Source organism: Rattus rattus, chromosome 2, assembly GCF_011064425.1.
Source record: "Rattus rattus isolate New Zealand chromosome 2, Rrattus_CSIRO_v1, whole genome shotgun sequence".
NCBI classification, from domain to species: Eukaryota; Metazoa; Chordata; class Mammalia; order Rodentia; family Muridae; genus Rattus; species Rattus rattus.
In genome coordinates this window covers 59,552,322-59,696,500 of record NC_046155.1, presented here as the reverse complement: position 1 = coordinate 59,696,500, position 144,179 = coordinate 59,552,322, and the positions used below count along the sequence as shown (strand labels likewise).

Here is a 144,179-nt window from a genome sequence, read left to right as displayed (position 1 = left end):
TCTTCACTGTGTGCTAAAATGGTTATGTGTGGTTGCACATAGGTACATGTGCGCATGTGCACAGAGAACAACTTAGCTGTCATTCCTCAGGAGCCACTTACCATGTTTTTTGATACAGGGCCCCTCACTGGAACTTGGATTAGGCTAGACTGGCTCACTAGAAACCGGCAAGGATCCGCCTGTCTCTGCCTTCTCAGCTGGCGTTACAGCCACACTCCACCATGCCTGGCATTTCTGTGGGTGCCAGGGATGAAATTCAGATCCTCGGGCTTCCATGGCACGTACCAACTAAGCTATCTCCCAAGCTTTTAAAACTAGTTTTAAGAATCATTACACCAGCTGCCTAGGAGTGTTGTAACAGTGCCTAAAACAACAGAGGTTTTAACCCCACCATTTTTGAAGACTGAGAATCAGGAATTCAGTTCGGGCAGGACCACACTCCCGTGAAACACCTCAGGAGAAAGGCTGTCTCTCAAGCCTCTGTAGGAACTTCTGGTGGTTCCCTCTGCTATGGCAGCCAAGCCCTAGCTGTCATGTGGCATTCCCCACACGCATGTAACTCTGGGTTGAATTTGCCCTTTGTTCCACAGATACCAGTCTTACCAGTTTAGGAAGCACCTCTGTCCCATTGTGATCTCAACCAGTTCTTTCTGCAATGAGACCCTTTCTGCATAAGGTGACATCTGAGGACTGGGAGCTGGAACTGGGACATAAGTAGAGGAGGAGAGGGTCGCAAAGTAATCCACAACAGTAGTCATTACCCAAAGCCTTCGGCGAAAAGGAGTCCCACTGTGCAGGGAGAGGCCGTGCTCACCCTGAAGGCTTCTGCAGTCTTTTTTTTTTTTTTTTTTTAGATATATTTCTTTACATACATTTCAAATGTTAATCCCCTTCCTGGTTTCCTGTCCGTAAGTCCCCATCCCCTCCCGCTGTCTCTCCCCCATATGGGTATTCCCCCCATACATCCCCCTTACTGCCCCCCATATTTCCCTGCACTGGGGATCCAATCTTAGGCAGGACCAAGGGCTTCCCCTCCACTGGTGCCCCAACAAGGCTATTCTCTGCTACGTATGCAGTTGGAGCCCTGGGTCAGTCCATGTATAGTCTCTCCGTAGTGCTTTAGTCCCTAGAAGTTCTGTTTTGTTGGCATTGTCGTTCTTATGCTTCTGCAGTTGTTAAGAGGGGCTCCTGGTGCTAACAGAAGTGCCCAGGTCCATTTTCACACCCACTTGTCTGCTGCAGGGAGAGATGGTGCAGGAGGAAGCTGTAGGGAAGAGGCCACAGATGCTGAAGCCTTAACATGTTTCAGCTTGACCCAGAGCCCTAGTTTTCTTGTAAATTGTCACTTGGAAAAGAAGACAGGAGTGTATAATTTCATCCCTGTCTTTGTTTACTTTTCTATTTGCTGGGATCAAACACTGACAAAAAGCCACTCCTAAGGAAAGTGTTTGTTTAGTTCACCTTATTACAGTCCACCACTGAGGGAAGTCTAAGTAGGGAATTGAGGAGGGAACCTGGAAGAGGCGCTGTGCAGAGGCAGGACTGCTCACTGGTTTTCTCATCTTGGCTTAGCTTCCTTATAGCACCTAGGCTCACCTGCCCAAGGCTGGCACAGCCCACGGTAGACTGAGTCCCACTACACTGATATTCAACCAAGAAAACACACTCAACAGACTTGCCTACAGGCTAATCCGATGGAGGCATTTCCTCAGTTGGGGCTCCCTCTTCCTATGACCCCAGCTTGTGTAAAGTTGACAGAACAAGACAAAACACCCTTACCAACACTTCATTCTTCCTAAAAATGCATTTCCTAAGATGGGCAAGGGAAGACTGAGAATACAGGGAGCGGGGCTGACAGGTGGGTGTTCACCAAGAACACCCTAGAAGGCTGAATCTCTGGACCCCTGCCATTTCTGACCTCCCATTTTCCCGAGTTTCCTACCGGAAGCGTCCACAGGGGTTAATTCAACGGCGCAGATTCAGAGATTGCCAGGTAGCGTGGAGCGTTTCAACGACTTGGAGACAGAGTTTTACTTTGTTGGCGGCTGATCCCAAAGCCTGTTCTGAACGCAATCAAAGAACATTCTAGATTCAGAGTGAGTGTGGGAGCTACCAATGCCAACTGAAACTCTCTTCCTCTCCCCAGGGAGAAGATTAAAGACTGGGTCTCCTTCATGACACCATACTGCCAGGGGGTAAAAGCAACCCATCAGAGAGCAGAGGTGACTCTTTGTGACTAATGACGTTCCCGGGCACCTGAACACAGCCTTCTTTCCTTAGAAACAATAGTGGCCCTTTCTTTCACCTTAGCAGCTGGCATTGATGCAAGGACTAAATAGGCAAGAAAACATGCCCTTGTTATTTTTACGAGCAACAAAAGAAGAAAATACTTTTTTGTGTGTTTTGTATGAGAGCTAAATTAGATTGTCATTGTTCGTGGTAGGGGGAGTGAATGTTAATGGTGGCAATTTTTCAGAGTAGCTCAAAGTATACTGTTTCCACCATTGTGAGTCTCCGAACATAACCAGCTTCCCTTTGAATGACTAAGTCTAGGGAGGCGTCAGTCAAACATTGTTTTCATCTGCCTTGCATTTTAATATAATGTCTCCTGTGTCAGGTAAGCAGCTGAAGGGTTTTAATTGACTTCCTAAGCGGCTCTGTGAGTTTCCCCCAGTTCCTTGTGTAGAGAGGCTGTCACAGAGGGAGCTTGGCTGTAGGCACATTTAAGGATGTATTTTCCCGGTTGTTCCATGCTTGTAGCAAATGTCAAAGAAGAGAGAGCAAGGCAGATTCAGTACTGAAAGCAGAGAGGACAGGGTGTGAAGGGCGGCACCACGGAGAAGACAGGCTGTGGGTACTCGGGGTGCCTGTCAAGGCCAGGCTGAGTGTCCTCATGAACTTGGAAGTGGGAGAAAGTCACACTGACAAGATCAACCCTTGTCTTAGTGATGACAGAGGGCTAATGGGCAGCCCAGATGTCAAGGACTTGGGGAGACCCTGGAGACTGGGAGTCCAGGTTAAGGTAGTGGCATGGGGGTGGGGGTGGGGGCTACTGACAGCAATAGTGGAGCAATTGTGCTGTAATTATAAAACTTTGTTTCTAAGCAGGAGAAGCCTTCCCTGGGTGACAGAAGGCCGGTTTCTGACCCCAGTCCTTTCTTGGGTCTCTGCAACATACCAGAGGGTATCAGCCTTGCATCACCGAGGGCCAGTCTTCCAGAGGTGGGATTCAAATTCTCTTCCTTCTGTCTCAGGACTCAGCCATTGCTGAATGTCCCACTGGCTAGCAGCTCACATTGATCTTGAACGTCAGAGTCAAATGCACTGAAAGAATCGTGCCCTGGGCTGAGGACGTAGCTCAGCACTGAAAGCACAAAGACCTGACTTTGATCCCACAGGACTCATGTAGTGCCACTCATTAACTCTTTAGTGCTGAGGAAGCAGAGACAGGTGAGACGGGGGGGGGGCGGGGGGGGGGAGGAAGAGGAAGAGGGAGAGAAAAGTAGAAAAGTAGAGGGTGGCCATGGGCACAGAGAAAGAGAGGGGAGAAGGGAAGGGGGAGAGAGGGAGGAAGGGAAGGCAAAAGCAAGAGAGAACAAGAGAGCAAGAGTGACAGGTGTATTCTTGAGTTCACTGGCCAGTCAGCCTAACCCACATGGTGAGTTCCAGGCCAGGGGTGTGGAGGAATCAATGGTGGGTGCTTCTGAGGAACAGAAACTGTGGTTGTCCTCTGACCTTCTCATGAGCGTGCACACATGCACACGCACACACGTGCACACATGTTCGCACACAGAGAGAGAATGATTCCTTAATATGCATATTTGCCCATTTCTTATTCTATGAGTGGGCTTTGGCACTTGTCTAGCTGACTCTAGACCTCAGTTTGGAGGCTCTAGTCTGGGGTTCCTTTACTAAGCTTAGCCAGCAACCCTTCCCCTCCTTCCACACATAGGGCACAAAGGTCCCTTGTGCCCCTTAATCCCCTGCCGTACTGTCCACACCCTCAGGCACAATGGGGTTTTCTCCTGCTTCCCTTCACTCATCCAGTCAGTCTTGCTTCCTGGTCTGTTTATCGCCTCCTTTTCCTCCTAGTGCAATCTGTCTGATGAAGTAGAATGGCGTGCCTGAGGCTGAAAAGGGTGTGCCCGTGGCTGGAAGGGGCGTGCCTACAGCTGTGCCCTCACCCCTAGGGATTCACTGTCTTTCTAGTTTTGGCTACAATCAGTAAAGAGGCTGGGTGGTGTGTTCCCCTGCACATCTATCAATTCATCCCTCAGGGACACCAACCACTACGGGCATCCTTCCCCCTGTGGCTACCAAGCACATGCAATGAAGCGGGGCCTCCCATTTTATCTAGCTCTCGAACATTTTAAAAGCCTTTTTAGCTTATTGGCACCTGCAGGCCTGACATGGCATCTCAGTCACAAAAGCAGTGATCAAAAGCAGTGGTAAGGACAAGGGCAGACAGGCAGTTTGACCTTGAGCAAGTGCCTCTTGCTCCCATTCATGACAGACCTCTTTCCCCGGGTGGCTTTTGCTGTTTTCCCTTATTTATTGAGGTCAAGTAATAGTTTTTTTCAACCATCTTAAGTTAAAGTCACCGGTTGACTTGCTGGGTTTTGTTATCGATGTCGTTGGTACATCAGGAACCCTTCACTGCCACCCCAGTATAGTCTGGTTCCAGACTCTATCTTCAGCAACGGCAGTAGAATACCATACCTGAAGGGGTGTGGTCCTGACAATAGTAACATCAGTTCCCACAGCTCTGAAGGCTGTGAGGTTCACGACCAAGTAGACTCATCTGGTAGAGGCCTTCTTGCTGACTCATCAAGTCACTGACAGGAAAGCAAACAAGGCAGAGGGCAACCAGGATGAACTCAGCCCTCCTCTCAGACATGACATGCAGGCAGACATGGTGCCTCACAGAGGCTCACGGCTGCCACCAGATCTATAAGAAAGTTATTGGTAGCCCACCCAAAGGCTAACATTCAAAATCTGAAATGCAGTTTCTAGTGAATGCATCTTGCTTTTGCACTTCCTTATGAGAGAAAAAACAAAAAACAAAAAACAAAAAACAACCTGAACCATTATAATTCAGGGTGCTCTCTCTGTGTCTCCTCTCTCTCTCTCTCTCTCTCTCTCTCTCTCTCTCTCTCTCTCTCTCTCACACACACACACACACACACACACACACACACACACACACACACACACACACACACACACACACACACACACACACACAAAGAGGGGGGGAGCTAAGTTCCATAAAATTCCCAGCAAATATTTGGGGTTCTTACGAAGGTCCCCGGCCATCAGGCATTGTTCCTGGGATAATTAAGTCACACTCAACAATTCCTCTACCATGCAGAGCGGCTACTTCGGTAGACTGTCTGGTGTCTCTTAGGGGAGAGACAGCAATAATGAATTGCTTGCATCACCTGGAAGCATGCAATTCAGACTGTCACATAGCCAACACTATCTAATCACACTGCTGTGGAAACAGACAAGGCTGTGAACAAAACACGAAAAGAGGAACCCGTGAGGCAGAAGGAGGTTCAGTGACTCCAGGCTAATTATTTCCTCAGAGGCTGCTGAGAGAGGACTGGGAAGAGATGGGGGTAGGGACGCCGTGACAAAGCCCTGTGACTTACACTGCCACCCACGGTAGAAAATTTCTTGTTTGGAGTTGTAATTCTCCAGAGTACGGAAAACTTCCAAATATTAGCTGTGCGTGTGCACTCACACATTAGAGGGACCCGAACTGAAGAGAAAGTTCAAGTCGTGTGGGTTTCCGCACGTCACGCCCACACAGCCTCCGACTAATCTATTACACTTTTTTCACCCCAGAAAGTTGGTTTGATTCTATTGCATAGAATGGGAGGAGGGAGGAAGGAACTCATTAGTTTCTTCTGTATCTTCCTCATTCAGCATTTAATACAAAAAAGTCTCCAAAGATTCAGGCAAGATCATTATCATCATGAACATGATTTCTACTCAGAACCAACTCAAGATGCAGAAGAGGAGGAATACTACCTCACTCCTCGAAGAGTCTGCTTAGAAGTAAGCCATCCTCCCCCCAGCCCTGCCCCTTCCCGCCCTGCCTGCCCCGCCCCACTAAGCACTCATTCCTTCAACATATGTTACCCAGCCACTGTCACACGCTGCTGCTGAGCCAACAGGCTGAGATCAGGAGGCACAAAGGTGAAGCTGGCAGAGGCAGATGGCTGGCTCACTGTGCTGGCACGTGACTAGAAGTCAACCATAGCACAAGGCATATGCTTATACGATGTGTACGTTGTAACAGTGGTGGGAAGAGGGAGCTGGTTTCCAGGCAGATCAGAGAAGGTTCAATGGAGAAGATACCATTTGACTACTTGGCTGGTTGAATTTGTAACTTAGTAGTCTTTCTGTTTTTCCGGACTGAAAGGAAAAGAGTCTTTGGATAATCAGCCGTGGCTGTATATCGGACAGCCTGTTGATAACTAGAAGTCCTTCTGAGTGCTTAGACCCCATGCTGTTCTCAGCCTGGTGGCTACAGTGATGAAATTCATTGTCCTCTTGCCTCCAGAACCGGCAGCCTCAGTTACCAAAGATAATGCCACATAGGGAGGCATTGGATATAGGGCAGATTGCTCTTTCCTCTTGACTCAAAGTAGGCTTCAGAGAACACTGATGTCCGTGTCTGGTCAATTGCTTAGGTAGGCTACAGTTCAGAGTGTGTGAGTGGCAGAGTAGAAAATCAACAGAACTAAAGAGCCAGCCCGTGACAGGCAGTGGATTCGAAGTTGACTCTACGCTGTGGGCAGCACAGGAGGAGCAAAGGTCTTCTAAGCAGGGATGTGGTGAAACATGAGTTCACTTTTAGGCACATTGGCCATGAAGCTGTAATTTGCGATACACACGGATAGAGGGTGCTGGAGGAAGGCGTGGCAGGAGAACAAAATGGTGGCCACAGAGTTGAGACATCTCTGAAATTGAAGGTTTTCTACTAGGCAGTGACGTGTTCACTTAAAGATGGATTCTGGGGTCAGGTTGGCTATGGATGTGCTAAATTACAAGAGGTTTAAATGAGCTATCCATACAGCAAAGTCCTCAGAGCCCTTAGTATGTCGCCCTGCGTTATAAGTAGCCAAGTGGGTAGGAGAGGTGTTGCCCAATGTTTCTCAAGCATAGAAGACTTCTTTCACCAAAAATACTTCTCTGGGGACGCCAAGCCATCAAGCATGTAGTAAGGACAAGCTCTGTGGAATATGTCGTCTGGGGAAGTAGATGAAACTGTTTAAAGTTGCCAGGAGGGCTGAGGTGATTCGAGAACTGGGAATGACTGAAGAGGACTTCAATGGGCAAGAGAAGACAGGAGCATCCCAGGTGGGGAAGACTGTGTGAACGTGGGATCTGGAAGAGCCTCTCATGAGGAGGCCGCTGTGCGGAAGTCTGCCCTGACTGGGAGGCAGTGCTCCGATTAGAAGTCAATGGCACACGTGAGAGGAGGTGTCGGTGTTCGTGAGCAGCCATTGTGTTTAGCCTTTGGCCCAGTCAGCTTCTACGATTCATAGATTCAACCTCCTGGGGGAAGTGCTCATGGCATTCAATGACTCAGAAAAAAAGCAGAAAGGAAAATCTACTCTTCCCGATAGAATACGTGTGTCTGGAGTGGGGTATGGCAGACTTGGAATCTGCCAGAAACCGTGGTGGGTTCAGTCTCCTGTGGTTACGGCCTGTCAATATTCTCTGAAGAAGCGCTTTCCCTGCAATGAAAGATGTGTTCTTCCAGGTACAGGGAGGCATGAGGTGAGGTGAGGAGGTGCCTGGTCCTGCATCCTTACGTCTCTTCCTCTTGTCTTTAGTTAGAGAATATTGATGGCGCCAATGATTCTGGTGACTCCGCTGAATCCAATAGCCCAGACCAAGGTTTCAAGAGAGCTGAGAGCAATTACGTGTCAATGAGATCAATGAGATCCTGGTGAGTGGGCTGGCCCTCTTAAATACTGCTTTTAGCTAACCTGCTTTTAGTGGAACAATCACCACCGGTTCACTGTGTTAACCTTTGTGTGAGGGTGTGTGTGTGTACTTACACATATGAATTGTGTATGTATGGGTGTGTGAGACAGAGAGAGGGAGAGAGAGCGAGGGAGGGGGAGAGAGAGAGGGAGAGAGAGGTGCACATATGACATAGAGCACATGTAGAGGTCAGAGGTCGGAGGACACCTTGGGTGTTGGTCCTCACCTTCTGCTTTTTGAGTCAGGGCCTCTTGTTTTTCCCACTGTACATACAGGTGAGTTGGCCCATTAGCTTCCCAGGATTCTCCACATCCCATCTTGCCACAGGAGCACTGGGATTTCAGAGGCACGATACCGTGCCTGGCCTGGGCTCCAGAGATCCAAACTGAGGTCCAACTGCTTACATGGCAAACACTTTACCCACCAAGTCATCTCCCTAGCCCCCAGTTCATTCGTTTAACTGTTGACAAATGGCTACAAAATGTCACCAAGGACTATATCAACACACACTATTAATTGATTGACACAGGTAGGGTGTCCTTTATCTGTGATGCATAAGATCAAGAATGTTTTAGGATTCAGTTCTTTTGTTTTGTTTTAGCTTTTGTTTTAGGAATATCTGCATATCCATAATTATATCTCTTAGGGAATAGAACTCATCTAACCATGAAATATACACGTTTTGTATTTTCATATTTACATATATACACATAGATATAGATAGATATACTTGACAATGATCTTATGCAAAAAAAAGTGTTTTGAGATTGCTTTATTCGTGAAGGAGAGTCTGATAGGGCAGAGTTCTCCATCTGCAGCATCATTCAGGCGCCAAACATTCCAGATTTCAGATGCTCAGTTGAAGAGTGGTTCAACGTGTGGACTTAAGAGAAGAAAACGTGGTTTCTCTATGCACACAAAGCCACTTGGGACATCCTCTGGACATTTCTGTCTGCAGAAGTCTTCTGGATTTTATGTCTCTCATACTGTCCTCTTGACCCTATAAATGTCTATTTCCATTCCAAGTCCACTTTTAGAAGGGAAGCATATTTCTCTGCCCATGGTGGGGTTCTGATGCCTGTGTAGGCTCCCAGACTTTGGCGGTCCTCGCCTGGCTGTTAACCGCTACAGAGGAAAACTGTGAATGCACGTGTTTAAGCAGAAGGCCTTATTTAACTTCCTTTGCTCCAGTCTAGTTAAAGAAGCAACCTCTGCACCAGCCGACTGCCAAGCCGAATTCCAGATTTCTCCCGAGACGTCAGAGCTGGGGCCTCCCCACCAAGAACAAGACACAGGAAGTGATCCGTGTCTTCTGCCTGCCGATTTGGAAGCACAAACCACAGATGACCAACAGGGGTCCGCCTCACTAACTGTTGTGAAATTGTCTATACTGCTCAAGTAAAGCTCTGATTTCCAAAACTCTGTGGGCCCTAAGAGCGAGGCGGGCGCCTTAAACACACTTTATATTCAAATTTCAAAATAATTCCTCAAAGTTTCCAAGTCAGCCAAGAACCTGATAGGCTTCAGTGTCACTGAGCTTGCAAAACATAGGCAGTGACTGATAGAGGGAAGAAGAGTGGTCCCTAGGGTGGGGGTGGCATTTCCAACTGTTGCGACATTTCCCCCCCTGGGCCAGTCTTTTGAGCCTTAGAACCGGGACCACACTGATGTATCTTAGTGCATCAGCAGCCTCTCCCGTTAACATCCTGTGGGCAAACAAGTCTACAGAGGTTCTGAGTAGGTCCTAGGTGCCGTCCAGGGTACTGGATAAGACAGATGTAATCTTAGCTACTTTACATGTCCTTTGGTATGGAGTAATTTCCGGAAGACAGATATGCAGATTGACCTGACAGACATGGTAATAAACCCACTTAGTCCAGTTTTACCTCCTCCCTCATTGTCTGCCATCCACTACCACATCCCAAGAAGGGTGTAATGAATGACTTTCAGGGACTTAACATTCATATTTCTTCCTTCATATGCTCCGGACAAGGTTTAGCTGGAAAATGTCACCTCAGAAACAGAAGGCCAAAAGTGTACCCTGAAAGGGTGGCGCACAGCCAGGGACAGTTGGCTGTTTGATGTGACTCACACAATCGTTTTCTGTCTCAGCAACATCACGGATGAGAGCCAGCTGGAGACTCTGAACGTGTTCCTCTCTCCTCGGGATGTCATCAACTATCTCGCTCTGGTGGAAGCAGCAGGACGGATATGGTAGGTGGGGCTGTGAATGGCAGGAAATGAGCAGGAGTCAAGGGTGGGGGAGACCCTTATTCTGAAACACCACATTTGACCAAAATGATGTTGGAGACAGACTACGGTGTTGCCACAGAGGGGACCCGGAGGCAAAATTGAACTTCTCTATGTGAGGTCAACTTCTGCGGGGGTTGGGGAGTGGGAGAGGTGGGAGGGAGGGGGGAGTTTAAAAGGACCAAAGAGCCCACCAATCAGGATGTTTCTGATTCTTTGAAGGAGAGCGGATTTCAAGGATGCCATTCCTAGGCACGGCAGAATGAATATTTAATGAATGAAAGGAGAGCAAAGTTAATAGGATATAGAAGAAAGAGATGTTCAGGAAGGTCTAGGTGTCTGTCCCATACCCCAGTGAAAACCTCTACTTCAAAACTCTGAACCAAGTCTTCATGGCAGACTTTTTTTTTAGCCTAATTGCTATATTTCTGATTCTATATTCTTGTAGACTGTGACTGGGCATGGTGACACAGGCCAGTAATCTTAGCACCCTAGATGAAGAGTTCAAAGCCAACCTGAGCTTCATAGCAGGCTCAAGGCCAGCTCTAGCTACATAGTGAGACTTCTCCCTCACACTCCCAAATAAGTAAGCCTGTTAACTTCATTTCAGTAGAAGATCAAAATGTTTCATTTATTTTATTTTATATGTATGGGTATTTTGCCAGCATGCACAGATATGTGCACCACATGCGTGTCTGGTGTCATGGATCCCCGGGAACTCAGACAGTTGTGAGCCGCCATGTGGATGCTGGGAATTGAACCCCGGGGATCTTCTGAAAGAGCAGCCCATGTTCTTAATCACCGAGCCATCTCCCCAGCCCTGGAAGATTGGATTTTTACAAGTTAATTCCTTAATGTAAAGAATATGCCAGAACGTCATAACTTTCCATTTTCCAGATTTCTGCAATCTAAGACTTGTAAATAGCTGCTCAGCCTATGAGTCCGTCTACGGCCAAGCTCGCAGATTCCTCCATTCGTGACTTCATTAGGTAGTCACTGCGCGGTGCTGTGTGCTCACTTCTCTCAGACATTTATTGAGCTCCTGATTTCCTTGGAACTGTGGAGTCGTAAAATTTTAAACCCCATGTAAGGAAACAAAAAGGGTAGAACTGTATTCCCAGAGTCACAAGGCCAGGCAAGAAGAATAGCCACATGAATAAGTAGAAAAACTACATCTTATTCAAAACTACAATTAAAATTTAAGTCCTGGAACAGGAGAGGTTAACTACAAGCAAAGCAAGGCTTGGCAGTGCCTTCATGGGTGCTTTGCTTGGAGCAGGGCTTGAGAGAAAAAGAGAAGTGGGAAGGGAAAGAAGTCAGACAGAGAAAGGAGATGGTTAGCTTCCAATGTGGGACGACTCGGCTGACTCAGCTTGGAGTGAGCATGCCCATTCCCACTCCTCCAATAAGCTCTGCCTTACGACTCAGCTGACTCAGCTCCGAGTGAGCATGCCCATTCCCGCTCCTCCAATGAGCTCTACTTTACAACTCAGCTGACTCAGCTCCGAGTGAGCATGCCCATTCCCGCTCTTCCAATGAGCTCTTTTTTACGACTCAGCTGACTCAGCTCCGAGTGAGCATGCCCATTCCCGCTCCTCCAATAAGCTCTGCTTTACAACTCAGCTGACTCAGCTCCGAGTGAGCATGCCCATTCCCGCTCCTCCAATAAGCTCTGCTTTACAACTCAGCTGACTCAGCTCCAAGTGAGCATGCCCATTCCCACTCCTCCCCTGAACTCTGTTTTCTTTCCCTCTTGGATGCTGGGTTCCTGCTGCAGTGTGGCTCGCTGGGAAGGCCCTCCCCGACTAGGGTGCTTATTCCACCATGGAGATCACATCTTGGCTGTGAATGACCTGAAGCCCCAAAGCCTGGAGGAGGTGTCCCTGTTTCTTACCCGATGTATCCAGAAAGAGGTGAGTCTTATGGTTCGGCCCTGGCCAGACCAACTCGGTGACAAGAGGGACAAGATCAGGGTCTCAGGTGGAATCTCAGGCCTACTCAGAACATGATGAAGTCTGCTTTCTAGTCAAGTATTATTGAGGAACGCTCTGGGCTAAGAGAGAGGGCTCTGGGTTTCTGAATTCAAACACCCACTGTGAGGTGGCAAGAAGACCTCTTGTGGACTTTGACCCGCGCGTGGACTGTATCCCTCTTTAAGCAGTCTAGGCCTTGGTTTTCTGTAAAATCGGTAAAGTTGGGACCCCGGCTGCACCGGCTGTTGAAAAATCAAGTGATATAGCGTGCTGTGACACGCTCGCTGTGTTTCTAGCACAGAGCATGGGCCATGCAACATTAAGGGGCTCACCTTTGGAATATCAGTTTTCTCATCGGAAATCTGACATCGTCATGCCTTCTGCATGGAGTTATTACTAAAATTCAACATAATATGTGGCTCAACGCTCGATCTCCATCTTTAAAGAGCTAACCTGTATTTACGTGGTCTCACCGGCTACTTCAGTCTCCATGGTGTTCATCCCTTCTTAGCCCACTTTGACTTCTAGCCCAGAAGGCTTTGGGCAGGCACCATCTTGTCTGCACTTAGTGTCTCTCTAAAATGAGGAGCAGAGCAAGGACTCTTCGTTCGTTCATTCATGCATCCATCCATTCATTCATTCATGCATCCATTCGTTCATCCATTCCTACAGTTTTCAAATTGCATTCCTTGGATCTCTGGGATGTGTCTGGAGGAAAGGAGAGGAAATACATTCACATGCATTTGTCTTTTAGAAAGCAGTTACATCGAGATGTGGGACTACCCAGTTAATGTGCTTTGAAAACACAGAGCCCTGACTTGATACTTTTGCAAACTACAGTGCCAAAGACCCCTCTTCGGTCTCTAGGATCTGAGGTTACATATTATGCATATTAAGGCCACATCTTGTCTCTTCTTCATCACTCTTATGTGAGCCTGACAGTTGGATAAGAACAGTTATCACTGCTATTATGTAAAAGGCTAAGACCAGTCAGGCATGTGACTAAAGTAAACGCATACCTAGTTACTGACAGGGCCAGGATTCACCCATCTGTCCATCTGTCTGTCCATCCATCCATCCAACCAACCATTTCATTATTTACTGAATATCCAACTACGCTGTCCTGGATGGTGTGTTTGTTCTAAAGCTACAAAAGTGACCTTGGCTTGGACTTAAATAGCTCATTGGTCAGTGGATCAAAACAAGTCCAGTAGGAACTTCTTAGAGTACAGCATGTGCTTAAAACATGAGCAGAAAGTGTAGAGGGAGAATAGACTGATCTTCAGAGGGAGGACTGGAGGCTTCCTCAGAGGACATGGTGTTTGGCTAGAGACTTCAATCCCTGATGCGGAGAGGAGCTTGGCTTGAGGGTCTTAGTCCCACAGTCCGGTAACTTACAAGGCACGGCATCTGCCAATCGTCCACACCACAGCCAAACGGTTTAAAAAAAAAAAAAAAAAAGCCACATGCACCTTCCAGAAGTTACTGAACGTGACTCTGACCCAAAGATTCAGACTTGTGTTCAGCAATCAAGAAGAGAGGTTTTGACAGGACTCACATCTAACCCTCCACCTGGGTGTGGCTACATCATCGTGACTGACAGTCTAGACTGCCCCTCCCCTGGCCTTTCTGTCTTCCTCACTCTACCTGAGAACAACTCCTACTCAGGACTGACCACTATGGATACCCACCAACATGATTATCTAGAGCAGTAGTCCTCCGCCTGCGGGCCACAACCCCTTGGAGAGCCAAGCGGCACTCTTACGGGGGCCACAAATCAGATATCCTGAATATTAGATATTTACATTATGATTCATAACAGCAGCAGAATTACAGTCACTATGACTGTAATTACAGTCATTATGAAGTCACGATGGAAGTAACTTTATGGCTGGGGTCACAACACCACGAGGAACTGTATTAAAGGGTCACAGCACTAGGAAGCCTGAGAACCGCTCATCTAGAGGACCAGACAATCCCGACCCCTCCCCCACTCCCGACTTCCTCCGTTTGTGTGAAAGTAGATATTCCTCTTTTAAAATTCGAACACTTGGTTCTTGGAAGAAGAAGAAAAAAATGTGGGAAAAGGACCTGCGGGAGCAATAGCAGGTATCTCTGATGGCTAACAGGCCGGAGCCAGCCACATCTGTTGAACCGCAATGGAGAAAGATGGAGGGCAGGCATAGGGACAGGCCGGAGACAGCAAGAAGAAAGCATGACGACCTTTTTGAGGCAGAGGAGATGGTGTGTGTTCTTCCTTCTGCTTTTGTCTGGCCCTTTCCTGCGTGCCGGGCTCTGTTGGATGCACAGGGTTCCAGGAACCCTCTGAGTTCTTGGAGAACTTCTATTCCTATAAGAAAACACCATGGCCAAAAGCAGCTTGGGGAACAAAGGGTTAATTCCTCTTACATTCCCATGCCACAGCCCAACACCAAAGGGAGTTAGCCCAGGACATGACTGGGAGGCCATGGAGGAGTGCTGCTTGCAAAGTTGCTCTTAGCGGTAGTTAACTCAGTCTGCTTTCTTATGGCACTGGGACGTTGGCCCCGGGATGGTACTACTCACAGCGAGCTAGGCTCTTTCCCATCAATTACCAATAAAATGAAAACCAGACCGATATAACAGACTTATCCACAGGCCAATCTAGTGGGTACATTTAACAATTGAGGGTCTCTCTTCCAAAATAACTCTACCTTGAGTCGAGCTAACATAATACTAGCCAGCACAGTGGACCATTGCCACTCTTTAGAACCTGCCTAGAGGCTTAGGCCAGCAGACGTCAGAAAATGAAAGTCCGTGTTCCACTTGAACATACACATCATCTGCGGCTGCCTTTGGATCATCGCAGTGCATCATGGGACTTCCTTCACAAACACATTCAAGGGGGTATGAAGGATGACTGGTTGAGAGCTGGGGAGTCTACGGATAATCTTCAGTCATTTCATTATCTCCTATGGTTTGTTGTAGAAAGTGAAACTCTCCATTGGCCGGATCCCAAATTCAGAGAAGCTCCATGCTTTCCCCTGTGCGTGCTCCTTAAGACACCAGTTTGCTGAGTCTGCCCAGCAGGATCTGCCAGGCCGGGAGAGGACACCAAAGAGGAGTCCTGCCATCAAAAAGAACCAGAAGGAAGCTATTGGAGAGTAGGCTGCCCCAGGCCGGGGACACGAAGGTTGGAGCCCTGGGGCATGCACGGCCCTGTGATTGGAGACAAGACAGCATCCTTCTCTGAGCCACTGTGCTGACTTAACGGTGGGGTCACTGGCCCTCTTAGGCTTTTTCGTTGGGAAAGTCACATGGGATAATGACTAAGGAGTAGAGTTAGAACAGGAGGGCTTATTATCTGAGACTCTGCCCCAGACGTGGCAGACACCATATCAGTAAATCCCTGGTGTAATTAATAGCTGTGTGCTTCTGAGGTCACAGTCCACACCACTGCCTCTACGTCAGCCATATCATTTCAGGGATGCAAGAGAGTGAAAGTCTGTATCAGTCGTCCAGGACACTTCCCATCAGGCAAGCTGAGTGGCCTCTCTGTCTCACTCAGTACGCCTGCTCTCTTAAAGATACACTAACTGGGAAGCTTGGCGCTGTATCCAGCCAAGATGCGCTTGCTCTAAAAATAAATGGGAAACTATGTTTGGGCACTCTTAATTGATTGGTTTATTGCCAAATCAATTCTGCAAAGCCGAAAGAATCAAAGGCCTTTTAGCAATCAGGGAAAAGGAGCAGCGATCAGCCGAACGCTAATCAGCCTGGGGACTGCGGGTGCGAAGGGGGATTTAGAAAATGCATCTTAGCAGGCTGTCCTCTCAGGGTAGAAATGGAGGCTTTGAAAGACCGAGATGCTCAGTCGTCCTGACTTGGTGTTCTGGAGCGGTTCGCGGGCAGAACCACAAATTCGATACCAGCTTTAGAAAGAAAACTCCCTGACCTTCGCCTTGTGTGTGGGCTTAGGTTAGTAAAGACCTTCGGCAAGCAGAGGAGACACTGAATGCACTTCAGTTCCTGTTACCTAGATTACTGCCAGTGTAAAACGTGTATGTCTACATAAAACATGGAAAAGAAACACATGTGCATGTATGACTGTTTCCAATCCCATAAATAAGAAGTCAAGCCACTTCAGCGAGGAAATCAATAAGCATCGAGGTAAAACTGCTCGAAACCAGCTGTGGGGATGGATTCATGGGCTCTGAAATCCAAATATCCCCTGGTCTCCACGTGCCCTCAAGGGGGCAAGGAGGAATCTAAGGACCTAGGAGTTGACCATCCACCCAGCTCGCATAAACATGACTGCTGGTCCTTCCCAGCACGCGGTCAGCCTGCCACCCTCCCCCAACCCTGGAACTTCCCTCCTGCCACAGAATGGGGGGGGGGCATGTCTTGTGAGGACCATGCTCTGGGTGCTTCTCCTATTCAAAATGTTTGCTCTCAAAACGAAATCGCTAGGCAGACTCCAAACCCAAAATCCCAATATGGCAGCTCTGGTGTAGGAGTCTGGAATCTGCGTCCTCGTTCTGTGGCATCAATGCACTCCTGAGGGATTTGACCAAGGAACAGAGTTCCTTGATGAATCATCCCAGGGGCTCTGTGGAGAGGCCAGTGTGGAACTTGCGCTCCTCGAGGAAGATCTGGTCTTCAACTGTGCTGAAGGAGGCAAAAGGTCATTGATCCACCCACCTCCAGCAGGGAACTCCACCCACCTCCCACAGGGAGCCCCACCCACCTCCAGCAGGGAGCCCCACCCACCTCCAGCAGGGAGCTGGTCCTGAGGAAAGCTGCTCCTCTTTTCCCCTTGTTTCCTCCTCTGTGGAGCACAACACAATCAGGGCATGGAGGAAGAAACCTTCCTGGCTGGGCTTAGGTATGTGCTGCTGGCAGCTGAGGTCGACAGGAGAAGCCACCGCTTCACTGTTCTCTGTGCTGTTCCTGAGAGTCTGCCCTCACTTCCTCTGTGCCTCCCCTTTCTTAGAGCTGGAAGCAGCTACAATGTCAGTTCTTTCTCCTAAGAACAGCAGTAACCATGGGAAAACTCCAGACCTAGGAATGGAGATGAGAGCACAGCCCAGGAACCTGCTGAAAGACAGTGATACTCAGAGCAGTCCCGGCAAAGGTTGTGTCTCGTGCTATACAGTTTCACCAGAGTGAACCGCAACATTCCCATACTCTGTTACCCATGGACACAAGCAAAGTGAAAACCCCATCTGAAACCGTTTTCACTGATGTCCATATTGACCCCATTCCAGGTGGATGACCGTGGCTGGTGCTAGAGTTCAGTTGTCCCTAGGAAAAATAGCCCTCTCTTGGATCTACTTAAACAGTAAGGAGAAAATAAGGATGGCTTGGAGACCTGCTTGGCTGTCTCATCTTTAACCTTTTCCTAGTTAGCCTCAACTGTTGACTTGACATAGGTTAGAGTCACATGAGAACAGAGTCTCGAGGGAATAGATTGCTTTGTGGGTATGTCCTTAGGGATCGTCTTAATTGTTCATTGGTGTGGGAGTCCCTGCTCACTGTGGGCAGCACCATTCCCTAGGCAGGTGATCCTGGACTCTGTAAGAAAAGTGTGAGCTTGTGAGTGAGCCAGCAAGCAGCAGATCCTCCATGGTTTCTGCTTTAACTTTCTGCCCAGACTTTCCCCAATGACAGACTGTGACCCGCATGCCAGAATAAACCATTTGCTCCCCTAAATTGCTGTTGGTTGAAGTGTTTTATCAGAGAAACAGAAAGGAAACTAGGAGAAGCCTGAGTTTGACGTGGCTCTTTAGTCTGGCTGAAGAAGCCGCCAGAGCTCAGACACATGGAAAGACTTACTGTAATATACCTCCACCCACCACGCTCCATGCTGGACCCCCAGCTCCTCAACCCATACCTTTCCCACTTCACAGCTCTCAGTGGGATGTTGGAGTACCACCTCTCCACGTCCTGTGGGGTGTCTTGGATCTCCAGAACATACCTCAAGGGTATCTGGAGGTTTCCATTTGGTTCTCCCTGCTGAGGATGCCAACTATTTGAAATGAATTCCAAAGAACATCTGGTGAGAGAGAGAATGAGTGCAGGGCCAGGTACATGCAATCACACTCAAACTGTTGACATGTCTGCATTCTTTTCTGTGTGGAGAGCAGGTTACCACCCAGTTATATGTTTGTATGTACTATATGTGCACATGTACCACAGGGAGTGAAGATGTGGGGGGAGCCATGGCAACTCTGCTACCCCCCCACCCCCCCTTTTCTCTTCAGGGCTGTGCCAAGCATCGCTCCTTTGGGATGATGAGGAGAATATAAAACAGTAAACAGGCCTCAGGGCTTTCAGACTTGGCTGGATCAAATCGGGCTTCTTTGCTGACTTTGTGGCTGAGCAACACGGGTGTTTTAATGGGAAAACTCTTTAAATAAAAACATGTCTGAGTTAATGAAATGTTCGTCTAATAATCACAGGACCATGGGGCCCTTCTCTGAAGCACTCTGACTAGATGGTTCTGGAAAAACTTACACTCCCAATGCTTGACCTTGGGACTGATCTGCATGATATGGTAGCCACCAGCCACATGTGCTGTTTGGCTTTAAGTTAGTTAAAATCAAATAAATGTAAATTTCCGGTTGCAGCGCATTGGTCCTACTTGGAGTATTTGATAACTTCTGTGGGAACTGGTACAGTGTTGACCAGCATAGAGACGGACATTTTCCCTCATGATAGAAGCTTCTGTCAGACAGACTTTTCCTATCTTATGTCCCAAGAGGAGAAGGATTACATCCTATTTATCACCATATTCCCAGCCCATAGATACAGTGCACTGTTTACAGAAAATGCTCAATCAAACACCCACTAAAGGAGAGAAATCACGACAACCTGTGTTAAGTGATCGTTCATAAACATTGTTCAATTTTGAGAATGTTTTCAAATAAATCTTCACATCCGCAACTCTGGCTTTTTTTAAATCTTGTTTTCTTTCTGGTATCATATAATTAATTTGAAAACCAAGCTATAGGCCTTTTCCATATAAGTTGTTTTCTCAACAATTAGCAGGTTTCTGGGGTCGGCAGCACACTTGGGAGCTGTTAGAAAAACACGGGAATTCACGGGGTCTACCACTCTGCAGCGAATCGGCGAACATGATGAGTCCTTCTGAGTATCTGCTTCGCTGATGGGATGCCAGAGGGCTGTGAATGCGAAACACAGTCTAGGATAGGGGTCCCAGCCCATGTTTCTCTGGGTAGGAACAGCGTGGGGGTGTTGCTGCTGCTGCTGCTGCTGGCGGAGGTGGCGGCGGTAGTGGAGGTGGAGGCGGCGGCGGCGGCGGCGGCGGTGGCGGCGGCGGCGGCAGCGGTAGCGGTGGTGGCGGTGGTTAGGACAAATGTTGCAGTTCACAAACTCATGCACACCCAGACTCCATCCGCTGGGGACTTCGAGGTGTTGGGAATGGGAGCCTGCAGGCCATGCTAAGATTGATAAGCCGGATAAGCCCCGGCTGTGGGGAGGGGAGGATCTGGCTTAGCTATGAGCGAGTGCCAGAAGTATAGAGGGGCTGGAAGAGAGCCTTCTACAGAGACTTAGGGGCAGCTCTGTATAGCAAGCCAGCACCCCACACCCCCGGTGGCCCTTAAGAGAAGGAGACAGTCTTCACTTGTCCAGATTGTCTTATTCATGGACGATGAGGATGCTTACCTTTCACTCAGGGTGAAACAGAGAGTAAATACATTTTTGCAGGAAGGGGTGCCCAGGAAGGGAAGCTCATTGGCTAAACACTCAGGTCTTTCTGGATACCACATTAGCATGGTCCTTCATCAAGGAGCAGCGGGCGGGGGTTGGGGGGAATGGTCCATCATACAGAGCTGTGCCTGCGTCTGCACCTATAGAAGACTCTCCTCCAGCCCCTCCATACTGTAGGTTTTTATGCTACCTGACTGGTTGTCGTGGTCCTCTTAGTGAGGTGTCATGGTCACATGCTCCAGAACAGGACCCTGATCGGTAGCTAGTTTGAACTCCTGCCGTTCTCAATTACTAGATTAATTGAGATTAATTAGGGGGTTCTGAACTTGCTTCACCTTACCAGTTTTTCTGTCTGGTGGCACAGTCCCCTGCTCCCTGAGGTGAAGGGAAGAATGAGTCCTACCATGGTCAGCTCCAATGTCATTGTCACTTGAGAACAGTCAAAGCGTCAAGTCTAGTTCTCAGATTATGATGATAATCGTTGTTGTTCCAAAGTTTAACATTTTTCTGACATTCTTAGATCTTCTTCGTTTAAGGGTGGGTTTAAAAAACAGATATTGGGGCTTGTTATATCTAGATAAACCCTAAGAATCTACAGTGCATGGTGTGAGAGGTTTTTGTTGTTTTTGTTTTTGTTTTTGTTTTCATGAAAGGCATTTATTTTATCGGCGTTTAGTTTGGGATGTTCTGGGGTGTTGATTTGGGGCTCGGTTGCCTTGGTGATGACAGGGTACTGTGTATTTGATCATGGCCTCTTGTCTCTTACATGCTAGGTAAGAACACCAGAAATATGACTGGGGATAAAAAACTACTCCAAGAAAAATTAGAGAACAACACACCGCCACACAGTGTTGTGGTCAAGGATTCTAGAAAGGAAGAGGGCCACAGTGAACAGGTGGTAATCAGGACTCACACTGCCAGGTGCCTTCAGCACACAGGGCACTGTCCACACACCGTACTGAGCCCTATGGCCATTCTATGATGTCTCGACTGATTGTCCCCGAAGCTCAGAGACGTGAAATCCTTACTTACTCAAGGCTGTGGCTGGGGAGAGCATAGCAGAAGTGGAATTCAAACCAGGCAGACTGGACTTGGAGACACAGCCTGAGTCTCCTCAGTGGAAGAGCCATGGAGAAGGAGGCCACACAGTGATGAAGTGGAGGGAGTGTAGATAGGGACAGACATGCAGCACACTTCCCAAGGCTTGTCTAGAAAGGCTCAACATTTCTACGTGACTCTGGTCTCAGTCACATACTCATCTTCTGACCTCTTACTCAGGAGAAGCACACACACACACAAAAAAGAACAAAAACAAAAAACAACAACAACAACAACAAAAAAACCCAATAACTCTGTTTTACTCTGACTAGGAGAATTTTGCCAAGGCTCCCTTTGTGACAAGTTTATGTGTTTTACAGAGTCCTCTTTTCAGATGGGCCTGGTTCTGTGTGACAGTCAATTAGTTGGCAACTACCACATCTCCAGTGACAAAAATGTTAGGCTATCCTCGGGATGGGAGGAGTAATGGGGGCTTGTCCTTAAGCTTGTCCTTAAGTATGCTAAGGCAGAAACATTCACAGGTAACCAAGAGACAAGTCTGGCTTTCCTCAATCCAAACTCAGCACTGGAAACCCAAAAGACCACTGCGGGTGGCGCTGGCAAAGCTTTGTCTGCAGAGAAACTTGAAGCAAACCCAAGAGAGGGCTTCCTATCTTGGGGGATGAGCAGAGTTTACTTGAATAGGTCAGATTCCCAATGCATCCACACAAGAGTTAACTGGAGGGACAGAGACTGTTTGAAGCATTCTGAGGGGACCCGGAAAAAGGCATTTCTGTGTAAGGCTTTGAATAAATTATTCATTCCTCTGTAGGCAATAGCTCTTAAATATTAAGAACTGTATCTTAAACTAAAATTGATACCATCAGCCAGGGTTTCCGGTGGGAAGGTTTTTCTCTAAAAGGTACAGATGGCTCTTAAGTTAGAGCTGGAAGGTGGCAGATGACAAGAAAGGACTGGGAAGCAACCCCAGGTGACAGAGAACATCCTTGAAAGCACGAGGACTTCCAAGAAGAAAGCCAAATGATACCTACAGTCATCTCCTGGCCTACACATACTCATACACACACCTGTACACACACTCATACACACACCTGTACACACACCCCTACACACACCTGTACACACACTCATACACATACCTGTACACATACTCATATACACACCTGTACACACACTCATACACACACCTGTACATACATTCATATACATACCTGTACACACACTTATACACACACCTGTACACACACTCATACACACACCTGTACACACACTTACATACATACCTGTACATACATTCATATACATACCTGTACACACATCTGTACACACACATACACACACCTGTACACACACTCATACACACACTTGTATATACACTCATACACACATCTGTATACACACTCATACACATACCTGTACACACACACAAACACACACCTGTCACACACTTGTATACACACACCTGTACACACACTTATATACACACCTGTACATAGATTCATATACATACCTGTATACACATCTGTACACACACACACACCTGTACACACACTCATACACACACCTGTACACACACTCATACACATACCTGTACACACACTCATACACATACCTGTACATACATTTATATACACACCTGTACCTGCATATATGCACAACACATGCAGAGATACATAGACAGACAGACACATACATCCCTGCATACATACAACACACGCAGACACATAGACACACAGTCACTCACAGGTGTACCCCTACATACACAACACATACAGACACAGGGAGGCAGACAGAAACACACACACACACACACACAGTCCTCGAAGTCTAGAAAGCAGGATGCACAGAGCTACATCGCAGAGACAGAAGAAAACCACAAAGCACTTCCTGAGATACTGCACCCTCCGCTCCTCCAAAGCTCAGCTAAAGCTCCTCTATGCCCAGGTGTCTCCTCAGCTGCGTTCCTCTATGGCAGCTGTTCTCAACCTTCCTAAAGCTTCCACCCTGTGTAACAGTTCTTCATGCTGTGCTGACCCGCTCCTCATAAAATTATTTTCATTGCTACGTCATAGCTGTAATTTGGTTACTGTTAGGAATTCTACTGTAAGTATCTGATAGGCGGGATATTTGCTATGTGACTCCCACCCCCACCCCAAAGGGGTCACGACCCACAGGCTAAGAACCGCTGCTCTAGGAGCTGCTGAGAGACCTGCGACTTCAGCTTTGCGTAGTTAAGACTGCTAGGACTTTCTGGGACTCCCAGGGAAGGTAACTTGCTAATCAGTTCTTATATGCTATCTTTCCGTGTCACTGTCTTACCACACAGTTAACACTGTATTTAGAGAATCTCAGAGTTCTCCCTAAGAAACCAGAAGCCCTGGCATGAGCTAAGTGGAGAAGGTGGAGGCTCTGAGGCAAGGGCGGGGGAGTTTCAGGAAGAAACTGGTCTCTGCCGCCACAGATGGTTGGCATGATGCTGTCGCCAGGATAACTGCTGCCACCCAGTTTTTTCTGTAATTAATATCTCACACTTCCAAACAAAGTGTGTGAAACTGCGAGGGACTCTGCTGAGATTCCTCCCAGCTTACATAAACCCTGCTGGAGCGGGCTGGGGATTTATTAGTTTGGGGAACATTTGATGAAATCTATAGTTGTTGTGCTGTATACAGAGACCTGATACTAATGTCACCATCAGTCAGAGGATGAGGGTTCCTTAGTAGAGCTCATGTTGACTGTTAGAAGTCACACATTACTTATGATCCTCAAAGAACTTGTATACTTATAACCTCTTTCCTGCGATTCCTCTCTCCCAGCTTGCCAGGTTTAAGAATAAAGGTGGGCTGGAGAGATGGCTTAGCAGTTAAGAGCACTGACTGCTCTTCCAGAGATCCTGAGTTCAATTCCCAGAAACCATAGGGTTGCTCACAACCACCTGTAATAGGATGTTCTCTTCTGAAGTGTCTGAAGACAATTACAGTGTACTAACATATAAATCTTTAAATATATATATATATATATATATATATATATATATATATATGCATGCCATGGAGAACTCTAGAACTCTCTGTGACAGACTTGAAAGGAAAAGCAATGGGAACATCACCGCCACGCTGAGGACTTTTTCAATTCAGGATTTATTTGGCAAACACCGAAGTCACGAGTCCAGCCCAAACGTCACGCTTCCCCATCCAGGCAGAGCTGATCTGGTTGCCCCGTCTGTGTTTCTATGCCTCTCCTCCATGTGGAATTGGTCCAGGACTCCAGGAAACACCCAAATCCAAGACACGCAAGTCCCTTTTATAGAACAATGGGGTATTTGCATAGAGCCCACACACATATGTTTTGAATCTCCTCTAGGTCACTATAATGCTAAATTCAATGCCAATGCTGTGTGAATAGCTATACTGTCTTGCTAGAGAATAATGATATGGGGAAAAAATGTATGTGTTCAATGCAGACATAGTTTTTTCCCAAAATATTTTCAATCCATAGTTGCGCAGATGTGGAGTTCGTAGACATGGAGGGTAAACTATATCTGCTACCCCAAGCAAATCTGTAGAACCTTTGTGACTTGGAAAGCCACATTTTGGCCACTTTTATATTGAAGACTCTTAGCATGGCTAAGAGGAGTAATAGCTGCCTATCCAGCTAAAACTGGACACCACAACTCCACAGTGCAGCGTCATTCACACTGGCGCGCACAGATTCAACAGGCGGGTCTTCTGTTGGTTTCAGTCAAGCTGCACACCTCAGCACCTCTAAGGATAGGAGGCTGAAAGAGGTCTTCGTAAGCATCTAAGGGACTAGAAAAAAAAATTCCATTTCCTTTCATCTTCTCGTGACTTTCAAGGTGAGTAATACCAGCACCATTTGATAGGAGAGAAAAACAAAGATGAGAGAGGTCAGAGGTCATTGTTTCTAGGTCACAAAAATTCCAGTCCAGGATACAAAATCAACTGCTCTCACTCACCTCTGCAACTTCATGCACTGCTTGGCGAAGTAGCCTTTAAGGGTCTCGCTGACCAGCTACTTAGTTGCTTCAACTAAGCAACTAAGAAGTTACACTGTTAAAGAAAGTTGTAAGCCACCTGATATGGCTGCTGGCAACTAACCTAAGAGTCCTCTGAGGGCAAGGAAAGCAAGCAGGGCTGAACCGTGAGAGGAAACATCTCAAGGCTTAGAAAGCTTCCCACCCCCACCCCCTGCTGCCCTTCCCCCCATCCACCAGAAGAACAGACCTGCCCCCCCCAAGAATGGATCTGGCTCCTGTAGCTCAGTCTGTTTTGAATAGCTACCAGGTTTTTTGCGTTGGCAGCAGTCAGTAGAGGTCACACTTTCTTTGTTTTACTCTGATGCCAGCATAAAATCAAGGTGGTTTCCAGAGCCTTCTTTACTTCCCCCTGGAAAGTTTATCTTTTCTTCCTGTTTCTGGGTCAGTATCTAATAACTTCTAAAATTAACAGTCTACCTATTGTTATGTGTGGGAAAGAAGAAGGAGATGAATCGTGACTGAATAGGGAGGTCTGTTTCCTTAATTCAGTTGACAAATGGAAGCCAGGAGAGAGAGTACCCACGAGTCACATCTCTAGAAATGTGTTTCCCAGGGTCTTTGGGAGAAGATGGTTCCAGGGTTTTTCTTGTTTGTTTGTTCGTTTGTTTTTCTTTATGCTGAAATTTTATTTTAATTTCATTCACACAGCTCCAAATTCTGTTGCTATCGGATTCATTTTCTCTTGTACTTATTGATACCCCCCCCACTTCTTTCTCTCCAGCTTTTAATCCTTTGCCAATCTCTTTAAGCCCTTTTAATAATACGATGCGATCTGTTGTTCTAAAGTTTTAGGAGAGAGGCTTTGGGGATACTTTGTCATTAGTCATCCTTCTGCCCCTAAGCAATTCACGAATTGAAAGATTGACTTCTAATGGAGAAATTACATGATCTCTACAATATTATCTATCAAATGTTCTGACTGTGGCTTCAGGGTTGTGGAAGCAATCAAGGGTCAGTCTAAACTAGTTTTCATCACTGGCTCTAAGTTAAAAAAAAATCTTCTTTCTAATGACCGTGTGTGTGTGTGTGTGTGTGCGCGCGCGCGCGCATTTGTGTGTGTGGATGCAGTTATTTACATGCTATGGTGGCTATGTGGCGGCCAGAAGGAAACCTTGGGTGTTGTCCTCAGCATCTGCCTTATTAGAGGCAGCAGGGTCTCCTGTTTGCTGCTGTGAGTTCCAGGCTTCCCTTGCTTCCACCTCCCGACTCACTGGAAAGCCCCGCATTACAGGTACACGTATCTCACCTGGCGTTACATAGGTTCTGGAGATGTGACTTCAGTTCTTCATGCTTGTGTGGCAAGCCACGTCCAGAGCCACTCTCTAGCCCAACCACCACTTCTTGGTAGGTTCACACCGACTTCTGCTCGTCAGGAACAGCAAGTAGTCAAAATGTCACCCGATCGTAAAGCAGAAACGTACCTCCAAGGATCGGCCCTTCTTGGGGGAGCTAGGTCCTCAGCTGTATGTGCTCTAGTGGGGATCAAACCACTCACATTGTATTCAGTGAAGGCACGGATCTTCTTAAACAGGGAAATTCTTCACCCGGGGCTCTAGACATGAACAGCCCTACTTGGAAAGGAAGAGTTGAAAGTCAGAACTCTGAAAAGTGTGTTTCAGGGAGGGGTGGTGAGGAATCTGGAAGTACACCCCCTGCACTGGTTCCCTCCCCCCTACCCCTGACTGCCAACTCTCTCTGCTGCCCTCCTGTGAGAAGTCAGCCCTGTGGTATACTTCCTGCCTCTGAGGTGCCAGCACAGTGTAAGTTTAGCTAACAACTGTCACCCTATATGGTCCTTTAAGGGTCTTGGTATTAAAATGTTTAGCAGCCAGAGTTTCCTGATAGAACATACATGAAACTAGCATAAAGCTATATGAGAAATTATGCAGATAGTGCTTCATTTGAAAACGTCTAGAGGCTGGGAGGAATTGCCCAGAAATTTCCCATATGTTAACTGTTTTTCCCTCAGGTCTGGAAATAAAACCAAACTTAATCATTGCAACAGGACTGAATAACAGTATGTCTGTCTGTTCAGTCCTTATGTCTTTTCTCGTCCAGACACGCATAGTTCCAGAAAAATAGAAACTTAAGTTGTCAGCTCCCAATGCAAATCTGCATACCTGCTCTATACGAGCCATACCGAAGACGTACGGACACATGATCCTTCTGTCTACCCTCAGCTCCGGCTGTCTGAAGGTTTGGGAAACAGCGATCAGCATCAAAGCTAAAACCCCTTCCGAGGGGCTGGAGAGATGGCTCGGTGGATTAGGATGCTTGCTGCTCTTGAAGAGGATCCGAGTTCGGTACCCAGTACCTGCGCTGGACTCACAACCTCCTGGGAGTCCAGCCCCAGAAGACCCAGTCCCTGCTTCTGGCTGTCAAAGGCAGCTGTATACATACGGTATGCGCACACATGTATGTGTGTGTGCGAATCAAAAGGACATTGAAAAGTCCCTTTAAGACTTCCGAATCGATGCCCAACCTAGACCTGAAGTTGGAAATAAATAAAATCTAAGCACTAAGCATTCATACTTATTCAGGATAAAGTCTCCATATCTTTGGGTTTGGTGACTCCTGATACATGAGAAAAGCCATTCAGTCCAGCGTGTTCGTAGCGCCTGTCACTTCCTATGTACTGGTCAGATTACCAGAGCAATTAGCAACGGATGAGAGGAGCAAGGTGTCTACTCTCCTGGGGCTTTTATCATCAATGCTGGCACAGGAATTACAATAGGTCTGTTTTCCATATTCCTGTACAAGAGTATGTTCTCTGCTACATTCTTACTGAATTTTTAATTAAACGACCTTCTGAGCTAAAAACGATTCTCCAACAACATGCGTACTGCTTAGCATTATGCACAGGCCTTTTAACTGTCCATAAAATTTAACTCTGCAGGGCGTGGCGGCTTGAGCCTATAATCCCAGCACTCAGAAGGTAGAGGTAAGTGGAATAGAGATTCAGGGCCAGCCTTGGCCACATAGCAAGTTTGAGGATAGCCTGAGCTAAATGAGACCCTATCACAAAACAAAACAAAACAAAATCTAAATGCATTTAACAGATATTACAACCTTCGGAGAATACGCTGTTGTTCCCGGGCTCTGGAGTTTCCCTGAGCTCTGGCTGCTCTCGCCAGAATAATCTTGGCTTTCATTTTTTGACAAATGCAATCTCTTGGATAACTTGTGTTTTTGTCCCGAGAAATAGCAGTCCCATATGTGTAACTCTTATAAAGGCCCCCGAATACTTTTCACTTCATAATTCCGCTTCATGTCTGCAAGGTGATTGGAATAGATTAGACATTCCCTAGCAACGGTCTTTTGGCTGTCAGTCGGTCTCGAATTTAGCATTAGAATAACTAAAGTGCATTGCTTAGAAAAGGCAAGGCATCGTCGGGGGAAATTTTCCAGAGAATGACATTTATGAGAAGAATGACACAGAAGGTAATGTCGCCAATGAGTTCAACCTAACGAGATTCCAGTGACCAGCAAGCCAGCATCTAGACGTACTCCAGTCCTCCTGGGTGACTCACTGTAGATGCAGGCAGGTTTTCTAAATCACCCTCTCGCTGAGCTTTAATCCTGCCCTCCAAATTTAGCTCTCCCTCTGAAACAACTTGGTGGCACTTAGATTCAGAACGCTGGGTCTCTGTGAGTAATCCTGCTTAGCCTTAAATAGAACCCAGGTGCGCCGCTGCCTTTAAGTGCTGCACCCTCGCTTGCCGCCAGCACCAATCAGGCACTGTGCATCGGGTGCTTGCTCTTCCGTATCAGAGGGCACTAACGTGATTTCCTTCTGTGTGCAAAATAATCTTAACAGAAAACTTTAAACCACGTCATCCCTCCCTAGCTGTATTCTGAATGGCTGGAACTGGAATGTTGGTTAAATTCAACATTACAATATTTCTAATTTCACAGGACAATAATTTAATCTTCTAGATCAAACAAGGCCAAGAGAGCGGGCGAGAGGCGGTGTTTGCAAATTATTTCAAGCCACATCTCCCTGGTTTGCAATGCATATCTTGAGCCGTGGGGATAAATGAGTGCACAATGTTTTCTGGCTTGAAATTGGGTGTTAAGAATAAAAAAAAAAAAAAAGTGGACCTCGCTGCTTTTTTTCTCATTTCTTTGTTTTTAGAGTTTTAATTGACACACAAAGATACATAGCTGTACGCACTGATAAGGAATCACCTAATGGTCAATCCACTGTATATCTTGTAAAACACTTAAATCAATGTACTTACCCTCTCAAACACTTACCAGTTATTCATGGTTTCATTATGCTTCAAAACCCTTTCTTCTAGCTGTTTGAATGTTCAGTACATGGTACCCAAGAGCTTCCTATTCTTACCTATCTCCAGGAGCTCATTCATAAGCTTCCCTGCCCTTCCCCCTCTCTCTCCCCTTCCCCCTTTTCTCCCCCTTCCCCTCTCCTCCCCATACCCTCCCCCTCCCCCTCCCCCTTTCTCCCTTTCCCTCTCCTCCCCCTCCCCCTTCCCCTCCTCTTTCTCCTCCCCCTTTCCTCCCCATGCCCCCCTCCTTTCCCCCTTCCCTTCCCCTTCCCCTCCCCTCTCCCCTTTCCCTTACCCTCCCCTCTCTCCTCCCCCTTACCCTCCACCTTCCACCCTCCACCCTCTCTCCTCCTCCTTCCCAGTGCCTGGTAATCACCAGTGTACTCTGCTTTTGCACTTTTACCATGAGCAAGCAAATGCAGCATCTGTCTTTCTGTGTCTAGCTTTCTTCATTTAACACAATGGTCTCCAGTTCTATCCACGTTGCCACACACACAACTTCATCCTTTTGTCTGGCAGAATAAGTATTTAATTTCGTACCACATTTCCTATACACATTCACCAACCGATGGACACTTAGGTATTTCCATTTCTTGGCTGTTGATGCACATGGACACACAGATGTCTCCTTGACACAGTGGCTTACTTTCTCTTGGCTGTGTGCCCAGCCCCAGGACGGCTAGGTTATTCTGGAGTTCTGTTTTTAATTTTTTAAAGAATACATTTCTTCTTCTTTTTTTTTTTCGTAAGAGCTGTATTTATGAGGATTCTTTTTAAGGTCAGTAAATTTTAGATTGATCTACTCAGGAAATGGATTATATTCCTTTATTTAAAAAGGTGGGCTTTTTTTCTTCCTCAACAGAATGCAACCATGATCCCTTGCCACACATAACACTGTGAAACCGCTACTTTTTAGCAAGCATGTGGATTTGTGTGTGTGTGTGTGTGTGTGTGTGTTTTTATAACATTTTTAAATTCAAAAGAAGAGGCAAAATCAACAAATACAACAATAACAACCACCACTACCACCACCACCACCACCACCACCACCACCACCACCACCACCACCACCACCACCACCAACACAGCAAAGACAACAACAAACACAGCAAGGAGGACAACAGCACTAGATTCCTGTTCTGCTTATTTGCTTCGGGTTTTGGTGAGGTTTGTTTTGAATTTTGTTTTCCCAATAAAGAGCACAGTTTCTTTACCACAAGGGACTCCCGCAGGTCACAGAGCCAGAGCCTCACAGGATCCATCTGTTGATGAAAAGATATCTGTCAACAGGACAAGAAATTTGTCAACAGTCCCTAGAACAAGCATATCCCGTGATCATTTGATTGCCATTTGCCAGGGTAAGCCTCTTGACCCACAGACTTATGGGAAATCTCTTGGTAAAACCGAATGAATGCTTGCCCCTTTTAATTGATCGTCTTTGAAGCATCTTTTTTAAACTCACTTCCTAGAAAATAAACCATTTTCCTACCCATTCGTATTACTGTATGTGAAAATGCATATAATTTATATACAATGAAGTCCATGTACATGAGTGTGTATGCATGCGTGTGTGTATGTATGTGTGTGCGTGTGTATATATGTGTATGTGTGTCTGTGTATGTATATGTGTGTATGTGCATGTGTGTATGTGTGTGTAAGTGAAAGACCCCCCCAAGAATTCACGAGAGACCGATCTTGATGCAATCAACAAGAGGTTTATTGATAGGGACGACAGAAACCAGTGCACTGGGGTCGAGACTCATATCCCACGCAGGGGTAGAGGAGTTCGACCTCGAATGGTTGGGAGAAGGGGTATTTAAAGGAAAAACCATACCGAATCACAAGGAAGAACCTCCTGTTTCTCATGATTGTTCTTTAAGATTTTAATCTAACTTTATGGTTAACCAGTTCCTGCTACTATGGTCAGCTGCTATTATGGTTAGCTAGTTTCTGGAACAAAGTGGCTGAACCAGCTGGTGCAATTACTCTTTCTGTGATCAACTAGTTCCTGGAACAGGCAGTTGAAGGGCCTGACTAGTTTTCTTTCTTTTGGCTTCAACTTTTGTCTAGGGGGCAATTTTAAACTTTTTCCTTTCAGTAAGAGAGTGTGTAAGTGTGTGTATGTATGTATGTGTGTCTGTGTGTCTCTCTGTGTCTGAGTGTGTCTGTGTATCTGTGTGTGTCTGTGTGTATGTGCATGTGCATGTATGTGTGTGCATGTGTATGTATGTGTCCGTGTGTGTATGTATGTTTGTGTGTGTCTGTGTGTGCATGTGTGTCTGTGTGTGCATGTGTGTGTGCATGTGCATGTATGTGTGTGTATGTGTATGTATGTGTCCGTGTGTGTATGTATGTTTGTGTGTGTCTGTGTGTGCATGTGTGTGTGCATGTGCATGTATGTGTGTGCATGTGTATGTATGTGTCCGTGTGTGCATGTGTGTGTCTGTCTGTATGTGTGTGTGCATGTGTGTGTCTGTGTGTGTATGTTTGTGTGCATATGTGTGTGTCTCTGTGTATATGTGGGTGTGTCTGTGTGCATCTGTGTTTATATGTGGGTGTGTCTGTATGTATAAGAGAGTTGTGTAAGTTTGTGTATGTGTGTGTGTGTGTGAAGCTTATATTATTTTCTTATTCTGAGCATTTTCTGTTTTCCTCGTGACTAGATAGCAATCAAATCTCAAATAAATTGCCTTTCCTTTCACCTGCTAAGAAAGCAGGCCTCTGGTCTCTGAGTCTGTTAGAACTCATGGCAAAGGAATGCTAAGTTTATAAGAACATTAACGTGAGAGCCCACCTTTTGAATTATACATTTTTATAGCTCATTTTATTTTTAGAATTTGTTTATATACTATGAAATGTGATAAAATAATGGCACCGGCTTAGTTCAGCCTGGATTCCTGGTTAGTCCTGAGGAAAATCCTGAAAGCGTGCAGAGAAAATAATTGATTTCAATTTTTCTTAAGCCATAAAAATCACATAGCAATGAAATGGGCTGTTTTAAGAGCCTGAAATAAGTTGAAGTCCTGGTCTAGATATGGAAAATTTGAATGCAGATTTATTTCTCAGTTACATATAGCAGCACATTGTGTGTTCTAGTGAGATTTGATTGGTGAAGTCAGGGATCTCTGGCCTAGCTGCATATTAGAATTCTGTCTCAAAATAATACCAGTGACCCTCCTCAGACCAAAACAAATCAGATCTCTGGAGTGGTACCTAACCATCAACGTTGCAGTGTCCATTATGAGCCTCACACCAGGTTGAGAATCACTTTGCAAAGTCCTACCTCAGACCTGGAATTGATCAGAGGCTACAGAGACTGTTCAGTTGATAACGCTCTTGCAGCACAAGCATGAGGACCCGAGTGTGGATCCATGGCATCGGTTTAAAAGAAGCCCCGGGTTCGGAAGTGCAGACTGTAATCCCTAGGGAGACAGAGGCCTGGGGCTCGTTGGCCAGCCTGCTTCTCACTCAGTGAATCTATGTTCAGTCAGAGACCGTCTCAAAAGATAAGATAGAAAGTGATTGAGGAAGATCCTTAACACTGACCCCTGGCCTCCACATGACTCACAATCCTGTAAACTTACACAGGAATGTACACACAGACACACAGACATAGACACACACACACACACAGACACATACACACACACATAGACACACACACACACACACACAGACACATAGACACACACACACACACACACACACACACACACACACACACACACACACAGACACACACACACACATACACACAGACACACACACACACACATACACACACACACACACACAGACACACACACACACACACACACACACACACACCCACACACACACACACACACACACACACACAGACAAACACACACACAGACACATACACACACACACACACACACACACACACATAGACACACACACATACACACACATCCACACACAGACACATACACGCACACACAGACACACACATGCATACACACACTAACACACACAGAGACACACACATACACACACACACTCACAAACACACGGACACACATATACACACGCACATACACACACACACACACACACACACACACACACCGTACACAGGCACACTAGATGTGATGGATCGTGTGGCCCTTTCTGGAAACTGACATTGCATATCTGCAACCAGCAGATAGCAGTAGAGGAGGGCAGAAAAGCAGGCCAGACACCAGGTGAAGAAGCCCAGTCTGCACGCAGTGAGCACTCAAAAGAATCTTTAAGGATTAAAGAACTTGTTAAAGCGATTCTCAATGCCACAGTGTTTGGTTCTCTCCTGAAACTCAAACTTAGGTCTGATATTTGGAATTCTCAGTGACTGTGACCAAGGAAAAGTGTTTGAAACCCCAGAAAGGGCAGGGAAGGAAGAAATAGAATAATAGAATAAAAGATCATTCTTCCTCAACAACTTCTTTTACCTCCAAAGAATGCAGAGATCCTAGGAAAACATCAATTCCTTTATCTGCCATCAGTCTATCTGCCTGTCTGCCATCTGTCTACCTTCCTTCCTTCGTTTATGTGCACATGATGTTTTGATGTATGCATACACTGTGCAATGAATTGATTAAGCTAATTAACATAATCACCACCACCACCATGCATAGCTGTCTTTTCTGTGATAAGAGCATTTTAAGTCTACTGCTGGCAATTTCCTAGTCTGCAACGCATTCTTATCAACTACGCTCACCTGTCGTATAGCAGGTGTCCAAAGTTTGTTGGTCTTGTCTTTCTAACCCTTCATGTCCTTTAGCACATTAAGATTTATTAAGACATCTAGTCTGTCTTGAGTCTTTATGCTTTGATGATCATGATGTTCAAAGAATTGTTGGGTTGAAGGGTACAAGTAGAAGAATCTCATGTCTGGAGGGATGGCTCAGTGGTTAAGAGGACTTTTCCAAAGTCCCCTTGCTCAGTTCCCAGTATCTACACCTGGCAGTTAAGTGCCTAAAACCCCAGCTCCAGGAAATCTGATACCCTCTTCTGGCCATCTGTGGGTATCACACACATGTGACAGTCACTCACACAGACATATGCATATGCACATACATATATTACTGCATAAAATGTATGATCTTGAGGTTAATCCCAATCAGCTTCAGGGGAATTAAGAAGGGGAGATAGTGGAAAGCCAAATGTCTTTCAAACTCTCTCAGCACAGCGCTGTCATCTTTAAGATGTGCGTTGGGAGCTACTCTTTGATATTCTGCAGCCAGTACAGTTTCTACCATATTCTACGTCGTTATCCTTATACCCATGCAAAAGAGTAGCCCTCACTCCTTATCAAAGCAGCCTAATTTGTAGCAGAAACCATTACCAAGATCTACAACTGTTCAAATCCAGAGACTAAGTGACCATTCATTGCTCAGCCCCAACTGGGACATCTACAGCCCAACTTCTACGGCTCAGGCTCAGGGGACATCACTGAAGAAGGAAAGGAAAGATTGGAAGAGCCAGAGACCTGGATTCCTAGCACTAGATAGAGTCTCTTAGACGTGGCAGGGATGCAGCAGCCATGAAATCTCAACAATGTGGTAGCCTAAACAGGACCTGCGTAAGGGCAACGCCAGTTGACATGCCGAGGTGAATGGGAAAATTCTCACAGGGCTCCATCCCCAGACGAAGAGCTACAGACAACCAATGGCTGCCGTGAAAGGAAAGTTGTTTCCGGTATGACTCCCTGATAGGCTATCAATACCAAATGGTCAACTTTAAACACATGTATGTGTAAGAAACACTAAGTGGGCATAGTAGGCTCTGTGTGTGTGTGTGTGTGTGTGTGTGTGTGTGTGTGTGTGTGCGTGTGTGTGTGTATCAATAATAATTATAGGAGATGCCATGAATTTTAGAGGAAATGGGGCATGGAAGGAGTTGGAGGGGGAGACAGAATGAAAATATACGGAATTTCTAAAGCCAAATTAAGATTTGCATTGGGGTATATTTGAATTTCGAGGTCAAACCTTCAGCAGTTTTTGGCTGGTCTACAGTGTGTAGAATGGGCACTAAGGGCTGAGGTGTCATTGTCAAGTGGTGTTAAGAGCACTCACCCAAACTGTGGCCGTCAATCTAAGTACCCGTGGTACTGTGAAGACTGATTTTCCTGAATGTTTCAGTCATTAGCTCCCAAGGAGTTAATGGTTTACTTAAAGTTACTCCAGTGCGCTGCAAATGGGACATTACTTTTCCAGCAGCTGGAGGATGTTCTGTATTTTGGAGTTTGGCCTCTGGAGAGCAGCCGGATTTTAAAATGTTTAGATATCATGTCCTCTTTCTCCAAGAGGCTTAATAAGAATTTTGGTTGGAATTAAATTTATAATAATGGCGACTAGACTTTTTCTTTTTGCCAGTATAAAATATAATCCCCTTGGAGCATTGTGTTTTATCTATGTAAATATCAGTGACTTTCAGACGCCCGTCCCGATGCCAACAAATTGCAAAAGACCGTTGATGACATTTGGCCTCCCGAGAGCTCGCAGATTTGTCTACCAACTGTGTTCAGTATTATTTTCAAGCTGTGCCATCGAAAGTGTGAGCCTCCGCAGTCAGCCGCCTGGGCATCGCGTCACTCCTGAAACCGACTCCTGTGTGCGTTCACTCCACAGCTACCCCAGTGTTATTGAAGGTCGGGCCCCAGCCAGTCCTAGGCAGCTCTCAACAGTTATACAATGATGGGACTGCTGGCCAGCTCTTCCACAGGTGGACCTTCGCGTCGGTGAGCTCTGGGTTCAGTGAGACCCCTGTGTCAAAAATAAGGAGGAGGGGCTGGAGAGGTGGCTCAGGGGTTAAGAGCACTGACTGCTCTTCCAGAGGTCCTGAGTTCAAATCCCAGCAACCACATGGTGACTCACAACCATCTGTGATGGGATTTGATGCCCTTTTCTGGTGTGTCTGAAGACAGCTACAGTGTACTTATATATAATAAATGAATGAATAAATAAATAAATAAATAAATAAATAAATAAATAAATAAATCTTTTAAAAATGTAAGGAGGAGAAGCAATTGAGAAAAACTCCCCATCTCAGTCTCTCTCTGTCTCTGTCTCTCTCTGTCTCTGTCTCTCTCCCTGTCTCTCTGTCTTTGTCTCTCTCTGCCTCTCTGTCTCTGTCTCTCTGTCTCTCTCTGTCTCTCTATCTTTGTCTCTCTGTCTCTCTGTCTCTCTGTCTCTGTCACTCTCTGTCTCTCTGTCTTTGTCTCTCTGTCTGTCTCTCTGTCTTTGTCTCTCTGTCTGTCTCTCTGTCTCTCTCTCTCTCTCTCTCTCACACACACACACACACACACACACACACACAGATATTTGTAATATGTGAAGCGCTGGGGTAGGAAGAATATTGGCGGCTGAGCGACCTAATGTTCTCAGTCATGCAGTGAGCCTTTCAGTCCCAGGACACTGAAAGACTCGCCCAAGCATCAAGAAGGGGGACATTTTCCTAGGACTTCTGACTCCCAGGTCTGTTGACTAGATCAGAGGGAAACCTTAAGGAGCTCACAGGAGATCTGTCTGAATGGCTGCCGCTGACGAGGGTTGAGGGTTGAAAGTCATTCTTCTCTTTGTGTCCCCAGAAAGGAGGAACACTGGGAGGACAAGCCTGAGCAGAAGCCATGAAAGCACAGCATTTGTGGAGATGTAAAACATATGCTGTGCGGTATGCTTTGTCATCGTGTGTGTGTGTGTGTGTGTGTGTGTGTGTGTACACATGCGTGGCTGCACGTTAAAATGCAGAACGGATGAACTGGCTGAGTAAATCCCTTACTATTTATGTGCTTTCATGGGCACAGGAAGCACAGCCCTCATTGGTTGGAATCTGCAGAATTAATAGCTCACAGGCTGAGGAGAACCTTAAACGGAAGGACAGCTTCGCAAGCAAACCTGCATGGTGTAAGGACTTGAGGGCGTCTGGCGTGTAATGGCTCTTCCTGGTTGTCAACCTGACTCTATCTGGAATGAACTACAATCCAGAATTAGAGGGCTTGCCTGTGATCCAGGTTTTGAGGCTAGAAGACACAAGTCTCTGACCTGGATCTTGGCATGGAGATCTCGAGGCTGAGTGGCTGTGAAATGCATAGGCCCAGGCAAGGTAGTACACACCTTCAATCTCAGGAGGCAAAGACAAGCAAATCTCTGAGGTCAAGGCCAGTCTAGAGCAGACCAAGTTATAGGCGAAGAAAAAACTTAAATCCAGGCTTGGTGGACCACACCTTTAATTCCGTCAGACAGGGAGATGCAGACTTTGGAGTTTGCCCACCTGGTTTCCTGTCTCGCTTTGGGGGTTACAGTTAAGTGATTGGATGAATCTCAGAAGAGACTTTGAACTTTGGCCCTTTTTCCTTTTTCTTTTTTATTGGTTATTTTATTTATTTACATTTCAAATGTTATCCCTTCCAAGTTTCCCCTCCACAAACCCCTATTCCTCCCCTCCCTGTGAACTTTGGACTTTTAACATTGTTGAGACTACTGTAGACTATGGGGACTTTTGGAGTTGGACTAAATGTATTTCGTATTATGCTGTGCTTAGGTATGGCCCACATAGACTCATTTGTTTGAATCAGCCTATGGGGGCCAGGGAATGGAATGTTAGGGTTTGTATATGCTCGGCCCAAGGAGCCTATTAGACGGTGTGGCCCTGTTGGAGTAGGTGTGTCACTGTGAGCTTGGACTTTACGACCCCCATCCTAGCTGCCTGGAAGCCAGACAGTATTGTCCTAGCAGCCCTCAGATGAGGATGTAGAACTCTCAGCTCCTCCCGCACCATGCCTGCCTGGATGCTGCCATGCTCCTGTCTTGATGATAATGGACTGAACCTCTGGACCTGTAAGCCAGCCCCAATGAAACGTCCTCATAAGAGTTGCCTTGGTCGTGGTGTCTGCTTACAGCAGTAAAACGCTAAGACATGGCACTTGGGAATCTCCAGAGTTGGATATCAGTTCCAGCAACACACTTCATTCACGATAAGCCATCTCTGAAGAAATAAAGACTTAGCAATGCAATTAGGATCGAAATTCATGTCTCCTCCCAGAGGACCCTGCATGTGGTACAGGATGAAGAGTCAGTAATGGCTAGGCTAACAAGGGTGTGCTCTCGGGGGTCAGAGTGGGCAGTTCCTCGGTGCTGAATTATGCTGAGTCCCACTCAAGGCTCTTGGGGCCAAATGCTGATTGCACGAAGGTCAAATCTTAGATAAAGAAGGAGCCCATCCAAAGCTAATAGGCAAACGATTTCAGAACAACAACGGGGTTCACACCTTGGCAAAGGAGCCAGTCCCGACCAGAGGAAGTGAGAACCTGATCAGAGACTAGGGATAGATGGACGATTCTTCTTTGATTGGAAACTTCAAACATGAACGACTGTTACACAACCGTGCTAGAATCAGGTAAGCGATCCAGAACTGAAGTCTTCAAGCTTGGAGATCAAGCTAGGTTTCTTTCCTGGGCGCAGATGTTAACACAATGAGTGGTAGATGAGCTTGCTGAGTTCCGAGAGCAGACAGAAAGGAGGTAGATGGTTTCAGGGTAAGGCAAAAAGAATGAAGGAAATCGTGCTCAAACGATCACAGGGCCCAAAGACCACTTACGCTCCATTGTCTCCGTGGGTTCCTCTGAAAGCGTGAACTCAAAGTACTACAAGTGAACGCCAGTGCCAACAAATAAGTGTCACGTGTCCTCAGGAAGGGCCATGCAAGCAAGGCTTTCAAACGCTGACAGGCCCAGTCCGATGGTCATGCTCCCAGAACCACAGGAGAAGAGCTAAGGGTCCTTAGGGACTTCACAGGGGGTTTGATGAGATATTCTGTGGAGAATGTGACCAGGGAGGGGAAGTGTGGCAATTTGAGGTACTGCTCTGCATGAGGTACACACTACAGGGATTTCTCGTTTGTCATTCACTGTCACCTCAAGAAATGGAGACTATCAATCCGCTAAGGAACCAAGGCATGGGGAGGCTAAATGCATCGCCGCTGAGAGGCAAGCACCCCATGAAGGCTGTTGGAGGCCCAAGGTTCTGACTTGGCTAAGCTGATTTTCTTTTGGGTTTCACAATGTTGTGCTGTGGTTTCTCCTGGGGACTCCTTGCAGCTGTTGTAATCAGAGGTCCATCTTGGACTTTTGCCTGGCAGTATACCCTCTTGCATTCTCTTCTCCGGCCCCCATCCCTTAGGAGTACAGAAGTCCTGAGGTCATTCTCTGCTTTACTTACAATGCCTCCCGCAAGGAAAGAAGAAGCCACACGCTTGGATAGAGATGGAGAGTAGGGGGTGGCAATTCAAAAACAGCAGAGTTCAAAAGAATGAAGTTCAAGAAAAACCTGTTCCTGGGTGTCTTATAAAACCCGAGGTCCTTCATCCCACCAGGAGCTACACAGACTGAAACCACAGGTGCGTTTAGGAACGCCGCCTTCGGTGACCCATCTAAACGGACAGGGGTGCAAGGCCACCGCCATGTCAGAGGGACAGCTCTGATCTCCTGGAAGTGACACAGCCTGGGAGTTGCATCCCTCAGTGTTAACACTCGAGGCCACCCTCATACTGGATGATCGCAGGCTAACCTAATTGGGAAAACTTTGTCCTTTTTATAGGTTCCCGAGTGCAAAACATTCAGCTATTCTAGGAGTTCATTTACTGTTTTTTCCGTCCATTGTTGGCACATTCTTCTCCTTGCTTGGCCCTGTGCTAACATGCAGCAGGCGCTGTCTTACGCGGCCCTCTGCTAGTGCAGCAGGCACTCTTGGCCCTTCCCATCAGTAGCATCTCTAAGCATCTGTGATGATGGAGTCCTATACAAGAAGCTGCCTACATTTTCAGTTATCCTCAAAGTGTGGTCATTGCTTCAGGTATCTATCTGTCAAAACAATATATCATCTACTCAATTAATGAGCATCCTGAGAGGTCAAATCAAAAATCAAAATAACAGTAAAGTATGGACAGCTGTTTTCTTTCTCTGTCTTCTGAGTGATTTTGCCAGGTGCACATAGTTTGTGTTTGGAATTCTGGGGACTCTTCAGAGGGTATAAATGCCAGAGCCTTGAGAGAGGGGCAGCTGCTGCCGGTTGCTGCTTGCTGGAGATAACCTGACTGTGAAGATCAAACTCTCCCCAAGAAACTCAACTCCCTTAATCATCAGGAAGTAGTTCAACGAGATCGACACCTCCTCTCCCTCTAACCTTTCTCTCCTGCCTGGTGTTGGGGTGTTGGGAAGGTGGAGAAGAGTGGTAGGAAAAGAACCCAATAAAGTATCCAGAAGTGTGGTTACAAGGGAGAGTGTCGGGTCAGTACACAAACAGTATGTCTCAGAACTTAGGCGTTCGTAAATGGGAAACTCCCTAATTTATCAACATAAACTTTGCTAAGAACAGAGTTTGTTTTTAATGGTTTATTTCCATTAAATACTCAAGATGTGTTGCTGACCACTTAGAATTTTTCACTCTGGATATGAAGTAAGCCGTCATCCATTGTTGCACAGACGTGGTGTGCCAGCGACTAGCTGGACTCTAGAAGGCTTCATAGATTATGGAAGCATTAAAAGTCCGTTTTGCTTTATGGCATTTGCACTGAGGGTCCTGAGCTGTGGCCTTAAGTGGGACAAGAAATGTGCTTTTGAGTGTGGACAGACGTTCACCGGGCTGCAGAGTCCTGGGACACCCTCCAGGTCCAGAGACCATCGCTTCACGGCCTTAATCGTGGGTGTGTCATTTGTTCGTAAACTTTCCAGAGTCCTTACTGGGTGCAAGCCCCTGGGGGCTGAGAAGGGGATTCAGTGGCTCACCTGCTATGTCCGCAGTGCGCTGCAGACGCTCCCTTCTGGCTGGGTGTGTGTGCACCCACGGCCTGCGTTTTATTCCAGTTGCTTAGAGCTAGGCAACGCGCCCACATTTCTTTCCTGGTGATTCCAGCACTACAAAATGGCTGCCTTTTACCTTTTTTTTTCCCCCCACAGGGGAAAAAGCTGTGAGCTCTGTGGACTTTTTTCCCCTTCACTAGATTCATCCATCACCCTTCCATTTTAAAAAAAACAAAAAGAAAAATGCCAGAAGACTGCAAATTTCTTTCTTGGCAAACACTGACTTGTTTGCTGCCTTCCACCTCCTTCTGCTATCCCTCCTCCTGCTCCTCCTTCTCTCCCTCCTCCTCCTCCTCTCCCTCCTCCTCCTGGTCCTCCTCCTGGTCCTCCTCCTCCTCTTCCTGCTCCTCCTCTCTTTTTCCTTTCCCCTCTTTAGATGAGGTTACCCTGGTAACCCTGAGATGGATTCTGAAAGGGGTTCGGGATGTCCTCTGGTACCTTAGGACTAGAAAAAGGCAACGCTTTAAGGCTTTACTTCGTCACGTGACCTGACTGCCCTTGGTCTCTTCACTGCCTCTTCCCATCTTTCCTCTTCTTTCTCTTCTTCTTCTCTCTAGTTCCTCCTTCCTTCCCCTCCTCTCTTTTCTCCTCTCACTTTGGTTCATTCATGTATGTTTTCTCTTTCCCTGTCACGCCACCCAACTCTTTTTCAGGGGTTGCTGCGCAATCCCTCAGGGGCTATTTTTAAGATGAAGCAGCCACGTAGCGAATGCTGGCAGAATTTCAGAGAAGCCAATGGACCACCGTCTTCAGCCGCAGCACAGTTTGGGAATACATTATCCTTCTTATTTTTAAAGATGAGTGTGGTATGCATGATGTAAAACAGTGGAAAAATTCAATACCACACCACAGCTCAGATCTTGGCAAGGAAGTGCTCGCCCCAACCCACTCCACCCCCGTGGCAGGAAGAGGCATGCAGACTGCAGGCTACAGTCCTCCCAGCTTCAAAGTCCCCAGCACAAGGAGAAAGCTGCCACAAGACTGAGGGAGCCAGAATGGAAAGCTCCAGAAATTGATTATCAATATCAGTAACTCAGTAAGCAGGATAACTCACAGCCTAGGAAGGAAACCAGGCCTTTGAAGCCATGTTTGGGGAATGCCAGGGCAGGGCGACTATTTTGGATTTGTGAACACAGCTAAACTTTTTACAAGCAAAGTCTTTCATTCTTTTATCAGGGACGCAAACCAGCTGCCCTATTACTCTTGACACTGGGATCTGATGTGTGGTGGCAATGGGTTAGCAACACCCCCTTCCCCATCCTCCCCTTTCCCCCTCCTCCTCCTCCCCCTTCCAAGATATGATGAAGTCTCCAGGGACCCTTTAGAAACAAACAGAAGAAAACGTCTACTGTCCTTAGGCATTGGGATGGAAAAAGTGGAGTGGGCCAGCCAAGGTAGAGTTTGAACTGTGGCAGCGTGTGTCACATGTCCTTGCTGTGGACAGTGTGGTCCCGATAGAATCCTGGGGGAGAAGATGAACTTTAAAAAAACTGCTCATGCCAAGCAGTGGTGGCACCGGCCTCTAATTTCTGCACTTGGGAGGCAGAGGCAGGCAGGTCGCTGTGAGTACAAGGCCATCCTGGGATGCAGGGTAAGTTCCAGTACAGCCAAGGCTACACAGAGAAACTCTGTCTTGACACCCCCCTCCCCCAAAAAACTAACCAACCAACCATCTAACAAACAACAACAACAACAACAAAAACCTACTTTTATCCTGAAGAACAGGTGGCTCTGGGTGTTGGACCTGCATACTGCCCGCTAAGGAGGGGGCTCTCCGTTGCTAAGGAGGGGGCTCTCCATTGCTAAGGAGGGGGCTCTCCATTGCTAAGGAGGGGGTTCTCCATTGCTAAGGGGGCTCTCCATTGCTAAGGAGGGGGGCTTTCCATTGCTAAGGAGGGGGCTCTCTGTTACTAAGGAGGGGGGGCTCTCTGTTGTCATCTGGAAAAGCAGCTGTCTTAAGACTGGGAGTCATAGCACATGGAGAGAAAGGTACACAAGAGGTGTCTCCTATGACTAGGAAGGAGGAGTTCTTAGAGTAACACAACATCTACGACTTTTAACTATCACCCCCCCTCCCCACACCTTTAAGTAACCACTTGAAGCTTGGTTGCTGATTTAGTGCATTTTCAGGAAGGGACAGATGCTTCATAAACCACCAACCAGTTTGGTAGATCTGTCAAAGTCAGTTCATGGAGGGCACTACCAAACTGGAGTTCTGAATCATAAGCTAGTGTTTGGCTACTGACATGATATATAGGGTTTACCATTTATTTGTGTCATTGAATTGATTATGAAACATGAATAATCTCTATGCATGCGTATTTTTTTCTGAGATGGTCACATCATGTCCCCCTGACTCACCCTTAACACATGGAGATCTTCCTGCCTCTGTCTCCCGAGTGCTGGGATCAAAGGAGCGCACAATATTGCCTGGTTTGCATATATGGGTTTGTCCTGCTCTTGTGTGCCCATGGTATGGTGGAAATGCTGAAGAACTCTCGCTCGGTCTTTTATCCATTTTCCGAAGGGTGCTCCATCACAGACAACTCTGCATCCTGCTGCGTCTGGTCTGACCGAAGTGAAATTAACTCCACTGTGAGTGAGAAGAGTCCTCGGTCACTTCTCCTAGACCTTGAACCTAAGTAGGAGAAAGTTCTACTCTTCATCGTACAAGGACAAGAAGGCTTGTTGCTCTTCCAAACCATCCAAGTTTGTTACCAGAGACCGTATCAGACAACTCATAACTGCCTGTAACTTCAGCTCCAGAGGAACCTGGATTTAAATCCCAGCACCCCTGTAAAAGCCAGGCACAGGTGCGTGCCTGTCAGCCCAGCACTGGGGACAGGGACAGAGAGGTGCTGGTGCTCACTGGACAGCCGGACTAGTTGAGTGCTGCACTCCAAGTTCAGTTAGAGACTCTGTCTCAGAAAAAAAAATAAGAGAGAAGTGATAAAGAAAGGCAACTGACATTACTCCACACGTGAACATGCACATACATGTTCACACATACAGGATACATCCTTATACACACACACACATACACACACACACATACACACACAAAGTGATTTTTAAAATATAATGAATTAAAAGAAGAAAGAGAACACACAAAAAAAAATCTGTTCCCAGGAAATAACTCTGTGCTGAGAATATCCTTGGCAAGGAAAATTTGGAAAAATGCGTGATCAATGACTAGTGAAGAGCGTGATGAGACATACTCTTCAATTTTGATGTTATGAAACCTCTTACCCTTTCCTAATCTGAGAAAAAAAAAATGTGTGTGTTTATCCTGGGCAAACAAAACCGAACACACAGGACCTGGGGCGTGACCTGAAGGCAGGAAAGCCAGGCCTGTGGTGGCCTGGCTTCACGGTGGCAGTACAAAGAGTCTCTGTCAGCTGACAGTGACCAAGCGGAAAAACCTCCCCACTGCCAAAATAGCCACTGAACGTTTGATAAGAAGGCGACGATTTAGTGGTGGGTACAAGTCAGAGACCTGTCGAAGTAAGAAGGGATTTAAAAAAGAAAACCAAAACTTAAAGAAAATGTGGTATATAGCCAAAACAAACAAGAAACCAGTCTCCAGTGTCCCTGTGTATCTAGCCCTTGGCCCATCAACAACAGCTACTTCTAAATTCATGGTAATTTCAGATCTAATCTTACAGCTGTCCTGACACTGTTCCTTACTGTCCTCTTTGCTTCTGTGACATCGACTACCTCCCCATCGATGGCTTGGGTGGTGTCTGTGCTGTCTTCTTCCTCATCTTTCCAGTACAGTGCTGTTCACCAACTAAGGACCTTTTGTGTGTCTATGGTCCACGCATCTGTCTGTAACCAGAATCTTCACTTTGGAACAGCACCGGCATCATAACCGGACACATCCGGACCAAGCTTGATGGCCCCCTCCACCGCAGCCCTCCCGCTGCACAGAGAAGACCCACAGAGTTTGCACAGGCAAATTAGCTGGCCTTGAAAGCGTCAGCCTTCATTCATTTCCTCTCTTGGGAATCAAACAGTTACTGAATGTCGATCGTTTGTGCCAGGTAGACCGTGGGATGAGACAGGAAACAGGGTCAAACTGTCCTTGCCCTCCTGTAGCTGGGGTCCTGGACACCGACTGACTCTGGCCAATCCTGCAAAGTCTTTGAGTTGTGTTTTGGGGCAGCCTCCTTCTTACCAACTCTACTGTTGCTTTTTACTGCAGACCTCCGTGGTCTGGAGCCTTGTTACCTCAACAGCTTCTCCATCAACTTGTTCACAAGTCTGCTTGAAATTTTATCACACCCTCACTGCTTAACATACTCCAGTAGCTCCTCACTTCCTCATTAAATGGCTCGAAGGAAGGGCTGGCCCAAGGCCTATTGAAAACCTGGGGAGACGGGCTGGAGAGATGGCTCAGCGGTTAAGAGCATGGACTGCTCTTCCAGAGATCCTGAGTTCAAATCCTAGCAACCACATGGTGGCTCACAATCATCTGTGATGGGATCTGATGCCCTTTTCTGGTGTGTCTGACGTGTCTGATGACAGCTACAGTGTATACATAAAGTAAATAAATAGATCGAAAGAAAGAAAGAAAGAAAGAAAGAAAGAAACAAACAAACAAACAAACAAACAAACAAACAAACCCCGGGGAGGAAGCTGCTAACATGGTCTTCAAATATCCATTCATCATAATGAATCAATGAACATTCATTCTGCTTTCAAGACTGGAATATTTATTTAGATCACACACGTGAAAACATCTTGTGTATTTTATACATTTTTTAAATTTTTTATACATTTTAAAAATATTTATTTTATTCATATGAGGACACTGTAGCTGTTTGCAGACACACCAGAAGAGGGCATCAAGATCTCGTTACAGATGGTTGTGAGCCACCGTGTGGTTGCTGGGATTTGAACTCAGGACCTCTGGACAAGCAGTCAGTGCTCTAACCACTGAGCCATCTCTCCAGCCCCATGTGTCTTTTTATACACAGAGTCCACACTTCATGAAATGATATTTTTGCTCTGCCGAACAGCACATCACGTAGCCTCTTGATTTTCATACTGAGGATATGCTTTCCGTCTCATTAAGCAATCTTCTAACACATTTGAATGACACCATATTTACCTTGAAGCACGATATTTTTCAAAGTCACATGTACACAGGCTAAAAATCAGATATTATCAAGGGGCCATATGATAAAAACCAGTATGATCCTGCCTATCCCCACTCCATACCCTGCTCCCAGAAGTAGCTGTTTAAGAACCGTTTTAAATACCGTCTCTTCTACTTATCTCTGTGTTCCCAAATGGCACGTGCATGCTCGTTCTTAAGACCAATTTATACTCTGTCTGTTAACTTCACAGTATGATACACTTAATCACTCGACAAATAAACACTGCTCCCCCACCATGTGCCAGACGCTGTTCCGGGAATTACAAATCTAGCAGTGAACGAGACAGACAAGGTCGTTCGACTCGGGAAACTTGAACTCCGGAAGACAAGCCATTGGAAAGTAAACCCCTGAATAATATGGGGGGGGGGGGACAGTGATTAAAAACCAAACCAACTGACTTTCAACAGAGTAGCAGTGAAATGTTCTTCTGAGGATCTGGGGTGACATGAGCTGAGCCCCACGTGCTGACAAGGGTCTGCACTGTGAACTCCTTGGTTGCAAGGGCGCGATGTGCACTGGGGTTAGGTCTGGATCTGGGTAACAAAGACCTTACAAGAACGGATTAGCAAATGAACTTTGGGTTTTGCTTCTTACAGTAGCCTTGGGACAACCCATCCAACCCCAAGCTCCTACTTTCTTACACCAAAGCTTCAGGTCCGGAATCGCCCAGGGAAGCTTAGCATGGAGTTCCAAACCGTAAGAAGAATGGCAGGGGGGCAGGACACACTTTTTCTGTATGGACGCCAACTCAGAAATGTCTCAACTGTTCTGCTCGTGTCTTTTTGGCCAGACCTTAGTCACACTGACGCACTAAGCTGTAAGAGAAAATTGAAATGCAGTTTCTATTCTGGGCACTGAGCTAAAACGCATGTGAAGAGAGGATAGATGTCAGGGGCCAACTCTTTTTCTATTGAAATAACATTTAAGTAGAAAAAAGAGTAGCGATAAAGTCCTCGATGAAGTTTTAGACAAAACCATTTAAATGAGGGAAATCATTTGGGCTTACTGGTAGTTGCAGCACTTGGGGGACACTGGAATGCAAGGTCAACTTCAACAAGAGAGCTCAAGGTCAGCCTGGGTTTCTTGAGACCTTACACACACAGGGGTGCCGGAGAGATGGCGGAGGGAGCAGGCATAAGGCTCTCACCAAAGGGAAGGTCAAGGAGGCCACAGGGATATGAACAGGGCATACTTTTGTTTGTGTTTGTGCCCACGTTCCTGTACCTGTGCAGAGGCACACTGGTGCCACAGAACGCATGAAGGGATCGGAGGGAAGTCTCATGTGTCTGTTCCCTCCTTCCATTTTGAGACAGGCAGGGTCTCCTCCCCAATGTAGACATCAAGCTAGCTGGCCCCTGAACTTGTGGGGATTCTCCTGCCTTCGTCTCCCAATAGTAGTGCTGGGATTGCAGATGTGTGTTATAGCTTCCGGTTTCACGTGAGCTCCAGAGAGCTGAACTCTGGTCCTCACATTTACGTGGTAAGTGCTCTACCCACTGAGCCATCTCCCCAGCGCAGGGGCCATTACGTTTATTTCAGTTGCGACTGGAAGCCATGAAAGAACTTTCAACAGGAAACTAATGGGCCCTCTTTCCTATATCTACCTCGTTCTCTGTTCCTTAGCATTAGTAACCCATTCTTATTTTACATCGTTAAACTCATCGCTGCTTAAGGCATCCGTGCCCGCAGACATTGTTCCTTACAGGACCAAATGCTGGATGAAGATTGCCTCACGGGAGTGTCTGTTGGTTTTCACTTGTGTAATTATACAGACAAACACACAGCTACCGTTCATTCCAGCTTTCCCATCATGCCCTTCCACCAAATCAAACACTCCAACCAGTTTGCTTTTTTTTTTTTTTACCTTTCAAAATTTGGTTGGAGTTCTTCCCCACTGATTATGACTATCAGCCATCCGATCCTTTTGAACCGGTTCATTTCTTTTATAACTTTACTATCGCACTAATGAATAATGAATCTTAGGACAGAATGGAGAAAGCTTAGCACAATCTCTCCAGCGTTGTAGCAAATCCCATTAGCACCTTTGCTGAAGAAATCTTTGAAAGTAACTTTGACCTTTGCAGTATGTATTGAAAATGCACCTCCTGTTTGACATTTTTGAATAAGCAACAGAAACGATGAAAATTACTTTCAATACATCTTTGTCAAGCTTCATTTTCAAAGACCTGTGACTCCCCAGCAGAAGGAGACCAGGAGGTGACTGATTTAATAAGACTCTGCTCTCTCAACCACTCTTAGCTCTGACAGCACCCGCCACCCAGTAGTCTTCTCTCCTGAGGTGCAGTAGGGTTTCCCCTTACTTCGTTGTTTATCCTACTGGCCCTTTAGAGGCTGCCATCTGTCTTCCCGTATCTCCTCATATTGCTTGAGTTACCTTAGCGGACATTTAACTATTTCCAGGATATATAGGTACTGACTACCTTTTCCTTGAAGGGATTTATTCAAATCCACCTCTGGTTTTGCTTTTCAGAGATAATTGTCTCTCTTCACTGTCTTCTCCCCTGAGAGTGTCCTAAGGGTACTCACTGTTACAAACCATCTCAAAAGCTGCCTTGTTCCCTAGGCTCTCCCTAAGGAATCTGACTTCTGTCAGCAGTGTCTTTACATAACCAGCACGCAGCAAACGTTTCCTAAATGAACTCAGTGATGATGCCAGTTAACTGCCCTTACTCTAGATATTAAATTTTTTCAACTTCTGCTATTATATACTGAGAGTTGAAAAGGCGGTGAGTGCTGTTCAGGGCGTTCCCAGCCTAGGAGCTTCGCTGTAGTTGAGGGTATTTAATGTCTCCCAGTTGTTTACTGGCCCAGGAAGGACAATGTATCCAAATCCACTTGTTTCCTCCACCGGGGATGGGGGTGGGGATAGGGGTGGGGTGGGGAACAGTGACTACAGAACTGCACTGCTGATGACTCCGGCTTTTCTTACCTGCTCTTTGTCAAAAACCTGTCAGAAACTTTAATACGTATGAATAAATTTCACGGTCTGGACTGAGAATAGAGTTCCTATGTAAACAGTTTCAAAGCTGTCTCTTAGAACAATGAGCGGTTTCTTTGCTGATCATTCTCAGGACGGGAGAATCTCTGGGTTGTTTAAAACACTGGGACTTTTATTATCTATGTTTGAAAAATGCGACCTTAGCCAGAGTTGATGCTATTTAGGGCTAAAGGGGAACTAAGCGTGCTATCTGTTTAATTATAAAACTATTGAATTATATGGCTTCCAGATACTATCTTTTATAGCATGTTGCAGTTTGAAGGGATAAAAACTGGATATTTACTTTTTATATGTTTATGTCAGTATCATAGGCCTTTTCTTTAAAGCGACTTTTCTCATTCCAGTTTGGTTGGTCTTACCACTGTGAAATTTCAAACCCCATTCCAAGTAGTAACTGTGAGGTTCATTCTGCGTCTCGCTTGCAACCTGAAGCAGCAACTATCTTACCTGTACTTCCTTCAGTCACTTCACATCCCTGGAACACCACTGTGTGTCACACTGTCCTGTCAGGACCGAAGAGAAAGCTCAGCGGTTAAGGAAAGTTGCTGCTTCTTCAGAGGACCCAAGTTCCATCCTCAGCACCCACGTGGCAGCTCACAATTGTCCATCACTAGAGTTCCAGAAGGTCTTGTGACCCCTACGGACAGCAAGCTACTATAATATGTACATATATGTACCATGAACACGCATATACACAGAAGCAAATGTCATTAAAATAAATAAAATGTATCCGTTTATTGTTATTCATATTGGACCAAAATCATGAGTTTTTCATTGTAAGACATAATTTTTCTAACAAATCAAGACTAAAGTCTAAAACTAACTACTCTGACCATACACCTCATCCATTTATCTGGGCTTTCGATGTACTGATTTCTTCCAGGACAGAGGTACAGAGAAGAACGCTCAATTTTAATCATCAGAGGACTACAGACAATAACTGCACTTAGACAGTACTTCATGCCCACCGAGATGATCACACACAGCGAGTACGGCTGAGATGTGAACAAAATGGGGACCCTCATAAGCTGTTGGAGAAAACGCGAAGTGTTGCTGCGTTTTGGAAAATGTCTCGGCTGTTTCTCAATGTTTAGACAGAGCTACCATATTCCCTATGGCTTTGCAAGCATGTACCCATCCAAGAGAAATGAACACACATGTTCACGTAAAAACGCACAGACGTTCCTAACACCCCGTTTCAGGATAGCGGAGGAACGGAAACCACTCAGGAAAGTTGGGATGAACAGCATGCGCAATTTTCAAATAATGAGATTTGATTTGCTCAAATAAAGAGTGAAATTCAGTATGGTTTAAAAAAAATCTTGAAAGTGTTCTGCTAAAGAAAGCAGAAAACAAAAGACAACACGTTAGATGTTTATGATAAACGTTCACGATGGATGCCTCTGGCAAAGGGAGGGCAGGAGAGACAACGGCTCGGGGGTGGGTGGTGGGTGGTGGGGGTGGGGGTGGGTGGGGCATGGTCACTAAATGTCCTCTTTCCCTGAAGAAAACTCATGGTGGTTGGTTGCCAAGTATTAAGCACCACTGATGTGTACACTTCAGATAGATGACTGGTAAGGTATGTGAAATAGATTTGGATAAAGCTGTTGAAACAAAACAGAAAAATAGGGCATGCCACTCCTCCCATGGATGAAAGCTACTATCTTCATCACCATCATCATCAGTCTGGCTGACCTTGCACCACAGGGACCTTGACCTTTGACCCCCATGCAGACAGACACTGTTGCTTTTAGTTCATTTACACTTGTATCTGCTTGTCCTGGATGACATATAGTCAGAGCTCAAGACCCTCTACAGGAAGTCTGCCGGGCCTCTTTTCTAAGAACTTTGAAACAGTGTTACCTAACGGTGAGTCTGCACCCTGCTTTGATGCCTCTCCGTGACCTTAAGCCTTTGCATTCCGCTTTGAAATCTCAGAAGGGCTTAGGCTGATAGAAGAAGCTTGACTTTTACTAAAAGTTTTCCTTGAAAAATGTCAATCACATTTGGGACAAGGCACATAGTGTTCTCGGATGCCTTAAATCCTTATGTAAACTACTATGTGTCTATGAGAACCTAAGCCACAAAACTCATTCCTAAACGTAAGAGCAGTGCTCACATAAAACCAGGTTTGATTTAAGTCAAGCAAGCTGCTTAAAGGCTGGCCTGCTCACCCTCACCCAGGGACTATTTGCATAATATTTCCAAGTTAGTTTGACGTCTATTTTCTTCCACCAACTGCATCATCGTCAGCCTCGGTGACCCGTCTCAGCTCCCTTAAGACAGAAAATGCACGACTTATCATCCCCTCTCTCGTGTACCAGCCACTGAGCAGTGAATAGCCTCAAACTTGAGTTTTGGTTTTTGAGACAGGCTGAATTTACAATCCCCCTGCCTCTGCCTCGTGAGGAGCTGAGAGTTCAAGTCTAGGTACCCAGACTGAGCTGAGGTATCTCCTTTAAAGTGTTTGTTTTCTAAATTTTTCCTATGCTGAGTTTGATCTAAAGAACACACGCTTGAGTGTGCTGAAACAATTCACTGTATATTTAGTTTCAACGTATTTTTATTTCCAGCGGTTATTCTGGAACAAAGCTATTTTCACAGAAGGGATACACATAAAAAAGAATTTTGAAAATCAGCTCTTAGGATATAGATGGATTTTTTTTTTGTCACTGTTTATTCAAGGGCCATTCAAGCATTTAAAATTTATGAGAACTGTCTCTGGGCCAGACACCGAAAGGGACTGTATCATAAGATGAATAAAATATAAACCCTGGCTGAAAGGTATTTGCAGTGCAGCGTGGGATGGATCCTAAAGGAGCCTGGGTTTTGGTGCTGCGGGAAAACTTGCTACTAATTAGCAGGAATAACACTCATCATTCTGCAAGTTCTGTAAAATTCTCTCTCTTAACTTCAGACTGCAGCACTGATGTCCTCGTATGTACTAAGAACAGAGCTGTAGGGAAGAGTCCCTCACAGATCCATCAAGAGACAAAGCAGCATAATTAGACGAAGTGAATCAGGAACTGTGCTGAGGCAAGAGGGTCTTCTTAGTGCTCTAAGGGTAGCCATGCTCAGAGGCCAGCCGTGCAGTCAGCCTGAAGAATGGGTAGCCTTTGAACCCTGTGCTCAGGGCCCTTCTCTGCTGGACTGGTCCAGCTGTGGAGGTTTAAGAGGAGGAAACAAATCACTGCTCTACCATCCTGGCTTGCTATCCACTATCAACTCCATGACAGATGTTTTGTGAATTATTTTTGGTTCGTAAAAAAATGTAGCTGTGAAACCCTGAGGGGAGCACCTCGATATACAGAGGGAATGATATGTCCTTTGGGAGGAAAGGGCAGACACTAAAGGAAGTGGGGAGAAGGAGCATAGTTACCACACCCCAGTGGCTGCCAGGTAGACGTGTTCAATTATTCAGACTGGAATTTACTTTCAGCACAAAACCTTAACTGGTGCTTTTGCTGCCATCCAAACCATTTTTATTAGCATCTTTCTAAAATAATTGTCCAATGAACTAGATGGCCAGGAGTACACCCATCAAATAAGCTGCCATTGCAACTCAATTCTTGTATGACAAATCATTTGGGGGATCAGTACTCAGAGCGATTCTCTCCTTATGGTTTATTTTTAGTTTTTTTTTTGTTTTTGTTTTTGTTTCTGGTTTTTTTTTTTTTTTTTTCCGAGCTATTGATTTGCACTCGGTCAGGGCGAGGTAGGGAAGGTCAGGGTATACTTGGTCCACAGGGATATAGCTCAAAAACAGAAGTGAGTCCAATTTAGATCAGATGTGTTAAAGGGCCATTTCCTACCTAGGCATACAACTGAGTGGAGAGAGTAAGGGTAACTTAGATTACAAAGGCACCCAAGGAAGAGAGGGTCTATATTATATCGAAGTCTTCAGAGCTAGAAATCACCCTTTCAGGGATCATGGGATGTCCAAGGCCAGCAAACACTGTGAAGGAGATGTCAGAGGATTCCTGAGCACGTACGAAACAGAACACTTCCCTCCAGGTCAGCTTCAACCTGCCTCTCCTTCTCAGTTCTTCTGAGTGGCACTAGATTTCTACAGGTCACATTACCAAACTTTTGGAGACCAGCTAAGACCCTGAGAGTCACATACGGTGGCTCACGCTGCAACCCCATTAGTGGGGGCAGGAAGGAGGTGCAGGCTTAAGGACTGGGCTGTATAGTGAATTCAAGGTCAGTCCAGGCAACGCACAGCATCCTTTCTCGGAAAGGGTTGCGACTGCAGCTGCATAGCAGATCACTTGTCTAGCATACTCGAAGCCTTAAGGTTGAATCCACAGTACCACAGAGCAAAGCAAACCCACCAACAAAACCACTCAAGCTCCACGCGCTCATCAGAACCTAGGAAGTGCAGTGTGGGCTGTGACCTATGCGTACAACAGTCAGAGCTCCTGAGTCTATATTTTGTAACAATTGCAGCAAACAAACTGTGACGAGCTGCCACAAAGTAGCATCTGCCGAGGTTCGCAGAATGGGACTGCTCATAAAATGGCATGACTGATTTTATAAGTAAAATATTCAAAATAATGAAAAAATACTGTTAAAAATGAAAGGCCCTGGGTTAAATCTGTAGCTCTGAAAACAAACAAACAAACAAACAAAAACAGTCACATAACAAACCAATGGGAGGAAGGGGAGAGACAACTCTTAACCTCCTCCCCATGTTAAGAATCTCTACAGACGTGAAGTTTTTCTAATTATAACCCTTAATAACTTCAAGAAGTTTAAAACTTCAAAACAATTAAGACAAACAATTAAAACAAACAATTAAATAAAACAATTATTTTAAACTCAGAGCCAACTGAGAATTAAATCACCCCGTTGCAAACTGTTTCCACCCTACCCAGCCTGGAGTTTTTACCTCCACAACAAAGTACAGTCCAAGCTTAGACAAATGAGGTTCATGACAAGTTTCTTTCTCGTGATTAAATCCATTATTGACATTTTTCTGTGTATGTTTTAATGTAAGTATTTATTAAGAAATTCCTCAATCACATTCACTGATAGAGTTCATGCAAGAACCCACACCTGTACATTTATGATAGTGGTGGGAAAGTGTAAGGCTTCCCGTAGATTTCAGGAGGAAGACGAGGATGTCTTTACTTCTTTACTTCCTATTTTGTTTCACCAGGTTCTGGGAGCCCAGCTCTCAAAGGAAGTAAAATGCACTCAGACTAGGATGAAGAAGTAAAACTACCTTTGTTCACGGGAGTTACAGTCTATAATGTCCACCATTAGGCTGTGGGGGATGGCTCTTTTACGTAGGGTTACTATTGCTATGATGAAATGTCAGAACCAAAAGCAACTTGGGGAGGAAAGGTTTTATTTGGCTTACCCTCGTGGAAGGAAATCAGGATAGAAACTCAAGCAGGACAGGAACCTGGAGGCAGGGGCTGATGCAGAAGCCATGGAGAGGTGCTGGTCACTGGTTCCATTAGGCTGCTTTCTTAGAGAACCCAGGACCAGCCTAGGGGTGGCACTGCCCACAGTGGGCTGGTTCGCCCACATGAATTGCAAATTAAGGAAATGCCCTACAGGTAGCCACAGCCAGATCTTATGGAGGCATTTACTCCATGATGCCCTCTTGTTTGATGACCCTAGCTTGTGTCAGATTGACATGAAACTAATCAGCACAATAGACTAATTGGTAAAGTGTTTGCCTGGGAAGCACAAAGACCTGAGGTTAGACCTCTACAATACCATACTCAGGTGTGGTATATCCTGCAATCCCAGAGAAGGCTATAAGGGAGGTGGATCCTGACAGATCTCTGGAAGATTGTGGACCAGCTCTCCTGGGCCATACTGCAGAGTTTCTAGACAATATGACTCTGTCTCAAACAAAAGATGGAGGGTACCTGAGGGAAGGACACTGGAGGTTGACCTCTGACCTCCACATGTGCACATCAGCATCAGTATACTCACACACACACACATAAATAACTCCATCGCTCTTTTACATACCAGGAGCAAATAAGGGATTGAAACTTAAAACACAGAGCCTTACCTTGGCATAAATCTAATAAAATCTATACAAGTTTTATATGAACACAACCACAGAACCCCCATGTATACATAGACACTCTGTTCAGAGGCAGGGAGGTCCTGACCCAAACCCTAACAAGTGATTTTGAGGACACCGATGAAGTGACTGTAAATCTATGAAAAGACACAAGTCTAAGGGACGTGAGCCAGCCCTGAGGGAGAACCAGGTTGGAGGAATGACCCTGCCCAGCCTCAAGACTGATTATGAAGTTATTGTCATCAAGACACTAAATTGAAGGAGAAAAAGAACAAATCAACGTGACAGAATAGAAAGCCCGGAAATGATCTTTCACTGTGGAGCAAAACCAAGAGGGCGGAGAGACTAGCTTTCGAAAATCCATGTTAAAAAAAAAATCAATTTAGACACAGATCTTATAGATACCAACTCCAAATGGATCACAGATGTAATATGAGATGCAAAATTATAGAACTCCTGGAAAATATGGCCTTGGGGACAGGGATGAGCTTTTAAGTGTGACAGCAAAAGCATGTTCCATGAAAGGAATGATGACAAGCTGTCCTTCCATTAAAACGGCGTGAGATACAAATGACGCTTGTGAAACATAACTTTATCCAAACACACAACGTATACGAATCAACACTGAAGCGATGAGTGACCTAATTTAAAAATCAAACCAAAGACCTAACGATACCCCAACAAGGAATTTGGGCAGCAAGCAAGAGAATGAAAACCTGTTCCCCACTGCACGTCCTTGGGGGAATGCAAGCCATGAGTTAGCACTACTCCATACCCATTAGAACCACCTAAACCCAGAACACGACATCATTGCAGGCACCACAGGAACTCTTACTGACACTGGCATGGAAGACGTTGGGGGACAGTTTGGCCATTTCTTTGTCTTTAATTTTTTTTAAAAACTTTTCTTTAAGGCTTGTTTTATTTTAATGACTGATCCATATGAGGCCACAGCCTGGCCACTATGTACAGACAGGAGGGAAGGTTTATGTCTTGGTCTCTTCCTCCTTGGATAGTCTTGATGATTTCTTCCTTCTTGGCCTGGAGGTGCTCCTCCCAGTGCTTTCGTGCTTCCTTGGTCTTAGACCTGCAAGCCTCACTTGTGGGCCTTGTCTGCCTTCAGTTTGTGGATCTGCTCTGTGAGAATCCACTTGTTTTTGAATACATTCCCTTTGACCTTCAGGTACAGGCTGTGATACACTCTTCTTAGATTCCCGGAATCTCCTGAGAAGCCAGCTCAGGATCCTCATCCTTCTCATCCAGGTCAACTTCTCGGGCATCCAAGCGTTGGCAATACCCTTCCTCTTCCCTATGCCCATGTGCCTGCCCTTCCATCGGGCCAAGGTGTTTTTCCGGCAGCAGGCCCAGGAATGGACAGTCACGGGCTTCCGGATGATCAGTCCTTCTTTGCTCAGCTTCCTGGTCAGCTGACGGGAGTTGGCATTGTTGATTTTGTTGGTCTCATTGGGGTCTAACCAGACCTTCTTTTTTACCACAGTGGAGGACACTAGAGGCAAGCCTCTTCTGCAGCCTGAGCATGCTCATGGCTGCAGACACAGCAGCAACAGGGAAGAGCTATTTTAAAAACTTTTTATCGGTTCTTTGTGTGTAGAAGAATTTTAATCCAGCAACATGGCTGCTCTGGCAAGGGATCCCATCCAGAGATATGATCCAACTGGAATGCAGACACGTCCTGGATTACAGTACGATCTGGCTAGAACACAGACAGACACTCCCTTAGTGCACACCTTTAATCCTGAACGATGAAGGTATGGTTAGTTTGTAGAAGGAGGCAATCGTGTTGAAATTTACGTCTAATTGAGGGGCAGACAAAGTCACAAATCAGAGAACACTGGGGTTCAGATCCTGAGTTTTGGTGTCTATAGAACTGGTGTCTTCACGCACTCCAGCAGTTCATCAATGGAGTAGATGTTGGGGTGGGCCAATTCAAAGCCCTGGCCGTGAGCCTGAGAGATTCCTCAACTGGTCAGCCCTCTGGCTCTCCTGTTCCCCTTACCTCAGGGCCAGCTCACCTAAGTCCCCATCATAAGGGCCAGCTCTACTGTGCTGCCCAGGTGAGGAGAAGGGACAGCTTCCTGCTCTCTTAACCTTGCTGAGGACAACTCTCCAGACCCCTGCTGGCGGTGAAGGCAAAAGAGGGGAGGTGATTTCTTTCTCATACAGCCGTGACATAGCCGACAAGAGGCAGGGCCAGCTCTCCCACATTCACACCCTCAGGGCAGCTCATTTGGAAGCCCCTATATCCAAGGTCAGCTCTACTGTGCTGCCCAGGGGAGGGGCAGGGTCTGCTCTCCCAAGTGCTGCAGCAGGTGAAGGGCAGGGTCAGCTCTCCTGCTCTCATGACCCCAGGGCAGGGTCTCCTGCCTGTGAGGGGCCAGAGGGGATCTCCCTTAATCACACTACAGCACGGGAGGTGATTGGTAGAGGAGTCAGCTCTCCCACACTCATATTCTCAGGGCAGGCTCACCAGCAACTCCCACAGAGCACTGCAACTGACAAGGGTGGAGTTAGGTTTCTTTCTGTTCTTTTGTCTTTTTTTTTCCCCCAGAGCTGAGGACTGAACCCAGGACCTTGTTCTGGCCTTGCTCCTCCGGCCTTGCTCTTGCGTGGCAAGCACTCTACCACTGTGCTAAATCCCCAACCTCCGGGTTAGGTTTCTTGCTATCATGATGAGATGCCAAATCTTTTAAGTTCAGACTTCATTTTAGAGAACCTAACCTAGGTTTGAACTCAGGGAAATGAAGAGGCTGGTACTTAGCATTAGTTTCCAAGTTGTCCCCTCTCCCCTCAACAAAACCCAAGCCTAGCTCCAGTCTCTAGGCTAATCCCCAACAAGACCAGTGTCTCCAGGTTATTCTTCCAACAAACCTATACCCCCAGGTTACAAGCCCACCCCGTGCCTAGTGACCACCAGTGCAGAGAGGAGCAGAAATCGAGTTTGTGATGTGACTCCCAAGACTTTGTTGTGAGATGCATCAGGTTGGTTTCGGTCCGTTTTCTTGGGGATCACTAACATTTCCCTGCACAATACCCCTAGGGCCAGCTCTCCCACGATGCCCAGGTGAGGGCTGAGGCTAATTCGCACAGCCCTCAGACATCAACATCCGGGCCCCAGACTGCAGGTCAGACCACTGCAGGGCCACGGACCCAGACGTCCCCCTCCACCTCCCCGGTGGCAGCCCAGACCAGGAGCCCACCATGGTCCCAGTGGTATCACTGGCTACTCATAAACAGACTGTTCCTCACTCCCTTCGAGTAGTTCTGCCTCTCTTCATTGTACCCGCATCCTTCTGTTTCTCTTTCTCTTCCATTTCTCCACCATTTACTTGCTCCTTAGTGGCGCCGAGGCTCTAGTGGTCTCCGAGTGTCTGAGATCATCTCAGGAGTGCTATGCCTCTCTCAGGCATTATGGCGCTGGGTGGGGGTTATCTCAGGCACGGTCTGTCCCTCCAGGCCCGCACTGCTCCAGACCGGAGGTCAGCTCTGGCTAGCTTCCTGTCTGAGCCCTACGGCTCAGGTCTGGTGATCATCTTGGCCTCACTTCTCTCCCAGCCACCTAAGTGACCCCAAGGGAGGGTCGTCTGTTTCGGACTCACTCCCAGGAGGAATTCTTCTAGTCTCTGTCTTGTTCCCTACCCTGGAACCTGTATCCATGGCACTGGACCAGTGGTCATCTCTGGCTTGATATTTTTCAGGGAACATTAGGTTATTAGTCATTCAGATGTTCATAGGTCGGCCTCTCTGTCACCTATCAATGCACATGTGACACAGCAGCCATGCCTGTAGCGCCTCTAGGGACAGGATGTCTTTCATTCTTAATTAGCATACAAAGAAGTTTCATCTTGGCCATTCTCAATAGTTTGGGAGTTTCTTATAAAATTAAACACACTAGGAAAGAAGGGCTGTGAATGCCCTTCTTCCCAGCACTTGGAGGCAGATGCCGGCAGATCCCTGTGAGTTCCAGGCCAGTCAGGGATACATAGTCAGACCTTACCTTAAAGAAAATAAAATACAATTTAAAAATTAAAAATTTAACTCTTTACTACACAACCCAACAATTTTAACCTTTGATGTTTACCCAAAGGAGCTTAGAGCATTTTCATCTACAAGCCTACACTGAATGCTTACAACAGCTTTACAATGTTCATTTCAGACACAACGGTGACCATTTTGTTGCTACTGGGATGTCGTTCGGCATGTGAGTGGAGAGAATGCTATGTCCCAACACTGGAGCAGAATTTAGCAGTTCACAGAATGAACTATCAAGCCACCCAGGAAAGGGCATGGAGTAACCTGTCATGTATGTGACTGAATGAAAGAAGCTGATGTGCAAATCCCAACTACATGGTATTTGAGAAAAGACAAAAGTCAAGGGATAATAACAAGAGCAGGGACTGCCAGGTGCCGGAAGTCATTCATGGGGAGAAAGGCATGAACTTGGGGCACATAAAGGATATTTAGGGGAGTGAAACTTTTGTGCGCCCCCTGATGATTGATGTGTTATATATGTGTCAAAACCAATAGAATACACACAAACACTGAATCCTAGTGCAAACTATAGACTATGGCTTTTCAGAGTCAGCATACACTCAGTGATGCTAATGTGTGTACCGTTCTGGTAGAGGATGCTATAGTGGGAGCAGGCTTTAATCAGTATGGGCTAGAGGCATATGGAACTCTACTTTTTATTCAGTTTGCGGTGAAAATAAAGCTGCTCTAAAAAGCAGTTTACTAAAAAGAAAATAAGCCAATAACGAAACCCATCCAGAGATGCTATGGTAAGTTCTATATTAAATTTTATTTAAGAATACATATTATATAAAAGTTTTATTTCACATTTCACAATTACATAGATAATGCTCTGTATTTGGTGTCCATGTTTGCTGCAGATGACTGTTGCCTCCATGGGGGAAGAGATTAAGAAAGAAAGGGAATAGCTACTCCCAGCTGTCCCTGGGGGCTCTGAGAGGCGCCCAGCACCTCGGGTACGTCACTGTTCAAAGCAAATGAGGAATGCGGCCCTGAGATTGTTCTCAGGGACCGTGCTGCACATCAGTTTGGATTTCATTATTGATACCTGCTGTATGGAGCCCAGCTGACGTCTGTGACGGCATCAGTATCCGGCTTCCGATCTCCACTCCTTAAAGTATTTCTCCATCGTGTTCCTGGACTGAAAGGTGCCGACGTTTACGGTGGGTATGATTTTCTGTGGCTTCAGCCACTGGACAAAACGCTTCATTTCTAAGTAGCTGCTGTGTTCACTATAGGGGATTCCTGTAACATTAGAGGGAAGAGATTATTTTCTAATAACCAAACTAATAAAAGTAAAATATATATTTGATCAATATATATATATATATATATATCAAAAAAGAAATCTAGAATATTATCGTCAAAAAGAACCCTCTGGTGCTTTAGCTATGAAAAAATAACTTGATGCTATGCTGTGTGGTGGTGACACACTTCCTTAACAATGCACTTGGGAGGCAGAGGCAGGCAGATCTCTGAGTTTGAGGCTAGCCTGGTCTACAGAGCAAGTTTCAGGATAGCCAGGGCTACACAAACACAGTCTTAAAGAAAAAAGACAGAAGAAACAACACTCCCCCCCCCAAATAAAACCTTTATTAGTCTTTATGACTAATAACGATGAAAACATTAACATAACATAAAACTCAGGGCACACAGAAAACCAAACCAAACCACTATGTTATAATGCATATACCTAGACATGTGCATTTTTTAGAGAACTACATTCAGTTGGAATTTTCTTCTTCCTCTAAACCAGTGGTCTTGACTTTGGGAGTCAAATAAGTCAGAGGGTGGCCTAAGGCCACTGTAAACACAGACATTAACATTATGGTTCATAACAGTAACAGCATCACAGTCCTGAAGGAGCTGTGAAGATAACTTTAGGCTGGGGTCAGCACGGTGTGAACATTAAAGGTCGCGGCATTGGGAAGCTTGAGAACCACTGCACTATACACTTCCCTCAGCCGTGAGCTTCAGGAAATCTGGAGGAAATCGGAAAATGGGAAGAAAGACACACAGGGCCTCTGGTTCCTAGAGTAAGCAATCCTCAATACAGCTTTACATACAGGAAAAGCAAGATGTGAAACAAGGGCTCCTAAAGCCCTTTATTGTCTTTTCTTAAAGAGCAATGGAGGGCGCTGAGAGTGAACCGGTCTGTTAGTGGTGACACGCAGCTCATCCCTACCCGACATTCTGAGGGCGAGGGTAAACCTCCCAAAGGGAGCCTGCACCAGCTGCCACCCTGCTGTCACCACATCTAAGTCACCTCTTCCTGCCACAACCTTGCTGCTTCCTGCCACCGCGGTATAAAACCACAGCATTGCCTGTTTCAAGTAACTATCATTTCCTCTAAAATCACCGACTGTCACATGCAGTGGCCTGCGCTCGCGGCACTGGACACTCACCAGCTCCCTCATGCTGGCTTACAGTGCACTGGGCAGGAGCTCAGAGTTAGAGAGACCTGAAACTCTTGGGTTGCTAAATTCTCTGCCACCCGTTTCTCTTGGTTGTTAATTTTACAGTGCTTTAAGCATTAATTAAGTTAAGACAGGCATTCCAAGTGCATCCCAAGGGAGAAGCTCTGGACCAGAGAGGTGGTTCAGTGGTCAGGATACCTGCTACCACACCTGATAACCAAGTGTCACCCCTGGGACCCAAACAGCAGGAGGAGAGGACTGACTCCTGCACGTCCGTCATCCTCTCATCTCCACATCCACACATGGTATACGCACAAATGAAGAGATGTCGTAAAAAGGAGAGCTGTCTGGAAAACGGGAAGCTTGAATGACTTTACCATATATTGCTATGTTTCCTTTTGTCTGGGGAGTAATATCTGCTATGCTCCTTATGTTGTTAGAGTGTGTCCATCCTGTAGGTCGGAAAGCCAAAATCTGATCAAATTTCCCACCACACTTCTTCAAGTGGTTCTGCAAACCCTGTTAAATAAGAACAGTGCATTGACCGTTGGTCAGCGTCAACAGAGACGGAGTCTGTGGAATCAAACGGCGAGATCAGAGGCCTGGCACAGGCAGTCACAGCTTCTGTTGCAAGAACCGTGCAATGAGCCAGTGCCATGCTTCGAAAGAGATAGTCATGGGAGGCACATACAAGCTCCTCTTTCCTTCTTTCTGGAACTGGCCAAGGCAGCGCCTGGAAAGAAGCCCTGCAGGTCATTTGGGACCTAACTAGCTGAGTGAAGTGAAATCTGATCTGAGTTAGCTCCAAAGCCACACAGAGACACTAATACGGTAACAATAAACAGAAATGCAACACAAGTCTGTGAGCAAAGCGACACAGAGACACTAATACGGTAACAATAAACAGAAATGCAACACAAGTCTGTGAGCAAAGCGACACAGAGACACTAATACGGTAACAATAAACAGAAATGCAACACAGGTCTGTGAGCAAAGCGACACAGAGACACTAATACGGTAACAATAAACAGAAATGCAACACAAGTCTGTGAGCAAAGCTGATGGGAGCTGAGGAGGGGCACAGCAATCCGCTGAGGTGGCACTGTACTGAATAGAGACCCAGATTTTAAAGATGTCCTGCAGCATTCTTCCTGGGCACTTGCTGTTTACCTCAAACATAAACTGGACTCATCTCGGTCTTCAGGGCGCTGTAATCAGAGGTGATGTGCTGTCTTACTCATTGCTTTTTCTGTTTTGTTTTTGTTTGGTCTTTAGTTTTTGGAGGCAGGGTTCTTTGTGTAGCCCTGAGCATCCTTCCTGGAGCTCACTCTGTAGACCAGGCTGGCCCCAAGCTCCCACCTGCCTCTGCCTCCCAAGTGTGGGATTAAAGGCATGTGCTACCATTTCTGGGCTCAGTCCCTGTTCTATTGCTCTGCAGAGATGCCATGACCAAGGCAACTCTTATAAAGGAAAGTATTTAATTGGGGGCTAAAAAGAGGGGGGGCGTGGGGAGACAGACAGAGACAGACAGAGAGACAGGGCCTATCACAGGTTTTTGAAATCTCAAAGCCCACCCCTAGTGATGCTTCCTCTCACAAAGCCATACAAACTCCAACAGAACCACACCTTCTAATCCTTTCAAACAGTGCCACTTCCAAGTGACTAAGCACTCAAACATTTGCGCTTAAGTGGGGCATTCTTATTTAGATCACCACATTCCACTCTGCTACCCCCATAGGTTTGTAGTCAAGTCATACTGCAAATGTATTTAGTCTGACTTCAGAAGTCCCCAGTCTCCCACAGACTCAACGTCATCTACAATTCCACAGTCTGTTGAGACTCGCCTGTAATCCCCAGTAAAATCACAGTAAAAAAGCAGATTACAGATTTCCCACATGCAGTGGCACAGAATACACGCTGCCATTCCAAAAGGGAGGAGAGGAACATAGTGAGAAAATACTGGGCCAAAGCAAGACCAAAAACACAGCAGGTCAAACCCCAACTTCTACAACTCCACGCCTGACGTCAGAGCGCTCTCCAGATCTGCAGCTCCTCTTGGCGTTGTGGACTGTGACACATTTCACTTACTTGGACTGGTTCCACATCTGGTCTGCTGCCCTTCCTGAAAGGTATCCCTAACATCTTGGGGTTTCTAAGGCAATCCAGACTTCACCTTCATAGCTTCACACAAAGGCCTCTCTGGACCTGCGGGATATCCCTCACACCCTCCTGGGCTCAGTGACTTTCCTTAGCCATGGAGGGAGACATCCCAATTCCTTTCTTGTATTCTTGACTCTAAATCCAGAACCGGGAGGCTGAAGCTGACAAGTTCTGCTGCTTGCTGGGGCTGGAACAGGACGCTGTGTTCACCTATGTCTGCATCAGCTTTCTGGCTCTGGGGCTGGTGGTCTCCCTCACTGCTTAAGCTTTTCCTCAACTCCTTCTCACAGGTTGGAAGCTTAGCTGGGTGGGGTCTTCCCCTGAGGCCACTGCTCCTTTATTTCTTTTAGCATCTGGCTTTTCTTTAAACACTGTATCTCCTTGAGCACAGTTCTCAGCTCCACCAGACTTCCTAGTGCTCCCTTTGCCCTCACTGTACACTGTGTGCTTCTCTTTGTCCAGCGTGCTCCTTTTCACTATAGATCAGCGTAAGAGTGATTACCAATAATCGTATGACACAGTCAATACTAGGCTGTCTTAAAACTTTCTCAGTCAACACCATTTGTCCAAAACGCTTTAATTTAGACTAGGCAGATTTTTAGGATAAGGACAAACCCACCCATGTTCTTTGACAAAATACCAAACAAATGGTAATATTCTCACCCTCTGACACTTCTCAGGCGGGGCCCTCACAATTCACATCGCCATCAGCACTGTCTCCCAGGCTCCCCTACTAGGGTGGCCCATCAAGCCCGACTTAAAGTGTCCAACTACTTTCCTAGTTCAAACGTTCCGTCCCATACCTCCATCACACAGCATGGCGGGAACTGTCACAGCGATACCCAAGTGCCTGGTACCAACTTCTGCCTTAGTCACTGTTTTATTGCTGTGAAGAGACACCACAACTAAGGCGACTCTTATAAAGAAAACGTCTAGTTAGGGGCTGGCTTACAGGTTCAGAGGTTTAATCCATTATCAGCGAGGCAGGGGGCATGGCAGCAGGCATGGCAGGCACAGTGCTGGAACAGAAGGTGAGCCACAGAGACAGAGACACTGGGGCTGTGGTGGGCTTATGAAACCTCAAAGTCCACCCCCAGCAAGACACTTCCACACCTCCTAGTCTTTCTCAAAGAAAGTGCCACTTCCTGATGACTATGCATCCAAACACGTAAGTCTACAGGGGCTACTCTTACTCAAACCTCCACACCTGCTCCTCTTGTAAGTGTTGAATAAATTAAAGTGTCTCAGCTAAAGTCATAACGGGCTACAACATTTCAAAAACCTCCTTTTGAAAGACTGGAGACACTCGGCTGATGGCAACAGTGGCATGAGAACGGGGTAACGCTGACATAAGGGAGCTATTTGAAGGTCAACACTTCAAATAGAAGTTTAAGGTTGAAATCTAGGATTTCAAAAGTGTAGAATGAATTAGAATGCGCTTTGTTGATGAAGTAATTGTGTGTGTGTGTGGATGAGTGTGTGCACAAGCACATGTGTATATGTGTATAGAGGACATGGGGTATGGGATATCTTGCTCTATCATGCTCTGCCTGTCCTTTGAGTTGGGGTCAGTCACTAACCTGGAGTACGCTGGTGGCCAGCATGAGCCACCTTCTTGTCTCTGCACCCCCAGCACTGGGGCTGCGAGCACTTGCACCTACTCCTGGCCTTTATAGGGTGCTGGAGAGGTGAGTCTGGAATGTGCCTGCACAGCATATGTTCATCTGCTGAGCCGTCCTCCCAGCCCCGCTGGACTTCCGTTTGTACCAACCAAAGCTTTTATTAATTTGAAGAAAATATAAAGATATCATGAAAGGACCACGTTTCTAGTCAGCTCCTAACTTAGATATTAAGAGCTGGAGTTGCAGACACTGACGTTTCTACTATAACATCTCTAGCATTGTATGTTTCCCAGTTCTTGTTTTAGTTGTTTGCTTAATTACTATTTTCCACCACCTCGCTCTCAGCTGGGTGACAGTAAACAGAGACCGCAGATGGTAATACGTGTAATTGTACCCATTGTCCCATCAACTGGAGTCTAGTTGGCAGCATCCATTACCAACACAGGGTGCACGCGCGCGCGCGCGCGCGCGCGCGCGCACACACACACACACACACACACACACACACACACACACACACACACACACACAAAACGCCCATGTGTCCGAACTACCTGAAAGAATTAAATGAGAACCAATTTTTGGTTCCTACGAGACAAATCAGTTATTTTAAATATAACATGTGATATAAGCCAGTGCTACAAATAGAAACTTGTGGTTGCTCCAGCCAAATCTACAGAGAAGGCTGCCAGCAACCCCTCACTGAGCATCAGCTACAATTGTAGGGCTGTTCTCCTGAGGAGAGTTATTATAAACAACCGAGTCAACACAAAACCCCTGATTTATGACTGCCTCCCCATGTTTATTGGTAACCAGTGTGTGAGGAAAACGCCTTGGCGATGTTGCCAAGGTTTCCTTCGGGTCACCAGCAACCCCCACAGCATCTCTGTATTGTGTTTTACCACATTTGGTCAATAAGGGTTAAGTCAGAGGTGGTGGTCAACCGTGAGACACCTGTGAGACCTTGGGACGAGCTGGGAATAAGAACTAAGCATCATTTGCAGCGTCTCAGCCTTTATCTCTAGATATGTGAGTGCATGTGACTGGGTGTGCTGTGTGTGCTCAGGTCCAGGTACACCGTTTAGCCAGGTTCTCTCAGTACCTGAAGCTTGCCAAGTGTTCTAAGCTACTGGTCAGGGTGCCCTAGAGATCCAACTGTCTCTGCTTCCTGGTGCTGGGTCTACAAAGCACACATTACACCCGTTGGTGTTTGTTTCTTTGTTTTTAGCATGGGTCTGGGACAGAACTCAAGTCCTTGTACAGTGAGCACGTTACTGACCCCACACTCTAAAACCCTTTAAAGGGTCCCTGAATACCTGGGAAACTACTGGGTTTGTCTTCTAACAAGAAAGCCATTCTGTCTGATGCAGTACAGATATTTGGTAAACTTGGTTATAATCATTAAGATATGATATTACAATAGTCATTGGATTCCACTCCTCTGTGCCTGATAGCGTAGGACGATTCAAATCTCCCCACTATCTGCTCACTCCCAGGGAGGATGGGAAAGAGATGCTGCTCTGGGCCCACACCCACAGCGGGCACAGGAGGTTAAGAAGGTGTGGCTCACCCCTGGAGCTTCCCACCCCACCCTTCAGATGTGCCTGGAGGGACTCCACCCGCCCGCCCTTATCTTTCTTAGACATTCATCTGAGAGCCCTAAAAAACAGACTTTTCATACAGGATTAATTTTTAGTATAAACTCCCAGAAGTGGTAAAAGAAGCTCAGAGAGTAGTGATCCTTTAGACAATAGCACCGGTAACTCCCTTCTCAAGAAGGCCAGCCTGAATCAGCTCTGCAGAAAGCCTTCCAAGTCTGCCCTGAAAGCCGGTCTGAGTTCCCGCATAGAAACTGTGCTTGAGGTTGCAGTTGCCTCAAGATTTATTTCTGTTTAGGCCTGGAACGATAAAAATACAGTCTAAAAGCAGCTCCCGAGGACCAGAGACTGTAAAGCTACTGGCTGTCAGGAGCCATCGAGTCCTTTTTCTGAGCAAGGCTGCTGAGAAGCCTCGCTTTGCCAATTACTGCCTTACCTCCGTGTCCCCGTCGGGGTCACCTCGGTGTCCCCTCCAGGGTCACCCGTTTCTCACTAGTCCCACCACAGCAAAGCCACTGAGTTCTCTGAGGACGCCACGCTGCATGCCCAGCCCCTGCAGTACTCTGGCCGCACAGCAGCCGGCTCTGCTTCTGGTCTCTGTTTACCTCTCCTTTGCTTATTCACTGTGTTTTGTCTCTTGGTGTCTAGGCAGCAACTGCCAGTGTTAAAATTCCACAGTTGAGCAGTTTTCAGTCTACTTACAAAATCAAAGTTGGGCAACACTGGCATTACCAAATTCTACAATGGCCATGCCATCCAGAAAAGAAGCCCTTTATCCCCGGCAGCTCATGCTATAGCGTGTATTACTACTCCATCATTTTCGTGGTTGAAGAACGCCCTGCTTCCTGGATACATCACATTGTATTTGTTCATTCACTATTTGATGGTTGTCTCTGCTATTGGGCTGCTGTGAATCCTGCTACTGTGAGTTCTTCCACAGTTTCAGGCACGGTTATTAATAAGCATGATTTAGAACATAATGCAAAAAATGTGGTCTTGCCTTTGCCATATTCATGCTTATACACAACATTACTGTTTCCATTGGAAGGTGTCAAAATGTTACAATATGCAAAGAAAAAAATCCTAGAACTTAAATCTGAGAGATAGGCCCCCAAACCACAGTGCCGTATCAGACCTTCCATATCACTGTTTGAGCTTATACCTGGGGACTCACACTAGAGCTTCTTGTCAGGACACACCAGCAGTTCGTGCCAGTATTAATAGGGGCCAAAGTCAGAACCGAACAGAACAGGCCTGAGGGAAAAAACTTACAACTGTCTAACCCCTCCCTCACCTCAAGATGACTAGGAAAATGGTCCTGAAACAGAGCCTGGATGACCAGCTAGGACATGCTTTTCTATCTGTGTTTCTTCCTTTGGGCTAACTGTCTATGTCTGAAGTCCTGGTGGCATAGGAATTACCCAACAGAGGTGTACACACAGAAAAGCTAAAACATCAAATGTTTTTGTTGGGGGAGGAGGGTATTTTCAGAATTCTGACAGAATTTCTTAGAGTTCTATTAGGATAAATACCTTTCCAGTGCTTACCTTAAAATTGATTTGCATCATGGGGAGGAGGTGAACCAGAGAGTTGCACATGTCTGTGGTAATGAGGGAGCTGACTTCGGGTATATTGAGGCACTGCAGAGTTTTATATTTTTCCTGGGACATGCCCACCTTTGAACCTAAAACATCGGCAATGGCTGTAGACAAAGCAAAAGACAAGAAACGATGAAACCACAGCTTGTTAAACAGAGTCACAACTTACTCACATTTTAAAGTACAAAATTACCAAATAAAAAAAGCTAATTCACAAAACGAACATTCTCATTTTAACCACAAATCGCCAAATGATTTGCTCATTGGCTACATGGAATTAACAATGAGAGGGCCAAAGAATTTACTTTAAAAAGCTGATTACTTATCAATGAAAAACTACAAAACAAGCATAGAAAGCAGACGTTGAAATGGCTCAGTAGCTGAGAGCACATTCTGCCCTTGCAGCTTGGTTCCAGCATCCTACTTGGGCCGGCAGCTCAAAACCTGGAATTCCAGCTCCAAGGTAACTGATGGGATCCTCTGGCCTCTGTGGGCACCTGCACTACCATGCACAGATGCAGATACACACACACACACACACACACACACACACACACACACACACACACACACACACACACACACACCTGACTGAAAGTGCAATTGATCTTAAAAGAAAGCAGCATAGAAAGGAAGAACACTGGCATGTGTGAGAGCCCTGGCCTTATTACTTCATCTCTTGGAGGTTGGCATGGTGTTATCACACTTAAGAATCAGAGACCACTCTGCAGGAACTAAATGACACATCTATCACCTAGACAAACTACAGGAAGACAGAAGCAATCACCCAGGAGCAAAAGTTAGACTGTTCTCTGCTGGCTCGCTGGTAGGTACAGCAAGGAATGATGCGGTATGGCTATGCAGTGAGTGCCTTAAAGGCTGAGACCACGGTGACGCACGGACTGCCTATAGACATTAAGTGTCAAGACGTTCAAACTTGTCAAATGTTCCCGCAAAGTTTAGCCTCCTGGTTTAGTGTCGAGCACTATCCATTTTTCCTCTTACTTCAAAGGTAATACTGGATCATTCCAGAAAGTATCAAATGTGGGAGCAGGGCTGAAAGGGCCCGTGCAAGAGTCTGATCTTTATAATATATTAATGTGAATTAGATACCACTGCCACCCACCTAGGAAGACTTTCTCCTTTCCAATACAGTACGTGCCACAGACAACAAGGGCACGTGGGTTTAGAGTTACAGCCTCAAAGGCAGTGTTGACGGCAAACTGGATAGCCTCCTGCTGAGACGGGAAGGTATATTCTGGGCTGCAGTATCTGTGACAAGGAAATGGTTCTTACTGATGGAGGAAGAGAGCTGCAGCTCTGCTCGGATGCTTACAAGACAACAAAGCAAGTTCATACACCAAGAACACGACTACTAAAACCACCCAGTCCCACACTGCCCACAATGGAAATACGTGCAACTGCCAATTTATGCACAATAGTGATTTTCACCATAAGTTTTTTAATTATGTTTTTATCATCCTCAAAGAAGTTCTGTGTTTGAATATTCTTCTTCTCAATAAGAATATATTTTCTCAGTTGACCACTTTACTTATGAATGACAGAACTCAGTATCTATTTTAAAACCCAAGTCACTGTCAAAGAAAATACAACTGATATTTATAGACAAGAGTTCTGACTTAATAAATAAGAAACTAAATATAAATTTAATCTAATATCTCAAATTAAAGGTGGTATACACATGGTTATTTCCTTTCATAAACCCATAAATGCATGCATCACAAGAATACAGCACACACAGGGGCTGCAGAGATGGCTCATGGGTTAGGAGTGCAGATCCTAACCTGGCCTGTAGCTCCAGGGGCTCTAACAGCTTACCTTCCCACTGGCACCTGCACCCAGGAGCACATACTCCGACACAGAGTTAGAAATAATAAAACAAATCTTTTAAAAAACACACAACAGATCCAGCTGGACTGTGTGTTCAGAAACACCCAGTGAAAGGCTGGCTCCCAGCTACTAATTATCTGTATATATTTTGAGATGAAGAGTGCGGTTTTTTCTGAAGTATGATATACTATAAGCACTGAACAAATGATTTTTTCATGATTGTCAGAACTGTTTTTGTTACTTAGTCATCAAAAAGGGGAAAGAATCTCAGTCCTTCCTCCTAACACAAAGAAATCCAGAACCCGTGAAGAATAAAACTACACGTCTTAAAAATGTTACTTTAATTTATCTACCATTTAAAGAACATAACATGTCACTGAGAACGAACACCCACGGAAAGACTTGTTTTTGGTGTTTCTGCATTTTTTGGAAAGATAATCTTTTACTGAAATATCTTATCCAAAGAATCCTTGAAATGTTTATACACTTGAATCCCAACAAATCAGTGAGTTATTTTAATACATGGAATTACATTGTATAGTACAAATATTTAATACACGGAATCGCATCGTATAGTACAAATACATATAATTTCTGTCACTTCTACCTTAGTAAGGCTAAGATCACATAATCTAAACATGAACATTTAATTGGCTGTACTTGTATCACTGAAGGATTCAAAGGTATCACTTATAGATTACCTTTTTAAGAAAAGAATAAAAGTAATTCCAATACTCATAAGCAAAACCCCACTGTGGCCTCTGTTTCCTCTTTACAACTATACCCAATAACTATATGGACACTTCAGAAAAAACAATAATTTAAAAGGTGTTTTCCTAAAGTCTGTCCCCCAATTTTCTTTTTAGTAACAGGACTGCCCTATAACCATTTTCAAAATTAAAATAACAAAAAATTATACCTATAATTCTAAATTTGCCTTTTAGCAGGTTTTTTTAATGGCATTTCCTTTTGATAAACACTCTTAAGACAAAGTTGCCTGTAGACCACCATTTAAATGATCTAAGCAGATGCTTAAATTACCCACACAACTCAGGGCAGAGCTATGGGTGGGACAAGGGGGAACACATAAGGTTTCTCACGTGGTGTCTAGGAACAGTGTGTGGACTTTGCGGCCGGCAAGGAGAGAGCGTTCCATGCTGGGGTCTGCTCGGAAGTCTCCAGTGTGCAGTGTGACGGCACCATTAGGAAGCTGGAAAAGGATCATGGTAGCACCTGGACAGCTGGGTACAAACATTTTAGAGGCACATGCAGGGAACAGACAAAGCACATCTCTCAACATCAACAGGAGAATGGCCTCCAACAGCGGCCCTGTGTGCAGGGAAGGTAGCTCACATCTACAGGGTGCACATTTACAAGACGGTACCGTCTTCAGGATAGGCTGGCCTGGCTTCTAAGCCCTTAGGACAACTTCTGTCTGATCAGAGTTTGCTGAGACTCTAGCTTGATCGAATAGTTTATGTGAACTGTGTGATCTGTGGTAAACATTACAGTAAGGACAACTCTAAAAAACATCAGAACTCAAACTGGCGATCAAAAAAAAAGTATCAGCAAGGCTGGAAGACATTTTTTTTTTCTTTTTAAAGACTCTTAACATGATAATATTGTCCTGGACTTCAGCAAATCTAGATTTTGCCTTAGTTCTTTTCCAAGATGTTTATGGTCTCTATAGAACAGGCTCACATCCCAGAAAGAAGCATAGTGGGTTGCTGTGTTTGGGCAACATGAATCTTGATAGCTCCATACGGTGCGGGGTAGAGATGCAGATGGGAAAGGGATGGAGAGGGAGAGGGAAGGAGAAGAAAACGAAGGAGGTGGGTAGAGAAGGGGGCAAGAAAGACAGAGAGACAGAGTGACAGAGAGAATGACAGAGAGACAGAGACAGAGAAAACAACAGGACAGACACAAAAAGACACAGAGAGGAAGACAGAGAGACAGAGAGACAAATAAAGACAGAGAGACAGAGAAAGACAGAGAGAGATAGAGATAGAGAGACATACATACATATATACATACATACATACAGAAAGAGAGAGAGAGAGAGAGAGAGAGAGAGAGAGAGAGAGAGAGAGAGAGAGAGAATGCTATCCATACCAATGGAAAAAGAAATCTTCCCAATCTTTAGAGTCTAAAATTGAATGATTTTTTTTTTTAAGTTTAAAAGTAGGGTGGGAGCAGTACCAATCCTCTGATATCCAAATAGAATATAAGATTTTACTTTACCTAAGTTAAGGAAAATGGAAAACTTCATCTTTGAAGACTAGTAACAAAGTGTTCTTTTTTTAAAATATAAAGTGTTGCCAGTCAACTGTACAAAATATAACTTAAGACAACAGATTTACTCTACATTGTATCTGATAGTGAAATTGTATTTTCAAAAATAGAAATAGGGAGCTGGAGAGATGGCTCAGCGGTTAAGAGCACTGACTGCTCTTCCAGAGGCCCTGAATTCAATTCCCAGCAACCACATGGTGGCTCACAACCATCTGTAATGGGATCTGATGCCCTCTTCTGGTGTGTCTGAAGTCAGCTAGTGTACTCATATACATAAAATAAATAATTCTTTAAAAAAATATAAATAGTATTTACTCTGGTTTAAGAATCCAGATTGTCAGCTCTAGGCTCTTGGACAAGCATGCCAAGGAAGCCATTTTCTTTTTCCATGCTGTTTAAGGCAGGCACCTCTTACGGCAGTGGTGTGTTGCCTACAGTGGTAAGTGGGTCACTGAGGAGACCTTCATACTTACTGATTGGCATCCAGCAAAACAACCTTCACACCGTCCACTATACATTCAGTGTCCATTGGCAACTGATGTATGTATTGGTCCTGCACACGAAGCTTCTTCTTCAACAGATTGCCAGTGATCTGCAAGGCAGGGTGTGTAAGTAGCTGGTACTGTATCATATTCAGTGGGGGCCACGGTGTGTCAGTGCTCTCTAGTTTCCCGCTGTTATGCATGTGAACCCTCCACAGCAGGCACGGGTCTGTAAGATTCCCATGTCACTCTGCTGCTTGTTCATCGGAGAAAAGCCCACCGTCCCCTGCAGGACAAGCACTTCCTGACCTGGCCCTTGCCCTCCACTGTTGGTTTATCTCCTCTGTTTCTTTGTGGTGTGTTCTGGATATTCTTAACTTTACGGAAGCTCGAAGTACGGATTTCCGAGGTGCCTGGGCCTCTCCACAGACTGCCTGATTCATTCTTTCACTGAGTAAAGAGGACACTTCCAGAGCCCTGTGAGGATTCCTTCGCATTCTAGCTAGAGCCCCGGGGAACTGTTAAATGTTCACGATCTAACAACCTGTTCAAGGTATTTTGCACCATGAAATGTCTTCTAAACTCCAGCTGGGGACAGAGTCTGAGGCACCACTGCTGTGGTAATAACCCTGCCCTCCTTTACCGGAAGGTACAAGCTCCCGACGTTAAGTATTGTGTCTCTGTATCTACCTAGGCACTCAGAAGCATGCTTCTCAGTGAGACTTGGCTTAGTGACTATACTTACCCACTTGACTTTCAAACCTGAACGGCCAATCTGCTTAGCCGTCTTCTCCAGCACAATGCTGGCTCTTCTAGTTTTCAATAGCAACGTTTCTCAAGGTCACAACATTCCATAGAGTTTAGAGGACTGAAACTTACCTCGCTACAATAGACCGGCCGTGCGAAGTCCTTCGACAACCCAGCATAGTGATCAGAGTGGAAGTGTGTGAGGAAGTAGGCGGTGCAGCCTTCGATCTCGCCATACTGAAAAGCATCCACAGTGAAGCCAGTCCCTGCAAGGAGACGCCCCGCAGTGGGGTGAGTAGGAGCCAGGCGCTCACACACCTGGGTCCCCGCTAACTGCTGGGCCTCTCCACTCTGCTCCTCTCACTTATGCTTCAAATTCACTATGAGTTTCTTAAAAACATCCATTTATCAACAGGGAGGAATAATTCCTGTGTTTGCTAAATATTCCAGTGTAGAGGCTTGGGAATAGTCTCACCAAAAAAATAATAATAATTAAAAAATATTAAGTTACAAACCAATCATTTAGTTTCCCTGACTAATGCTTTTGCAGTACTGATACTTAGGGGTAGGTAGGTGACATCTCTAATTTCTACCAAGCATGGAGAAGAGAATCAGTTAGAACTTCAAAGCCATGAATTCCAAAGAGGGGGTGAGGCTGATAGGCTCCTCAGGGATCAAAAACCATACCAAAGTTTGCAGTCCTCCAACGAGCCAAAGTAAAAGAAAAGACAGGTAATATTATCTGTAGTCCTTGGACTTCCTTTTGGGTTAGCGGAGGAGGAAGGAAAAGAGAAGGGGTTGCCTCAAAAGTCTTCCCGGAGGAAAAATGACAAAAGTGAACTTGAGAAACACTGTTCTAAAATGTGCTTATGGACGAAACAGTCAAGTGTGCTGACCGCTGATATGCAGGCAAACTGACTCAGCCTCACCACGCTCCCGAGGCGCCCAAACGTACACATGCGTACATAGCATGTGTAAAGTATAAAAAATGAAGTGTGATGATCACTGAAAACAGAAGCAGCCTTGGTCCCACATCAGTGAGGCATTTCTGGGCAGTATCAGAAGCTGAGTGAATTCCTGCTGCTCCCTAATAGAAGAGTTAGTTCCTGTGAGCAATAGAATTCAATTTTCCTATGAACTTATTTATCTGTGAAGGCATGGGCAGGTACCCAATTGGAACATAAAAAAGCAGAAAACCCTAGGTTCTCGCACTGCTTTAAAATTGGCCTTTGTGGTAGGTAGAGCCTGTCCCACTCCCCCTTTTAAGCCACTAGGCCTGTTTATCCTCAGCTTTTGTTATCTTTACACCGACATCTTACGTCTTTAAGGTTACGTGGAATCTTCACTGTTCACGTGCCTTTCTATAATGGCTACCTAATCACTATAGAAAATGGTTAATAAAAGTTTGCTGATAATGGAGAAAAAAAAAACAAAAAACAAAAAAAAACCCTGAACGCTAATCCTGTTAAAAGATTCACAAAGTATCATAAAAAGCAAAGAAAATATACACTCTACACAAATTATTTCAACGACAGAAACGTGACGTTAAACATTGCTGTGTCTTCCCTGACGAGCTGAAGCTGGTATTTCAACTTACCGGGGATTCTCTTATAGAACGGACATGTTCTCCTCGATTCCCCTCCACCAGAGGACGCGGAAATGTTCACGGCCCCTCTCTGCGTCCTGCCGGGAGTCCGTCTTGCAAAGGCTTTGCTTCTCCTCAAGCTGACTGCTCCCAACTCTGGATTGTTAGTGAGGTGACCTGACCTTCCCTGGTATGTTCCTTCCTGTGGTGAATTGGACTTTTTATGTCTCTTTCTTCGATGTTGGGCCCTCTCTCCAGACAGTTCCATAGAGTGCTGGCTCTCATTTAAATTCTTTGCATCAAATTCTAAGTCACTTAGGGAGCTCTGCGCTTTCCTCTTGCACAACCGGGGCCTCTTTTCACTGGGACTCACAACTGGACTGGCCTTTGGCCCTTCTGACGCTCTTTCCCTTGGTGATGTGTCTTGTGTTTTGGGTGGCAGTCCAAAAAACACACCTATGTCCATTTGCTTCATTACTTTCTTAGAAGGTTGGCTTGCACTGCCCTTGGGGCTGGAAGGCGCTGTGCTCAATGACTTGTTAAGGGGGGTGCTAGAGGGTCTCTGTGTGTTCGGGCAGGCACAGTTAGCACCTGGAGCACCCGAGCCCTTACTCCATGAACCTCTCCTCTGACTTTGGGTTGGATGCAAAGGCAGACACTCGCCTCCCTCCTTTTCAAGTGGCTTTGACATGGCACTTAGAAGTAGTGGCAGCGAGGTCTGACTGCCGACGGCTGACGTTTCAGTCTTCTGTTGCTGATGACGTGATGCAAGTGAGTGGAATTTTTCTGGCTTTGCCTTGGTGGTCTGGCAATTAGGAGTAGCGCCTCCCACTGCCGACTGCGCAGGTGAAAGCAAGAGGAAGGCGGCATCTGTATCTGATGGGTCCTCTCGGGAAAGCCGACCCGAGGTGCGGGAGATGAGCTGGAAGGAGTCATTTCCTGTACTGCCTCCACTCAGCGCACTACACCCAGCCTGAGCGGCCAGGGTCTTCGCTGTGGGCCGGATCCCCTCTGCTTCCTCTGGGAAGGGACCATGAAGGTTTTCGAACGTGGCAGAGACATCTTCTTCTAGGCTGCTGTCTTTAGAGCTTTGGGTGAAAAACAGCTCCTGCTGTGAGTCGTCCAGCTCTTGGTCGACGTCGTAAGTCTCCTCGTCACTGTGCAGCGGAGAGTAAGAGATCTCGAAGTCGCCGCAGCCATTTTCTGGCAGCGGCAAACCAGTACTCCCTGACTCGCTTTGGCTGTTGAGGGCAACCTCAGCAAGGGGAGATCCGCCTCCCACCAGCTGGTCTCCCTTAACAAACTCTGCACGCTGTGGAACGAGTGACTTTTGGGAACGTGGAGAAGAGGCACTCTTCCTGTTGGTTTCAGCTGGAGGCTGGGATGTTTTTAGACACTGTATCATCAACAAAGAATCTTCTAACACTTTTCTTGAGTTCTCAGTTTTCGGAAGCACAGACCGCCTTTCCTCAAGGTTACAAGAATCTGGCTGTGCTGCAGCGAAGCGCCCAGCCAACGCCTGCGAGGGGCTGAGGGGCTCCTTGCTATCTCGACTTTGAGCAAGCAGGACGTGAGTGTATTTCTTATAGTGGGAAGGAATTGTGGAGCTACACAGCACGCCGTCGGGGCACTCTGGAAATAGTTAAAAAAGAAAGAAGATCATTTTATACACTAAACCTTGACGGCACTAACACCATAAAATAACTACTAGGCACAAAACCACGGTTCACCATTTGGTTTTGTTTTTTTGAGACAGGGTCTCTCTACAGAGCCCTGGCTATCCCAAACTCTATGTAAACCAGGCTGTCCTTGAACTGACAGGTATCTGCCCACCTCCCAAGCGCTGGTATGAAAGGTGTGGGCCACCATGCCTAGCCCTCCATGGGTCCGTCTAAGAACTATGGCAACATCTATGGCTAACTGCCAAAATCAACATTAAAACACCAAAAATTAATCCAACATATTTTTACAAGGTTAAGCCAAGTACTTTTAGATTGCTTTTTGGATCCTCTTTCCACAAGGAAATTTGAGGTAACTTAGAAACAAATAGTCAAAACTCATTCTCCATATAGTCCAAGGAGAACTGTCTGTGTGTTAAACATGACATTTATCTTAAAATATCATAAAAACATGGCACCACTCCTGTTACTGACACATTTCTGTGAGACTGAATCATCTCAAACTACCTTCTAGTTCCTCTTCCGGTATTCTAACACGCATGATGAATACAACACGTCCCTATTTAGAAATCAAATGTATTTATAGTTTTCTATCTGATTCAAAAGTAGGAGAACAAATTGAGCCCGTAGGAATGCTCATCTTTAAAATGTTAATACTATCCAACTTATTCGGTCCTTATAGGAGTTATGTAGGAGCAAGTAGAATGTTCAGTGACATTTATGGCAACTGAGGAGTTGAGACGCCAGCTCAGACGATGAAGTACCTGCTGTGTACACGAGGACCTGGGTTCCGATTACCAACGTGTACATAAGCAAGTCAGGCATGGTTGCAAGTGCCTATAATCCCAGCACTGAGGGGACACTGAAAGGAGCCTCGCTGGGCCTTTTCTTACCTGTGTCAGAGATCGGTGGAGAATCCAAACACTCAAAAACATGCCACCGGGGCGTCTGACCTAGTAATGAGGAGAAGGGCATCTGGCAGCTAGGGCAGTGTCCATCATAAAGCGGGCGCACCTTTGGGGTTGCCTGCTTGCCTCTGTTTGTTCTACATTGCTTTTTTGGTGTTGTCTCTTTGCTCTGAGACTGCTGAACGTCATCTCTACAGCTTGAATTCTGGCTGGATCCTGCAGAAATCTGACTGTTTGTTTCTGCAAGGCACACTGGATTGTCCTTCGTCTCGCCAGGATTTTCTGAAGTTCTCTTTTTGTTTCCTTTTCCTTTGGACTGGTATTTTCCATCTGTTGCTTTTTCAACAGATTCCGAAATATTTTCAGAACAACTATTTGGATGTACTGGTTTGGGTTTTCTTTTAGATTTATATTCCCAGATGTCTTCTTCCCAAAACGCGTCTTCTAACATGGCAAAATGATTTTTTTACGAGCGTGACACTAGTCTTTGGTGAATTCAGAGGGCATTTCTTATAATGAAATTTTAATAGGAAAAAAAAAGTAACCAAAAGTCAACTAACTTGGTTGGAACTGAAAGCTTTAGTGGTACTGGCCCACAGCCCACTTAGTACCTGTGAACAACTGCTGTTCCATTTATACCACAATAAAAATTAAGAGAATCCACCACAGGGCAACATCTGTACGGTTTTCTTTACACCACGACATACTATTTCATTCAGGTTTTTTTTTTTTTTTAACTTTCCAGAGCTTGATTTATGAAAATAAAAATCAAGAATGCCTCAAATGTTAAGCACTGATGGATAAGTACCTGGCTCGATGACTTTAACTGAAAACGGGGTCTATATAATGGTTAGGAAGCTATTGTGGCTCTCATTCATGTGGACAAATGTCCATTCGCAAGTCCAGTCACAATCCCTAGTCTACTGAGTGCAAAACTAGTCACGCCATAATCAAAGAGGTGTTGGTTACAACCCACAGCTACCCTTATACGTCCCTCATGAATCCAACCAGCTTCAGTTTCCTGGGTCAGTCCATGTCTTCCTCCATCATAGGATCAAACCCTGCACAGTGAACAAAGTTCAAACAGGTGAGACTGTACTCCACACCCCTGGGGCTGTCTGCCCCGAAAGCCATCAGCCACCTCTGTAGACCTCCAGAGAGGTCAGATACCAGAAAATTCCTACAAGCTCCCTCCCTTTGCCTTTGGATCTGGGGTCGGGTTAGGTCAATGAAAGGGTCCTACGTTATTCTGAGGTTAAGCAATGCTAGCTCTCAAAGGGCCCTTGTGCGGCTCGCCCCCTCCCCTCCGGCAGTCCCTCGCGGGCACACCTGGCCAGGCAGCATGGGGACCAGCTGCAGCTGCTTCCTCTCGGCGCTGCCTCCGCTCGCGGGACATTCCATTCGCGCCCGCACTTTCAGCACACCCAGAGTCACAGCACACTTTATTTTTGGTTGTTATTAACAACACAAAACCACTGGCCTCACTGCCTACATAACAAAGCTTCTCCTCTGAGTATTGCTTTACCCTATTTACCTTTCGGGTCTTTCTTGGCGGGAACGCAGTCCCGCTGTCACTGCCGTGCCGAATCAGCTGATGTCAGTTTAAGAGTGGGACAACTGGGGAGGCTTTTCTTAAGTCGGCTCTTTTTTAACTTTGCACATAGTTATTTGAATTTTATTTGTCTTGGAAACCTTGTCGGGCTCCAAAGGCAATGGGTTCCCAGTTCCTCTAGAGCGGGATCCCACAGCCTTTCCCGTGTCGAATCAGGCGCTCTGAACGTCCAGGCTCCACGGCGGCCCGGAACCTGGGAGGGGCCGGGGGTGGGCAGCTCTGGAGTTTAATTACGCGCCGGGGAAGCACGGCCCTTTGGACTTTGGCGTCTGAAGAAAAGCTTAGAGTAGGCGGAAGCGTGTGTGGCGCAAGTCCGGGCTGGTCGGGTCCCGTTCTGAGACAAGAGGGCGGCGCACGCTGGTCCGACCCGCGCCTTCGGACCCGGAGCCCTTGGGAGCTCGCGCAACATGGCGGTCCCCGGAGCGCGCGGCGCGAGTCTCTCGGGTCTTCTGCCCGCGCAGACCTCTCTAGAGTACGCCCTGCTGGACGCCGTCACCCAGCAGGAGAAGGATGACCTGGTCTATCAGTATCTGCAGAAGGTGGACGGCTGGGAGCAGGACCTAGCGGTGCCCGAGTTTCCGGAAGGTGAGAGGCTGGCGTCGGGGTGGGGGCCGCTCCCGGGTCCTCCCCTTCCTCAGAATGGCTCCCTCCCGCCAGCAGTCTGGAGATCTGGTGCCCTGCGGTCCGCCCACAGCCCCGAGGCAGAGGAGCAACCCTCGGAGGGGTTTCTGCTGGGCGGGGACCAGTGTTTTGCATCTCGAACCCTGCGTGGCCTGACGTCAGTGACCACAAGACTCCGTGGAAGTGTATCGATCAGTTAGTTTCTACGTGCCACAGACTGTTTTAAGCACTTAAGGGAGATCTTAGTACAACCCACCGGTACCCTCTTACTAGTCTTGTTTTACAGTTAAGGAAACCGAGGCACAGGCACGGTCAGGGAACCTGCCTGTCTAATAACCCCTAAAGTTGAACTGCAGACTACAGACCTTACATCTGATGCTTTTCTAGTCCTACCGCGTTCCCGCGTTCAAAGTGGTGAACCTGTTGAGCTTTAAAATTTGGAGTCAATTTTAGCTTAGTACTCAGGTTTGAATCCTAGCTGTGGGAACTGTTGGAACATGGGAAATAGATACTCCCAGTAGTGCAGTTTAAACAAAACGCTCCTTTACCATTTTTGGTTGGGAGTGTCATTGTTTAGCCTACTCGTGTTGGCACGTGTCCTGGCATGACACTGAAACCACATGCATAGTTAATTTGTTACCTGTGGCAGGGCTCAGATATCTCCCGGAAGGATAGATTCCACAACAGTCTTGGATATCTTTCCTACCCTTTTGCACTCACCTTGAGAGGGGCTTGCCCTCTCCCTCGTTATTACTATACCGGATTTGAAATACCGTGGAATTGCAAAAGAATCGGCTGCGTGGCGGTTGATCTCGGAGAAACTTCAAAATGACGAACACATGTATGCGGTGTACAGATATCTTCTGAAACCTTTGTAATAAAGCACATAGTAATACACCATTGTAAACCAGCAGGCCATCAGCTAGAATTTTGAGAAATGTTGCAGTTTCCTAGTTTTGTTTGTCTTTTTAGTAAGTTTACTATATTACTATGATATTTGATCACTGTGACTGACATCATACAAGTAAGAAATTAATCAGGCTTTGTTTTTGACATAGCCTCATGTTCTATGGCACCCAGTTGTTAACGGAATGTTAAAAACAAACAGAGCAGTTTTTGAGATAAAGTTATACTTGGTCTTGATTGTAGTTTACAGATCTGCTTAGAAAACACTCATTCTTCAGAAGGTACCCCCTGCAGTATAACAGGTAATCCAGGACGACCTGAAACTGAATCCCTGCACTTCTTTCATTAGCTTTTTGATTTTGAGCACATTACTTGATTTCTCCAGGCCTTGATTTTTTTTTTTTTTCACTCCTGAAGAAAGTGGAACTGGTATTTACTTTTTCCGGTATTTAAGTGGAGGTGAATCAGGCAAATTCTTAGAAAACAAGAAGACTCATTTAGTGTTGGCCATTTATTGTATTCATTATAATTATTGCTGCTTAAAATACATTATTATCATTAAATCTGGTAAATACCCAGCACAATAACCTAAATTACTTAACACAAAAAACTTAAATAACTGCTTCTATGCCCTCAATAAGGCACTCTTAACAAGTGCCTATTTATAGAGTCCTAAATATTTTACAAGTGGGATGTGAAATACACATCAACTAGTAGGTTAATTAGTTGTTCTGTGTCATCAATTAAATACGTAGCTAATACTTATCAAGAGGAATGATTAAGTGTTCACTGAGCCCTAAAACCTTTGCATATTTGGTGGAAATACTAATTTGTTAGGGATCATCTTTTCTAGAATGTTGTTAAAATTGAATAACTACAGTTTCTGTTGTTGATAATCCTTGCTACATTGGTCCTCCTATCGGGTTCCAGGGACCGATAGTTAATCACCTTCTCAAAATATTCAATGGAAGTTTCCAGAAATAAACTGTTGATATGTGTTAAATCATACATTGTTCTAGTGGTATGATGCACTTGTGTGCCTTCCTCCTGTGTCCTCTCCAAGATGTTAATCATTCTGTTGTTCATGACACCCATCAGCCCTTGTCTGGATCTCAGTGTTATGTGTGCTGCCCACTGCTAGTCAGCTCATCGTCATCAGAACCACAATGCTTAAGTCCCCTATCTCAGTAATCATGGCTCCCAATCTCAAGAGTGATGATGTCATTTATTGGATATGCCACGGAGAAAGTCTAAAGTTTCTCCTTTAAGTGGAAAGGCGACATTCCTGACTGTATGAAGAACAACCGTGTGCTGTGGTCCTAAGGTCTCCAGTAAAAGTTAATTTTAACCCTTCAAATTGTAAACAAGGAACAGGTAACTGCACAGTTTTGCCCCTGCACCTCAAACTGCAAGTGGCTTAAGGAGGGCAGTATGTAAAAAGGCAGACATCTACACCTGGTGTCTACACCTGACACCTGCGGCTGACAGGGTTCAGGTAGCCACTCAAGGGATCTGAGGTGGACCTGTCTGTCTTCTGTCAACTTTAGTTTTCAGTTTCTTTAAACTATTTCTGTGTACTTCAAGGTACAGTGAATAATAACTGTGTTTATTTACTGATAAGCGATAAATGTTGTTTTCTTATATAGGAATACTGTACTTTTTAATTTAGCAAAGTCATTGTATAGAATAAAAAGTTTGAAATGTTGCCAACTAATTGTAAATTCTATATTAAAACTAAATTTAAGTTCCTATTTTTCTTTGAAGGGAAGAGAACTTGATCTTCATCAACGCTAGTAAGGGTTCTTCTAACTCTGCCTTTAATGTATTTTGTTTTATATTTAGTTTCGTGCAGCCCTAGAACATGGTAACGTCTCTTCTGTAAGAGTAACTGGAGCATGTTATGTTTGTCCTTCATGCATCCTGGTCCTCTTGGTTCCTTGCTGCTCATGACCTTGGCCTTTGTCTCCGTGTCCCTGCTACACTTGATTATGGGTGCAGTTAGATTTTTTAAAATAATTCTTATTTCCTCTTGCTTTTGATTGTATGTTGTGATTTTATTCACTTCCCAAGGCTGCTCCACTATTTCTGAAAGGATTTAGTATCGAGTGTAGTGGTTTTGGGTGGGTACATTTGCAGGTCGCCTCACCAGAGCAGATGCCCTTTCTCCGTGCTTCCACCCTCTTCCTGTTCGTCCCTCTCCAGGTTTAGTCTCCACATGGTTGTCTCATTGATTTTCTCATGAAATCAAACATGCCGATGTTGTTAGATGCATGAAGTTGTTCTCTTATTTATTAATAGAAAGGAGACTCTTAAAGTGTTTGGCTATTTCTACTGGTCTTTGAACAGAGATTCACATTTCTGGACAGTTTAGTTAAATTACCCTTTTTCTTTTTGTTTCCTTTCATTGGTGTAATTTGTTTTGTATAAATTCCAGGACTAGAATGGCTGAATACAGAAGAGCCTTTGTCGATTTACAGAGACCTGTGTGGGAAAGTGGTCATCCTCGACTTCTTCACTTACTGCTGCATCAACTGCATCCATGTGCTGCCCGATCTCCACGCCCTGGAGCGCACGTTCTCTGACACAGGTACCCGCTCTTTGATTGGTGTCTCACACACTGAGCACATAAGCACTGGAAGAGCATCTGGCTCTTTTACTCAAAGAGGACTGACCATTTGGCAAGACTGTGTGGTGCTTCTGAGTGCGATCTGAATCTATGAGTAGCACTGACTCCTGTCCCCTACCAGGTAGTCAGGTTGATCTGAGTCTGTGAGTCAGCTTGGCCTTCAAGATCTAGACTTCCTGACTTGCCTACCATATTCCACTAACCTGCCACGCTTGGTTTCCATGCGCTTTTTCATGAGGGGTTAAATTTAGTGATAATGGTTTGCCTGAGAACCAGAATTTAGGATTCAGGTTTTGTCTGTGGTAAGAGCCTAATTTACTTTTGTCATGATGAGATACTTAGGAAAGTCTTTTTCTATCCCAGGTTTAACTAAATTTGTTCTATGAAAAAGTGAAACATCTGGCCACAATTTTATTCTCTTCTCAGTGTGATGATACAAAGGTTTAAATTCTTAGCAGGAAATGTTGTTAGGCTCATTCCACAGTGGAATGCAGAATACAGCAGGTACTTTTCCCTGACCTTGTATCATTATGAGGTGATTCATTATAGTTAATGTTTTCTAAACCCCACAGGAAATCCTCTTCCAGCATTAGGGCCTCTGGATATGGGGAGATTATCCTAGTGTTTGCTGTCCAGGTAGGAAAGTAATCAGGTTTTTATTTTTTGTTGACTTCTTTCTAAAAATAACAAGAGAGTAAATAAATTGATAAAATGCTTTCATTTAAGTTTGAACTAGTCAATACTCCTGACGTCTATATGAAAGCAATATGGTTACTGATTTTGTGACCTGACGCTGGGGTAGACCATGAGTACCTGGAGGATCCCTAGGGACATACTTGAACGAGTCTGCTGGTGAAATCTAAACACACAATAGAGTCACAAGCTTTTTAGCTGTAATATATTCTATTTTAACAATATTAGCGAAAAAGATTTACAAGAGACTAGGTGATCAGAATTGACGTGTACACATTTAAGGACTGTTTTATTTATTATGCCCTAGATAGTATGTGCCTCTGTGTCTTACTCCAGCCAGCACATCTTTTAAGCATGCATTATGAATATGTTTTTAGGAAATATGCAACAAATCTGAGTAAGATGCATTAAGGTGGAAAAATCCATTATTTTGTAAAATTAATGTATGTAAAAATTTAAAAGTCTTATAGAACCCTCTCCCCCAAAGAGTAGTAACTCACTTTGCCTGTGACACTTTATAAAGATTTTCCAGTGAAACAGAGCCATCTAAACCCAGAACTAAGGAATAGTGCATGCGACATTAAAAATGGGCGGCAGGACATGCTCACCTTGCTGAGTAAGTGTCAGGTAAGCAAGCAGAGATGCCAGAAGAAGTTGCATTCTTCCTCCACAGATAGATTTATTGTGACAGGACTTCTGATAAATATGAAAAGAGACAAAATGGAGAGATGGATCAGTGGTCAAGAGCACTGACAGGTCTTTCAGAGGTCCTGAGTTCAATTCCCAGCAACCACATGGTGGCTCGCAACCCTCTGTAATGGTTCCTCATGCTGTCTTCTGGACTGCCAGTGTATATGCAGACAGAGGGCTCACATACATAAAATATATAAATAATCTTTAAACACATAAAAATGAATAAATAAAATGAGACAAAGATTGGTATGTTAACTCATGTTGTGAGACAAAGGTTAATATGTTAACTCATGTTTTGAGACAAAGATTGATATGTTAACTCATGTTGTGAGACAAAGGTTAATATGTTAACTCATGTTGTGAGACAAAGGTTGATATGTTAACTCATGTTGTGAGACAAAGGTTGATATGTTAACTCATGTTGTGAGACAAAGGTTGATATGTTAACTCATGTTGTGAGACAAAGGTTGATATGTTAACTCATGTTGTGAAGTGTTCTTTAGGGCATTCCTAAGAATTCAGACTCTCTTCTTCCATTGAGGATGTGACAAAGTTGAAGACAGTTTTTTATTTTGTTTTGCTTGAGTTTTTGATAGGAGACATAATAAAATTGTATTTCTGAGCATACTGTGTTAACAATCCTCATGTTGACCCCTAAGTGACTGTGTAGTTAGCTTAGTTGGTTGATACCACACCGGGAGAAAGCCAGTGCCCTCCTCCCAAGGCTCTATGCCTTCTGCCAGTTGACATGGATTTTTTTATTTTATTTTATTTTTTTACTGTCTCCGAAAAGCATAACACTTTGTAAGTAGAAAGGGTCCAGGAAGGTGGAGGAGTAGGAAGCGCAGAAATATCCTTCAGAGATAGTTCTGTAGGCAGACTCTGTCAGGGTGGAACTCTCATTCTTTTGAAGGCAAAGTTGCTGAATATTTTTAGCAAAGTCACAAGATAATTTAAAACTAAACCAAAAAGACAAGGAAGAATAGCCAATTCCAAGAAAACATAAACCACGGAAACTATCTCTTTAAAAGATCAAATGACAGGTGTATGAGACTCTCTTAAAACAATATTAAAGGTGCTTATAGAACAACAGGAAGGTGTAGAAAAGATGAAACAGTGCACAAGCAAAAGGAAAGAGCAGTAAAGAGGTAGGAGGACCTTTGACATCACACAAAGCCAGCGCTGTCATCAGGTATCAACAGATTTGAGGGAAGAAATCGACAATTCTGTGATAGTAGTTGAAGAATTCAATACCCATTCTCCATAATGATTGCAATATCCTGACAGAAGATAAGTAAGGAAATAAAGGAATTGAAAGATACACAATAACGCAGCTAGATCTCCAACCTACATAGAATACCTCAGCATTGTCAGGACACACATTTCTTCCTTTCTTCCTTTTTCTTTTTTTAAAGTCTATAAAGGCAGGTTTATTGGGAAGCTGCTCTCAGGTGGGTTCACTGGTCCCAAAGGAGGGAGGCAGAGGGAAGGGGGAAGAAGAAGAGAAAACATGTACATGGAGCAAAGAAGTGCAGAGAGGGAGAAAGGTCACACGTTCTAACCCAGCTAGATCTGCAGCTTACACAGAAAACCTCAACGCTGTAGGACACACATTTTGTTCAAGTGCACATGGATCATTTTCTAGGACAGAACATATATCAGGTCATAGTGTTTTCAGTAGGTTTTAAAAGAATATTCCAAGTATCTTCTCTGTTATCAATTAAAGTTAGAAATCGATGGAAAGAAAGCTGGAGTGATAAATGGTTTGTAGAAATTAAACACATCTTTAAATACCCAATAGACCAAAATAGAGATTATATGACAGTTAGAAAATACTTAGAAACAAATATTTATGGCATATTATAAGAAAGAAAGCTTATAAATACATTTAAAAAATATATCAAACTTACAGCATAAAGAACTAGAAAAAGAACTAACTTCTGTGAAATTAGCAGAAGGCACCAAACAGTGAAGGTTTGAGTAGAGAAAAACAGAGTAGACAATAGAAAAATCATAGAAGCTAAAAACGGATTTCTTGGTAATATCAATATAATTGACAACCTTAGCTAGATTACTAAAATCAGAAGTACAGGTGAAGCTATTCCTACTCGTTCTGTTGGAATAAGGATTAGAAGAGCACATAGAATGGTGTGCTACTGATGAAACAGAAGTGTCTGAAAGCTCAAAGTCTACCAAGAGTAAGCCGTGAAGAGAGAGAAACCCCAACAGACCTTTATCTACTGCTGTTAGTCACTGTAGCCAAGTCACAGTAACAACCAGACTCTTACTGCAGGCTGAATGGAAAGGGGAAATAGACACACCCACTGGGGCTAGTACTCACCCCCAGGAAGGAAGGGAGTGTTGACAGCTTTGAGGAGCCCTGAAAATACGATATTATACTAAGTAAGATAATCAGTCTCTCCCCCCCCTTCTCTCTCTTACACACACACACACAGAGAGAGAGAGAGAGAGAGAGAGAGAGAGAGAGAGAGAGAGAGAGAGAGATTGAGATTCCACTGAAGTGAATTATTTAGAATAGTCAAACATCATAGAGATAGGAAGTAAAATGGTGTGGAAAGACTAATAAGGACTTACTGTGCAATGATTAAGTTTCAGGGTATTCTATTTGTAGGATCTCATTCTTAGCCCAGGCTGGTCTAGAGCTTACTGTTAGCCCAGGATGGCCTTGACTTTGTGTCTGGGATTTTCAGTTTTGCAAGATGAGGAGGTCAGAGATGGCTTGTGGTTAGAGATGGTTATCTAACAGTATGATTGTACTTAGTTCTCTACTACATTAAAGGATTGTTAAGGCAGTAAAATTTGTAGAAAATAGCATTTCTGAACACAAAACAGGCTGTATGTGATGGTGTGTGCTGTAATGCCAGCACTTGGGGAGTTGAGGTAGGAGTGTGACAAGTTGGAGGCCTTCTTCAACCATGGGGGGTGGGGAGGTGGGGGGAAGGGTTGCTTTATCCTGTTTTTACATTTAAAATTAACATTATAAAGACAAATCTGTGCACTTTGGGGAAAATTCCGTTTGTTCCTTAGCATGGAATCCTACTGACCAGTGGGATCCATTTGTTTGGAATATAGACAGTTTTATGAACCAACTGTAAACTTGAAATTGGCCATAGGGAATGTATTTATACACGAAAGTCAACAAATGCTACAGATCAGGAAATTTAAAAAATTTGATTTTGAACAGGTCCATCAAATTGAATCACTAGTTTGCTAGCATACTGTCATGGTTTGAATATGCTTGGCCCAGGGAGTGGCACTATTTGGAGTGTGGCCTTGTTGGATTAGGTGTGCCACTGCAGGCTTGGGCTTTAAGACTCTCATCCTAGCTGCCTGGAAGTCAGTCTTCCACTAGCAGCCTTCAGATGAAGATGTAGAACTCTCAGCTCCTCCTGCACCATGCCTGCCTGGATGCTTTCACGTTCCTCCTGCCTTAATGATAATGGACTGAACCTCTGAACCTGTAAGGCAGCCCTAATTAAAAGTTGTCCTTGTAAGACTTGCCTTGGTCATGGTGTCTGCTCACAGCAGTAAACCCTAACTGAGACACATACCATGGGGTATCTTATTCTTAAACTGGTAGACTGTAGAGTAGCCGTTCTTAACTGGCGGGTCGAGACCCCTTTGGGGTCGCATATCAGATATCCTTCATATCAGTTTATATTACAGTTCATGACAGTAACAAAATTAGCAATGAAATGACTTTATGGTTTGGGGGTCAGCACAGCATGAGGAATGACATTAAAGAGTCACAGTGTTAGGGAGGTTGAAAACCACTGCTGTAGACTAATTTGTGTTTCTGCATTTGTCTGTTTTGAATTCTGTTTGTAGAATAAATTTTTAAGTCTTGGAATATACTTGGGAAGTGGTCTCAGACTTTTAATTTCAAAGAAACATTGCTGAAATAATATGCTACTATATGAAAATCTCGGTAACTCAAAAGTTTGTGTATTGTCAGAAGATAATTCAATTCATGTTGAAAAGACATATCTAGAAATCTTCAAATGGTTCAAAAGTTCAGTAGATTGTCACCAGATTAAACTTGCTTTCTTATATTTTTGGTTGTGAGCCTATCCTTTAATGGCTGAGCCATCTCTCCAGCCCTAAACTTGCTTTCTTACAGCTGGGTGTCTTCTGCTGTCTGGGACATTTGTGAGCATAGTGGAGCAGTGTTGTTCCTGTCCTAATGGCTGCAGCATATTCTAAATCCCAGTTCACAAGACATGCTCAGCAGAATGAAGGATTTCTCATTAATTCAAACACCTTGACAGAGACTCTGTTTCAAACCCACTCTTGCCTGGCATAGTGGTTCAACCTATAATTCCATCACTCAGTAAGCAGGGACTGGAGGATTATGAATTCTAAGCCAGCCTGGACTCCATAGCAAAACCCAGAGTAAATAAATAAATAAATCAGTAAGTAAATAACAGCTTTTAAGCTCCAGTCTGCAATAGTGACCAATATCATTTTTATAATAGCATATGAAAAACTATTTTAAGCAAAAGTAAATAATGCTCAATTGTAATGAGTCACTGATGCTTACATGTTTTAAAAGAAATAACTGTGCCCTGAGGTCATTAGTTCATAGGAATTCAATACATGTTTGTATTAAATTGGTAACAGTCCCAGTGATGTCTGTTTGCTGCGTGAGTGTTCCTAAGATTTTAACTCCTTATGCTATTACCTTAGAAGTTATTGTTACAGTACTTATTTAGGACAATGGCTGGTATCATAGGGAAAATATTGTTAATTTATACAAAGCATTTTCTTAGGAAAGCTTCGCATATGTTAGTGTGATTTCTAGGTATATTTAATGCATAACTGCATCAGAGTTCTAGTTTGTTTTTTGTTTTTTCAAGGCAGTGTTTCTCTGTGTAACAGCCCTTGGCTGTCTTAGGACTTGCTTTGTAACCAGGCTGGCCTTGAACTTAGAGAGATTCACGTGCATCTGCCTCTAAAGTGTTGTGATTAAAGGCATGCACCACCACTGCCTGGCTTGCATCAGATTTCTGTTTTAAAGCCTGAATATTTTGTTATTGCTGGGTGAGCACTAGTACACGTCATGCAGTAGGTGAGGCCTTCTCTGTTTTACACTTCACTCGCATTGAGGACTACACCTGAACTTTACAGTGAGAGTAAACCTTGCAGGGAAGTGAGTTTAGTTCACTTTGAGTAGTTTCCAAACCACCGTCAATGGCAATGCAGAGAACCAGCCAGGTGAAGACTCAGCCTCAGATTCAGAGGAGAGCTGCCTTTGAGGCTCCCAGTGATTACGGTGAGGACACAAGCAGCATGGAGGAGAAGCTGTGCAGGAGCAGGTGCGGGGAGACCAGATGCGGGGTGCGCGTCCTCCCTCGGTGGAGACACACAGCACACACCTCCTCCAGCATGGGCAGAGGCGCGTTTGGCGCACTGCCACCCAGGGAGCTTCCCACCACTCGTTTGGTTCATTTCCCACGTTTTTAGTGGAGGTGCCCACAGGGGCAGCTGATTTTCTGTGGCATATTCTAGAACATCAGAGAATGTTTGTTCAGTGTAAATCACATGGTTTATACACAGTGCAGCCATGGTGAGCCACCACATCTGTGCCGTCTGGAGTGGTGAGCCCTTCTTACACATAGGCCTCAGACAGACAGGTCTGCTGTGCTAACTCTTACCTGTATGTGTGCTACATTATCTTTTCTTTTCCCACACCTATTTAGTTATCAGTCTGTGGTGTCCTTAAGTAGTTGAGCTCCTGTGAAAATATTGCTCATTTTATGGCATATTTTCTGGGGTTTAGTCTGACTTTTTTTTTTCTTTCTGTCCCTGCTTCAACTTAATCTTTAGTGGTTTTGATTTCACCAATTGTCCAGTGTCTTCTGCCTATGGGACCCTTTCCCCCTTTGTTTCAGCCTACCTAGCTTTGCCCCAGGTCATCTATGATATTGTTGCATGGTGCTGGTGCTGGTGCTGGTGCTGGTGCTGGTGGTGCTGCTGGTGCTGGTGGTGGGTGGTGCTGGTGCTGGTGGTGGTGCTGGTGCTGGTGCTGGTGCTGGTGCTGGTGATGGTGATGCTGGTGCTGGTGCTGGTGCTGCTGGTGCTGGTGCTGGTGCTGGTGCTGGTGCTGGTGGTGGCAGGGTATGCCTGGGTGAATGTGTATGGTGGCCAGAGGCTGCCTCCTCAGACTCCTCCTGAGTTTTTGGAGGCAGAGTTGTTTGTTGTGGTGAAGCTGGAGCTCACAGACTGGCTGGACTGGCTGGCCAGAGTCCCTGGGGTCAGCCTGCCTCCATCTCCCCTCTGCTATGATTGGGGAGCTTTTGTGCTCTCCTTTTACACGGGTGCTGGCTCTGAATTCACATCTTCTGCTTGAACAGCAGCAACACTTTGAGCCTTTTCTCAGCCTTTTCTCAGCCCTCTTGCTTTTTAATACTGTTATCTATAAGGTTCCTGTGCCGGAGATGATTTTTCTCTCCTCTTTTATTTTATAAAGTTATGCTTACCATTTAGGGTGCAGGTTTTACTTTTTTAAATGTATTCAAGAAGCCCTCAAATATTTTGTCCTTCTATTTGACTAGATTATCATGTAGACTATTGCTAAATACTTTCTGTTCCAGTGTATTCAATTGAATCTTTCTGTCTTAGTTACTGTTCCGTTGCTGTGAAGAGACCATGACCAAAGTAACTCTTATTCTTAAAAGTTACTTAATGGGGTCTCCTTACAGTTTTAGAGTCTTTATCATGGTCCTCATGGCGGTAAGCAGACAGGTGTGGTGCCAGAGCAGTAGCCGAGAGATCTACATCCTGATCCATACACAACGGGCAGAAGCAGAGACATTGAGGCTGGTGTGACACACTGGCTCCAACAAGGCTCCACCTCCTAATCCTCCTAATCCTTCCCATGCAGTTCCATTCTCTGGTGGCTGAGCATCCAAATATTTGAGCCTGTTGGGTCCCTGTTCATTCAAACCAGCACATTTCTTTGCAGGCTTTTGGAATGATTTGTTAGAAGTTATTTTGTTGCTGATACTTTTGAAGTTGTCCTCCTTTCCTCCTTCCCTTTCTGCCTTCTCATTCCTCTTTGCTTTCCTCTCTTGTTCCTTTCATGCTTTTCATGTGTTGATCCTTATGTTGGAGTCGCAGAGGGAAGAAGCTTCTCATCCTAATTGTTATGACCTAGGTAATGGCAAACTAGTTTAAGAAAAGTATTTGAATATTTTAAGACTTAATGCTAAAAAGTGAGAAAAATATTTGACAATTGTCTATATATGAATCAATATTTGGACTGTGATATGAGATATACATACATACGTACATACGGAGAGAGAGAGAGAGAGAGAGAGAGAGAGAGAGAGAGAGAGAGAGAGAAAGTGTGTGTGTGTGTGTGTGTGTGTGTGATCTTCCTTCTACTTACATACCAGTGCCCTTGACCTGTAAGGTGTTTAACCAAAGCCTTGTGGATACTGCTCACTATCTGTAATTACTGTAAGGCTCCTTTTTTCATTAGTAAGTGCTATACTTACTAATTGTGGCCTATAAACCACAATTCACTTGAAACCACTTTCTTTTTTTTTTTTTTTTTTTTTTTTTTTTTCTTTTTTTTTTTTTTTCAGCTGGGGACCAAACCCAGGGCCTTGAGCTCGCTAAACAAGACCTCTACCGCTGAGCTAAATCCCCAACCCCTTGAGCCACTTTCAATTTGAGATATAATAGTAAGACTCTAGCACATGCTTCTTTTTCTGTCTTAATGGATGATGAATAAATATGCATTCTTACCATAGATTTTATTTTCATTCCTTAAGTCAAAATCTCTCACTTTTTCACTGAAAATATGTATGCCTTCTTCATTGACAAACATGAATTGCTAGCACTACTGTTCCTGAGCTTTAGGGCCATAATTAACTACAGTGTTGGTTACTTGAATACAGAACTAGTACAGCAACTGAGTGGCTAATGTGCGTAGTGGATTCAACATGGCTCCCTTGAAAGGGGGATGTTAGATTTTAGATGGGCTGAGTGAGTCTGAGATTCCACTGCACTGCTTAGGAGGATGTGTAGTCTAAAAACACGAATAACTGATTTCTGTGATTTCCTACTCCATAACTTTAGACTACAGTTGATTTTAGAACCATAGAAAGATGGGGAAAGAGGGATCTGTAATGAGTGATAGCCTGAGGAACCGAAGGACGCTCAGGTTGCTGCAGCGCCTTGGGAGAGGGAAGAGAGGTGGAAGATAGGGAGATGCTTCTGCAATGACACTTGATCTTCTTACTAAGAAGAGAGGGATTTTTTGCAAGATGGTGATATAGTCATGTTTGTGTGTTTTTAAGAGATCAGTCTGATTTAGGGAGGTAACTCATTATGGATAAGACAGGTATGGAAATCTGCAAATGCCAGGGTCAACAGAGTAATGATCTGCATGTGGCAAGATGGCAGTCAGTTCAGCATGACTTTGCTAGTGTTGGTTCAGACTTTAGAGTCTGACACCGGACAGTTTATTTAGACATATTTAAGTACAGAATGGTTTTAGAAAAATGCTTCCTGGTAACAACTGACTCAATTCCATGTGCACAGTAAAGCATCAAAACTGTTTTGTACTGTATGTGTGACCTCTTTTATGAGATGGGAGAACCTGGTGTGTCCTGGTCATACAGATAGCAGGAATCAAGTGGGTTCTGTTGACTGAGGAACAGTGTTCAAGGTAAAGGTATAGGGGGAGGAGTCTGGGCAGGGGTGGGGGCTTCAGATGTGTCCTGGTCCTACAGGTAGCACAGATAGATCACCAGGCTATCTAACTGATCTACTCCCAGCCTTCTGTGTGGAAAACAAGTAGACATTTCCCCTTGAGACAGTCCTGCATGTCTAACATTCCTGATTTCCGTGGTGCTTATCTGTGAGCACAAGGAGAATGCTCGCTATAGGTGGGTATAGCAGGTCTGTAGAGACTTCTGCTCTGAGACGGGGTACAGGCTGAACAAGTAGGGGTAAGAGGAATGAAATGAAGGCAGCCCATGGGTTATTACAGAGACTCTCTAGATTGAGTTCTTGCTTATGTAGTTGGATGTACAGTAATGCAGTTCTATAACTAAACACCAAAGAGAGTGCAGATTGGGAGGGACGCTCATGAGGGCAGTTTGAAGTATTGAAGGATCTTCAGTACTTGCTTTTCACTTCCCTTGTAACTTCAGTTGCACGTAGAACAGAGGTCTAAATTCTGACCTTGACTTTGAAGGCAGGCCACTTCTGGGTATTTGTTCTCACTGTCTCAAACTTCCATCTTCTTTGCATGTGCTGTTTCCTTCCCCTGAATCTCCTTCACCACTCTCTTTGCCTCATTTCAACTTCTCATCCTTGCGGTGTCACCCCATTCATCATTTCTTTGGGAAAATATTGGGATATATTGATTGGGGGAAAGTATGTAGGAAATACCACCGTATATTTTGATTTAGATTATTACAGCTATATAATATACATAAATAAACGGGCTTAACTTGTGAGCTCTTACTTGAATTTGGCGACTTTTGAATTATTACTGTTATTTATTTCAGTGTTTGCATTGTCCCAGATCTAACCAGTGTCTTGCCCACCAGCTGCCTCCTGTGCTCATGCCATTTTTGGAGTACTTCCTTCTCACAGCAGAGTATTTCTAGTTCCTCCCGCGCTTTCACAGCCCATCCCGAAAGTTACCATTTCTCCAAGGAGCTCATGGCTCCTAAGCTGTCTTTGTTTTTTGTTTAGTCTTAACAGTTATCGAGGCTGTCTTTCCAACTGCCTCCACCAGGAGTTACAGTGTTCATTTGAAGGACAGGGGATTCATGTGCTGCTCCTTGTATTTCATTTTAACACCCTTGGCATCTTTGTAGCCTTGGTGTGTGTGTGTGTGTGTGTGTGTGTGTGTGTGTGTGTGTCTGTCTGTCTGTCTGTCTGTCTGTCTGTCTGTCTGTCTGTGTCTGCGCCCGGGTGTGTTGGGGGTGGGTATAACAACGTGGTTTTCATGGCTGCTTCTGCCTTATACTTTATTTCATTTCTTACTACTTTTTCTCTTAAATAGAATTTTTAAAGAAAAAATAAAATCCAATAGTTTTGAAAGAAAAGTAGTGTAATTCTGAAGACTTAGAACAGAAACAGAATGACCCTTTGGCCCTAGTAAGAAATACCCAATACAAAATGTTTGACAGAGATTTGGATGTCCTAGTTATACCTACCTTAAATGTTCAGGAAGGAGAAGGATGGAGAAGTGTTGCTTTGGGACAAGCATCAGATACGCAAGCAGGGTGTGGTTTCCCTCAGATGGATCCCCAAAGCGAAAGAAGGAAGTAAATGAGACAGTTTAGGATCCAGTATGAAGAAGGAAGGAGAGTCACAGCCAGCACTTCTCCACACGTGGTGTCCATAAATGAAACTACACCAAAAACAGCTGTCGGAAGAGGGAGCTCTCAGGTTAGGAACCTGGCTTCCAAGATGATAATAAGGTGGGCACATCCATACAAAACTGCAGGAAAGAGAATGTGTGGAAATCCTCACTAACAGTCAAACTTGACAACTTCCTTACTGAAGTAATGTCTTCAAACAGCATTTAAGACTAATGAAAACCAACTTGGGTCAGAAATATTAAAATTAAAAAGAAAAAGAAGAAATGGGTATTGATTGAATTTGAGAAACAAAAAATTCAAGATATTAGAAATGAAATTAAATTACAAGATGTCCAAGGGAGGATAAATTCATGTAATAATGGAGTGGGGAGAGTGCAGTGAAGCAGAGGGGAGCTTTCATCCAATCTCGATCTGGGTGAGTAGGGAAGCTGCCATGGGTGGATGGAGATGCCATTCGTGTAGATGCAGAGCAGAGACGAAAACAGCACGGTCAGTAGAGGTGCATGTGATGGTCAGGCTTTGTTCTGCAGAAACAGAACTGATCAGGTAACAAAGGGTGAGGATTTCCTGTAGGAGCTGACCTACCTATGTAATCGGGAGCTGGCTGTCCAGTCTACATGGTTTAGTACCTGTTGCTTCCGTTTAGTATCTCAGTGGCAGATGGAGCCGCGGATATAGAAAGGGAAAGGGAAGAAGGACAAACTAGAGCCCCTGTCAGCTCTGTCTTATTTAAGGAGTGGCTAGCAAGTGCCCTTTATTGTGGAGCTAACAACGTTCCTGGACCACGGGGGGTGGGGGTGGGGGGGGGATGCAGGTGTAGTCTGGTTCCCTGGTGTTCCTCCCAGCTGAGGCTTTGCCTGCCCTTTGTGGTTAGCCTGGCTCACTCCTTTCACCTGTCTCATGGATATGCTCCAGTCTCCTTTAGCTAGATGACCCCATTTGTATCTGCATATTTACTCATGTGAGCAATGTGCTATATCATATATACTAGGTTACTTCCTCATTTTTCCCAACGTGACATGGTTGTGAAGTTTAATGCTGCTAATTTCTTTTGGAATTTAGAGTTTTTTTGGTTTTTTTTTTTTTAATTTAAAAGATCGTGGTTAAGTTAGGTGAGATTTCACTGTGTACTAAGTACTAGGCTAAGTATGTACACAAATCATTCCTTCATGCACTTAACCTTGGGAGTCATTCAAAATTGCTTCCCCATTTCACACGTGAGAAGACTGATAAAAAGTGAGTAATTTGACCAAAGTCTCAAATCCTCCCACTTCTGCCCACTCCCACTCTTCCACTTTGCAGGCATTTGCTCCTCGTGATTTTCCTGGGTATCCATGGCTGTTTAACTGTGCATCTCAGCAGTTTGGTTAGGAGCTGGTAAGACACCCTTTCCTCTATTAGGTCTGATGCTGTGCTGGCCTGGAGTTACGTACACTTCTACTGTAACTACAATTAGAAGATTAGGCATTATTCAAGTGCTTGCTTTGCCCTGATTTCTTCTCTTTTCCTTTTGGATTCTTGTAACTCCTTAGATGTTCTAAGCTATTACGATGTTGTTCTGAGACACTGCCTGAAGAAGTGTCTATTTTCCCTCAGTCCCCCTGAGTGTATCCTTTCTCTGACCTGACCTCTGGGCTCCCGCCTTTTCCTCTGCCACCTGTTTGCCAGTGAACTCCTTCAGTGTCTTTGTTTCAAGTAGGTGTTTTCAGCTCTGACATCTTTATTTAGTTTTTCTTTTACAGTCTTATCTCTTTGCTTGTTTCCTGTCTTTTCATTCATTTCATTTGTATTTTTCTTTTACTTCATAGAATACAATTTTATAGCTGCTGTAAGTCTCTGCTGATTAAAATTATTTTGGCATCTAGCCCTTGTTTATTTTTTATTTCCTTTGATAATAAATCAGATACCCTTGTTTATGGTGTTTGTTTGAGGCAGGTTCTTAACTGTGGCTCTGAGTGACTGAGAACTGGTTTACTATTCTTTGTGAAACAGTAGTTTGTGACTATCTACAAGACACTGGATATGTGATATGTGGAACTTGGGTTCTGTTGAAGTCCTGATAAATAAATTTAGCTTTGTTTTAGTAGACATTCAGCACAGTTACTTCTGATTATAAATTCCCATCTTTTAAAAAATTATTTTTAACGTATGCATGTGTGTTTTGCCTCTGTGTGTGTGTGTGTGTGTGTGTGTGTGTGTGTGTGTGTGTGTGTGCCCCACATGGATACAGTGCTTCCAAGACCAGAAGAGAGCACTGAATACTCTGAACCCAGAGTTGCAGACCAGGGACCCAACCTGTATCCTCTGTGAACGGAGCAAGCTCCTAACCACTGCACCACCCCTCCAGCCCCCTCCTCATCTCCTCTACTCAGTAATTCAGTTCTCAGTGCTCAGCATTTGCTATACTTTGCTGGTCCTGCTTTCTGTGTGTGTAGTTTAGAGAAATGCAAGTTGACGCATGAGTATTTTCACTTTTCCCCCTACTCTCCAGCTTCCCTGGCTCTCTGACCAGAATGCAATGGGGTTTCAGTTGACAGAAGAGCTTCTCCTTGGTAGCACTGGCCCTACCTTTCTGTGATATACCTTCCCATGGTTGAAACCTTCCACTGTCTTTAAAAGCTTTACCCGAAAACATAGAGTTCTAATCCTGCACATGAATTTGATCCTGTGTGTTTAAATGTTAAAATTAATCTGAGATTTAGATTTATCAGTTTTGTACATACATGTTTAAATACAATTAAATACATGAGCGCAGTTGTTTTTTAATCTATAGATTTTTATATTAATGAGCAAATGCTAATGTATGTATTATTTTCAAATTTTCATAATGTTTAACATACACTTTTCTTTTTCAGATGGCCTTCTGATTGTCGGTGTTCACTCAGCTAAGTTTCCAAATGAAAAGGTCCTGGACAACATCAAGAGTGCTGTCCTTCGGTACAACATCACCCACCCTGTGGTTAACGACACAGATGCTAGCCTTTGGCAGGAGCTTGAAGTCTCCTGCTGGCCAACACTGGTCATACTGGGACCCCGTGGAAACCTGCTGTTTTCTTTGATTGGAGAGGGTCACAAAGATAAACTGTTTTCATATACATCTATTGCTTTAAAGTATTACAAAGACAGAGGACAGATCAGAGATGGAAAAATTGGGATAAAACTCTTTAAAGAGTCTTTGCCGCCTTCACCATTGCTGTTCCCTGGCAAAGTAGCCGCAGACCCTACTACTGGTCGGCTGGTGGTAGCAGACACGGGGCACCACAGGATCTTGGTTCTTCAGAAGAACGGGCAGATTCAGTACAGTATTGGAGGTAAGGTTTGCTTCTAATCATGCTGCTTATTGATCAGTATGTAGTATATTTTTCAGTTTAAAAATAGCTCAATATAGAAAGGCAGCCTGAATTGCCATCTGACTTTATCACTAAGTTATTTTGTTATTTAGTCTGTGTGTCCAAGTTAACCTCCCTCTCCTCTTCAGAACAAACAAAACCCAGAAACTTCATGTCAAAAGGAGGAAATCATTAAGTTATATAATTTCTTAGGTATATTGTGTGTTTCATCTTGTTTTTTAATAAAAGTGTCACATTTATTTGTTCATATAAATATATACCAAGATTTTAGGTCAATGACATTTTAAGTGGGAATTTCATGTTTTCTTCTCTAACAAAATATGTCCATATAGTTTTCTAGACATGAACTCAGGACAGTGACCAAGAAACTTGATATTTACCCTATAAAGTAAACAGGCTAGGGTTTGTACGTATATTTACTTTTCTCTTGCTTCCCCCTTAAGAACTAACGGATACATCTAGACCCCTCCCCTTTCTTGCAAGCGCAGGCCATCTAGTTTTATAGCTCTCTGCCTTAGATGAGAACATGCCTCTAGCTTCTATCTGCATGAGTAGTAAAACCTCCCAAGTCCATTCAGACTAATCTGCTCATCTGGGCTGAACTGACAAACACAAATTAGTCAGAGGGAAAGCCACCCCTTATAGCCACTCCCACTTGATAGCACAGGACACACTACATATGGAAGTAGATTAAACGGCATCTCAAGCCACTGCTCATCGTGTGTGCTAAGATGTTCTCATCTCTCGTGTCATTGTTTATGGTTTTTGTTGGAGTATGCGTTGTTGTGTGAAGCTTTTAGTTTTTGGTTTGGGCTACATGGTATTTTCAATTTGAACAGTTATGACAATTGTTACTCGAAAAATGTCTTGGAATTTTAGTTTTGTGGTTTTGGTGTGTGCGGTCTATGCATGCTATGTGAGCCTGTGTGCTAACAAATGCACAGAAGCCAGAGGTGACACCGTGTGTCTTCCTCCATTGCTTTCCGCCTTATCCTTGGAAACAGGGTCTTCAGTGAACATGAAGCTGATTGGTGTGGCCTGGTTTGCTGCCCACTGAACTCCAGAGATTTGCTTGCTTTGCACCACGTTGTGTTGCTGTCACTCTTATTAAGATAGGGTAACTGTGAAGTCCTAGGTGGTCTCTGTAGATCAGACTGCCTCAGCTCACATAGACTTGCTTCCCGGGAGTAAGGGCATGTTTTGCCGTGGTTGGCTTCTTGTGTATGCTGGCAGTCCAAACACAGATCCTTGTGATTGCACATCATTACCCGAGGAGCCATCTTCCCACCCAGATTTTAATTGCTGTAACATTCAGAGTGATGTAGGTAAGTGCTCTTCTTTTTAACAGGGTCTTATATACACTTCTACTTGTCCTGTAACACTCTGTGTAGTTCAGGCTGCTCTGGAGCTCAGAGAGATCCACCTGCCTCTGCCTCTGCCTCTGCCTCTTGAGCTGGGATTAAGGGAATGTGTCACCATGCCCAGCCTAACAATATTCTTATGTATATGAGTACACTGTCACTGTCTTCAGACACACCAGAAGAGGGCATCGGATCCCATTACAGATGGTTGTGAGCCACCATGTGGTTGCTGGGATTTGAACTCCGGGCCTTTGAAAGAGCAGTCAGTGCTCTTAACCCCCGAGCCATCTCTCCAGCCCACAATATTCTTTTTAAACAAAAAACAACAGCAAATGGTATTTTCAAGTATGCCTCTAAAAATACTGCTAACTCTTAGTATCTTCTTTAACTTGGTGGTCTTTAGACAGAGCCTCTGTCTCTGTCTCAGGCTGGCCTGGACCTCACTGTATCCCAGACTTACTGAATTCACAGCAATCTTCCTGCGTCCAAAGTGTTAAGATTACAAGCATATGCCACCACACCCACCTAATATTATTTGTTGTTTGTTTGTTTGTTTGTTGTGTGTTGGGGAGTAGAAGGGTGCTTGTGTCTTCCTGCATAGAAGTCGGGACAGCTCTTAGGAGTCAGCTCTTTCCTTCCACCGTTATAGGTTAGAGTCAGACTCTGGTTGTCAGGCTTGGGAGCAAGCTCTTTTACTTGTAGAGCCAACTTGCTAGTCTCCCTAAGTTTTACAATAGAATTTTTTGGTCACATATTTTCAGGAAATACTGATTTCCTAGGACCTATCAGATTTCGTCAGGGGTAGTATAGTATTGTCAGGTTGCTCAGGCGTGTTCCTCTGGTAGTGTCTCGTGGAGATTCAGATGGTTGCTCTGCTCAGCATTTTCAGGTCTCAGCTACCATAGAGCTCTTCCCCATCCCCTTATTCTTCTCTGCATCAGCAATCGTAGTAACAGTAGCGGGGCAAACCACATCCCTGGCTTCCTTCTAAGCACACCGCCTGCATTTCCTTGTCTTCATCCCTACAGGACTTTAATCAGGGTATTATTAGGTATTATCAGTTCTACTTTACAGAAGTAAAACTAAGATATAAGCACGTACTCAGACCTCCAACTGGAGAAAGTTAGAGCTGGGAGTTCATGGCACCTGCATGCATTCCCTAGCCCTCTTCCTACTGTGTAAGACAGTGGGTGTTTGCAAAGCAGTTTCTGAGTGCTGCCCCAGAGGCCTGAGGAGCAGCAGTTGTACTGACTGTGTCAAGCTGTGCCTTCTTGGAGCTAGGCTGTTCCAAAACTTGAGAGGCCATCCATTAGGCCTGGGTGACTCTGTCTGTCTTAGAGTATGCACTGCTTAGTGACTGAGCCAGTCGGAGGGAGTGTCACCCTGGGCTTCTTGTCTTAAGAAGACAGGATGGCTCTCAAGGTGTAGGACTATTTATAATAGTTCAACTATGAGTATTTTTCTAGGGAAGGAATGTATGTATAATTTCATTTTATAGTCAGATTAGTCTGTTGTCCAAAATTGTTTTTAAAAAAATCATCCCTTTTGGGGCTAGAGAGATGGCCTGGCGGTTAGGGGCACTTGCTCTTTCAGAGGGCCTGGGTCAGTGATTCCAGGAGCTCTGATGCTGGCTTCTGACCTCTGTGGGGATCAGCACCCATGGTGCTTGTCACACACGCATGCAGGCAGCACACGTGTAAAATAAGTCAGGTTTAAAAATTATCCTTTTAGCTGCTGTACGGTTAAAGTTATTTTTAACTTTCTAGTATAGGTAACAGGTCTTTAAAAAGCTTTCAAAATTATTTTCTGCTGTATATGCTACTGAAGTGCACTAAGAACTATTACAGTATAAGCCCTGTCATTACCCAAAGTAGATAGAAACAGAAAGAGAGGAAAATAGCAAACGTTTTCATTTTAAAATTCTTTTAATTATTTAATTTTTTACGTGTATGATGTTTTGCCCGCACTATACTTGTGTAGTATCCTCGAAGGCCAGAAGAGGGCATCATGTCCTCCAGGACTAGTGTTCCTGAGCTGCCATGAGGGTGAACTCAGTCCTCTAGAGAAGGAGCCAACACTCTAACTGCTGGGCCATCTGTCCAGCCCCACATTTTCATTTTAAAATAAAAATACTGAAATACTATGTTATTTATTTTTAAAAGATCCCAGCATTAAATGCAAATTTTAAAATCATTTATTTGGAAGATATTATTTTGAGTTTCTTTTTTAATGTGAAAAAAAATCTCATGACTGTCTTGTCTTTTAGGACCTAATCCTGGAAGGAAAGATGGGGTGTTTTCAGAGTCGTCTTTTCATTCTCCACAGGGTGTAGCTATCGCAGATAATGTCATCTATGTGGCCGACACCGAAAACCACCTTATAAGAAAGGTAATCTCCAGTCTAAGTTAAAGTTTTAATAGTTATAGTCAAGATACCCTGATGTTTATCAGGAGTCCAGGGTCATCCTTGGTTACATACAAGTCGGAGGCCAGGCTGGCCTACATGAGACCTGTATTAAGGACAAGAAAGGGTAGGAGGAAGGGAGGAAGGGAAGGAAAAAAGATGCATTAAGGTTTCAGAGAAATTCCCTGTCAATATACTCTTATACAAAGTTGGACTTCAAAGACTATTTCTAGAGAATTTTTTAAACAAATGGAATTTATTAAAAGTGTTTTGTATGCTTCATTTATTCTGTCTTAGTCACAGGAATGATATGACTGTCATATTCCATTATAGATAAACCTAATTCTCTTAAACATTTCCTACCAATACTGATTTTGACTACAGTCTACTGATTGTTAATTATTGTCAACTTGAACAATAACTAACCAAAGTGCATATGATCTCCCTTGTTAGGTAATCACAGTGCGTCCAGTACTTCACTTTTATTCAACACTGACATTTGTCTGTACTTGACAGTCATCACACAGTGCACATATAATAGCAAGGATGTATCTAGAATGTGATAAAATCTTAGTAAAGGTATTGTATTTTCTTTGCTGCCGAGTAGGATCTGGCCTGTTAAATATCCAATAGATATTCGTTAAGTAAGTATATTACAAGTTATATATATTTAATGAAACATTTTTTGTGGATTTATTTTTATAAATATATATTGTGACTTAAAGAATTAAAGAAGATGTGGGGTTTTTTGTTGTTGTTTGTTTGTTAGTCTTGGGAACTTCTAGATACTTAAATATGCTGATATACTGTTGCCAAGATAGGGAGGACACTTATTTGGATACTAAACCTAATTTATGCAGAACTTTGTTAACATTGCCGTGTGTCGGTTATGGAAAAATGGTATGGTTTTAATTACTGGGCTCTTTTTTTTTCTTTTTTTCGGAGCTGGGGACCGAACCCAGGGCCTTGCGCTTGCTAGGCAAGCACTCTACCACTGAGCTAAATCCCCAACCCCTGTACTGGGCTCTTAAAAGTTGGTTCTTCTAAATAATTTTTTAAATTTAATTAATTAATTAATTAATTAATTAATTTTTTACTTATTCACTTTACATCCTGCTCACTGCCCCATTCCCGGTCACCCTTTCCATAATCCTTCCCCCACCTCCGTCCTCCCCCCACTTATCCTCTAAGTGGATGGGGGGTTCCCCCTGGGTATACCTCAACCCTGGCACTTCAAGTCTCTGTGAGGCTAGGCTCTTCCTCTCCCACAGAGGCCAGACAAGACAACCTAGCTACAAGAACAAATTCCACTTATAAGCAACAGCTTTTGGGATAGCCCCTCCACCCCCTCCAGTTGTTTGGGACCCACATGAAGTCCAAGCTGCATATCTTCTACATATGTATGGGGAGGCCTAGGTCCAGCCCATCTATGTTCTTTGGTTGTTGGTTCAGACTCTGAGAGCCCCAAGGGTCAGTTGGTCTTCCTGTGGGGTTCCTATTCCCTTCCGGGCCTGTAATCCTTCCCCCTATTCTTCTATAAGAGTTCCCAAGCTCCATCCATTGTTTGGCTGTGGGTGTCTGTATCTGTTTGAATCAGCTGCTGGGTGGAGCCCCTCAGAAGACAATGTGTCCCTGTCTGCAAGCATAATAGAGCATCATTAATAGTGTTAGGGATTGGTGCTTGCCCACAGGATGGGTTTCAAGTTGGGCTGGTTATTGGTTGGACATTACCTCAGTCTCTGCTCCCCAAGCAAGTAAAAGATCTGTATGACAAGAACTTCAAGTCCCTGAAGAAAGAAATTGAAGAAGATCTCAGAAGACGGAAAGATCCCCCATGCTCATGGATAGGTAGGATTAACGTAGTGAAAATGGCCATCTTACCAAAAGCAGTCTACAGATTCAGTGCAATTCCCATCAAAATTGCACCCTAATTTTTTATGGACCTTGACAGAACAATACTCAGTTTCATATGGAAAAACAAAAACCCCAGGATAGCCAAAACAATTTTGAACAATAAAAGAACTTTGGGAGGAATCACCATCCCTGACCTCAAGCTGTGCTATAGAGCAATAGTGATAAAAAAACAAAAACAAAAAACAAACAAAAACTTGCATAGTGTTGGTACAGAAACAGAAACATTGATCAATGGAATCAGATCATAGAACCAGAAACAAACTCACACAGCTATGGACACTTGATTTTTTTTTTCTTTTTTCTTTTTTTTTGGAGCTGGGGACTGAACCCAGGGCCTTGTGCTTGCTAGGCAAGCGCTCTACCACTGAGCTAAATCCCCAAGTCCTGGACACTTGATTTTTGATAAGGAAGTCAAACAAAGAGTCTTTAACAGATGGTGCTAGTTTAGCTGGATCTCTGCATGTAGAAGAATGAATTGATTCATGTTACCCTACACAAAACTCAAGTCCACTGGGATCAAGAACTCTAGCATAAAACTGGATACAGTGTAGCTCATAAAAGACAAAGTGGGGAAGAGCCTCGAATGCATTGGTACAGAAGACAACTTCTGAGTGTTCACCAATGGCCCAGGCTCTAAGTTCAACAATTGATAAATGTGACTTCATAAAATTGAAAAGCTTCTATAAGGTAAAAGACACTGTCAATAGGACAAAATGGCAACCTACAGATCGGGTATGGATCTTAACCAACCCTACATCTGACAGAGGGCTAATATTCAAAATTTCCAAAATGCCAAGAAATTAGACATCAACAACCCAAATGGGGTATAGAACAAAGCAGGGAATGCTCAACAGAGGAATCTTGAAGGGCTGAGAAGCACCTAAAGAAATGTTCACAGCCCTCAGTCATCAGGGAAATGCAAATCAAAACAGCTCTGAGATTCCACCTCACACCAGTCAGAATGGCTAAGATCAGAAACTCAAGGGACAGCAGACATTGACGAGGATGTGTAGCAAAGGGAAAACTTCTCCTTTGCTGGTGGAAGTACAAACTTATACAACCACTTTGGAAATCAATTTGGTAGTTTCTCAGAAAACTGGGAATAGTTTTACCTCAAACTCAGCTATACCACTCCTAAGCATGTATCCAAAAGATGCTCCAACATCCCACAAAGACATGTGCTCAACTATGTTCATAGCAGCTTTATTCCTAATAGTCAGAAACTGTGAACCTAGATGTCCCTCAGCTGAAGAATGGATAAAGAGTAGTTTTCTCTGGGAGTTATTTCTGTAATTGTCAGTTATAGATGTCTGATGATTCACTGCAGTAGAGAGACCAACCTCAGAAATGCTTGTCCTTCATGACTTGTGCCCTGTTCTCCTGCTTCACAACTTGCAGTTTTCGAGTGTTGGACAAGGTGCTGCATTCATGCCTGTTCATTGAAGTAATGTGACCACACAAGTACTGGGTTTCTACAGTCAGGGTCCATTCTGAGTGACGTGACTTAAGTGTGTTGTTCCTTCCTTTTTCTTCCGCACAAAGAGTTACTGTATTTTATTTTGAAGATCGTGTTTGCAGAGGTCTAAGCTCATTACCCTCTTACATTCACACACAAAAACATCATCGCTCCACGTACGCCCTCCCTTTGTCTAGAGTGTTTTTTTTTTACTAACCTATAGATCTCATGTCTCCTTTCCTCACTCCACGGGCCATGCATTTCCTCACCTGAGCCAACTGTAGATAACCACTTTAATATGTTATCTGTGTATGACCCTAAGTATCACTGTCCTGTACACATGGTCATCTTAGTGACTTTAACGTGGCACATACTAGGAAGTTCACCATTGAATATAGAACTCACTAGTTTCCAATCAGTTTAGCAGGCTTTGCAGTCATAACTTTACAGTGTTTTTAGAATATTTTAGCTCCAAAATAAGAATTGTCACACAAAGATAATTACCTTTCCCATTTTTAGGTAATCAGTTGCCTATTGATAGGCCCTTACTGGGCTTTTCACACGAGTACAGAAGAGTCCTGTAATAGATGATTTCTTCTTCAATCTTGCTTGATATTGTAAGTTCCTCTGTGAGGTAGTATGTGGGTAATTCATTCCTTTTTACTACTAGAATGAGAGGAACAAATTGAATATGTGCATGACAAGTCATCTGTAACTAGCCTTCTAAGACATTGTGTTTCAAACACTCTGTATGTTCTGTTGAACTGTTCGCATATTGAAAGCAAAAGTAACATGCATTAAATAAATGATGTACTGAATTTTTTGTAGATAGACTTAGAAGCTGAGAAGGTGAGCACTGTAGCTGGCATCGGTGTTCAAGGGACAGATACGGAAGGCGGTGAGGAGGGAGACAAGCAGCCCATCAGCTCCCCGTGGGACGTTGCACTTGGGACCTCAGGTATGCAGCTGAACACCAAGTGCCAGCACATGCTGCTCGTAAACATAGGATCTTTAACAAGTTCTTTTGTGTGGGCACTTGTGGCACATGCCTTTAATCCCACTCTGAAGAAAAAGGCAGGCAGATCTCTGGGTTTGAGGTCAGGCTGGTCTACCAAGTGAGTTCCAGGACTGCCAGAGCTACACCGAGAAAGCCTGTTTCAAACCAACCAAACAAAAAGAAACCAAAGCAAAGCAAAGCAAAAAAAAAAAAGGAAATGAAAAGATAAGAAAAGAAAAACAAGAAAAACTCTTTTCCAATTTTTTAATTAAAATATTCTTGAAATGTTAATTATGTATCTTGTTTTATATATTTGTACGTAAGGCTTGGAGAGCAAAGGCAGCCATAATATATGCAAATAGAATACATTATCTATAACATTACATTATATTTTACAAAAAACGATAAACATGGCTGGTTAGCTGGCTCGCTCCTGTATTGGTGCTCAGTGTGCACTAAGCTCTAATTTAAACAGTTTCTTCTGACTGAATCTTCTAATTGGTGTATTTATCATTATTCTTAAACTGACAGGGTTGTGGTTTCAGAAACCACAAAGATTATTCATGGCTACCTATCATTTAATAACCTTACTCTAAGTGAAAGAGAAACAGATGTGGAAGAGAAAACTACCTTATCTTCTTCACTCTTAAAAAATGTCCAAATGTGGAAATAGGATAGCATCTTTTGATTAATTAAAAAATGTTACCCTAAAGAGTCAGGCAGTCGCTGATAACAGATGAGACATGCTGTCTTTGTGTCACGTTGCTGTATGAACATAGTAAAGAAACACCAGTGTCTCATCATCGGTCCTCAGTGCTGAGGTTTTTGTCTGTATCCAGTATCAGACATAGAAAGAGTAGAGTCCATGGGAACTGGAATTTGAAACTAAGTGGTCTCTGTGATCTTCTTGGCGTATTCTGAGAATTCTTGCTCTACTATGTCAGTGCCATCTCTGAAGAGAGGGGAAACTATGCTTTATATGTAAGGTTAGTGGGGTCAACAGAAACACGAGTCACACAGGCAAAAGTTAAAAGTCAGACGACAGGGATCCATGCTTTACCCACCATGAGTCTGTGGAAAGCGTGATTCTGATAAATATATATAATACTCATTTACATTTAGATGTGCATATTTATTTCATATTACTTATAAAGTGAAAGATAAATACAGAACCAGAAATGTTCAACTTACAGCATTTCTATCAAAATTTGCTTTGCTTAAAATTATGCTTGAAATGACAGTATTTATTGAGTTAGACATACATAATGGCCAAGGAGTATTTAAAGTTTCATCCAGGCTGAAAGCTTCCCAGTTACTCCTCATGGTACTGCTGGTTGTTTATCTCTGTGTTGAGAATACATCCATCTTACTCCTAAGAGAAATCCTAACTTTACTGACAAGTATTGTTAGGTTCTAAGTTAAGGGATCTGCTTTTGAAGAGACACATCTTTATTAACCCTAGTTTTCAAGTCCTGCTTTAACTCAGCTCATGTCTCTCTCTGCATTTAACCAAATTCTGTGAACATCTTGTAGTGGTTTGAATGAGAAAGGCTTCATAAAGTCGCACCTGAATGTTTGGTTCCTTGTGGGTAGAACTGTTTGGGAAGGATTAGGAGCTGTGGTCTTGTTGGAGGAGGTGTCAATGGGGGTAGGGTTTGAGATTTCAAAAGCCCATGTCCTTCCCACTTAGTTCTTGTTCTCTCGTTCTCTCTTCTCTCTCTCTCTCTCTCTCTCTCTCTCTCTCTCTCTCTCTCTCTCTCTCTTTCTCCCTGCTCTCTCTCTCTCTCTCTCTCTCTCTCTCTCTGTATGTCTCTTTCTGTCTGTCTGTCTCTCTCTTTCTGCCTCTTGCTTATGGATCAAATGCAAATACCCAGTTACTGATTCAGCACCATTCCTGTCTGCCTCTGCTGTGTACCTGCTATGATGATCATGAACTTTAATCTTCTGAAACTGTAAGCAAGGCCCCCTCCCCTCAATAAATTCCTTCTTTAAGTTACTTTGGTCACAGTGCCTCTTCACAGCAATAGAACAGTAAAATTGGCATATGTCACTCCAGAAAATGGGCAAGAGAAGTAGTCTTGAATGCACTTAAGTGTTGGCTGCCCAGAAAGTGTGGTTCGAATGCTGCCTGAAGGACCTGTTCTCAGTGGTCACACTATTTCTAGAGTTATCTATGAACTAGCTAATCTGGGTATCTATACTAAGTCTTTGGTGTGTAGACTTTATTAAAATTGCTGAGGAGCCCCAGAAATCTTAATTAAAATTTGGGACAATTGTTTGAATTTTTAAAAGACTTGCAAAGTGATATGTTACCCAAAACATCTTCATAACTAAAGCTTTGAATTACTTTAGAGTCCTAACCTTTCTTTTGTATTCTTATTGGTCTTTAACTTTCTTATTCTAAGTTTTATGTCATTAAGATTGTTTCTTTGTTTTGTTGTAAGCTCCAGGGATCATTTGTGAAACTGAAGAAGATGGAATTTAGTAGACTATGTCTTTTCAGAGCCGGTTGAGCCTAATTGTCGATCTGGCCCAGCGGTTCTCAACCTTCCCAATGCTTTAATACGGTTCCTCGTATTGTGATGACTCCCAACTATAACATTGCTTTTGTAGCTACTTCTCGACTGTAATTCTGCTACTGTCATGACTTCTAATGTAAATATCCCATATGCAGATATCACTACCCACAGGTTGAGAACTGCTAATCTAGATAGTCCAAAAAAAAAAAAAAATTGATGACTTATAAAATATCCGTATTTTAAGAAACAAAACATACAATTCAAAGTCAGTTTCTTTTTTTGTTGTAGTTGGGTTTTAAGACCCCATTTCACCAAGTACTTATATGTAACCAAGCTACCTTAGCATGGGGTGCTTGTGTTTGTAGCTGTGTACCACCATATCCAGCTAGCCAGTCTCCTGTGTGAAAATAGGGCTTTTTCTTCAAGCAGTTTCTTCTGGCTTTTTTTTCCCCCACCTCAGATAAATCATTTTTATTTTCTCAAAGCATGGTGAGAGTTTTTGAATACATGTAAAGAAATAAATATGAGGGCTGAAAATAATTACATTTCCACATATTCGGCACTTGACTTAGCTACTTGCCTCTATTGTATCTTCTTTTAAAGTGTTCTTCTACTCAAAGTGTGAACAGTCTTTCCATTCCTATTTCAGTACTGTGTGTCTATTTCAATTATAAGGTCACGCACGTAACCGCTCAAGCAGATGCTGGAGTAAATACTTGGATGCTTCAGCAGCCCAGGAAAGAGCTTCTTAAGCTCTTTTTCTAATGCTTCAGAAATGTTATAAAACTTTGTTAAATTCTATCATAATTCATGAAAGTGAGAAGACAGAATTATCAGGAAGAAAACATGAAAAATGGGTTGCTTTGTAGTATCTTTAAATGGTGTATTCTATCCAGTATACATCAATGGAACACAGCTACCCAGAACTATATATAGATAAGTATCAGGAGTGTAAGAAAGGAACCTCTGTTGAGTTTTGTGTAGAAGTTACATGAAGATACATGAAGCATCAGGAGATGCACCCACACAGATTTACACTTAAGAGAAATAAATGAAAAAGATAAAATTCTACACTGGCGACTTCTGAAAGGAGAGGGAACTTGTGATCATAGAGGCATGCTTAGAGTCTCCAGATGATGCTGTTCCTCGGGTGTGTACATGCATGTGCAGACAGGTGTGTACATGCATGTGCAGACAGGATTTACTTAGTTACATTTCTCTATCACATGTATAGGTAAACAAAAAGAATGGCAAGTAACAGATGATAACTGCTGAATGTGTACTTGACTGAGAATTTCAGCTTAGGGAAAAAAGACTTAAGGGGCTGGAGAGATGGCTCAGCGGTTAAGAGCACTGACTGCTCTTCCAGAGGTTCTGAGTTCAATTCCCAGCAACCACACGGTGGCTCACAACCATCTATAAAAAAGATTTGATACCCTCTTCTGGATGTAGGTATACATGCAGACAGAGCACATACAGAAAAAGAAAAGAAATAGACTGAAAAATGCTTAGTTATTCTAAATACATTTGTAATTGTAAACGTGTATTTTAAATGGCTATGTACATTTGACTTAATTGTGCACCTGCTGCAATCAAGTAAACATAATTTTGCAGAAGTAAATTCCACCTTATCACCTTTAATATGATAACTTCTCTCTGAGATAGTGGTGTCTATGATAGATTCATCTTTTACCAACTTATTTTTAAAAAGGTGTTTCTCTTCTCTCTTGACTCTGCTGACGCCAGACAATAGCATATAAAGCACTTTATCAGAGAGGTCAGGCCTGCCAACCTGAGTGCTTCATTTGGTCCCTGTCAGAATCAGTTCTAGAAAGGATTCTGTGCTTAAATCCCATTAACCTTCCTTGACTCCAATCAGCATCTTCCCTTGATACAAACCCCCTTTTCTTACATCTCCTTTAATGGTTGGAATCCAGCATGAATGTGCTCAGCTGAGAGTCTGTAGACAAAATACAGTTTCGCACTTACATGCTTAGATGATCTATCACATGACAGCTCTAAAATACCAGGAAACATTTTTGTTTTAAATGTAATCCACTGATGCAGGCATGTTTAAAGGGATTTATGCATTGTGACCCGTGTACTTTTATTTTGAAAGACAGTTGTACTTTTGAAAATTTGATAGATTCTTTTTATATAATAACTTAATTGAATTTTTTTCATATAATATACTCGGACCATGCTTCCTCCTCTCCCAACTTCTCCTAGGTCCTCCCCAGCTCTCCATTCCCTTTCTTTTTTTACTTTAAAAAACAAGCAGGTCAACAACAACACACACACACACACACACACACACACACACACACACACAATCATATTAATAAACCACAAAATCAGAAATCATGTTATATAAACAAAAGACTAATAAGACGAAAAGAAAAAAAAAAACCCAAACAAAACAAAATGAGACATAAGGCGTCTGTAAACCATTGGGATGGTTTGTGTTGGGCATCTGTTGCTGGGCATGGGGCCCACCCTCAAGTGTGGTTTGTATATCTAGTGAGAGTCCATTGGCGAAAACTGACTTTTCCTTAGCAAGTGTCAGTTGCAGATAGCTTCTTAGTTAGGGGTGGGAGCCCCAAGTCTGCTTCCCACTCAGTGCTGGGCCCCATCTGGTTTGAACCTGTACAGTCCTGTTCTGCCACTGCCCCTGTGAGTTCCTATGTGCACAGCCCTGTTGTGTGAGGAGGACAGTGTGCCCTAGAGCCATCCACCCCCCATCCTTCCCTCCATCCCTCCCTCCCCTCTGGCTCTTACAATCTTTCCACCTCTCCTCTGCAGGATCTCTGAGGCCTGAAGGGAAGGTCTCAATGAAGAACGTATTCAGGACCAAGAGCTCCTAAGTCTCTTACTCTGCATATTGTTTCAGTGCTCTATGCTAGTTCCCATTAATCGCAGGAGGAAGCTTCTCTGTCAGAATATTTTTACTATCCTGTTTCAAGTTAATGAGGTAAAATGTAGAAATAGCAAATTTTATTCTTGCTCTATAGATGTGTGTTTTTTTAAAAGTGTGTACAGACAATCCTGCAACTCTGACCACAGTCAGGGTCACCCCAGAGTTTCCTCTTTGCTCAGTCTCCCCACGTCACCACACATTCACTAGCCGCGGGCAGCAATGGTTTTGTATTCCTCCCAAGCTCTTTGTGACTGACTTCCACGGGAGGGGTGGTGCTTTCATGACCCCTGTGTAGTTGGCTGTTCCTTGCTGAGAGTCGTCCGTTGTGTGGCTCACCTCAGCGTCTCTGGTTGCTAAAAGTTTTAAATAACGTACCACTTCCACTAATGTTTGCGGCTTCTGTTTGTGGTGATCATTCATTTGCTTCTCTTGGGTGAATGCCTAGGAGTGTTATTGTAAAAATATAAAAAATAAAATAAGTAGGGTTGTCTTTTATCCCTAGGTCAGGCTCTCTGAGCCTGGCAGCAGTATCTCTACCTATCTAGTACCCAAGGTGGTTTCCATGCCAGAAACACATCCCAACTCCATGGTGGCCCAGACCAGCCACCCCACACTTTCTTACACTTAAATTGGTACACATGAAAGACCACACAACTCAATAACCTTAGATCCAATTGATAAGATATAATTGGCCACCTAAACATGCAGAGCCCACCCAGTACCATCCATCCCTTATGAACATAAATCGACTTGTAAATATATAGAGTGGAATCTTAATGCCACCTGCCATGGCTTCTCGCCCTCTCCCTCCTGTCTTTTCTCCTTCCGTTCCAGTCTCTTCCTCTTCCTTCAAACTTCTCTCCCACCCATCCTTCCTTCTCCTCCAATGACAGGCCTCCTTCTATCCTGTACCTGCCCCTCACCCTGTATTTTACAAATTCATTGGGGAGGTTCTGGTGAAGTCACCTAATTCCTGTGTACATGACTAGATTGCTGTCCTTGAGGCAGTGGAATTAGTATCAAAATACAGATAACTCCAGGGCAAACCACAACATAGGAATGAAATTGATTGCCATTTTTCTCCAAGTGGCTGTTTTCTTCAGTCCCAAGCATGGACTTGAATCATTGTTCCTGCCTGTTTAGTTCAAATTTCTTTTAAACAAGTTGTCTTAGTTTGGGTTTTATTGTTGTGAAGAGACACTATGATCAAAGCATCTCTTATAAGGGACAGTGTTTAACTGGGGCTGACTTGTAGTTTCAGAGGTTGAGTCCATTATCATCACGGTGGGAAGCATGGCAGTGTGCAGGCAAACGTGTGCTGGAGGAGCCAAGAGCCCTACATCTTGATCCGAAGGCAGTCAAAAGGAGACTGGCTTCTCTGTACTGGGCAGAGCTCGAGCATTAGGAGAAGCCCTCAAAGCCCACCTACACAGTGACACACTTCCCAATAGGACCACTCCCTGGGCCAAGCATATTTAAACCACCACACCAGTTATGCTGACTTCTTGCCCTTTTCTGAGCTGAGAAAATGTTGACCCTTCCTTTCAGAGGATTCTTTGGCTTAATAGGTAACTTACCTTGGGTTGATACATAGTTTCCGAGCCGGCTGCTCATTGTTCTCTTGATTTTTAGATGTAAAGTATGTTTTTCTTTGGTTGCTTCCAAGCCTTTGCTTTTGGTGTCAGCCATTTAGCAGTTGATCCTGAGTTACCCCATCTGGACTGCTGTGGTGTGGTGATGTCTTCCTCCTTCATTGTTTTCAAGGAATCCTCTGGGGTCTCCACACATCCTCACTTTTCGTTCCTGCTTTTCTGAACCTCCAGAGACTGAGCTCACCTTCCTCAGGGTTATGTCCCAGAGCCTTGGCACATTCTCTCCTTCCTTCACTTCCCTTTCCTGCTGCAGTAATTCCTCTTGATCCGCCCCCAGGGAGACTGATCCTTTCCTTGACTGTGTCAGAAGATGGCCCTGTTTTGAAGGGTTCTTCATTTTTAGTATCATGCCTTTAAAGAAAAATGGTGTTTCTGCTTTGCTCTTGGTTTCAGGTTCTGTCTCTACAGAAGTTTCCCTCTTCTCTGTCCATAACAGACTAAGTCGGAGTATCAGCCCAATACTTTTGAATTTTGTGCTTCAAAGATGGATGTTGTGGTCATCCACATCGCCTCTTCTTTCTCTTCTCCTCTGTTTGCTTTCATGTTTGTCTTCTCACTAACTACGTCCTTCATCTTGAATAGAACTAACTGTAAAGGCTGAGATAAGTAATACTGTGTAATGCTGGGGAAGCTGCATGGCTGGGTTTTCTTATTATGAAGATTACTATGTGCTTAGAAGCCTTCCAGGTCTTCTAGTTGGGCTGGTTGAATGGCTGGTGGGCAGTGGGGTGTAGCTAGCTGCCTGGGTCTGTCTTCTTGGTGGCAGTCTTTACCCTCAGGGTTCAGTTCTGTCGTCCCAGTACACAGAGCCATATCATGGCTGTCTGTATGCTTGCCTCTAGAACAGACCTTTGCTGTTTAGTCCTTTGCACTTGGCCGTCCTTGGCACTCCACAGTATTGAGGAGACCTCGCACCCTGCTCCCCCAGCAGAGTCCTTCACAGCAGCATGGGGCTTCTCCCCTGTGCCCCGCCTAACACCATAGCTGCAGTCCGTCTTCTCCGGAGTCTGCGGCGACACATCACTGCTTTTCCCTGGAGGCACAGGGCAGCTTTATGAGAGCTTTCAGAATTGTGGAAACCCATGTTTACACTACAGATTTCACAAAGGCCAGCAGAAGGGTGCTCATCAGTTTTTTTCAAAGCTGGAGTGTTTTTCTTATTTATTTTATTGAACTTATTCCTATTTTTAAACTATTTTAGTAATCTTTGTTGATAATTATGTTTTACCTTCTAAAAACCTTTTAGACATTAAAGGGAATAAACCAGTCTCTTGTCTTGGAGTAGGAAGCTGTGGCCTCTCAACATGATAATGAGCCTGGGTACACTGGCTGGTGCGGCCAGACTGTCTGCCCACCAGCCACCCAAGGAATGACATGACATGGAGACCTTATTAATCATGGAAGCTTTTGGCCTTAGCCGGGTATCTCTCAGCCAGCTTGTATACTTTAGATAGCCCGGCCTGCTACCTCTCCTTCAGTCCCAGCACTTGTGCTTTTCTCCCTGTCTGCCTGGTGAATTCCCTGCACCTGATTCCTTCCCAGAGTTCCTACCTCTGCCCAGAACTCCCACCTATCCTCTCCTAGCTAGCTATTGGCTGTTCAGCTCTTGATGGAACCAATCAGAAGGTGCTTTAGGTAGGCAAGGAAGGACAGAGACACACCTTCATATAGTCTGCAGAAGTATTATCCCAACAGGCTGAGTACAGGACCAGAGGCAGATGCAGGGAGGAGGGAAAGGCCCAAGCAAAGAAACAGACAGGGCAAGCTCTCTTCCATCGCACTTCCCTGCTTCCCCAGTGCTAAGGAGTTAGAGCAGATGAGCTCAAGTTCAGGTCTACCTGTGCAGATTTTAACAAATCCTTAATCTCTCTGATTTTAGTTCTTTTGTAAAATGAAGATGATGGTAATAGGACCACCTAGGCTCAACAGTCAATAGCATGTGCTCTGGTGATGTTTTTGCTGTCCCTCACTGCTAGTTGGTTCTTAGAAGCTCCAAAGACCAAACCCTAAATTGATGTTGTCCTTACCTCACTGCTGTAAAGGAGGTCAGTGTACAGGAGCCAAGAACAGCCCAGCCCCTGAACTTTGTGACAGCATACTTTTATCCTGCACGTGCAAGAGACCGCCTGACCTATATATACTGACCTTCTTAGAGAACTGGAGAGAGGTGCACCAAGCTCTCCTTTGCAAGAACAGGCTCTAAAACCTCCCAAGGAGAAAGTAAATTCACCTGACTCACCTGTCCTAACAGCTCACCTCTCCTGGGTCACGTGTCTGCTTTTGTTGGAGTCAGGGTCTTGCTTATGTAGCACACACTGGCTTGAAACTGACTGTGTGGCCCAAACTCTGTGATTTTCCTGCCTCTGCCTCCTGAGTGTGGGGAACACAAGCATGAGCCCATATCCAGCAAAAGCAGCAATGTAGCATCAGTTAAGATGGAATTCTTCAGTCACCCCGATGGTGCCTGAGATCAAGGTCAAAATGGTTCAGACTCTTCATTCTGATCAAATTCTTCATTCATTTTAAATGAAGAGCCAACAGAATTTGCTCGTGAATTGTATATGGCCCATGAGAGAGTCAGTCAGGGTGACAGCATGATGGAGGCCGCTGTTCAGTGTTCCATACAGTGAGTGGTGAAGAGGACGTGCATCTCGGTAGGCGTGCGCCTACTCGACAGTGTGTCCAGCACCACTGCAGACCAGCCCAATCGCTGGTGAGTTATCTTACTGAGAGCACCAAACCTGGCTGAACTTACTTAAGAACACGGCTCATTCTGCCATGTCTTACATGCAATCATGTCACGGCTAATACGTGCGGTTTTGCTTAATTTTTTTTTTTTTTTTTGCTTTTGTTCCCCAAGCTACCTAGTGGTAATGGTAGGTCTTTATCTCATTTCTGTTGATAGGAGCATGTTTATACTGTCTCATCATTAAATATGACCGTCACTATCAGTTATCTTGAAAGCGTTCACTATCACATTAAATAGGTTCTCTGTGGGTCTTAGCTTGCTTAGTTTTTATGACTAGAAACATTAAGAGGCCCTGAATGGCTGCATTTTCATATGTAACTTGAGAATTCTTAGTCCTGTTAGACCCCAACCCCACTGTAAATTATCTGAAAAATCAAAGTAAAATTCACAGACACATAATCCAATTACACTTAGATGTCTTTAAAATATGAAAAGGAAATAGAAGTAATTAATAATAAAATAGGGATTCATTCTGGCATGACCTTGGTACCATCTCATGTGCAAAACTGGTTTGGGATGAGGCTCACTCCTTCGGAGTGGTGATTTGGGAGGACAATACCACAGACTTGCCATGCTGGGTAGGGACCCATGCTAGGGGCTGAGGGTGAATCCTAGGAGAGGGAGGAGGGAGCATACCTTGTGCAGGAGCTGAAAGCCTGCGGGTGCTGTCTAGGACCCAGCACACGCCAGTACTTAGCTTCCAGAGCCTGGACTCATCCCTTGGTCATCTTTAACCATGGACAGTCACAGCCTCACTGGGCAGAAATTGCAGCCAGGATTCAAGCCCTCAACTCTTTGACTCTCGGTCACGGAAAGGATGCTTCGAGTTCTCTTATCTCAAAGGCCATCACCACCCCAGGTGCTCAGTTTAATTCCTTTGAGGGAGAATTAGGAAAGCTTAGTAGTGGGCTTCAAACTGCAGTTGTTTGCAGTTCTCTGTGTGTTAGTCTAAACTCATTACGATAAATACAGGCTTTGGATAATTGTAAGTGGGAAACATTCCAGACATTGTAAAAGTAAGGGCCACCCCCTCGCGCCTTTGTTTACTTTACTTACTGAAGCTTTTCTGTTACCCTGTTGTTCATTTCCTTAGTTTATAATGCCATCATCTAGTCAGAAACTTGAACTCATTCTCAGGGTTTGATATGATCGTCGTGGGTTGTTTCTGTTGTACTGGTGGGTCCTGGGTCCTAGACAGTGCCATTATAATCATAGATGTGTGATGGCTTTCACACAAGACAGCAGTTGTAAACTGAGTGCATCATGGATATCACGTGTTGTAGTGCAGTAGTAGTTCAGTGCTTAGTATCGAATTAACAAGTGTGTGTGGGAGACATTGTGTCCTACTCTTTACCCTTAGTGCCATCTGCTCTGAGCTATTGAGCTTGTAGATCTATTTATGCTTGCCTAATGCAACAAGCTATAAAGGTAAGATCCAGATTCATGAAATAATGATCATGGCTGACATTTGAGTGCTGCTGCCTGTAAGCAGTGTTCATCTGAATGTCACTGTATCTGAAATAATGGAATATTTTATTAGCTTAGATGACATAGTCATTTTAGCAGTCCCAGAGAGTTGCTCCAGAATAACTGATGAAGCGATGTGTGTTAAAAATTAATTGTGCAGGTCTTTTGATCTCCCTTGAAAGTGATGAAGCGGAGACTCAGTCCCCAGAACGTGGACAGCAGAGTCCCTTTCCGTACCATTACATCTACAGGCACGGCTGTGCGAAGGAGGCACACTGAGACACTTTGCATGCATAGCACTCGAGACAGAAAGCGTCAGCGCATCATGACTGAGGCATTGTTTGTCTCTTGGTCTGGCTTGGGCCCAGAGTTCAGTTCCTTCCTTTGTTAGCTAGTAACCTGGCGTGCTGACTTCCCTGGGCTTGGTGACTCATCTGGAATTGGACTTGCTCACAGTACCTAGTCATGGGCCTTTCCCAAAGCTGGAATGGGTTTTGGAAAGTGCTTGGAATTATAGCTCCTTGATAACTTGAGAGCCATCATCATTGTAGGTTTCTGTTGTTACTAAATTAAAAGACATTTAAAACTTATTACTAATTAGGGAAGAATACCCTTCTCATCACAAAATACTTGAAGTTAAAGAAATTACAAATAACTCTATAAGATAATGTCTCACCAGACTACTTTAGTTAAAATGTCTCAGTTATTTCAGAGTACCTCCTAATTAAATTAAATATGTTAACAAAATTAATCTGAGAAATAGAGCTTTCCCCTCTTATAATAAGTGTGGTATCATTAAGTGTCTAAAAATAGAATGGTAAAATTAATGGTGATAAGCAGCATATTATAATACACTGTACTCTTGGTCTGCTAAACTCTTTGGAGGCTTTTAAAACCAGGCCTGAAGTGGCTCATTTGCTAAAGGGCTTGCCATGCAGCATGAGGATCTGACCTCAGTCTTGAGTACCCAGTAAAAAGCCCAGCCTCGGAGGCTATACCTGTCTCTATAGCCCAGCCTCAGAGGCTGTACCTGTCTCTGTAGCCCAGCCTCGGAGGCTATACCTGTCTCTATATCCCAGCCTCGGAGGCTGTACCTGTCTCTATAGCCCAGCCTCGGAGCCTGTACCTGTCTCTATATCCCAGCCTCGGAGGCTGTACCTGTCTCTATAGCCCAGCCTCGGAGGCTGTACCTGTCTCTGTAGCCCAGCCTCGGAGGCTGTACCTGTCTCTGTAGCCCAGCCTCGGAGGCTGTACCTGTCTCTGTAGCCCAGCCTCGGAGGCTGTACCTGTCTCTATATCCCAGCCTCGGAGGCTGTACCTGTCTCTGTAGCCCAGCCTCGGAGGCTGTACCTGTCTCTGTAGCCCAGCCTCGGAGGCTGTACCTTTCTCTGTAGCCCAGCCTCGGAGGCTGTACCTGTCTCTGTAGCCCAGCCTCGGAGGCTGTACCTGTCTCTATATCCCAGCCTCGGAGGCTGTACCTGTCTCTGTAGCCCAGCCTCGGAGGCTGTACCTGTCTCTGTAGCCCAGCCTCGGAGGCTAAGACAGAGGGCCCTTGGGACTTTCTAGTAGCTAGCCAGTCTAGCCAAATCAGTGAGCTCCAGGTACACTGAAACCCTATCTGTTAAGCACACAGAGCAGAGCATGATTGAAGAAGGCATGCAACGTTGACCTCTAGCCTACACACATGTGCAAACTGCTATAGACACGATCCCGTAAGTAGTATAAGCTACTAGACAAATATATTTTAAATGGCTGTTCTTCTTCATGTCTGAATGTCAAATCCCATGCCTTTGGTAATAAAAAGACGCATTCCTTTAGCTTCTTTTTATTGTTATTTTGTTTTAACACTGGTTCTCTGTAACTTACGCTGGCCTGGAATTTTATAGTCTCACAGGTTCCCAACTTGGGCATTTCCTGCCACTGCTTCCGGGAGTGCAGGCATGGGCCACCATACTCCTCTGAAATCTGCCTCTCAGACTCTGGGACTCCAGGAGTGTGCTACTACGCTGCTCTTAAAAGCATCTTTCTTTCATGGAAATTGCCAGAGTTTTCTTAAAGAATGTCAGCCCATTTTTTGTGTCCCATAAAAGAATTTTTAAGCAGTGTTTAAAAACATTATTCCAGAGATGCAGATTGACATACTGCTATTAAGAATGTGTGGATTTGGTTTAAGGAAATGGAAATGCTAATTGATTTAATTTTGTCATTACACATTGTAAACATGTATTGAATTATCACCCTTTACTGCATTTAATTAAAAAAAATGACAACTTTGGGTTCTCATAAAATTGTTGCAGGTGAGGAGGTAAGTCTCTAGTGACAAGCTCTCCCTGAGGAATCGTTTTCTAAAACAGCTGACTCATAAAAATTAATATCCTCCATGGATTTCAGTTCCTGAAAAAGTATCATATTAACCAGATATGTACATAATACATGCTACTTATTTTCATAAAGGTTCAAAGGTCCAAAGAAATGACATCCTGTGGATAGCCATGGCAGGGACTCATCAGATATGGGCCTTCCTCCTGGACTCTGGCACACTGCCAAAGAAAAGGTACGTGGCTGTGTCCTGGACAACCATCCTCCTGGGAGCCCCCAGCTTCCCTGCCCAGGTCACCACGCTCACAGCACGTGCTGTGCCTGTCAGATGTGCTCAGCCACATGGCACAACAGGAGCGTGGAGCAGGCTTCTTGCTCTCTCAAGTGGATTCACTGGGGAGCACTGGTCTGCTCCCCAGGCTAAGGAAGCAGCTGCTGTCAGGAGCTCTGCCAGCTCTTCTGGCAGAGATAGAGAGGAGGAGGTGGTGAGTCACTAACTGGCGCTCAAAGCTGCTGCTTAGAAATGATATACGTCACTCGGACTTGTATTTCATCAGCCTTGGTTAAGCCTGTGGCTGCGTCTAATTTTTAAGAGCCTGGGAGGAGCCATTTTTCTGAGTGCCTAGAGAGAGAACCAGAAATGCTAGGTGGGGCCTTAATCCTTCACAACATAAAACTAGCACATGTGTCTGCAGTCACTCCTTCAGGTGGTTGAGTGCTGCATGGCAGAGCTGCTCTTCCCAGCTCTCCTTACTGTGGACGCACAGGAGAGTGAGTGAGTGAGCCCCCTTACCTCTGCCATTCCATCATTGTACGTGTTTGTGTCACCTCAGGATTGCTGTGTGAGGGAGGAGTTAGGATAGCATTGGCACATGGGTCCATGCACTGTCGGGCATGTGAGGATGGGAGCAGCACTTCTCCACACAGTGTCTCCTGACTGCTCCTCCTCCCTTGGCCTCAGGCAGGGCTAGCTGCACTCTCTCTGGTCCTCTCTTCTCTGTCTCTTGGTGCGTGCCTGATTCTAACTGTTTCTTCCTCTGAGACTACTTAAAGAAAGGAGCCTGGTTCCGTTTTCTTCTGTGCACTCTGCCTGGTGCTGTGTCTGTAGATAACAGTGCAGTTAATAAGCAAATGGCGGAAAATCTGTCCTGTGCCTGCAGAAGGCACTGAGCGAGGCCACTGGTGCTGCTCACAGGCTTGTCCATTTGCTTTCTTACACACCCAGGACCACTTGTCCAGGTTGGTACTGCCCACAGTGGGCTGGGCCCTTTCATGTCAGTCATCAGTCAAGAAAGTGACCACAAGTTTGTCCACAGGTCAGTCGGATGGAGGTGTTTTCTCTATTGAAGTTTCCGCTTCTCAGATGACTCCAGTTTGTGTCAAGTTGACAAAAACCTGACCAGGACACAATCACAGGCCATAAAATTGTTATGTAATCATAGAAAGTAGGTACAAGCTATCATGACACTTCCCTTTTGTTTGTTTGTTTTTAGTTTTTTATGTAGTTTCTCTGTGTAGCCCTGGCTATCCTAGGACTCACTCTGTACTCTAGGCTAGCCTCTTACTCGATCCACCTGCCTCTATCTCCTGAGTGCTGGGATTCAAGGTGTGCACCGCCACTGCCCAGCTCCTTCTGCTTGTCTTTGTTTGTAGAAAGGGACAGCAGCCTAGCAAGTCCAAGACCTCAGGTGTGCAGGCTGTGGAACACAGTTGTGTAGTGGGCTATGGCAGTCGTGCGCCTGAACAGTGGTTACAGTGGTTCTCATCTATGGATTGTGATCCCTTTGAGACTGAATGAATGCCCTTTTCACAGGGGTCACCTAAGACTATCAGAAAACAGATATTTACATCATAATTTACCTCAGTAATATAGTTATAAAATAACAACAAAAATAAGTTATGGTTGGGAGTCACCACAGCAGAAAGGTGTTATTAAAAGTATATTAAAGGGTCACAGCATTAGGGAGCTTGAGAACCATGATCCACACTCCTTCATGCTGAGCTCTTTAGCCAAGGCTTTTGAAGCGTCATGGAGGACTTCTGTAGCAGAGGTCTTCCAAGTGGAGCTGATACTAGTGATGTCAGTAACATCAGGTCTTGCCTCACCTGAGTCCTTGTAGGAGATTTGGACATTCCAATTGCTGTTTAGAAAGGTTTAATACGGGAGTGAGCTGATTCAATTCAGGAGGCTATAGCTGTCATCCAGACACGAGGCACTAGTGACAGTAGTGCCAGGATTTCTCTGAAGTGTGGTTACAGCAGCTAGGGTGTGCTGTCAGGGCCGCCTGTGTCTCCTGGTCAGAAGGGTGTCGCTATTTATAATAGGAAAATGGTTGCTCACTTTATATCGATCTGCATCTTAATTCTGTGGGTGCGTTGCTACAAAGATAGTATCTAATGGAGATTTGCAGGCAGTGCTGGCCCCTAATGCTCACCACCTCTCTTTATCACGGGCCGCTTCTCTAACGTGTTTAGACCTCTTCTGTGCAGTGTACGTGCTGCACGCTCTTCTCTGGCCGGGAAATGGTCACACTCATCCCATGTCCTTCCTTTACCCTGCTTTGTGCCACTCTAGCGTAGGGAAGGTACAGTCCCGAGTGCTGGTCTCATTGGACCTCCATGTGCTGTGCCATTGGGAGATGGTGTCCACACAGCCTCTCACTCCCTTTCTTACCGTGCCTTGTCTTCCTTATGATAGTTTTGACATAAACTTAGACATCAAGGTGTCACCCTCTCTGTGTTAGAGGAATTAGCAGGGGGTTCTTCTCAGCATTTTGCGCAGATCTCTGCAGCGCAGCTGCCCTGAGTTTGTTACCATCGTGTACCACCATGCCCTGTGCTGCTGCACCTCAGGCAGACGTTTCCGAGTGCGTGTAAAAAATGGGGTTTTTACAGTCAAATGCAGTCATTATGTCATTTTCTTAAAATGTTCATGCTGAGAGACCTGGCTTCCTTCAGTCGGCTCTGTTTTATAGAAGACACAGACATTTCAAACAACCAAAACTAGATAATCGTTTAATCTTCTAGAGCCTGATATTGTATGAAACTAAGAAGTTAAAATGAGAATTAATCATCTCATTATTATCTCATAATCTGGCCATTACTGTTGCAGCGTCAAGGATTTCTTACCTGGTATTAGAAAGTGATGTCAGTAGTTAAGTATTATACTAAGGAGGGGAGAGGACGCCCTGTGCCTCACCCTAGAGGGTACGCCTGGATAGCCACAGCAGTGGCCCTGTGAGTCTGTCTAACTGCTGTCACTGTCAGCTGGTTACTTATGCTCCTTAGGACTTGTGACCCCACCTATGAACGTGTCTTTCAGTGACCTAAAGAAAGGAACCTGCCTCCGTTTTGCTGGAAGTGGAAATGAAGAGAACCGAAACAACGCATATCCTCACAAGGCGGGCTTCGCCCAGCCGTCAGGCCTCGCTCTCGCTCCAGAAGAGCCCTGGAGCTGCCTCTTTGTGGCTGACAGCGAGAGCAGCACTGTGAGGACCGTCTCGCTGAGAGACGGAGCCGTGAAACACCTCGTTGGCGGAGAGCGAGACCCCATGGTAAGGAAGCTGCTGTGTGCTGTGCGCACCCCTGAGTGAGCCCCCGTGGAGTTTAGGGGTTCATGCCTGGCCTGTGACAATACGCAGTCGGAACAGAGAGCGTGGTTATAGAAAGGCACCCACCTGACTACACCGGGGACCGTCCGGGGAGGGAGGGAGAGCCGTTGCGCTGGGCTTGTGGCAGTGGAGTAGGAGGTGCCCTGCACCAGCGGATGTGAGCTGCTGTGAGCGAGCCACACAGTATGGCAGCAAGCGTAGAGTCAGACTGCCACTGTGCTCTCCTGCCATCACATGCCAGCCCAGCCATGGAGAGTCAGAGCTTCCCTAGCCTTAGAAACACCAGGATCTTAGTTTTCACGTTAATAACTGCTGTTTCTTTCTCTCTAAAAAAAATAAAAGAATTTATTTGCTTTTGGTGATGTTGATGGAGCAGGCATCAGTGCGAAGCTTCAGCACCCACTCGGGGTGGCATGGGACGAGAAGAGGCATCTGCTCTATGTGGCCGACTCCTACAATCACAAGGTGAGTCTGGGCTGGAGCTGCACGCGCCTCCCCCCAGGGCCACTCCAAACACAGAAAGCAGCGCCAGCCTCAGTGCTGCGGCCCTCGGAGCTAACCGGGTTCACAACAAAACACAGTGCAACTGTTATCTTATAATGTGAATGAAATGTCTGATAAATTCTCTCTCCTTCAGTGATGTAAATGATTCAACACTGGGATTTTCTGGAACTAGCTCCTGCTTTGAGACTTGTTTTTGAGAATACTAATGGCAGTTGGGAGCCCTGGTTTCCCTGGCACTGCTGTAAACAGGAATGACTACAGGGGAAATGTTTGTTCTTTTTTTCCTTAGATTAAAGTTGTGGATCCAAACACAAAAGTCTGTACAACGTTAGCGGGCACTGGAGATGCGAATGACGCCAGTTCCAGTTTTGCAGAGTCGGCCTTTAATGAGCCGGGAGGCTTGTGTATCGGTGAGCGTGGTCGGCTGCTCTACGTAGCAGACACTAACAATCACCAGATTAAAGTGATGGATTTAGAAGCAAGAACAGTTTCTGTGGTAAGTTTCCTTACAGCACAGCTTAAAGGCTGCAGGTTTAAGAGCCTTGATGCAGTTTTGTCTATCTGTCTGTCTGTCTCTGGTATGTGTGTTAGGCACATGGAAAAAGAGTCGGAAGTGGGCACCCCTGTTGTGTTCTGGGATAACTAGGCCAGAAGGCTTACTCTGAGGATCTCCTGTTAGTCTTAAAATATAAGTTCCATCTGTTGTAGGCATTTGAGGAAAATGCTGGAATTTGGAGAGAATTGGATGAATCTTTAATAAAAACAGAAACCTTGGGTCTGTTTTGAAATGGATAGAAGTCATGATACACACTATGTGTGTGCCATAGAGACTGGTTGTTTTATTCAGTGGCCTTAGAGTATTACCTCCTGTCTTGTTTCCTGTGGTGAATCCAGTACCAAATTGTCCTCAGAAGTCCCAGCTCTCCAAACTCTGAAAATGAGATGGACTGGCGAAAATTTGGCCAAGTTCAAAACAGTTTTCAAAGAGAAAGTCTGTTCCCACTGCCTTTGACTATCTACCTGGTGGTGTGTGGGGGAGGAGAGGCTGGCTTTCTTTTCTAAGTAGTGTTTGCAAGGTAATTATTTTAAATTAAATCCTCAGAATAGCATTATGACCCTGTATCCTAACCACTGTCCTTAAATTCATAGAGTTGCTTTAATTTCCTGCCGTTTGCAAACCATGGGACAGGTAGTTTTACACCGCGCCCTCGGGTGTCTGACCGCTGAGTCAGGCTGCTTGTCTGTGCTTGGGGAAAGTCTTTAGACTAAAAGGTGGCTGATCTCACTGATAGGGAACTTCATTTTTCTGTCCAGATCTAAGGCTAAGCTCCCTCGCTTTTGACCCTAAAAGAGCTTCTGCTTTAGTAATGTGTCCTCTGGCCTTCTAGCTCCCTGTCTTCAAGTCTGACAGTGCTGTGGTAGACGGCTCCTTCCCTAGAGAGCCACAGAAGACAGTGCCCAAAGTGCCGAAGTCCGCCCCAAACATCAGCCTCCCCCCTGTGACAGTGCATCCGGGCCAGGCTCTGCAGCTTGGGCTACGGCTAGAGCTTCCGCCAGGAGCAAAGCTGACAGAAGGTGCCCCCAGCGGCTGGTTCCTGAAAGCTGAAGGTATGCGTGCCCATAGCGCTACAGACAGTTGTGACTTGCCTGGGCTCCTTCTGTCTGATGGTTTCTGGTCACTGTGTATTTTCTGTATGTTTGGGCAAGATTTGAGAGAAGTGGTGTGAAAACACAGCACGTGAGTCTGCCTCTACTCCACCTTGATTTGTTTACTGTTCCCTCCCTTCCACTCCGATGGGCAGCTCTGAGCAGTGCGGTCGATGGGGATGAGGCTTGCCTGCATACGCCATGCCTCCTTCCATCCTCTTCACTTCATCTCCAATTCCTCATGTGATCCCAGCACTCAGGTGACTGAGCTAGGAGGACCACAAGTTTGAGGCTAGCCTGAGCTACATAGTGATTTCCAGGCCATCTGAGATACAGAGTGTGAAAACCTGTCTAAAAAACAAAAATTAAACAAATAAAATACTGAAGGTCTGATGAGGAGAAATAGTGGAGCTTCCTTATGTGATGTCCCTCTGTAGCTCTGCCTTCTGGGCCTGTCCCTCGTTGTGGACAGGAAGGTCAGTGTTCTGCCTGCTGCTCTGAGACCTGGAGCTGCTGTGCCGCAGTGGGAAGGGAGAAGAGGCAAGTCCAAAGTGAAGCCCGGGTCCAGAACTCTCAAAGCAGGACTTGGTGTCTCAGAAGAGCTTCCTCTGTCCTCGTCTCCCACGCTCTGTCACACGCTGTCACCCAATCTTCCATTTCCTCAGCTCCTCCTCTCCCACACCCTCTCACACACTTCTTTTTTTTTTTTGAACGTTACCCCAATTCTGGCCTCAGGCCTCCTTACCTTCATACATTCTCAGGCCAGAAGCTGCAGGTCTGCAACGGTCAGGGTGTTGTCCAGACCAAGGGGACCCTGCAGGTGACTGCTAGTTACAGTTTGAACTGATTCTGAAGACACTCCCTGAGTCAGTGCGAACCTGGGCACCCCGAAACCCCCTTCTGGGCTCTGAGGTCCTAGAAAGAGCTCAGGTCTTTTGTGTGTGTCTGTACATATAAAAGCAGCTCCCTAGTTGAAGACCACATACTTAATCTCTCTTTAATTACAGAACAATATCATGTTTTTTAAATAAGACATTGGGAACCTTTCTAACTGCATTCTTAAAGTCCAGAGTGCGTGCTGAGTCATTGCTGAAAGCGAGGAGGAGTTAAGGTGAAGGGTCAGAAACTTCGACGTCCACTGTCTGTCCAAAATACTGGCTCTGTTTTAACTCTACAGAGCAAATAAGCTCTGAGGCGAGAGTCATAGTAATTCAAAGATTCCAAAGCATTATAGAGCCCACGCCTACACTTAGGGATAGAAGACCTCTCTTTGGGGCCGACTTTTTTAAAGAACACTTCACAAGTCATACATGATGTGTGTACGTAACAAACATAGAGAAGCGGCTGGTGAGTAGCACTTTGTTGTCTCACCCAGACTGAATCACTGCAGAGGTGTGCAGAGGTGTGCAGAGGTGTGCAGAGGTGTGCAGAGGTGTGCAGAGGTGTGCACACATTGGGTTCTCTGCAGCTCATGCCCTAGTCTTAGACCGTATCCCTGACGATCAGTTTCCCTTTGGTGAGACCTGGTCCACTGTCTCCCAGGTCCTGTGTTTGTTTATTTATTCAGCATCAGGCCTTCCTTTGGGCTAAAGAGCCACTGTTGTGTGCTCAGCTCCATTTCAGTAGATGTCACAGGGCGGGAACTGCACTAGTAAAATGCAGAGGTCAGTCCGGGACATCCCGTCCTTCTCTCACCGGTCACCGTGTCAGAGCGAGGCTCACACCAAATGCTTGCTGACGCAGAGGCTCTTTCCCTAGAATTTTCTAGTGTCCTACTTGTATTCTTTTTCAAATTTCTGTATGTATATTATGCATGTGAGCATGTGAGCATGTGTGAGTGCACATGTATGTATACGTGTTCATGTGAGCATGTTCACATGCGTGAGTGCACATGTATGTATACAGCATGTACATGCAAATGTTTGAGCATGCATGAGGTTAATGCCATGTTTCTCCTTTGATCTCTCTCCACCTAAAATATGGAGAGATGATGTCTTACTAACTCTGAGCCCACTGCTTCAAATACTGGGACACTTGTGGGGGTGTCCTGTCCCAACTCTGAGCTCTGGGATTACAGATGGGGCCACATGCACCCAGCATGTATGTGAGTTCTAGGGATCTGGATTCTGTCTCTCACACTTGCGTGGCAAGCATTTGCCCATCGCCATGCCCCAGACTCTATTTTTTTAATAGTCTTAATAATATTCTCTCCTGTTTCTAGGCAATGAATGGCTTCTTCAGGAACAGATCCCATCTGGAGACATAGAGAATATTTCCAATCAACCGGCAATTTCCCTGCAGATTCCTACTGAGTGCTTGTCACTGGAGGCCGTGGTCTCTGTCATCGTGTTTCTTTATTACTGCAGTGCAGACAGCAGTGCATGTATGATGAAGGGAGTTGTGTTCAGGCAGCCTTTGCAGATAAACAGTGCCCAGCCAGCTTGTGCAGCTCCTGTAGAGCTCACGTACGCATTCTAGAGCGCTGGCCAGCAGCCATCAGCACAGGCCTGTCATCCTGCCACCCATCATTTACGGAAGAAGCATTATAGAAACCCATTGCTCAGTTGTAACAACTGACACCACAATAAAGCTGTCCTCCTTATTAGTATTTTAATTGCAAACCAATTCCTTCATTTGAGCAGTGTGCTGTCCAAGTCATTGACCATTGTTTAAGCACAGCACTCTAAACTCTGCAGTTATCTGACCCAAGGTGACACTCCATGCTGTATCAGAGGACATTATATTTGTAGTCAAAACTAATCATGCCCGATATGTTAGATAGCCTCTATGCCTTTATCAGAGAAACAGCCATTTCACGGATAACTTTCCAGTGACTTGGGATGGGCCTGAGCTCTGCACCTTGGTGTCAGGACACCTGCTTAGCCGGCACCAAGAGCGCTCATGCGGTAGAAGCTTCTCTCCTGTGACTTTTCTCACCTGAGATTTTTTAAAAGAGAGTTTTAATCTATTTTTATTATAAATTATTTGTTTTCACATTCTATTATTAATGCCTTATAACTTTATATAAAAAAAGAAAAATATATAGGATTTCTAAGGGCATGCCGACCTACCCTTGACTATGTAATGAGCATATTCCTAGCAGGCAAAGCCTAGATCCCCGTGCTGACTTAGGGGTGTCGGAGACTGCTGTGCTGCTGTGTGTGATGGTTATTGTAACGGTTGAGCGTGAGGTAAATGAGTATTATGTTATTTTGGAAATTTACATTTCAGTTTTAAGAGTTAAGTAACAGAATTGTTGGGTTTAAGACTTTCGTTATTGTTTTGGTTTCCGTATTTAGAATTTAAATTATGATCATTCTGATATTTTTGAAAAATCACATATAAACTTTCAATTTGCTATTGTCAATGTAAATATTTTAATTTAATTGATGGCTGTAGTTTTACTAATATACTTCCATCTAAAATATTAGGGCTGAAACAGTGATTTACTGATACTGTTTTGATATTTGTTTTCTTTAACCCCATAAGAAACAGCACTGGAAGGGATATTGGAGAGGTTTGGTTTTCATTTACTGTAATTATCAGAGATTATTGTAACCATTTAAAAGCCTTGTTTTTATAAAACTGAGTTGACATAGTTTCTACTAAGATTACAGGATTTCAGAAACATTTGAGCCTTGCCTATAAATCAGTAAGTGTCCATCTGTACACACTGCCTCCTTCCTTCCATGGACGTTCTAGATCGGGAGTATAGTCATTTAAGCACAGTCTACCTATTTATTGATTGTTTTTTGAAGTAGTTTTTCATAGGCAACATTTGCTTGTTTTATTGTTCAGTTAGCTAAAGAAAAATCTGAAGTAAAAACTTCATGACTTTAATTAGTAACATGCAAACTCTTTTCCGGGAGCAGGGCGAGCGTAAAGTGGAAGTGACCTCGTTTAGAGTCACACATGGTCATGTCACAAACCTTTGTTTCTAGAACCAACCGGAGCAGAGGATCTGCAGCTGTAGTGTACTGTGCTGGTCCGTGGTGGGGGAGGTGCCGTGGAGTATGTCAGCCGTGTTTGGTTTGTGTTCCTCACTTCCAGTTGGACGGGATGAGAATACTTTGGCTCAGTCATTTCCTGTTTGAGGACATAAGCAATCTCACTCTCTGAAACAGGGTGTATACAGTTTCGCTCATGTGGAGATTATTGTTCACTCTGAGATCACAAGCGTGTGTTCTGTAGTGAGAATCCCTTCCTTTTCCCTCTGCCCGGGTAGGACCCTACTTGAGTCTTGAGTGACCGAGAGTACCTTGAGGATGCACAGTGGCACACCCCACACACCCGTGCCTCCACACTGCTGGCTACATAGAAGGTGTTGGACCTAGAAAATCCACGGTGAGCAGAGTACATGGTTCCTAGAATCAGGAGCGACACAAATGTCTGACAAAAAGAAACCCTGCAGTGTTTAGTTGTAACGCTTCTGGAGCTGCAGCCACCTTCTGCTTTCTCTGAGAGCCTTTAGTTCTGTGACCTGTCTGCTTGGGACTCCTACCACTAAGAGAAGTCACTTGGGCCTGTTTCTGCAGTGTAGGAAATCTGGGGGACATAATGAAAATGCATACCTATAGCCTTTCCACATATACAGAATTGACTTTTTATCTATTGGAAAGTCTGCAGCTTAGCTGTTGCCTTTGCCATGGTGATGTTTAAGACCAGTCACCAAAGACTTGAGTTGTTAACTCATTTGGAAGATGTTTTCTTTGGCATGTGCAGGGGCCCTGGGTTCAGTCCTCCGGGGGAACAATTAAGTCATGAAAAGCTAAGTTTTGTAGTGAGCAGTGTTGTAAAGCCACGTGCAGGGACCGTGTCACTGAAGCTCTAAATGAGGAAGCTCGTGCTGGCTCCTGAGCTCTGCCTCTGTGTTCTCGGTGGTCAGACTTAGAGAGCAGTCTAAGCTTCTCAAACATAGTGAGATGATCTGAGTTGTAAGCACTAACTCAGAGCTTTTCTAGCACCACTTCTGTTACCAAAGATGGGGTCTGCTCTAGAGTCAGTCCTTCTGTTAACCAGCTTCCTTTACAGTTGGAGTGGGTGAGGACAGGGTAATCACGGTGCTTCATTCTAGCACGGTATAGCGGCAGGAGTGTGGACTCTAGCTGGGTTCCACCCTGTAGAACAGGGCTGCTGTCCCAAACCTGGGCTTGCTGCCAAGCTTCCGTGAAATGCTCACACGGCATTTAGCACAGAGTAATTTATGAACTGCAACTTATCAGTTTAGTTACTAATAATGACAGTAATTTATGGCCACAGACATGGACTTGACTTTTTTTTTTTTACAACTCCAGTTTCTAAAGCAAAATATTTCTCTACCATTTGACATGTTAGTAGTCCCCGTAGTAGCTCAAGAAGAAAAAGAACACTTTATGGTAGAATGTGTTAACCACTTCATAAACAGTATTGTTTATAAAGAGGTACCTCTCTACTGTGTTGAAGTATTTAAAAAGACCTTCTGGAACTTCAGAGAATAAGCTTTCTTCATAGAGGATCCAGACAGCTGTGACACACCACACTCTTAACAACTGATACAAGAATCTTCAAATTACAACCTGTGTATCCGGGATGGTTCCCCTACCCTGGGGCGGTGCTCTCTGCAGTCTTCAAAGTACTTGAGGAAAGCATTACAGACTAGGTAGGTGTGTATGTTCCAGAAGCAGCTGCTTTGGCATGTTGGTAGCCTGTGTGGAGGTCAGGAAGCCCTGGGATAGTGTCCAGTACCTAGGACAGGACCTAGTACGCAGGGTTGCTGGGTGTCCTCGCTGACTAAAGTGCGAAGAGTGAGCCGCAGAACTTGACCGAGGCTCTCCTACAAAAAAGTGGGAACCTACCCCAGGGCTTCAAGACAAGGGCAGGATACTTACATTTATCGAGTCACCTGCCGGTGCTTTCCCAAGTACTCTGTGTGCTGACCACATGCAGTCCTCACAGGATGCATGAGGATGGTCCTTCTCCTGGAAGCCAGGCTTGAGCAGTTACCTCAGCAATCAAAAGCGTGCACTGAGGAGGTGACAGAGCCTAGACAGCCCAGGCAGTGCTCCACTGCCTGCTCTGTTGTCTCTCAGACCTTGTAGCTCACATAGTTCAGACGTTTATGCAGTGACTTATCAGTCCAGAGGATTCCAGGAACCCTGAGAATGATTGTGAAATTCATCTCAACTCATTACAGCCATTTGACTTACATGACTTCTCCTAGATGCTTATCATCTGGGCCTCGGAATGGCATATATAATCATTGATTCCCAGAGGATTGTCTGTGCCCTTAATTTCAGGGACTGTCCAGTTTTTTCTTGGCAGGAATATGTGTAAACACCCCAGTCAGCTCAACGGGACTGTCCTGAAGAACATGTTATAAAGAGCACGGCTGGTGCAGGCCCCGAGGAGGCTGCCCATACCTGATACAGTGCTTCGTGAGCCAGTGCTGAGTGGCAGAGCACAGTCTTCTGCCTTCCTGCGTCCTTAATGGCCTGTGTGCAGGCGTCCTAGTGACTCAGGAGTTGTTTCTGAAGTCAGTGTGGCAGTGTGAGACAAAATGCTGTACCTAGGCCGTGGTGGTTTTTAGGAGCATCCCAGTGCAGTGTCCGTCCGCTGTGAAGGAGTGTGGTCGTGAAGCAGCAGCACTGCGGTTCACTGAGGAGCGCAAAAGCCTGGGTCAGAAATGCCATCTGAACCTGACAGCGTGACAGCACCACATACTTAGTGCGGACCTCAGTGCTAATCACCAAGATTGCTGTGAAGAATTAGCACTCACCCGAGTCACTCTTCCACCCTGGCTTAATACAGTTTGCTTTTCTCCAGTTTGTTTGCAATAGGGTAACAGAGTGATCGTAAACGTTAGAGGCTTGGTAATCAAGCCACGGGCATTCTGTGGCTAATCAACCTTGTCACCTGCTTGTGCTGACTTGTGTGGACTGGTGCCTCAGGTCTCGGGTGGCTACTGTGAGCACACAGGCTGGGCCGAGTAGGACACAGCCCTGCCTGCCGGCTCTCCTAGGTTAGCTTTTGCCATAGTGAGGGGCTTGGTTTAATCATTGTCAGGGTTAGAGTTGAAAAGCTAAAACCCTGGTTGCTTGTGGAATGTGCAGCCGGGTGTAGTTACTCATTGTCTGCTGTGTCCTTTCCTCCCCTTGTGTGTCACTCCTGTGTGTGTGGACACAGCTTTCCACAGCCTCCTGACCCACAGGAGAGTACTTTCCAATACACTCCTCCCTGTGCCCATCTCAGCCTGGGGTTAGAAATGAACACTGAACCAACAGACTACACTCCTGTGTCTGGCCTGGCTCAGAAGTGGGTGTGAGCAAAACGGCTGTTAAGTATGGTGCTCACGGTGGCTTCATCTCAGCTTTCCTCACGAGATAACAACAGGGATGTGAAGATCCTGAGATATGGACAGTCTAAGGAGAGGTTTATTATTCGGTACCTAGTTTCATGAGAGAATATGTTGAGATAAGTAAGATATAACAATCAATACATCACACCAATGGGGGTGAAAATGCGTAAGTTCCTAACGTAGCCATTGAGGTATCGTCTATTTTAAAGACTGGTTGTCTCTATTTTTACTTCCACCAGAAACATAAGGTAGTCTTGTTTGCGCAGAGTTGGAATTTACTGTTGGCGCCTGCCTGTGATGTCATCATGAAAGCTACCTGCAGACATGAGCCAGAGCCCCGCCCCACTCAGCACCGTGGCAGAAACAGCTGCAGCTCCTGCAGAGCCCTGGCTGAGGAGCTGGGGTCCTCGGGAACTACAGATGGGGAACTCGCTGCAGTGGTTGTTTTTCTAAAATCCCTAGTAATCTCTCAGTTTTCTATAGCAAGGAACAGGACCCTGTGTGAAGTGAGGCTTCCACGTTGTATGCAGGCTGATAGAGCTCTAGGTCCCTCTTAGGAGACACGGTTACTGTCATTACTTGTGTCTGTCTGTCTGTCACTCCTTCAAGGTGTGCCCTATACAATCATGTTAGGGACTCTTCCCATCTTGTGTGGTAAATTATGTAATTTAATTTGTGAGCCTAGAGGTGATCCGCCATGATGATTTTGTGCCTGAACAGTGCCGTGAAAATCTAGTATACGAGTTAGTCCTGAAAGGACTTACTAGCTATGCATTCTAAAGTGTTTGTAGATGGAGTACTATATTTTTATGCAGTGTGTTTTACACTTATTTCCAGACCAAACTCTGGAGTGGCTTCTTTTTCAAGTGCATGACTGGGGGATAAGACCTGTGGGCTTCGCATCTCAGGAGGAGTGTGGAGCGGAGGGTCTGGGAAGCGCGAGTGTCCGCTGTACTTGCAAACCTAAAGCTCTCCCAAGGCTTTGTACACTCTTTTTCATGAAATAGATTAAATATTTTTCTCCAAAGCTGTGTTTCTGTCCTGAATATGCTCTGTGTTTCACGTATGTCATTAATTTCACTACTTGGAAACCTGTAAGCTGGGGCTGGAGAAGCGGCTTAGTGGATAAAGCTTGGGGCTTGGGTCTCTGCCTCACGTGACAACTGAGCCTGTGTGGATGACAGACAGGAAGTTAGGATCCTCTCTTGGAGTTCTGAGTCTCCTTAATCCGGGAACTTAAGAATGGATTCAAACGGAAGCATAAGGACAATTTCACTAGAGTTTAAAGAGAAACCTCAGGGCAGGTTGTAAACCTCAGCAGCTGCCTGGGGGATGAAGAGGAAGGACGGACAGAAGGAAAAAGCCACTGACCACTGACACGCGCATGGAAGGCAGACACAAATGGAGGGGAGGGCAGCTTTAGAGAAAGCAAGGAAGCGTAAGCTGTTGGGCAAAGTATTAAGGAAAGCATCCCTAGAAGGAAGGAGGAGAGGAACAGTTAACCTTTCCTGGGTAATTCAAAACAGCACACAGATGCAGACGTTTTAGCTTTGCATGGCTGTGGCTCAGAAGCTGCTGCAGTAGGGAAGAAAAAGGGGTAGCATCTCATTAAAGACCTGATGATTCCATCCATCTCTTTAGCATGGCTTAAGGTAAGCCACCTTCCTGGGGCTGATCTCTTAGTCAGTGATTGAACCAGCCCACCTGGAATTTAGGTCTCTATTTATAGAGTCCATTCTCTTAAGTAGAAAAGAATTTTTAAAGATTATTTATTTATTTAATGTGTATGAGTTCACTGCATCTGTCTTCAGACACACCAGAAGAGGGTATCAGATCCCATTACAGATGGTTGTGAGTCACCATGTCGTTGCTGGGATTCAAACTCAGGACCTCTGGAAGAGCAGTCAGTGCTCTTAACTGCTGAGCCATCTCTCCAGTCCCAGCAATGTTTTTCTACTCTTAATATGGTGAGCTGCCTTAATCCCTGAGGAGATAGGGGATTCACTGGGCAAGCAGCTAGCTAGAAGAGCTGAGAGGGGTGCTCTAGGTTCAGGGAGAGACCCTGCCTCGGTAAGTAAGGTGAAGAGCAGTTAAGGAAGACACCTGATAATCTTCATGTTCTGTTGCCGTCAAGAGACACCATGACCATAGCAACTCTTGAGAACATTTAACTGGGGCTGGCTTACAGTTTCAGAGGTTTAGTCCATTATCATCATGGCAGGGAACATGGCAGCCTCCAGGCCGACTTGGTGCTGGAGAAAGAGCTGAGAGTTCCACATCCAAATTTACAGGCAGCAGGAAGAGAGACTGAGCCTGGCTTGGATATTTGAAACCTCAAATCCCACCCCCAGCGACACACTTTGTTCAACAAGTCTGTACCTCCTAATCCTTCTCAAGTAGTGCCACTTCCTGATGACCGAGGATCAGATGAGCCTATGGGGGCCACTGTTACTTAACCACCACATCTGATAGCCATCTCTGCCTTCCACCCACAGGCACAGATGTATGTCCCTACATAGACATATGCAGAAAAGAGGAAACCTCAAGATGAGAATTATTTGAACCTTGGAGAGTATGGAAAAAGAATACTAAATTAAAAAAAAAAAAAGAACTAAGACTTTGAAGATATCTTTGTTCTTATTTTATGTGCCTACATAAGCATGGATATTATGTACCCAGTGCCTACAAAAGGCCTGCAGAAGGTTCCTGATCCCCTGGAACAGTCCAAGGCAGTTGTGTGTTGACATGTAGTTGCTAAGAACCAAACCCCTGTCCTGTGGAAGAACACGTGCTCTTAGCCACCGGGCCACCTCTCCAGCCACTGTAAGTAAATAGTTAACAATCAAGTCATTCAGTTTTAATTGGAGGTTTTTATACACACTGAGGTGGGAAAGAGCAATGTAGTCACAAAATGATACTGGGAAACTTGGTGTGCGGTGGAGCTCTACCCAAACGGTGTATAAGAATTTGGAAGGCGCTAATGATTTAAAGAAACTCCCAAAAGGGCAGAAGATGAAGAATAAGTGTTAGGATGGAGAGTGGCATTCCTGAAAATTACCTAGACCCAAAGCAATAATTGGGAAGCTTGATGCGTATAACCATCTACAACCTGCAAAGAGTTGTATAACAGAACAAACATGGAGGGAAAAGCCAAGTACTAGCCACTTTCTGCTGTGTTGGTAAAACATCTTGACCAAGGCAGCTAGCAGAAGGAAGAGTCTATTTGGATTATGGCTCCAAGAGAATAAGAGTCCATCAAGACTAGGAGGCATGCATGCATGCATGCATGGGAGGCTAGGAGGTATGCATGCATGGATCCAAGCTGAGAACTCACACTCACTTGCAAACACAGGGCAGAAAAGCAAACGCAAGTAAGGTAAGACTATCAGCTCTCTAAGCAGAGACAGACTCCTCCAGCAAACTTCCACCTCCCAAAAGTTGTGCAACCTGTTCAAACGGCACCAGCAAGCAGCTGGAGACCAAGTGTTCAGTATCGGAGCCTATGGGGAACATTCTCGTTCCAACCACCACATCAAAGAAATGAAAACTCAAAACACCAGAGAGAGATAGAATTAATGTCATATAAAATGTGGAACTTATAAATAAAAATATACCAGTTGAAAAGTTACAGGGGTGTGGGGGGGGATACCAGCATGCAACAGCTAGGGATTTACAGAAATGAAATGATGCTCCCTCTGGATCAAAATGTGCACATTCAGTCAGCTGCTTAGCAACCTATTTATAACAAAAAGGCTCATTACTTCAGCTAGGTACACTGGGCTACCCAGGCACAGCAGCTGCATTTAAACACTGTTCATCTCCACACAAACTGAGGGAAGTGCCAGGGTCATGCATCCAGAGGTCTGATCAGTTACAGCAGTTACTAGGCAAGTGCATGAGAACCAATAGTTCCCACTGGTTCTCCGACCCTATCCTCTCAACATTGAAGTCTTGACCTGAAATCATAGAATGTCATCTCTTTGTAATGCAGATCCCGGACAAAACTGGATTCTTTTTGAGACAGGTCTCTAGGTCTGACCAAGAGCTCAATGGTCCTTCCATCTCAGCCAGAATGATACAGTAGTTCACTTGTAGAATGTTTATGTACATACACAAAAACATGTCAGCACATAAAAAACAAAGCCGAACAATAACAAATATTAACGGCCTAAATATTCATCAGTAGTGAAATACTAAGAAGCAGCAGCCCCTCCATTCAGAAGACCAAGACAGTCATGGTTAATACAGTAACTATGGGTGTGTGCCTGTACTCACACCGTTCACGCAACATGTTCACGCATGCAAACACATACACACATTCCTAAGCAGACTTTGCTTTCAGGTTATGCAAGACTATAAAATTGCACAAGCCAGAAGTCATCGTGTACACCAGAATTCTACAGTGGTGGGAGGCCAAGGCACAAGACACACAGATTAAGGCCAGCCTTGGCTAGATAAGTGTTGAAGTTTTGTCTTTTACTGTTCATTGTAATGTTAAGTGGTGGCCTGGGAGATCTGGAGTCTGTACTGAGCTTCTGGGAACCTGCCCCCAGTGTATTCTGATTGATAGATAAAGGTGCTAGCAGCCAATAGCTGGGGAGAAGAGACATAGGTGGGGTTTAGGTTTCCTGGGCACGAGGAAGAGAGAGAGGGAGACCAGCCATGGGGTTGAGAAACTAGAAGAGGCAGAGTCGCCAAGGCCTCTGGGCCAAGAGAACATGGCCTAGAGGATAATCTGGTTGAAGCTGAGAGCAGCCCAGACGAAGCATGAAGTAGTAACTTGGGTTATCAATGGGAAAGTGGATCCTAACAGCATGGAGAGTAGGCAGTTGTCCTGCTATTGAGCTGCTTAAGGCATATTTAAAAATACAAGGCATTCTCTCTCTCTCTCTCTCTCTCTCTCTCTCTCTCTCTCTCTCTCTCTCTCTCTCTCTCTCTGTGTGTGTGTGTGTGTGTGTGTGTGTGTGTGTGTTTCACCTGAGAACATAAATGGTCTAAGGCAGAAGGCACACTGCAGTGGGATTTTTTTTTTATTATATATAGTATTCTGCCTATATGTAGGCCTAAAGGCCAGAAGAGGGCGCCACACTCCATTACAGAGGGTTGTGTGTCACCATGTGGTTGCTGGGAATTGAACTCAGGACCTCTGGAAGAGCAGCCATTTCTCTTAACCTCTTAGCCAACTCTCCAGCCTGGAATATTTTTTTAAAAAAATATTTTTTAGTACAAGTGAAACCCCGCTTAAATAGTACACAAATATCCAGGTACTCTGGACTACAAAGAACTTCCATAATTGACATGGACTCGAATTGTTCTGTGACCTTGCACTACCAGAGCATTTCTCTGCAGGGTGTCTGAGGTGAGCACCTCTCTCTTCAGACTCAACATTTTGTTAGCTTCGTGGGACACTGTCACTAGAAAGCAAGTAGCACAGCTACACTCCACTGTCTAGGAGCAAAATGAGTCAAAGGTAGCAAACAAAATGGCATCACTAGTGTCTGAGCATGGGGCACGTTACAGAGTGACTGAACATTCTTAGAGACAGCTGTCATTTGTACCACAGACGCTGAAATCATGCGCGTCAGAACTGTCCAAAGCAAGGAAAACCAGAAAGATATTAGGGCACAGCAAAGTACTGAGTGTGTGCAGAGGAACTGGTCTTCAAGCCTGAGTGTTTGTGTGGCTTTCAGCACAGAGTGAATTAAGTGGGAGGTGCTGTTTCCCATGGTCCACCTGTGCTCCTATGATGTTTCCCACGGTCACATGGTCCACCTGGCTCCTACAAAAGATCCAGAAACAACGGAGGAACAGTGTGAGAAACAAGTGCTTGTTGCAGGGAGAAACAGCCTGGTAATGGACGCATATGGAAAACCTGAAGTGAGACTTAACCTCCCTACAAAAATGCCACAGCCAGGTCACAAAACGATGGCCCTGAGCTGGTCTCTGTCTGTCACCAGCAATCAGCTTCCTGTCTGAACAGCTGGGCCTATTATGGGTCAGTGCTGCCCAGAATTCCCTTACGATCAGACAAGAGAAGCACTTAAAACCGAGAAAACTCAAAATCCTGAGTTTTCTGACAGGAAATGGTATAGTTTGTCCAAGGATTTACCGCATTAGGAGGGAAGCGGAACCAGCCAATCTCATGGTCTGAACCGTTAGAGCAGAATGCTTCGGAACGAGTAAGGACAAGAGCGCTCAGTTTAATCCATTTATGCCTGAAGACTTTGTCTTTATTGTATTTGTGTATGCGTGGTGTGCACATGGGAGTGCATGCATGCTTGCACGTGTGTAGTATAGACGTGTAGGTGCATGTCCTCATGGTGTGGGGGTTCATGTGTACACATGACTGGGCCCCCGTACACGTGTGGGAGTGTATGTGTGTAGGACAGGTTGACGTAGGGTGTCCTCCTTCATATTCTGCCTTATAAGCAGAGTCACCGGTAGCATTGTCTAGTCTGGCTAAGCAGCCTGCTCTGGGTAAGACTTCTCTGTCTCCCAGGTGCTGGGATTGCAGAGGGGGCCACGACACCCACTTGACATTTGTGTGAGTGCTAGGATCAGACCTCCAGACTTCAGCTTGCTATTAAGTGCTTTACCCACTGAGCTATTCCCCAAGCCAAGGTAGCCTCTTAGAACTTTAATAGGACTCAGAATTACTTTTAGTACATTTTGTTAACAAATAGAGGTCTTGTTAATAGAGGTAATTTTGTGTAATCCCAACCTCTGGGTAATTCAATTGATATCATATATAATATACACGAATATATACTACCCAATAAAAAACTTCAGCCAGGAAGACCTTAAGAAGTGAGGTTCTTAGGGCTGGAGAGATGGCTCATTGGTTAGGAGCACTGACTGCTGTTCCAGAGGTCCTGAGTTCAAATCCCAGCAACCACATGGTGGCTCACAATCATCTGTAATGGGATTTGATGCCCTCTTCTGGTGTGTCTGAAGACAGCTACAGTGTACTTATGTATAATAAATAAATAAATCTTAAAAAAAAAGAAGTGAGGTTCTCTTCTGCCTTTTTTATGTATAATAAATCTTTAAACAAAAGAAGTGAGGTTCTCTTCTGCCTTTATTTTGTTTATGAATAATTCGTAAAATATTTGAAATATCTTTATGTACTGAAAACTTTAGCTAGGGAAGTTTAAAGTTTTGCTGCAATGAAAAAATTTTTTTAAAGTATGTGATTTCTGGGGTTGGGGATTTAGGTCAGTGGTAGAGCACTTGCCTAGCAAGCGCAAGGCCCTGGGTTCGATCCTCAGCTCTGGAAAAAAAAAAAGTATGTGATTTCCAAAATTTACTGATATTATCTGACCTCAATCTTAACAATTTCCAAAGAACCATAGCTCTTTATTCTGTTTGTCTGTCTGTTTGTTTGTTTTTACCAAGGCATAGGGAGCATCTAGTTCTCCGTCATATTGCACACCAGTTGCTTGCGTGCTCGGTGGTTAAGGGGAAGAGTTAGTCCGACTCACAGAGTCACAGGCAACCAACTGTACTTCCAGGCTCCTCTGAAGTCTGCCCTCCCTATGTGAAACGGCAGCGGGCCAGCCACATGCCGAGGCCAGCTAATACTTCTCAACAGAGGAGATGCCTCTTAGAACAAACAAAGGTCAGAACCAGCCCACGTGTCCATTTTCCAATCAGGTCTGAAAAACTAAAATGAGAGAAAAGTCGAACCAGGGAGCGTCACTTCACTGTTCATCACAGCACTTTAAGGGCGTTAGTGGGGGCTTGGCAGTGATGTGTGTGCAGGCCCTAGGTTCAATCCCAGAAATGAAGCAAAGAGCAATCAGAGTCTACTTTTGTTCCTGTGAAGTTTAGGTCTTTATTTTGAAGGCATCTCCATAACTCTTAAAGCATGCTTCTATCTCTGTGGTGATGAACACACAAATTGCATGCATGTGTGGTATGAGATTACCTTTACATGTGTGTAATTGTTATGGATGTAGGTATGGATAATTTGCATATACCCATAGGTATGTATGTATTTGAGCATTTGCAGTTTCTAGTTTCCTGTTTGTGCTTCCGTTCAGAATCAGTCAGTCCAAGGGAGTCGGAAGTAGCCTACATCTAACCAAACGGCAAAAATCAGATTTTTAAAAGGATCGTGAGTTCTTTTAACTTCAGTCTTAAGAGAAGCAAGCAGATGGCATTGCTGTATGGTGTGTGTGTGTGTGTGTGGTTACTCCCCTTAGAGAAGAATCTCCTGCACTGTCAAAGCAGAGGCTCCATGAGGAAGGCTGAGGCTGAGCTCTGTAACCCCACCAGCACGTGAGAAGCACCCATTTCCCTCATGTTTACGATCTGAATGGAAAAGAATCATCCCTTGAATAATTTCCCTCTGTGTAAATTGAAATTGTTCTATATTTAACATTTCATCTGAAATGTCTCAAGCAAATCCCTTATTAGAATACACAAGATAAGAAGAATAAATATTTAGAGTGTAGTTTATCTCCCCATCCTGGAAATGGAAACACAATGGCTTAGTCATGTTCAGGAAGCTGACAGGACCTCGGAATCCCAAGGATTGCTAGAGGGCTGGCTGCCGAGTCCTCCTGACTTTAAGTGACATGCCCACATCAGCGCTGCGGAAATTCAAAGGGGAAGAAGCAGTTGTGTCTCTCTAACCCCGAGGAAGAGCTGAGCGATACCCCCATGGCCAAGAGCCTTCTTCCATTTTCTTACATCTCAGTGTCGCCAGCTTTCAGACACTCTGAAGCTTTTGCTGTAGGCTAGGGTTGGACGTGGACACGCGTTTTTCGAGTTATGGAAGGAAATTAGCAAATGTCTCTGTCACCTTCTACTCCAGTGAGTGTGAATAGAGGGACTGAGATTCTGCTACTGTGAGGTTTGCCCTAGAAAGATAAGGGTCTACCCTGCTTTTAACAGGCTATTCTAGAAACTTCTGGGAAGTACAACCAACTATTTAACAACCCCACCAGGAGAGTGTTTCTTGACTCTTACCCACGTGCTTACCTTGTATCAGAAGCATCCCGTCAGTTTATTGTTCAATGAACGACCATGCTAGATCGTTAGGACTTTAGTTAGCCATGTGTTTAAAGGTTGATTGTTTTGGCACCTCTGATAGGAATTCCCCATGGGCATGCCCACTGAGCAGTCTTTCCAGCCCTTCCCTATCGGTTCACAGCTGCCTGAAGTTGTGAAGCCAAGACTTAAGCAGAACCTTCGGTAGAGAGGGCCGGTGATATTGGAAGTAAAGTAGATGCCCCTCAGAGGTACTCGGGCTCTGAGGCCCCTCTTTCTTAGAATAACCACAGCCGCTGGAAATTATTTTTAAGCAACCACTCAAAGTCTCTAGAAATTGTTCCCAGGGAACACAGCAGACAGAACCTGAGCTGATCCAAGAAAACGTACCAGATGTTAATCCCTGAGTGACTGTAACCTTGTAGCCATGACCCACTCCTCCCTTCCGTGACTCGGATGGCTTTATTGGGCATTCCACACCAGATGTGGCTACGAAGATGGGATTCGAACTCCCTATTCCAAGGAAAGAGCTTGTTCCCCAAGAGGCTCAGCCGACCAGTCTTCCCATCCCGTACCTATCTATGGAGGTCTAGCCATTTTATATGGAATAAAATCGGCCGCATTCCCCACATGCTTCTCACCCCACAATGCACACCACTCCCCATGTGCACCCCTCCATCATGCTTCACGGGTTGTAATCAACCCACATGAACCTCACACAGCAGGTTCACAGTTTAGTTTAGCGTACTCTTGGTGCTGCACGTTTAATAGTGCTCTCTCTTCTGTGACGGTTACACAGAATTTCCCTGCCCTAAAGCTCTCTGCGTTACACTTGGTCACCCTTCCATCCCCGCTAATCCCTGTGGCTGACCACATTCTTTACACTGCGTCCAGGTTTTTGTTTGTTTGCTTGTTTCGCCTTTTCCAGAATGCTAAACGGAGTTACACAGACCCCTTTGAATCGGCTTCCTGAACATGGTAGCATTTATTCAAACTCCCTCCAGGTTTTCTCGTGGCTTTGGCTCATTCCACTTCCCGGTTCTC

General features: G+C 44.8%; 3 protein-coding genes, 1 long non-coding RNA gene and 1 pseudogene across 5 annotated transcripts in view; 3 read left to right on the top strand and 2 right to left on the bottom strand.

Annotated features, from left to right (window-relative positions):
- Nucleotides 1-15,801, top strand: part of Plekhs1 (pleckstrin homology domain containing S1) — a 25,456-nt gene extending 9,655 nt beyond the window's left edge. The window contains exons 5-12 of one of the 2 annotated variants that reach the window (XM_032895563.1): nucleotides 2,147-2,222; nucleotides 3,106-3,222; nucleotides 5,932-6,063; nucleotides 7,851-7,966; nucleotides 9,196-9,402; nucleotides 10,117-10,218; nucleotides 12,032-12,167; nucleotides 15,195-15,801. In XM_032895563.1, the coding sequence (XP_032751454.1) occupies nucleotides 2,147-2,222; nucleotides 3,106-3,222; nucleotides 5,932-6,063; nucleotides 7,851-7,966; nucleotides 9,196-9,402; nucleotides 10,117-10,218; nucleotides 12,032-12,167; nucleotides 15,195-15,374 (1,066 nt within the window). In that variant the 3' untranslated portion in view covers nucleotides 15,375-15,801. The remainder of the gene's footprint in view (nucleotides 1-2,146; nucleotides 2,223-3,105; nucleotides 3,223-5,931; nucleotides 6,064-7,850; nucleotides 7,967-9,195; nucleotides 9,403-10,116; nucleotides 10,219-12,031; nucleotides 12,168-15,194) is intronic. The other variant, XM_032895562.1, reaches the window with a different exon arrangement.
- A 43,372-nt stretch (nucleotides 15,802-59,173) lies between these two features.
- Nucleotides 59,174-59,255, bottom strand: LOC116895068 (annotated as a pseudogene).
- A 977-nt stretch (nucleotides 59,256-60,232) lies between these two features.
- Nucleotides 60,233-79,946, bottom strand: Dclre1a (DNA cross-link repair 1A). The gene is given in 11 exon segments (XM_032892263.1): nucleotides 60,233-60,727; nucleotides 62,277-62,418; nucleotides 68,827-68,981; nucleotides 70,004-70,149; nucleotides 71,829-71,969; nucleotides 73,494-73,612; nucleotides 74,382-74,515; nucleotides 75,847-77,466; nucleotides 78,407-78,887; nucleotides 78,890-79,482; nucleotides 79,751-79,946. Coding segments are annotated over 10 exon segments (3,138 nt in total). The 5' UTR covers nucleotides 78,929-79,482; nucleotides 79,751-79,946; the 3' UTR covers nucleotides 60,233-60,566.
- A 190-nt stretch (nucleotides 79,947-80,136) lies between these two features.
- Nhlrc2 (NHL repeat containing 2) lies at nucleotides 80,137-130,393 on the top strand. Its single transcript, XM_032892262.1, has 11 exons — nucleotides 80,137-80,618; nucleotides 83,995-84,147; nucleotides 98,798-99,253; nucleotides 102,920-103,041; nucleotides 107,255-107,384; nucleotides 121,182-121,281; nucleotides 124,369-124,600; nucleotides 125,000-125,122; nucleotides 125,451-125,657; nucleotides 126,550-126,769; nucleotides 129,030-130,393. The coding sequence occupies exons 1-11, from the start codon at nucleotides 80,441-80,443 to the stop codon at nucleotides 129,284-129,286; spliced, it is 2,178 nt and encodes a 725-aa protein (XP_032748153.1). The 5' UTR covers nucleotides 80,137-80,440; the 3' UTR covers nucleotides 129,287-130,393.
- A 531-nt stretch (nucleotides 130,394-130,924) lies between these two features.
- On the top strand, nucleotides 130,925-135,172 carry LOC116891333. Its single transcript, XR_004386830.1, has 2 exons — nucleotides 130,925-131,152; nucleotides 134,979-135,172. It is a non-coding gene; the product is annotated as an uncharacterized LOC116891333 (long non-coding RNA).
- Nucleotides 135,173-144,179: the final 9,007 nt, after the last annotated feature.

Bases quoted from the DNA above. Each gene is read 5' to 3' on its own strand.
- Nhlrc2 (XM_032892262.1), top strand. From the start codon at position 80,441: ATGGCGGTCCCCGGAGCGCGCGGCGCGAGTCTCTCGGGTCTTCTGCCC. The intron at 103,042-107,254 runs GTAATCTCCAGT...AATTTTTTGTAG, and splicing joins AAAACCACCTTATAAGAAAG to ATAGACTTAGAAGCTGAGAA. The intron at 125,658-126,549 runs GTAAGTTTCCTT...CTGGCCTTCTAG, and splicing joins AAGCAAGAACAGTTTCTGTG to CTCCCTGTCTTCAAGTCTGA.